Genomic DNA, 117177 nt, shown 5'->3' with positions numbered 1-117177 from the left:
ACCCAGTTTTTTCATCCCACTGGAAAGGGATAAAAGAATAAAGTGTTATTTTAAAAATGCCACACCAAAAAAAAAAATACTTCAAATCGTGCTCAAACGATATTTTGGTAAGTGGTTGGGTATAGGTGCAAATTTAAACGAATGGCATGTGGAAAGCTTCTTTCGCAAATGCTGCTGACCTGTTATCAGATGGTGAAAATCATGTTGTTTTGTGATTCTTTTTTTTTAATAGCAGAATACTACAGCAAAATATTAATTCTTATTATGGGATTTAAATCGTCGAGTAGCTTTAATAAACTTTAAACATTTATTTCACTTTAATTATTCTTTTTGCAGTATAAAGAATTAGCAAATTGAAATAGAACCAAACTGGAGAACTTTTCATTTGCTGAATGGGGAATAAAAATTAGAAAATGGTTAGTATAAAAAGTTGCAAAGAAAAAACACACATAGTAGCATTGTATTCGTGCAGGATACGAGCATATATTAGAATCCTTTGCTTAGAGCGTGCCAGGCGCTCAGGAACTTGCAGAGACTTCCAAAACGTTTGCCGGATGCTGACCAAGAGTAAAAGAGAGCCTGAAACCTATTTTCCATCTTCAACTTCATCTTCCACTGGTGAATGTGTGGTGTGGATGTCCTTTCACGTACGTGCTTCCAACATGCAGTGCGGTACATGCATGTGCCCAACTTCCCAACGCAAGAGGCGCAAGTAAGTGACAACCGAGACCGGAGTATGTTCTGCAAGCGTTCTCATTCGTTAGCTCGGCTAGAGTCACTTTTTCTCGCTCCGAACAACAGCCGGAAAGACTGTGAATGGAAAAGAAGCCACATGAAGCAACAACCATGGAAAACGTTCAAACGATTTCATGGTGTTGAGAAGTGGGAGCAAAATTGCATGCATGAGCTTTTTGGGTGATGCAATTCTCGAGGGTTTCTCTCCGTTTGGCTTACTGTGCAAGCGCAATCGTCGGAAAGACAGTCAATATACGTAATCATACGAATTGTTTTTTTTATAATTCCAACGACGATGTTTCCTAAAGGATTCCCTTTGCCATTTTTGATGGAAAGCGTTTTATGATGGCATGAATTATTTTCCTCTAAATAGACAAATAGACATTTACTTTTATTTAAAAATCAACAGTGCTTGGTGTACTACGAATATTACTTCTTCCTTTTTGTATTATGAAGCAGTTATTGATATACAAAAAAAGGCAAACATACATATTCAGTCCACTAAAAGCTTCCCCAAAAATATGTAGCTTTTTCTTTGCTTTATCAAAAACAAGTCGCACCGTACTAGGTTATCATAACAAGCCGGACAGGTTGGCCTCGTAAATGGGTCCCTTCTGTAGTTGTCTGTTTGCTAGACAACTTTACCGCCCGATTGTCTCGCTCTCGATCAAATGCTCTGTATCGGTACTGCACCGTCCGTACCATCCCTCCACGTGCTTCTACCTCGTGTCAAAAGTATCCACGAACTTCGTACGTTTATCTTCGAAAAGCGGAAAGCGTGTCTGTCGCCGAAGCCATCCGTTGACGTTCGTCTAGCACAGCCATCGTCTAGCACAGTAGAGGCTTTTGTTTCCCCCATAAGCGATATGCGAGTGAATGCGACGGCACAAGTGTATCGTCCCAAGCTCATAACAATGCAATGACCGCTTTGACACACCTGCACCGATAAAGTGAGCTTCAGGTGGTCAACTAGAAAACATTCGCATCGTGTTGCCCGTCGTGATAGGTTCCAGTCCGTGTCCGTGTAAGCATAAGGTTAAATACCAAAAAGTGACCATTTTCGGATAGTGCGTTACTGTAACTGTGCAAGGACGCAAATAATAGTTTTAATTATTGTTGTTTTCTTTTATCAACGTCTGACACAGTTTTTTTGGACCATAGGATCGGCAAAACTCAGTGAAAGCGGTTACAGAACTGAGTGAGATAAGCAAGCTGAAGCAAATAGAGATAAAATAACGGAACTGTTGCAATTTAAACTAAGGTGTGTGTTGTAGAGTAATAAGCAAGTGTGTTGAATGTTATGAAATGATGAGTGGATGATATCATTTATTTTAAACTGTAGAGACAATACTTCCAATACTTTACAATAATACTTCCAGCAGAAGTGATCTTCTTCACAATTATTTTTTTGTGGCTTTAGTTCATCAACCTCTTAAATATTGTTTGTGAACTGGAGAAATGGAGAAATGAAATGTCAAACAAATCCTACGGTGCTATTTATGTTTAGAGCGAACGTTGAGATTCTAGTGATCATTAAATCAAGCGTGTAAAAAACGGAGTACTTATGTTAAATTCTTTTTCCTTAGAATATATGATCACCGATCGTGTGTTTGCGTGTGCGCTTTCCGTAATGTTTGAAGTGTTAGAAATACACGAGCATTTGCGTGTAAATCGACAATTTGCCTGCCAAATTCTTTCTATTTTTTTATCCAATCTGCGAATGATATTCTATTTTCTCGTGCACCGGTCAATAATTTAACCTTTCCCATCGTAAGATTAACCCATTACCTAATTGGCTGTCATCCGTCACGACATTCTGCTTCGGCTATATGCTCGGCTCTGTTTTTTCTTCGCACTTCAACATTCACACACAAATGAAGATCGAGTACGACGATCATGCAAATAGACAAACAAACACAACGTGGAATCTCGCATACGGTGGAACCACCAGTCGCCCCTATAGTGAACACGTGAGCGGTCGCAAAGACTGTTGGCAACGTGTGGAACGTGTGTGAGTTTGATGCTGTGGTTGTACCGTGCACGGAAACCGACTCATCTCCATCGACAAATTGCAGTGCCTTGGTGCAAACATGCAGCATGCAATGTACCGACCGGTTACGCTCCAAACCACCCGCTGCCCACCTTTTGTCTAATGGGAGCTAATTGTTTTCATTTTTGTATTGACTTTACCTTGACACGATCTCTCGATCGTTTGTGTGTTTGGTTTGTTCGATCGTCTAGTGATGCACCCGTGGAGAGGGAAGATCGTATTGCATCTGTGGTTAGTGGATGCATTTCATGGTGCATGAAGAAATGGATCGAGAAGAGATTTAGCCTATGGATTGTTTGGAAATTGTTTTATACGAATTTGGTGATAACTGAGTAATTTGTTCAAGAGGAAACCATAGAAACGCAAAATCAATTAATGTATTGTTTTACTTTGGACTGTTCTCTAATTTGCTCCGTGTAATTTGAAGTTGTATAAACTTACGTATATTATACAATATAATATAAATGTAATTTAAATAATGACTATAATAGCAAACTACATGAATTGATAATTTCCAATTTATTACAATTTCGATTTATTGCAATTCATTACATTTATTATTTTACCTGCCATACTTGCACGTAACTGGACGTTTGAATTCAAGCACTTTGATCGAAAAATTCCATCCAAATGGGAATTTGAAATTTCGATTAATCGATTTCTTGCTGCGCATGCTTCTTCTAGGGGAAATCTTCGCCCTTACGATAAGGGTGTGTGCAGTGGCAAAACACAAAGGGCCCTGCCGTCATATCGTGCTGATGTGAGCATATGCGTGTGTGTGTGCGTGTTTGTCTATTGCAGCAAAATCTAACCTCTGTCAAAAATTTTATCGCTCCGATTAGGCAACGCTTGCTTCGATTCAAAGGGCGAATATTGAAGAATGAAGCATGCGCACACCGAAATCTCCCCGTCTGGTTTTGTCGGTTTGAGTGATTGGCCCAATGTAGGCGCGTTTACACATTGGCTCTAACGTTTCATTCCTTCATGAGTGAATATTTCCGTTGGTTTGAGTTTGTTTTATAAATCGGTTTACACTTCTTCAAACAGTACGGTTAGATTGAGTATGAAAAACACTATATTATAAACCTTTTTAGGAAGTTATTCAAAGTTTTTATGTTGCAATTAAAAGTAAGTGAAAAATAACTCTAACTTCACAAAACCGTTTTCAGAATTTAGTTTTGTTGGAAAATTTTTCGCCCCTTTCGTCGATTAATCTCAAACCCCTTGATAGAAACCACCCCTCCCAAACAGCAACGACTTGTGCACGCACACCAATAAACATGCTTTTCTCCAATCTCACGCGTTACATTCCAGGCACGATGGATCCCAGTATTCTAGCAACCATGGACCGTGACGCACTGAAAAAGCAGATCGAAAACATGAAGTACCAGGCCTCGATGGAGCGGTGGCCATTGTCGAAGAGTATCGCAGCGTAAGTACCATTCAGCACCCCCCAAAAAAAAACCCTCGTCCCAGCCCCAACATTTTGTTTCTACTTTTTTGTTGCGTGTGCTCCAAAGTGTCCCTTTCGTAGTGATTTTAGTGTTTTAGTGCGTTGTTTAAGTTACTTCCGTTGCATAGTTATTATTAACAGAGAGCAACTAAAAATACGAAGAAGATGATCTGTCGCTGAGTGTGATACCAGCAAATCGTGTACTGATCATTCATATGATGGATCCTTTAAATGAGCGTAATTTTGTAGTGCAGATAGAAGTCAAAATAAATTATAATTATTTTCAAAGATCCGTTTAGTTCAGAAATTGTTAACAGCAAATTGGTGCTTAGTCAGGATGGTGCCGAAAGGAAAAAAGGGACGCTTCCGTTCAGTCGATAATTTCGGGGTGTGTATTTGTAATAATGAGTCAGACCAGGGGCGATTGGCGTTGGGCTTCAGACTGCCAAAAGTGACAAGTGACTGCGAGTGACTGTATGCGGTTGATGCAAATCGAGAAGAAAAGGTGTGCAGCCATGTGAGTGCATATGTGCGAGTGTGAAAGAAGCAATAGAATTTGCTGTGCTTCAGGAATGGAATAGCGAAAAATAATGTTGTGCTCTCCGCTTGCAAGCATCACATATGCATTAGTAACAAACAACACAGTTTTTGGAGTAAAGGATAAAAAGATTCCGAAAAAGTTGCCTGGCTGACGCAAAAAAAAAAACCGAACGCGAACGGAAAACGGATGTGGGAAAAAATCGATAAAGAAATCAACCCTCCCATCCTCATCATCCCATCGTGCTTAGTTAGGAGGCACTGACGGCACTCGCCGTATGCGTTTGCTAGTATTGGTGCTTTGAAAGCGAGAATGGAAGCATCGCCAGAAGTAATCGTAGGAAGCGTGTGAAGTTAGAGTTTTCCAGAGTTCCTCTCTCGGCCTGCTCTTCTTCATTACTGATCCCTACCCCCCTCCCCACGCGAGTAAAACACAAGTGAAGTTTACCTCTGGGGGAAACAAATTATTGCGGCCTTTTTGGAACAATGCGCTGGTTGGGGAAAATGGCCCATTCATCTGGGAAGTGTTCCGGTGCGTATGTGTTAGTGTGCCACAGGGTGGCTATGTTGGTTAGCCCACAAGCGAACAGGGTGGTTCGCTGGAAAGGGAATCAGCTTCTACAGCCAGCGAGCGAGTGTTCTTATCTACCAACAATGCATGTTTATCTCTCGCTCTCGCATGTACAAGCATCACCATGACGATGGTGGTAGTGGTGCAAACGCTACCGTGTACTACTAACACGCACTTTGCTACGTGTGTTACCGTGGTGTGCGTGGTAAGGAAAAACAGTGCCAAGGTAGACTGCGACCGTTCCCACCGGTGCCAACCGGTGTGGTGGAGACGCATTATCACCTTTAGGCGCGTTCTTGGCAGACGTATGGGAGCAAATGGGACGGAAGCATGCAGCGATACGGCCATGATAAAGATCGGCTTCCAGTGTAATTTTTCTTACTGTGGTTGTTTTCTTTTTTTTTTGCTTCTCCTCATCGAAATGTTATCGTAGCCACAGCATTCGGTTTACTTCGGAGGGTTTTTTCCGTTGCGAAACGGAACGCTTCGCATACAAGTGGATCGCACTTTGATAGGAGCGTTTAAGTGTTATGCTAAAGCTGATGAATGTATAAATATTTGAGAATATTTTTTTGCCACTGTTTCATGTGCAGTGGACGAATTGTAGGCACGGTTCATCTAAGGAATAAAATTCCATGTGAAATTTTCATGTTTTGTACAGAAATTTCATTTAGATAGCATAACATTTTCATATTATTTACAGTTAAGCGTTAAATTAATATGAATTGTAAATCGAAAACTTTTAACGCTTCGATATTTTCAACTGCATTCGAGCATAAATTGTGGATTGGAAGTTAGTTCAATTCGAATATTCGATTCATGATTCATCATGGGATCAATAAAACATGGTCGTTTCATGGTGTGTTTTTTTAACTTACGGCTCTTTTCCTCGGTTAACTTTTTGGAGGAAAAGAAATATTTCAATCAACATAAAAAAACACTAAAAATCGTTTATGTTTAGCAATCTTTTTTTTCGTTAAAATGATTATTTGTACTTTTACTGTACAAGAAAACATGGTCCTGATAACTTGTTGATCATATTTCATGGAAAACTTTTATAATGAAGCGATAATATAATAGCACAGGTAGATGGATTTCCGGTAATAGCAGACTTAATGAAACTCAATATACATAAAAAAGTCACACACAAAGTCAAATATTGACCTTCGATCGTTCGCTAAAACTCTTGGCTTCCGTTCTTATTATCGCAAGCATCAATATAGTCACATAATGAGATGGATACTGTCACTATCACATAAACATATCACCTTGGGAACAGCTCAAAGTAATATGGCGGAAAAAAAACTTATTACTATTTTGTTTCTCTTTATATACCCACCAACACATTGCCTTACGATAAAATATTGAACTTGGTGAAATAACACGAAAAGCCATAAAAAGAAAACATTTTTCTCTGCTGAAATGTCATATACTTACATACATGTTGCTGGAAATGCGCATACCAACGCAACCCACACTAGTCTGGTGGCGGGGCTCATTAGTAAGGTGCTGTGAACAGTACCACTTACCATGTTCTAACGATGTTCGTATGCTCAATTTCTCACAACTGCCACTCTGGTCGTTTTTTTCTTCTTCTTGTTTTCCGTTCCAAGTTGTCTACCATTATTGCTCACAGACCGCTAGGACTAGGATGACAAGTAAAACTGGGTTGCATGGAAATCCATGTTTCTTTATCCCCCTAACGACAAGAAATAAATGACTGCCAAGTTTATAGATGTACATACATACCAAAGAGAGACACCTCAAGAATCTGCTTCTTCTTCTAAACTGTAATCTACTTCTACCTCAAGAATCTAACAATGGCTGTTTTTCGCTTTTGCTCTTTTTAGAAGTGTAGAAGGGATGATAAATGGAAGACTAGTTCAATAAAACCCTTAACAAGCTTAATCCTATTTAAGGTATTCTATTTAAGCTTATAATCCTACAATCGTCTCAGTAAAGTTCCACGGTATGTCTAGACCAAAGGAACTCAATACTTTTATGCTTAAACTTGATGATAAAATTTTAACGATTTGGTGCTGAGTGTAATGTTATCGTTTCTATATCATATCCCCACATAACAGTAAGCGATATCTACTAATTACATAAGTTTGTAATGACGTTTGATAAGTCCTCTATTTGAAAAAGCAATATAAATGTTTAGTATTAATTTCTGCTGTGAATGTTTACAAAAAGAACTGATTACAGTTTAAATACGAGCAATCAAGACCGATGCTAAATACCCGCATAAGCTTTAATTACTTGGGTTGGATATGTTTGAGTTCCTGAATGTCTAAAAACGTTAGATCTTTTCTGCGGGCTTCAAGTTTCCACGTGCTCTACCAATTACCAATTCGTCAAACAAGTTGAACGTTTTCATAAAAATATTCCAAACGATTTTAGTGATAAGAAGCCTAAGAATTTAAGAAAGTAAAACAGTAACCAAATTAACTACTAACATATTAACAAACTAATTTCTACTAACAATACTAACATCTGCATGCAAATTTTACTAATCCTTATCCCTATAAGGCATGAAACGTACAAACGATTAAATTAACCAAGAAGAATAAAAAACTGACCTTTTCCAAGTTCGGTCTTTGACCGATTACTACTAAACCTATCTAAAAACACTAAGCCCATTTAACACCTTTCACTAACTTTTCTAACGAAACGAAAAAAGGATAAAAGTGTACTGAAGACACAGTCCCACAAAAGTGTCCTGCGGCGTTCCGAGGGAAAATTGGCAATCCCTTGCATAAACAAATCCCCGTACCGGTGGAGAATTCCTCCCCCCCCCCCCGCAACTTCTCCGGGGTTTCGGGTGTAAACGGGTCACGGGGTGCGCGTGATTGAAATTTTAATGAAAAGTAATCACACCCGCGGTACTCGGTGGAATAAACACCTAAGTAAATGAAAGCCACCGATAGCAAAGCAAATCCGCAGCGGGGGCTAGGTGAAGATGGGGAGACGTACAACTCCTATGCCAGGTAGGTTATATAGTGTCCGGACTACCGGCAAAATGAAAAAGAAGTACACTGCAGTGGAGCAGTATCCTTACAGTCTTTGGGGTGATGATTGGAAAATGGATTACATTCTTGTCGGCACGTGATGTACTCTGCTGAGGTTGCGTTCGTAATGCAACCATACTGTCTGCTGGTCGTTGACAAACATAGCCCTGTTGCTTTAAGTGCTGATTGCTAGAAAAACAGGTTGCACATGATGTGTTCACGTCTTGCAAAGAGGTCTGTTTTTTTGTTGTTCCAAAAGACCGCACCGGTGCAGATGGAAAGTAAAACGACCAAAGTGTATGGAAAATAGTTCAGGCGCATAAATATCTGTCAACAACTAGGGAGGAACGATGGTGATGCGGATACCGACCTAGCTACTAATTGGATTTCAATTAAAAAGCTTTCTCGGCTGGAAGATTTCCGTAGAACATAACAGGATTAACGAGAACTATCGATTACGTTCTTTTATTAGCGTTATGGAAACTGTCCTTCGATTCAGCGATTCATCAATGAAGCGATAACACACGTATACGCGTTCTTAATTGATCATGCATGTTGACATATTTTATCTTCCAACCATTTTCATGTTCTTCCTCCACATATTTGTGAGTTGAATTACCCAAATATCAAGAAGATGCTTGAAATTGCATGAAGTTATTGGCATCGTACTTTAAGGACTGCATCATACATTTGTCTCCATTTCTGGAAATGTTTGATAATAATTCACCATTTTTAGCTCATGAGTTCATAAATGAATGGATAATCATATGACAATTTGTATCACTAACATGCAAAAATAAAACGAATATAAAGCGATCAGCGAATCGACACCAATCGACGATTCAAATGTTCAAGACGTTGATCGATCTACGACAACATCTGCGCTGGAACGTTCTACCACAAACGAGCCTGGGATTGATTGGATGATTATATGCAACGAACAAAAAGTAGCTATAACAAGCATCATTACATACCCTTGATTAGTTCACAGAGCTATGGAAATGCTAACGAATGGCAGCCTGAGCGAATGTATTTCGCTCACTGTCAACACCGTCGGGCATGTAGATTTGGTGCTTGTTGCATGGAAAAATGTGTGCCAATGGAATGGAGTAGAAATTTAATTACAATTTTCCTCGAATGTGTCCTGATGTGGGTAGTAGACAAAGCAAATAAGCTCCGGTCGGCGTTGTGCCAGGATGGAAAGCCAGAAGAAACATAATTGGTATGGTGTAAGAGAGAAACATCAATCGAGCAAACCATATAAATCATGTTTGCTGACAGTGTGATAAGATGTTAGATGTGTTCGTGATGATGTTTTCTGTGTCATGATGACACCTTTTGGTTGATATTTGATAGATTATCAAATTTCGACGAGTACGATACTGTCGATGAAATGATGTGTAAATGTGTGAATGAAGGTATTCTAATGTTTTCAAAGCTTCGAAAAATTACGATTTCTAACGATTTATGCAAGAAAAACAAATCTTTTGTCTGTATTTTAGCTTAGGTTTTGCGCGATTCCATTCATTCCTGATTTTATGATACTACACTTGTACGAATTTCACGAATCAAATTAGTTCTCTTTTTTCAGCATTCCAATACAGCCAATTAAAGAAAAATAATATTTTTTGCCGTCACGAACAACCACGGAAAACCGAAAGCGATGTAAAACTTCCACGAACCATTCGTGATGATGAAGAAAAAAAAAAGTTTTACTTTCCAAAGAATTGGTATTGATTCTCGGAACTGTACACCAGCACGGATGTAGCGGGATGGAAAAATATTCTTCTCATTTGTGTCGGTTTATTGAAGATGAAGCAAGATGGCAACGCTTCATAAAGCATGCCGAAGCGCACGTTTTCTCATGCTTGCGTAAGAAGGACTTTTCCAATGAACAGTGTTTCGCACCGTTGGTATGCGTGCCAATTTGATTAAAAAATTGCCACAAATTTCACCCACCTTATAATTCTTTCATTCTATGGAAGTAGAGGTTTCTATGTTGGTGGATAAATACTTTAATTTAAGGGAAACAATTGGTACAGTATACTACGCTTTAATAACTGTGACAATTTAGCAATACTTTATTCAACTCTATTCTCGACAGTATTAACAGTTTTTTACGATTTTTTCAATAAGTAACCTATTTATATCGGTAGTTTGTAAGTGATTTTTTTTATAAAAACACACATATTTTACATTGTATTAGCAGTTAAATTGTTAATCAGAAAACAAACTTGATTACACCATATGAAAAACTTGAAAAGAAGAAAACATTATATTATGGAGTATAAAATGCTGTGCAATATCCATCTTATAGAAGAGCGAATAACCAATGCCGTTTTACAAGTTGACAAAAAACCAAATAAATAAAAGTTAAAAAAAATCATGAAGAAAAGGTATTCATTTGAGACATCATTCCCGTCTGGTATTGACTCTCGATTATTCGAGTGTACAGAAGGAGTGATTTTTCATTTGACGACTCATTTTACTCCAATCGTTACATACTCACTGACGTTCTCACTCCCATACCGCTGTTGCTACTTGGCTGTTCGTAGTGCTGCTTGGCGCAAAAGCAGATACGGAATGGATAGAGCCTTTCCACCTCTGTTCACACCATTCGCCCCTTATTCAATCAACAAGGACGGAAATGAAAGAAAACCGCGACCAGTAGGCCGTTGGAAAGAAAACATGGGATGTGGAAGTACATTTATGTGCCATACGGCCATCGAATCCATCCATCCTTGATCCCTGTGCTCACGCTGGTTTTTGTAGCACGATGCGAAATCGTGGTGAAACGGTTTGGAATAAAATCTTCGTCACAGCGAACGAATGAATCATCATTTCCATCACCCATGGTCGCCAGGGTTGCTTAAGTGTTTCATATGGCCGTATGATGGCGGCATGTGGTTTATTATTTTCCTTACCCAAAAACCCTACTCAAAGCTCTGTCATTCGCTCGAACGATCTCGGATTGAGCCGGTATTTGGAGATTTTTGGTGGCAAAGATGATGAAGTACAGCAGCAAGGCGACATTTTTTCTTCCATTCTTCGATCAGAATCCATTCTTCCATCGATAACAGAATGAAACGGTTGGCTGTAAAATGAGAAAATTAAATGACTGAAACCCAAATGCTGGCATCTAAAGTTGGTTGGTTATTTGAGATAAATTCATTTATTTCGAATTATCGGAATATCTTTATCTATTCATCTTTTTATCGTCTGTGATGGTGTTAGTAGGACGGGCATGGATTGGTAGGCTTGGGGATGCTGGATGATTTTTCTTATCAATTGTAAGAAAAAACAATTTTTATTTTCTTTTTTCGTTTAAGTAACAATTTTTAAAATAATTTCCTTTACAGTAACAATTGAACAGTTCATAATTTGGCGTTTAAAAATGTTTCTTATGGTTATCTTAGAAATAGATTTTGTGAATGCGACTAACTTACTTTTTTTGGGATGTTCACAGTCTTTTTTCCTCTTTCAAGCTTGAATTATTCCGACAGCATGTCGTCTTGCAGGCTGATTGGCATGACAAAGGCAATCGGGTACAGTTATATGTGTTACAATCTAACATGAACAGAGAACATTATGGGAGTAAGATGCCGCTTTACCTTTTTCTATATTAAAAACCCATCAAAATGGTAACAGCACAAACACAAACCATAGCTTACAATGTTCAATATTTAATAAGCCCAAGGCGATGGTCGATGTAAGTATCTGCCAAACGAAGGTTTCACTTTACAAGCATGGAAGTGAAATGGTACTGAGAATGTATTTTTTGTTGTTGAGCTTTTTGAGCATTCAGATATCTGAATGGTTTGGTCTAACTTTTTCATCTACCTCAAACATTTCTCTTATTTCCAAACGTCACAATATGATAAAGTACGGTTGAGAGTTTGTAGAAACTTCATGTTGGAAATAGTTGGCACGTTTCTTTAACCAGCCGGAAGGGGCTACCGTCGCAAAGTAACGACCGTTCAAAGGTTTGCCGCTGGCAACCGACACGCTTGGGTAGGATGTAAGTAACCAATGAAAGCTTTTGGCTGTCATGGAAACACATTTCCTTTTTGGAGACCGCTTGAAAGTCTTCCCTTTTTTTGCCCCCAACGTTTTAACGGTTTGATCAAAGGGAGTTTTATTGTAATGCGCAAATGTTCTCGACCCTTTCGAAGAAAACTTCAAAATGAGAAGTATTATTTGTATACTTACTTTTTTTTGTTCGCAAGCCTGTGAAGGTTGCTTACAAACTGGACGAGGAAACGTATTATTGGTAAAATATGAAAAAGGTGTTGTGCAATAACTGGAAATAAAGGAATTGTGGTAGAATTCAAACACGAAACCTTAGAAACGGTTTTGGATAAACAAAATCATTTAGAAAGAATTTGAATTCATTGGTGTTACTATAGCTAATTGATTTCAATGTATTAATATTGATTTGATTCGTTAAAAAGAGGGAATATTAATGTGGAAGAAAAAACACGTAAATAAATAACCTGAAACGATGGATTGACTGTTTCATTGGATAAATGGCTGTGCCAAATGCAACAAGAATGAGCCATGAATAAATTTACATGCCGTTGCTCAACAAAGCATTTACCAAGCGAAAGTCGCCAAGAAGATTGCTTGGTCATACAGTAACATCGAAGACGGAACTAAATTGATTACGTTCTTAATTTGGTGGGATCATCTCGGCGTGTTGTACACTAAGAGCGCGAGGAGCTTTATGAAACGAGCAGATACAGTATCGGACGAAACATGAGAATTGTTGCAAAAGCATCGAAAATTTTAACATAACAATCGATATTTGTGATTAAACCAAAATCTGAGTATTAGAAAATTATGATGTAATTGGAGGCGGCTCAGTGGTGTATGTCATAAACGGTGCCGATTCCACTCAACAGAACCGGGTGCCAAATCCCATCCGGATCGTTCCTCATAGCAAGGACTGACTATCCGGCTACGCGGTAAAAATTAGTCTAGTAAGCCAGAAATGGTCGGCGTGAGCTTTGAGCTCGTTAAAAGCCAACAAGAGAGAGAGAGAGAGAGAGGTCTTTTATTACATTTAAACTGGTATATTGATCCGGTATGCTACGTTTCTTTCAGTGGTTTTTTATGAAAGGACTCGTTTTCAATTTTATTGTCATATTTAAAATCATTGCTGTATTGAAGTTTATATTTTGGTGACATGTTTCTTTCAATGATATTTTTTTAAATAAATTGTAAAACATTTCCTAAACACTTCCAGTAGACGATTTCATAAAATTATGTTGAACATAAGCGATAATTTTGCGAACAAAATAACGATTGAAATAGCGATGAAAACGATAAAATAAAGCCTTTTTAAATGAATTATGATTATTTTTCACAGATCTCACGAGCTGCACTTGTTTTTTTCCGATTCTGTTTATTTAAAGCAAGTATAATTGCGTATAATATGCGAAAAACGTATGTAATATGAGCAAAGAAACAATACGATAATTGACATTGAATGCATAATGTTGGAAAATGGGAAACCTAACCTACCACACCGTTTTCATAATTCACAAACCCCTAAAGCACAATTTGCCTATCATAAATAATATCTCAAGGTAGCCAGACGTTAATTTGGTATTGTTTCCTAGAAGGAATCTCTATGCTTTAACAGGTGTTAGGAAACGATTTCAGGTCATTAACGATTTTTATACATTAAATTATCGACTAATAACTTAGTAGCTAGCTACTAGACGCATATCATGCAAAATATTACACCAATTGCTTGTATTCTTATGTCTATAAAAAGTATGTGCCTTATTCATTTTAGCTTTGTTGCTCTTTTTTTTTATATGGTTTCTAATGCTACCTACCATAATTTTCCAACATGTTTCTTTTTCCTACTAACCAACATTCATTTATTCCTTTTTTCCAGCATGCGAGAATACGTGGAGGAGAACGAAAAGAACGATCCACTGATTCACGCACCGGACAAGAAGAATAATCCTTGGGCTGAGAAGGGCAAATGTGTCATCATGTAAATAGCGTCCTATCTTCTACCGATACTTCTACTACTACTACTACTACTACTACTACTACCACCACTACCACTACTACTACTACTAGAACTACTTCTACACCCAAAATCCAACTACTATTTTCTACAACTTTCTACCATTACAACAAATGTACCATAAGGGAGACAACAGAGCCTTTGCTTCGAACCGATACTATCAAACCGGTGCCATTTTATTAACACATTTTGGTGCGATCCATTCTAAATCCAACTATACAATCGGCTGCTGCAACTATCATGCCTCAAGCGGAGCACACGGTGATCGGTGCTAAAAAACTTCCGTTTCCTCTACTCTTTCTGTTCGTTCAACAGTTGTACCGGGAGCTTATTTCAATATTAATATTGTTTACACGATTTTTGTGCGGTCTATACAGTGACCAACCTGAAGTAAAACAGGAACCAATTTAACCAATTGCGAAAATCAATCAAAACAAGCAGTTGACCTGCATGATATTAAGCAATCTCACAGTTGTAGTTTGGTCATTTAATTGGTTCTTTTTGTGTTGTTTTTATTTAAATTTCTGTTTTCTATATTATTTATAAGCTACACAGTTATTGTTATTGCAAAATGGTTCTTTTAATAATAGTTAGAAGAGACTGTATCGTAACGAAAAATCCTTAATCAAGATCCTTAGTGAGCTGAAAGAGTAGAAAACAGAAGAAGGAAAATTGAAACCAACTGGCTATCAATGTTCGCAGCAGGGCTAAACGTTCTATCTTGCTTTGTATCTCATTGCGGTCTGTCCATTAGCTTTAAGTTTTAAGCGGATCGGTGTGTTTTAGTTTATTTTTGGTTGTTTTGTCCGTTCAGCGAATTCATTATGTTAGGGGCAGTAGCGGTAAACAAAAGCGAATGTTTGTAATCTCTTCGGTGTAAGAACGCCAAAAACTGCCGAAAACCCGACACGTCAAGCAGCGAAACTGTGAACCAAAATTTGAATGAAGAATTAAAGAGAACAATTAGCTTATATGGGGCTGATTGGAAAAACCAACTTACCACGTCCATGCTGTCTCTGTCATTGTGCATACTTTCGTCTGGATGTTGTTTTGTTTATCTTTTCGTTATCGACACACATGCATAATAAGTGGGAAAATAATTTGCACATACAGACTAAAACAAAAGATACAGCATACGAAATAGCTGGGTGTAAACATTGCATGGGAAAAGAGTTTTGTAAATTTGTCATAAAATAACAAACACATCACCCCACGTCTAGTTCATACAGAGTGGATCGAGCTGTGCGTCCGATTATTTTTTACGTTTACTGGAATAAATCAAACACTGTGCATGTCCAATAGTGTCGCTGTGTGCCGTCCTTTCTATTTTCTGGTGTTGTTTTCTTTTGTTTTGTGTCATTTTCGTGCGTTTTTTTGCCGTTAGTTGTTGTGCTACTAAAATAATTTTATTCGGTTTTTTTGTTGTTGGCCATACATTGTGCTTGTTTTCTATTGTTCTGCTAAAAAAATGTGTGCATCCTTCTGTTTTTCACGGAACAAAATTGACTTCACAACTTAAATCACATACACAGGACGCAGCTTTTACCGTTCTATTATTATATTATACACAAGGAAATTATTTTGATACATATCATTTAAAACACCACAATGAGTTGATGAAAAGTCACTTAACTGTTTAGAATTTTTCGAATCGTGGAATAGTTTTGCATTGTAAATATAAAACAAAAACTTTCTTGTAGCAAAATATCTCCACTTTAAATGTGTGCTGAACTGTTGTAGTAGTTACAGACTAATTGCGGAAAAAACAACATTTCTTGTCATTTTCAATACTACATTCCTTGCCATGCGTCGGTATCATCTTACTAAGTCAAGCCAATGTGTGTTCCTTGTTGGCTATCTCTTTCTCTTTACTTTCCTTTCAACAGATAAAATGAAACGCTCGATGCTCACTTGTCGTTAGCAATGCTGCGCCTCGTCGTGCCAGATCAAAGAATGCAACCGGAGCACCGGGAGCGCACAAGCATGACCATTTGGTTGAAACTCACGGTGCAGCTGGAGTTTTCGGGATTCAGTTTGTAGAATTAACATTTATAGACCAACGTGAAATTTGCGTTGGGTGAGAAACGAGTCAGCTAAATGCAACCATGCAGAACAGGAAACAGGAGTGTCATCCTAGGAAAACATGTCATACCTGCAGAATCAAAATTCCAGAAGCCGAAGCGACAAAGCCCACGATGATTACTACGCACAATCCAGCACACAATGGGAATGGGCAATGATTTTGATACTTTTGGGATGAACAATGTGGGAAGGAATACATTTAACACGAATCTAGTCATAGCTTTCCGTTTTGTTTTGATTTTAATAGAAGACCTGCGCGTGCAGCTTGCGGCTAAGGGAAAAGTTAACAGGCATGATATTTGTTTTTTTTTTTTTTGTGAAGGTTATAGGTATCATAGCTAAGGGCAGATAAAGAAAAATCAGGAACTAGATCCTCTTAAGTCGTACCGATTCTTTACATAATATTCCCTACTGAACTCTCCATTGAGAGCTCGTGTGTTCAACAGTAGTATTGCGCATCGTTCGTAGTAGCTATCTAGTCTTTGGGACCGTGTCTTTGATTTTGTTTTTCTAACTGAATTAGTGAACTGGAGCTGCGAATTAGCGCTCTTCTTTTTTAAACGTACAGTACTGTAAGACGAAATGAACTCAGAAAAACCAGCGTTTGCTCATCGTTGCAAGCTTAGTTTCGATACGTCTGTAATTCGTAATGTAAGCCTGGCCATTAATAGCCCATATTCGAACCAAAAAAGGCAAAACTCTTCATACAACTAATCACGTTCACACCGGTTTTCGTCTGTTTCTGGTACACGATACGAATGAAGATGTTTCAAACCTTATCATGTGCATGTTTAACCATGAAAGCATGCGTGCGATTTGATCGAAAGATAAGTCCGTGTACTTCACTAGTTTGTGTGTGTGTATAGAGAATCCGAAATCAAAGGACCGCGGAGGATCGTGTAGATTTTGCTTTCTTCTCATTTTTTTTACATATTGCCTGTTGCAGTACCATAAAACTAGTGAACATTTAAAATAAAATCATTATCATTATAAATCACAAATATTAAACTATGAATGAGGTAAAATTCACATTTCTTATAAATAAAGTAAACAAAACTTAATAGTCAAACCAGATGTGTAACTTTGATAAGGTACATTATGGAAGGGACAGTTTTACATTTAACCGGCAGAGAAACGAACACGTGAATTTATCGATGAACATTTTCTTCATCATAATTGGTGCGATTTGCAGCACGGTTCGATTCTAAATACGGTGACTCGCCCCATCGACTATACTATTCAACCGAAGGGGACATTTGTAACATTTTTTTTTAAATTCATTTTTGGGAACCGAGATTTTATAGAATTAGCGGAAAACGTCTTTTCGGACGAAATTATCGTATACAACTTGCAGGCAAGTTCAGCTTTGTGCTTTAATTTTTACTCGACTCCAACAGAACTCGATGAAACTTTCGTCGAGTTAAACGTGTGTTATGTTCGTTAGGCTTTTTCAAATTATTCGCTATGTTATGTGAAGATAAAAAACTTTTTTTCAGGCATTTTTATCATTTCTGAAATCTCTTACATAGTGAAAAAAGAACATGAAAAATATATTTTATTCAGCAACATTTCGTTGACTGAATATTCTGCATGAGAATCGTATTGTTTGCAGGAAGAGAGAAATAAATTTTAATGTGTTCATTCACTCCATTGGCATATCTAATAAAATGTAGCCAATATTCTAGATATCCCTTCAAGATATTATTTAGCAAAAAGCAAAAAAAGCACTTAAGCATCTACATTTTTCAGTAAAATGCACAACGGGCGACACAATTCGCGAAAATGGTTGTTGTCCGAACTAAGAAAAGCTTTTAACATATTTTATAAGCTCGGCGCTTCAGAAACACTGAATGCAGATTAAATAATTATTATAAACGTGTTTCACTAAGTAACACATTTAAATTCTGCGATTTATTAATTTCTTATTATTTATTTCTTTATATTGTATATTGTTAAAGGTGGTCACAACAAAACAAAAAATCAAAACGGAATTCTGAAGCTCAATATTTGTTTAATTTGAATTATTTCTATTACAGCGCATGCGCTAATGTGGTGGTCCCTGTTTTCAAATTCATTACAACACCGTTATCTACAAGACGCTAAAAATTATAGTATTCAGGCATTAGACTTCTTCGGAAAACCATCGGAATGACATTTTATGTTTATGTTGTTAAAATGTTACTAAAATTTAAAAAAAAATGTAGTAAAATAAGAGGCAAGACAGCATATTTCAAAATGTCACCTTTTACTTACCATTCTTCACATTTTGTTGCTCAGAGTTGCACACAAAATATGGTAGACGTTTTGTGTCTTAGATATTGTTTGTTTATTTTTTTTATTTGTGAAAGAAACGTTAAGTGAAATTTGGAACCTATATGCGAAGCGAATGGTTGTTTCCCTTCATTATATTTGACGACGGCGTTGGCTGCGGCAGGGTACCGTGCATGATTTTTCTTCACATTTATTTTTTTGTCTCAAATGAAGGGTGCAAAAAACTACCACCGAGAGTTGCTGGGCAGATCCGTGCGCTCATTTACGGGCTGGCTGGTAATGAAACGCAGGAAGGGATCGACATTAAACCGTCTACGGAACGGAGAAGGGATAGAGCGGGTCCCCATTACGTTGGAAATGAAAATGCTGGAGGAACTAGACAAACGATAAAAAATGAGGCCCACGGATAGGGATGGTTGAGGATATTTTTTGCCCTTTGAGTACGCATTTTTTTATGTAGCAGCGTTAGTGTTAGTTTTTTTTCATTTCTGCAGCAACTGAACGTCAGTGTGATGCTTTTGTCTTATTTTTTTATTACTTTACGGTAGGGAAACTACGGTAAGGACATTATTTTTATTCCTGCTGTATGCCGGACTCTTACCAACTAAGTAACGGGGGAGTATTATATCGTCCCCTATTCTTGTCGTTTGGTGTTGTTTTCTGCCAATGAAGAGTTTTAATTTCATTTCTTATCATAATACTGAGAAAAAAAATGTCTGATTCTACAATAAATGTTTTAACATTTTTTTTGTAAACTGAAAAATTAAAACTAAGTCATCTTCCATGTGTCGTCGTTATTAACCAGCAGCTTAGGTTGCTTTAAAATATTGAGATAGGGTAAATGCTCATTATCGTATCGATAGCCATACCACTAATTGGTATGGTTCGATGAACTTGATTAAAAATTAGCCTGCAGAAGGGAACTCCAAACACTGGACTCGATTTATAACCATTACGATAAACCACAGCAAGCAGAGATGCAATTGTAACCAACTATAGGGCCTTATATTCTAATTTGAAACGTAAAAGAAAATAAAAAAAAATTAGCCATGGAACAGAACAAACAAATTTGGATTCTGTATTACTACAGTGCTTTATTTAAAGCCGTTGATGAATTTGGTATTAAGAAAAACAAATGATTCTAAATGTGCCTTACATTTTTCTTTGTCTAGTCAACATAATGGATGAAACAATAAATGTAAGATATTAAAAATAAAATCTTTGATTTAGAAGAAACAGGCACAAACATTTCTGTCAACATTTTCAACACAACTTCCTCTGCTCTTTGCAATTTATGTATAGGTACTTAGTATTGTTATCCTACTCAAATCTTAACAAATCGCTCACACACACACACACACATTCAGTTGCATAATGTCGCGAATAATTTATTTCATTTTTTCACCTCATCTAATGGTGATGTATAAAATGCTAAAAAAATCCCGACCCTAGTTAGAGCAACCGAAACGACGCGCAACGAAATTTCGGAACCGAGAAACCCGTCTGCAAGTGTATGTCAGAGGGACCGTGCAATGTTACCCCTCACAAAAGTCACAACAAGCATTAATGCAAAACCGTGCAAGACAGAAAAAAATGAACAGAACGAAACAAAAAAAAAACATGCTGGAATGGTAAATACTTTTTTAACAAAAATGCCCGGGTGTTATTGCACTTGCGCGCAAGCAAATAGTTCTACAATTTGTAGTGCACAGGATGTGCATCGTCGTCGTTTTCTGTTGTTCTTCTATTTGGTTTATCTGCCCAAGCTTTATTCAGTTTTTGCTGTACTCTTTTACATTTCAAAAGCACTGTAGTGTCACTTGATCGGTACGGCAGGACCTACTTTCGTTCACTATCTTTCGTAAAGAACAAACACAAGAGCCTGAGCTGGCCGAACCAATTTTTCCGAGTAGAGTACAAACGGTTGTGAGAAAATATCTCCAGAGTGTCACTGTCGTGAGCTCAATTTTCTCACACGAGCACGTGGTAAGCCAAACATGCTGCTCACTCTCATTTCGTTTCATTTCGGCTACTATACTCTTGGTTAGTGTTTTACGTTACAGTTTTCTCTTGCAACCGCTGATGGTGGAAATTAATTGTTCATTTTTCCTTAGGTCACACGCAAAAGAAGGGAAAGAAAATTGTTAACCTTTTTTACGCTTTTTTGTACGCAACTAATACTCATAGACGCATGGAGCAAAAACAAAACCCGTCGTATCCAGCTCGCCAGCGAAAGGGAGGAGCATGTCACCGATTGGAGCAGTGAGCAAACGAAATTAATTAAGCTCATTATCATTAGCTCTCCTCACTTTCAACACTTTCCAACGTTGATATTTATGTAATGAGCGCTAAATGTTGCCAGCCTGGAAGGAAACAGTTCCTGTGCGCAAAAGCATCATCACCGAACCTCTCCAGAGGTGGTCCAGAAGTAAGAGATTTTATGTGCCAACGTTCCAAGACAAATGAAGGAGAGCAGTGATGGCGAAAAAAAAAAGGAGAACCCACGTACAACCCATTGGCTTATACATATTTGCAATTTTTCGCACTTGGCAACACCCACAAATCAGCGCCCTGGCGCTAACGCCTGCACTCGACGACGGACGACTTTTCCCGGGGACTTTATCACACAGCTTCCCGGTCGCCCATACCCATATCGAGCGACGGTTCCATCCGCTAATCGGAAAACTGCCCCACGGAGGCTGCGATAGCGAACGAGCGCCGTAGTTTGCCTTGTCGGTGAGAAGAAACGGGACAAGGCAACCCAGTTAGGAATGAGCGAGATGGGTAACGGAAAATTAAATAATTATTCTCATTGTTTCTCGGTTCACCTTGTTCACGTTCGGCTTTCCGTTCGCTTCCGGTTACGCCGAAGGGGCAAATAATTATGAGTCCCTGCTCCGAACTCGTGTGTTTCGTTGTCCACCACGAATACCAAAACGAGAGAGAAAAAAAACGAAAGAGAAAGAGAAATACTGTGTATCCTTGTTTTTTACAAAAGCTGTGGTGAATCAGTGAGAGGAGCACAGCGAAGAAAATGAGTCGCACACTTAGATGAGAATAAAAACAATGAATGTTCCACCATTCCGCATACTAACACAAGTTTGGCGTTTGACAGTACTGCGCAATCGCAGCACCGGAAAAGCATCCTGGGGAAATGATTTCTTGACATTCTGGAGTAATCGAAGGGTGTTAGAAGCATAGCACACAGTAAGCTTACCGCTCCAGTATCATTATGTACATCCACCCATACATACTACATTCGAACACACACACACACGCACACTCACTCACCGATCGATTCTCATTAGCCAATGAACAAACGCGCTTCTAATTTTACACAAATGAGAAAAATCATGTGCAAGAAGGAAAATGAGGAAATTCCAAAGAGCAATGCCGCTTTCGTGATGAAAAAAAGACACTTGCGAGTGAGAGGGAATAATAAAATACACACACGATACACATACACGTTCACACACACACACTTATGCGCGTGGTTGCTGAGTAAGAGTGACTAAGTAGAGTTTTAAGTAGCTACGGCGCGATTTTTTGTAGCACGGGGAGCAAGAAAAAAAGGACTCGTCGGTGTTGGTTCTTTTATTTTATTTTTTTGTTGTGTTGTAAGGTCCCGAACACTGAGTAAAGCATTTTACGCGCATACTCGTCACACGTCAGAATGTGGATGGGAAGCGTATGGGGCAATGCATGGGGTGGCCTGCTGCCGTCTCATTGTGTTCTCATCAGCATAGCAGTGGCGCGAAGTTGTTACCCGTCGCCGTTCATTTCGTAAGATTTGATGGGTATCGGGTGTCGCGACCGTGTTGCCAGCTTTTACGCTAGAGTTTCAAATGTTATACAAGCGCAGATATTGTGCAAAAGTTTAAATAACTAAAAAATAGTCCAATAAACATAACATACTTTTCTATCACCGTGGTATAGTTTTAATTTACGTTAATTAATTCATTCTTTTCTGTATCTTGCACTGTTTGAGCCGATTATTAATTTTAATATAAATGTTTGTATTGTGCTTTCATATAAAAATGTTACTTCTTTTTTAATACAATTATATATAATATTTTAATTAGATTTGTTTAATTAATCAAACATGTGTCAACATTATTACTCTATTTCATTCGTTGGTTGAAAAACATCTTCCTAGAGAGCAAAATATTTAATGTAAAAATTTCATTTTATTAAAATACAAATAAGACCATCCGGTCTATGCTAATTTTCCAGCACTGCCAAATTGAGTCTTGCGGCTCGCAAAAGAATTTGGCAAGGATGTGAAATGGGAAAGAAGAAAACAGTAAATATAACTCAACCCCTATCGCACTTGGTCGTTCTAGGATACGCTACACGGAAAACTCAAACGCCGGGAACGAACGAACGAATGCCACTCGGGGGTTTGTTTACCTTTTACGTAAATTTGCTCGCTTTCCCATTCACTCTCTCCCGTTCACTCTCGCACATTCACACACATACACATGAAACCTCATCCGGCCACATACATTTGCAAGCACAATTAAAATAGCACTCTCTTAAATACAAGCCCCGAATATCATATAAAAAGCAAAATTGAACCACACGACCGAAAGAGACAGAACACAAACAGCTTTGATTTTCCCCTCTTGAAACACACTCACACACATACCACCCACCATCAAAACGTGCTTTTCCAGCCCCGTTGTTACGGAAAATCAACCCTTCGCTCATTGTGCGGTAGAAGTTGAGCGGAGCGTGGAGGAAATGGCACACAGCTACCAACATTATCGTGCATTCGTACGTTTTCTCCGTGAACCAAATGAGAGTTATAAATGAGAGAGGGGAAGGGAGGGAGAGAATGGGAGGGGGAGGAAACGGAGGCAGGTTACAAATAACGCGTGAAAAGGACGAAGTAGAAGGGTATTTAATCGACACGTGTCATCTCGCTTTGACGATTTCACCGCCGAGGGATGGAAAACGCACATTAGCGAGGATGGCGAAAAATCCTTCCCCTACCGGCTGTGATGCGTGTGTGTATACGCGGTACATTTACTACCCCTGCCAGCCGTTTTCGGTGTGCCAGTGTTAGTGTGTGTCCCCTTGTGGTGTGTACGGGCGAGAGCGAGAGAGCAAGTGCCTTAATTTGCATATATTTTCTATATATGAAATAATTTTTCCTTTTAATATTTCCCACTCGGTGATAACTTCATTCTGGTGTGAAATAATTGCTCCGCGGTAACCGTTTTTACATCATTACGCCAGTCCACTTTGTTTATGCATGCATACGCGTAGCAGGCGGCGTCGGCAGCAGACGGTTCCTAGCAGCGCTGGTGCTGCTGTTGCTGCTGCTGCAACGATTTAGCGGCGGCAGTAGCAGCACCGCAGCGCAACGGCAGCAGCGGCCAACTATGATGTTCTTCGCTAGTTGGCCCACACACCACAGGCCACAGGAACAAGTTGTCCGCTGCTGCTGGGGTGTCTTTTTGCCGTTCGGTTTGTTCCTGAATACGTATCGAAGCAACCCCTGCCGAATCGTACGATACAGTTGTTCGCCTCGCAACAGTTGCTAGCCGGTTCCAGCAGTTATGGTCAGTGGCAGTGTCGCGAGTTTGCAAATTCTAACCCGGAAGGAAAAGCGAGCGTACGGCATCGTGCGTGCTAGTGTATGTGCGAGTTCAAGTGGTCAGCCGGTGGTGATTCGCTCAAGGAGTGCAATGATGGGCCACGGTCAGCCTGTACCATGTACGTTACGTTGTCGTCGGTGCGTTCGTTCGATTGGGAAAATGTTTAAAGCAAACACTGCTGCTTCAACGAGGATCACAGCAGGCAGTCGGAAAACGCAAAAGAAAAACAAACCCCACTCACCAGTGATGGTCGTACCGAGAGAGCGTGTGTGTTGTCCTTCTCCGAAACCATGACCGGTGTGAAATGTGTCAGTTTTCGTTTGTTTATTATCCTGCGACTCTGTCAACAATGGTGGACACCACACGTTCATGGATTGTTGCTTTGTTAACAAGCGTGTGTTGAAGTGAATGCAAGCTGCTGCGAAAGTAAAAACCGCAGATACATCCTAGCATGACCTCTCGGTACTGGTCAACAGGAATGCGTGGCTATGTTTAATTACACACCCGTGCAATGGAGCATTAAATCAACATGCAACATCGTCATCGAGCAACAAAACAAAAATGTGGTTAAGTTTATAGTGATTTTTGTTCCTACGTTTATTGAAATGCTTTTTCGTGCAATCGTCAAACTTTGCGCTTTTGGAACTGTGTTGTTTTTCTTCTTCGTTTTGTAACAAAACAATCGTCATTTATAGTTTGCACGCATGCATTCATGTAAACAAACCTGTGAAGCATTAGTTTCTTCGTCATCATCATCACCTGATAAACAAAGTTCATGAAAGGATACGACAGGACAGACGACGAACGGGCGCGTGTTGAGTGTGTACTCTCTCGCTTCACCAATGATAAGCACAAATGTGAATGCGAAGCTCAGCTGTTTGTGTTGTACCGTGTAGTGAAACATCTTTTCAACGCAAGTGATTTCAATACGAAAGCAGCACGAATGAAGAAGTTTTGTTACTGTTAATGTTGATGACCCACGGACATTGAATTATTTTTTTTGGGGGAAAAAATTATGCAACAAAACCCGACTCCCGATGATAGTTGTGTGCTAATTTGTTTAGGTAAGTATTCTAATAAATGTTCCCATGTGTTCACACTAGCTAACAAACTTCTTAACAGGGATCTTCATATTGCACAGTGCTCTAACAGTCCGGGAGTCGAAAGGACTTTTTGGACGATATTATTTACTATGATAATTAGCTATTCCACACTATTGATTAAACAATGCTCAAACATAGACCAAAAACAACCTCTGCGAGGTTGATACAGACAGCGGAAAGTATCGAACGACTTGGTTCATTGAACCTATCGGATGAATATATCCAACCCTACGCCGTTTATGTTACGCTTTAACTCATTTCCGGGGTGCGTACGAGAAATTGAGTTGCGTATAGTGTGTATGTATGTGCTGCACATATGGCTAGTTTGTTCAGTTGCTCGTTTGTGTTGTTTGGAAAAGAGCATCGTTTTGTTATAGACGTGTTGCATAGAACCTGTTGTTTGCTAGTCGTTTCACGTCAAACAACGAACCATTTTGAACAAGAAAAGAAAACTTAAACATTTGCTTCATAGCAAAGCAGGCGTTTACCGATAGCTTCAAAATACCCTTTAAAATAGTTTTTTTTTAATAGTTGCCCTTTATTTTCTTGTTTAATAATTATGATTAGTTATTTCGACTATGTTTACAGTAAATTGCAAAACTTTCTTATTCGCATTTAATATGTTAAGTGGTCCGTAAAAAAGCGATGCCGGACCCGGCTTTTCAGGCGACAGGACCTGTATTAAATCCCATCTAGGAAGTTCTCCCAGACGCACGACTAACAATCCTTGGCTTCTTCTTCTTCTTCTTCTTATTGGTTTTAACGACCTTACAAGTCACGCTGGTCATTTCTGGCTTACTAGACTTATTTTTATCACGTAGCCGGATAGCCAGTCCTTGCTACGGTCTGGATTGAACCCCAGTCCTGCCGTGTGGATCGGCGCCGTTTATCACATACACCACCGGGCCGCCCTAACAATCCTTGGCTATAAAACCTGATGCAAGCTATAAATGGCAATTCATTTTTTTTTGCTCGGTTAGAACGACCTGGCCGTATCAAGACTTATTTTACCACGTAGCAGGATAGTCAGTCCATGCTACGGGGGGACGGTCCGGATGGGATTTGAATCTGGTCCCTGCCGTGTTTACGGGCGCCGTTTTTCACATGCACCACCGGGCCGCCCCAAATGGCAATTCATTATCTTCGTTTTTTAACACCAGAAATAAGTAATATCTTGTACGTCTTTCTTATTCGAAGAACTAAAAAAATAAAAGCTATACAAATTAAAAACTAATTTGATAAGAGCAAATTAGGTGTCAGTTCCACAAAACTGGACTGAGTATCAAATCCCATCCGGACTGTCCCTTCGTAGAAAAGACTGTGACTGTATGGTTACGTGTCAAAAATACAATACGGCCTTGCCATTCTTAAGAAGCAAAAAATAAATAATAAATAAAAGCAACTTTGAAATGATATCGAATAAGTTCACCGTACTTATTTAATTAGAACCAAATATGTTTATGCTTGCAAAGAAAAAGCTTCAAGGTGGTTCTTAAATAGTTCGCTAAATTTAAATTGTAAACAAAAATAACAATTTACAACAAAAAATAACTTTCTCTCTATTTCAGAATAAAACTGCACCGTGGCTATGCGCTTTCCTTAAACGTAAGCGCATTGTCCATATGAAAACTTGAAAAACCAGCGCTTTGATTGGCATATTGAAGGGGTCGGCATTTTTGAGGTATGTATTAGTTACGTTAATTATCCTTAATTAATGAAAATTATCCTTAAAAAATAGTCCACCGCAGAAACTATTCTGTTTAATTGCCACAATTTTATAAAAGCTATTTATAGTTATTTATATTTAATTGTTATGGCATTTAGCCGTTTTGTCAACCTGTATGTAAGTTTCAATTAAATGTAATATTATTTTATATATAGCACTTTTTTCACAATGTTTTGAAGACATAAGTCAAACTGTCGTGTTATGCAATTGTTATTTTTATATTTTATTTCATTCATTTCGACACGTTCACGAATAATTTAGTACTTTCATTTTACCTTAGAGTAAACCATCAAATAACGATCGACTCAATGGAATTTATTCCTACAACACACACTATTAGGAAAGTCCTAATTATTACGAAAGATATGTGGGTGTGCTTCTAACCTTAAATTGGTAGATTGAATTATGTGCCTTAACGCTTTTGAAATATTAGGAAACCAATGATAGTAGGACTATACATTTAGAAACTAAATCTTCTTTAAATCGATGTCGGTTTTGCCTTTTCATTTATTGGGACAGACATGAACTTAAGTTCTGATTGGGACAGACATGAACTTAAGTCGTTTTTTTCTATCCTTTCGAAAGCAGCATTGCGAAACTACGCACTATGGCATGTTTATTCCTTACTGCGAACTCTACCAATTTGTGAGATAATAATGTTTTTGGAATTTTGGAAAATTGCTCGGAAAATGTGGTCAATTATTTAATCATATCCATACTTTAAAACCATTTGACAACCACAAACAGTTTGCACCATGGCGTTCCACTTTGTGTACCAATTTACCGTGTTTAGTATAGTATGGTCAATAGAAAAAAAAGAGTATACAGTCGGATACTGCAATCGTTCCGATCCTCACCGTAACCTCACCAAACAGTTCTGAGTATGCCGATAGCCAAACCACGTGGTATGGTTTAGTGGACAACACCGAAGATGATCGGATGAATGGGGAAATGGGAGTGAAATTTTTGGTCAAAATCATCGTGTCTGCGTGAGCGGCGAAGGTCAAGGTTTTATGCACACATACTAAAAACAGCACACAGACACAAACCCACAGTGAGTGAGCATTCCGAGACGGTGCTTTCGTCATCGAAAGCGGTTTCCATCGTCTTCTTCAGCGTCATCGTCAAAGTCGTGCTCGTTGAAAAGCCTCGTTGAGGATATACAATAACATAAAAATGTGGCACATACCATCCAACCGGTTGGTAAACCTCTGTTTCAATAAAATTGCGTCGGGCAGTTTTGATTCGCTCTTTCGCGTGCGGAATAGTGTTCGAACGAACGCTGGCAATGCTTTTCAATTGAAACTTTTGCTGAAAACAAATATTTGGAAAATGAAACGGAGTTTTTCCTTTTTATTTAAAGCACCATTTTACCCACTTAAATCTACCATTCCTGGGCTTTTATTGCTGATAGAGATGTTTTCAATTTCATGTCTTATTGTCATAGGATGTCGTTAGTGTCAATAATGAAATAAATAAATCTAAACAAAGATTTAGCGCTATTTCATGTACACTTTGATTTTACTGAAGCTACAGATGGTAAAAGTATTTTAATTAAATTTAAGAAACACATCCCACTTTTATTTCCAGTTGTCTCATTAACGTAATTGAAACCGCTTCCATCAAACCACAATGTCATTCCTTGACCGGAAACGCCCACATTTAGCTAGGGCAGCTTCTGTAAGTCTGAATGTGTGTACGTGTGTCAACAACACCTCCACCTCCACCTCCACCAACACCTTCCTGTTTCATCGTAGGTTTAAACACACGATTCGTTCTTCTTCATCTCCCGTACATGCTACCGTACGTGGGAAGAGTACTTGGGATTTTAGCATAATTTCATTCGACTGTACCGCTGCTGTTTTGCCACTCTTGCCAGGAAGAGCCCTGTTTGGGTGGACTACTTATGGGCATCCTTAATCTCTTCGTCCATCGTTTGCCCCAACCAGCATAAAAGACATAAAAAGAAGCATCAAGCGCGTGAAAGAAGAAAGAAAGAACATAAAAACCCTTCGGAAAGCCATCTCCAAATATCCATCCGTTGCCATTGTGCTCGTCCGCAGAATCCATCGGAATCTACTCATTTTCCTTTCCCCCCGGTGGTGTGACAAAATGGTTTTTTTTCTCTTAAAGTCTCTTTCTGTTGTGTATACTTTTCTCTCTCTCTCTTCATCTCTTTGTATCTCCGTCTTATTTGTCCATTCCTGCATATGCCCTTATCTCGCACACCAAGGCTTGCTCATCATTAACATTTTCCAATTCCAATTTTCCAACAGCGTTCCTTGCCACTTGTTCTCCACTAGCTTCATATATGTTTTCGTGTTTTTTTTCGTTCTTTTTTTTCTTGAAACCTCGTCCGCTACCATTCGTGGGAGACAATATACATAAATTCATGTATGCTATTTTCTGTAAGCGCGCGCGCGAAATCGCTCCACGATCGGTTTGTCTCGTACATGACAATGGAAGGGTGAAGGGTGGAAGGCTTAGTCCATAAGCATATTCCGTCGTGCTTCTTCCTACCAAGAGCACCACCCATTAAGATCTTGTAAGCGTGTACGTTCCCCGCCGTCGTCATCGTCGTCGTTGGCGTCTTTGCTGGCACAGGGACAAAACTTTCTCGTGCATACTTCGCGTACGTGTGACATTCCGCTAAGCAATGATGGAGCGAGTGCAAGCAAACGGAATTCCTTTCCTTCCCTTCCCACATGGTTCTGATGAAAATCAACATTTGCTTCCTTTCTGTTTTTTTTTGTTATTTCCTTTTTCCTTCCTTTCGAATACGGGTATTTCTCAATTTCTCCTGTAGTTAGCTCACATATGTACACCGACATCACCTTACCGCAATACATTTGCTAATGCGTTCTCTCTTTCTCTCCTCACCTTATTAATAAATTCGAGTGAGCAAATTTCGCAAAAAGGATGGCGCAGGACGCGGGGGGAAATGTTGAAATAAAAAAAAAGAACGGGAAATCTCGGGATCTTAGTTATGCTTTTTTAACAGGGGTGTAAACGAGAGGGGAAAAAAAGGAAAAGCAAAACTGCCATCCAAATTCATACACCCACAATCACCACCCAGCATCCCGGCACATATGAATGTGTGTTGCTGTTGTTGTTTGGTTCGTCCGTTTCTCCCCCTTCCCACAATTTCCCTGTTTTCCCTGCTAACCATGTTTACCACGCCGTACCATCACATTCTCGGGCCAGCTGCCAACGTCGTTAGAAATATCAAACACCGTTCATAGTGCTTCGTGTTACATACATGCACACCTCTACACTCGTGTACTCGTGCCTATCTTCATCTCGTCTCATCTTCAGCTAATCTCTCGTTCTCACTCTCGCGTCCTTTGGCCCGTTCTTGTCAACTTTAAGCACAGTGGGTGGTGGAATTTAGGACCGGTGGACAAGTGAGCAAGTGAGCGGGTGTTGAGATGATACAAAAAAGTCTTGCTCATATTAAGATCACTTCCCAATGTGCAATTCAACCACGCCTGCTAATAAATACTATTGCCGCTATGTTCTGGCCTACATGCGAAGTGAGATAAAAAACGTGCACATACGCATATACACGGTACGCTGTCGATCCCAATTAGCCCTTACTCCCTCTACCTAACTAACGATCATCCTGCTAAAGCGAGAATGCGTGTTGGGATCGCGCGTCGAGACGCACTAACACATTCAAAGACACCATGTGTGCACACAGCGTACGAGCGCCTGCACGATCCTAGGGGCGTGACCCGGGTCGATGTGTACGGGCGCATGCACGATCCAGTCGGCTATGGAGTCCATGTGGAATCCTTACGTGGAATCCTCACGGCGTCCATGTGGAAAGCAACGCGTCTGCAGTGTACGGGCGCTTGCTCGATCCTTACGGGTGAATGTTTAAGGTCGGTGAATGAGTCCTTGTGGAAAGCAACGCGTCCGCAGCGTACGGGTGAATGATGAATCCAGCGGACGGTGTTTTGGTCGCGATGGTCGTAGCGTAGCGTGCAAAAGCGCGTTCAGTTTTCTTCATTTATTTGTATCAAAATTACTATTTATTTACAAACGACCGATTACAATATGTTGGCCACACTTTGGGCTATTAGTTGCAAGATTTTCCCGTGAGATATTTAAATAAAATAGTATTATATTTCAATTACAATACCGAGGTATTTTTCGCTACAATTCTATGCCTTGCTTTAGCTATTTCCTCGTGGCCGCCCGTAACGTACTGGCTTTGGTTTTTATCGAATAACTAAAAAAGTTGAAGAGCTAGACAAAAATGATGTTCTACAAAGTTGTAAAGAATAACATTTTGCATCTTTCAAAGGTTTTTATAGATTTTTATACAAATGATTAACCATGTTATTTTGATTAAATATATCGGGGATTGCTTCAGCGTCACAAATTTAATTTTTTAATTCATTCAAACATACGATTTGGATAAAAGTGTAAAGGACAGTGTTGACCTACTTATGAACAACTGTTATGAAAAATTTTGGACTTCTGAACAGCTTTTAAATTGATCGTTCACTGCCTGTAGTCCCATCGTTCGACACCTAATCGACGCATCCTGTTACATTCATATTCTTTACCTATGTACCCGAACGCATCACTGGTAAGCGAGTCGGTGTTTAGCCGGTAAGCATTTCTTGGCCAAGCAATGGTTTGTGGTATGACTCAATTCTTGTCAGAGGTATTCGGTTTCCCCTAGTCGCACCTACATAGCATCCTGTGTTCATTACCTGCCTACAAGAACCAGTAACACCTTCCGCATGTATAGCCGCGTAGCGACAACGAACAGTGCTAGTTACCTGTCGTCTGTCTGAACGCTCATGGGAAAAAATTAGCACGTGTAGCAGCTACCTCGTATTTCTGTGCGTTTATAGAAATTTTCCATAAAGCCACACCTTGAGGGTAGTTAAAAAGGTCCAAACAGCGTCTAATATTTTTTATCGGAACGGCCGTATGGTAGGAAACAAACCTGTTATGCAATATTTTTCCCCAAAAATATCTAAAAGCACGAAAGAATTATTTTTTGCATCATACGTGCAGTGAAATCCATTCCCATTCAGCTTCATTTATATACGGTACACAACGTACCCCCTCAACGACTGGTCGGATGGCGCAAATGTAAGCATGACTTTCTTCTACACCAATTTCTAATCCAATGTTCTCTATCATTTCAGCAAAAGCTCCAAGGAAGTTGTATGGGGAAAAAAGATTCTCTCACGCTCTCACGAGAGAGTGAATTTGAGGAACCCCCCAGGCGTTTTTATTTTCTGGAATTCATTAATTTTTTTGCTAAAATCCGGCGTAGGTCCACACGCTACGAACGCTCGCGGGCGACTGAAGCGGGCGTGGCTACGCGGGGCTTTATATACCAACCCGGTTTGAGTGTGTGCGTGAGGTCGGTAAATGTCTTCCTGCGGGACTCCGCGGTGGATTCCAAACGGGCTCGTTACCGACCATGAGAACAAAAGAATACCGACCGCATGAACTCGCTTTTGCATGACTGGGTTCTATCTAGTTGGTTTACTACGATAGGAAAGGCAGGCGGAAAGGCGATGGGTTACGTTTAATATAATGCGAAATGAAATTGCGCATTTCATTGTAAGCCACTGAAATGTAAGAAAAAGTAAAATAATTTAACATTTTTTAAATATATTTTACAAAAACACGGCCATTATCACGAGGCAGCAACAAACAAATAAAATATCTTACAATAATGTTTGAAAACAGCTAGTTGATCCTCCACGCCGATAAGTTGAACTTGGTTGTGTTACATAATTGTTTTTGGTGATCCAAAATAAATGAGACACGAAAGTATGGCATTTGTTGAAAAGATGATGGAGGCGCCTGGTGGTTCAATATTAACGGCGTTATAAAAAAGATAAGAAGTTCTTTAGTGGTACAATTTTCTTCTACTAATATTTATTACATGAAATTGAAGTTAAATGTTGCTTACAAAGAGAAATTGGCATTTAATAAATCATTTTCACGAGTTTATGTTAGTTTATGTTAGTGTTCAAAAAAGGTGACGATAAAAATTATAATAAAATTTATAAAAAATCAGGTGCATCCATAGTGTACAGTTTCAACAGTCGTACCTTAGTTTTTAAAGGAAATTCACGCTTTACTGAGACGGACTTTAGTTACGGCTGTTTTTTTTCCTTTGCTTATGAGACGTCTCATATTTCCTTGAAACTAGCTGTGCATTCAGATGGCATTTTCCCCGCCAGAAGAATTTCCCCAACTTTGGCATCATACATGTTGGATGAGGGAAAAAACCAAACTCCACAAAAAGGGGAAACTTGACATCGTTAAAAAAGGAGCAGAGAAAAAAAACGTTGCGCTACATTTTGTGCAACGAAGATGAGAGGGAGCATATTTTGTGTACGAGCGAGCATAAAAAAAACATATCAAGATGGGAATGTGAGAGAGTGAATCGGGTGAGCACGGAATTAGGGATAAAAAAAATGCCTTTTTACGAACAGGATAAACGTATCGGGTGGTGGAACATATCTTGGAAAACATAAAACCACTACCACTGCTTTACTTCGAGCGTTCGGTTAAATACTATAGCTAGCTTTCCATCCTTCTGGCTGTCCCTCTTCTGCTATTCCACAGTATACGCGATGTAATCATAATTACATAAACAATCTTGAGCTTATCATTGGTGTTTATTACGATCCGCAACGTACGTGTGTAGTAGTAGCGCTGGTGCGACTAACCGAGAGTTAGTCTTAGTATTGGTAGAAACATTAGTATAGTCATCCTGCTGATACGAGCACATGTATGAAGTAAATGAGCCCGAAATGAGCCGAAGAAAGTACGAGAGGGTTGGTTTGCCGGTGGCTGGCGATGAAGCGGGAGTGAAAATTTTGTTCATGTGTTCTGCTCACTCTCGTGCATATGCATGCACACGGGGGTTCGGGACTGCATGTGTGTTGATTTTGCGCGAAATTTGATTTCGCAAAATATGAAAATCAGGCCACATGTACGATGCTGCGCCTTGTAATTGGTTGCCCGTAACGAACCGGTTCGTGTCGCCGAAGAATGAAAAATCGAAAGTCCTGAAAGATGGTTCCCGGAAATGAAAAGGAGTGTCGATAGGTGTATGTGTTTGAAATTGCTTGGCATATAAAGCAGCAAAGAAAAAAAAAGTTGGAAATCAAAATGATGATTTTAAGTAGTTTTCTACACTAATATGAAACATTGGTGATTTGTTTAGGAATTGAGAAAATACATTGAATTGCAATTAGGTGGTAATATTTTTTATGATTAATTTGTTACATAGATTTTGTATTGAACAGTTAATTATAAAAACAAAAGAAAACTATAAAAGTAAAAAAAATATTAAAAATTTGTGCAGCGAGGCGATTTTAAAATTTTTGTTTTTTTGTTTTTTTTTGTTTAATCATTATGTTTAAAAATGCTTGTCGTAAAATTAACATATTATACATCAATTACGTTTCTAAAGCTATTGTTTATAATTTCTTGGCTTAAGTTTATAAAATAAAATACGCAAAAGCATAAAACAGCCAGCAGTTGAAATCATAACTTCTTTGCAAATCGTGTTCCCTTAGCCGTTCAAATTCAATCAATATTTTTTCCATTTCTTCCTTGGTAGTTGTAATTGCTGCCTGCCGAGACAATGTTGCTGGCTGCGTATATTTCATATATATATATTTCAGCATCAGCAACAGCAACAACGAAAACCACTCTAACGTTTCGCGTTCGTGTGTGCTTTCACATTTTTTATTCGCTTCCCACTTCGCCACACCATCCTTTCCACACAAATCATCATCGTATTTTTCATCTTCGATTCCTTTCCAATCGGCTCGTTTCCTCCATACTTTCAGGACCACAAACCGGGTGCTCTACAGCATCCTGTGGAAAACGTAGTGAGATTTTCTTGTATTAGTCACCCTCTCTACGGTGGTTTTCTTTTTTCATTATATCGCGAGAGTGAACGATAAAAAACTGCCAACTGTTTTCCTTCTTTCCTTGCCAAACCCCCGCCGATTCGCACTGTTCAAATGGTCGCCGTAATTTATTGCATATATAATGCGAATGTGCAAGTGTGTGAGTGAACCGGTGCGAGATTTGGAGGAGCCAGGGACGCATGCAAGGCATGGAAGCAACATCTACGAAAAAGACTTCCAGTCGCGAGACGAAGGCAAAAAACTGAACCGAGGGTACAAATGGAGGGAAAAAAATAGGAACCTTAAAAATAAGACAAGGGCAACGAAAGATGTTGGCAAATGGATGAATTTAATGGGGTGAGCTGTTAGCTGCCAGTAGTGGTGGTGGTGGTGGTTCAGAAAATGAATCGTCAGAGCAGGCTTAGAGAGCGAAGCGATATTTTGAAAGCGGCAAGAGCAAGACAGAGCAGTACGACAAACAGTGAAGGAAAAGCTGACAACAGTTAGTAAAACGAGAGTATGTGACCAAAACAAAAAAAAATAGATGCAACCGTTGAAGGGCTCGAAAATGTAAAAAATGTACGGTAAAAATCGATATCACGAGTTGCGATGACGAGGGTTAAAAAAAATCTCACCTCTGCCGAGGAGCTAGAGGCGAATTGGACAGATCGTAGTAAACGCAAGAGAGAAACAACAGAGAAAAATGGAAGGAAATGTGTTTTTTTTTGTTTAGCATCGCATGACAGTGTGCGAGAGTGAGGTTCGGGTAAAAACAAATATGAGAAGCATTTGATGTCCTTGTGGAGAGGAAAACTGTGAGTAAGGAACGTTAGATACATTGAAAAAGAAATTAGCAAAATACCTGGAAAGGGGAAGACGAATGCAAAGAGATAAAAAAAACAAATTCAACGAAACTTTAAGAAAGGCGGTAGACAAATAAAAAACCATATACAGTTTAGAAGATTTAAAAGAAGCAAAAAGAAAGAGTTTAACACGAGCAGATTTCATTTTCCAACCCTCCATAAGACAAGTGCAATCCTCTCGGATGAGTGTGCTGGTAAATATACATACACGTGCATACATTCAACGTTGTAAAAGAAAGTACATATTTCATTCTTTGGGCAGTGCCACTACGAAAGGAAAAACAGGTAAACAGGACACTGTTCTTGTCATCTCCATCCTCTTAAGCATCCGTCGGACTTGCATATAGATAAAATGTTTTTTTTTAATGCATCAGCACGGCAGGTGTTTGTGTGTGTTTTTTTAATAGGTTAAACTGTTTAAGTACATGTCAAAAAGAGAAACACGTAGCTTATAGTAACGAATTTTCAAAAAACGTACTAAACTACATCAGAACTTTAGAATGTGATTGTTCCATCGAATTCAGAAATGAAAAATATAAATCGTTAGCGATAAAGTGGAACAACTAGCGACGTCTACTTTTACAAAAATTATGAAATTTTGTGGTAAAATAAAACATTACAAAAGAGTTGATACAAAGATACGCAGCATAGCATCCACAGACGGTCGTCTTTGAAGTATCGTAAAAATTTACAACACTCGAAACCCATAACAAGGACAACGGCAAGCAGGCAGTTTGGTGTGCGAAACGGGTGAATAGGGATGATAAGAACAGCGGCCCTACCCTGTCCGAACAGCTACCTTTCTTGTCGTACGGCAACGCGGCTTTACGGATGCTTCCTTTCTCACAAAACCGGAAGGTGGAAACCGAAATGGATGAATGAAATTGCGTTGGTCAGGATGCGTTGTTGGTGATTCCACTATTTGGCAAAGCTTGTTTCCAGTTCGAACCGTTTGCCGGTATCGCATCTCAGATGGTTTGTTATTGTGCCCGATAAAGAGAGAGAGAGAGAGAGAGAGAGAAAGAGAGAGAGAGAGATAGAGAGAGAGAATCTGCCACTTTGACCATGCTAAAAGGACATTTAGCAATTGATAACGAGTTTGTCTAGCGGAATGTTGAAAGCACTAGTGTCTAGTTGTTGATAACCAGTACAGCAAAGGCTATCCTGCAATTGCAAGTTGAGAATTGTTTCATGCTGATGTTCTCAAGTGATACAAGTGCTGAAATTGATTAATTTTGTTGACAAAAAACTTCTGTTCTATCTCTCCATTAACCATTTTCTTCAATATTAAAAATAAAAAAAAACAAAAACTAGAAATTTTACACAGGTCGTATTACATGTCACACTTCGTAATCTAGGCTTTTACGAGCATTTAATTGTTCCGTTGAAAGTATCGCATGTAAGTGCTGTTACATCGACCTCGCATGCTTCAGACGAACTGGCCGTCAGGGTGCCGTCGGTGAACAAAACTGCTCGATTGTAGCAATAAAGATAACGAACACGCAAAGTTCATGTTCCAGGCGAATGTGTGTAATGTTGGCATGTTTGGTGTTGCTTTTGCTGCCAGGCTTTTGCTGCTCAGTACCTTCTCCATTTTTTGCCCCCCCTTAAACAATTTTTTACAGGACTTTTTGATCCGAATGTTTCTTCTCTTCCTTTTCTGGTTTAGGTTCATTGTTTTCCCTTTTGACTTTTCCTTCCAAGCGTCACTGACTACCTTTACTATCTCGCTCACACTTTATTCAAACGTTATGGTTTTGACCATTTCGGGGGATCATGTTTTTATTCTCACACTCGTCTCAAACCAGCTGGACGCACCGCGACGAACAAAATGTTCATTTCCTTTCCATTTTCTGCGTACCACTTCACGAGCGGGTGGAAAAATCGGAACCAACCTTGGAAGCGATTTTCCGTGTTGTTGTTTTGGTTTTCGGTCTCGGTCGTGTCAATGCTTACGCTGGACGTCCCTTCTTGGCAAGTATGGTACCGAAAATAAAAACCACGTGACAGGCACGACCGGACAGATAAACATCGAACCGTGCGAGCATCTCATCCGCGGTGGAAGTGCTGTGAGGAGTGTTTTGGTCTGCTGGCGACGATGATGATGGTAGCCGATGGCCACTCGCACGAATTCGAGGGGCCTTTTTCCAAGGGTTTTGTTTGGGTTGGATTGAGAATAGATGTTGTTTTATTGTTGTTGTTTTTTCTTCATACCTTCTGTTCGGTGAATGTCGACCCTGACGTGCTAGTTTGTCTTGAAATCTTCTTCGGGGGTGTTTCTGAAGTTTTTCACAATGTTTTGTTAGCCCGGTTGCGTAAAAAGACAACGAAAATGTTGCGGCTTTCAGTGAGCTTCAGCTTAAGGGCCTATGTCCGGCTGTGACGTGTAACGCTTGTTGATGCGTATCGAGTTTTTGTTTTGTTTTGAATGTTATATGAATACGGAGCTCTAGGGCAGTTACCATTCACTTTTGCCAGCATCACAATCTTTAAAAAGAAATAGTTTACCATTGCATTTTTATTTGTATTTACGTTAAAGAAAATAAATTATAATTAATAAATCCATAACGAAACTAATTAATCAAAACACATGCCTTTAAATGACGACCCATATGAGCATATTTTACATCGTTATCGAGCCCGTTATTTTGGGTAATTGTGTTCCTATCATCACTCCATAGTGTATGTTTCTGGCGTAAAGATTAACACTTCCTGAAATCGTTAAAAGTCGACAGCATTAAACACGCATTGCACAATTGTCGCTCATTGTTCTTTTGTCACACCCTACTCTAGAGTAGCTCGTTGACCAGTGTGGACACGTGCCTTCGTACCCTTACAGCAAACAAAACGTTCCGTTTCGAAACCGTAACGAAGCCGTTACGCATGTATAAATATGATTCTAATTAAAATAATATTTCAACCCTTTTAAACACGAACATACCGACAGACGAACGCTGTTGATCAATCCCTCGGGCAATATGCTCGTTTGTCCAGCCCTCCAGGCTAAAAGGACGAATAATCTCGTAAACATTTCTACTGGTGGAAAATATGGACATGGAAATAAAAAAAAATCGTACAACACTAATCAGGATCCTTTTATTTGTCGGCACTTACATCACCAGGGGCACCGCTGTAGATGGAATAAAGGAAATTACACCCAATTAATATTCTTGCAGAAAATCATCAACCCCTTTTAACCGAGCATGATGAAAAGAATTTTCATGACTTCAGTATCCCAACTGACGATGGTTTCAGTTTCTTTACGTTCATCTCGCAGAAAAAGGGTTACGGCCTGAAGCTACAATACAACCATTTGCGTAGGTTAATAAGGCAAGTGGCGGTATCGGGAAGACAATTAAGCGCAACCAACTGGATAGAAAGGGAATAAGAGGATCATGAATAAATTATAGACCTTCAACACTTTAGTCTATCTTTGAAGGGTTTTTGGAAGAGAACCGAGGTATTCCTTGTTTGATTGTACCCAAAGAGTATGGTTGGATCTGTGATTTAATTTGTAAATCAGTTTAAGCGATCTCCTTTTTTTGTTAGCGACTTATGTTTGCAAATTCCAAAAGTAAGGGTTTAACATTTGATTTTTTTGGATTATCTCAACATTTGCATTCTATGCTTTTTTTGAAAGTTTCGAAAAAAATTATCATCATTTGCTCATTTTTAACAACCAGCAATAAGTAACTCTTTCTAACACTTCTAACAACAGTCTGGGAATTTGATTCGCGTACCACTTTAGACGCAACTTATTTAAAGGATGAAAGGAAATTATTAAATGTTGAGATAGATAGGTCCATGTGGGATGTAATTAATTTAATGTGACTGGCCATCATGCAAAGATATTTATATTTCATTTAATGAATATTAGTCTTGAGAGAAATTCGTTAACATACGTTTCTAATAATTTCAATAATCAACATTGCATCTGTGTTTTTGATGTAACTATATTTGAATTATCAATTAGTATGAATTAATGACAATCAAGCCTTAGAGAATGTCTTACAAATGGTTTGTCAAATAAAGTTTGACATTTCATAAAAATAATATCATTTTTATCCGTACGCTAATTTAAGGGACCAACAACTAAGCTAGCTTTGTAACAATATTGATTGACTTTAGACAATTTTAATCCGTTAGAGAACAAACATTAGTTAGAATTTAACAAGTTTTAAAATACACATACAAAAAGTAATACACAGCCCAATACTATTTCGTGCTACCATGAAATTAAATGCAATTTCAACTGTCATTGTGTGGTGAAAATTCAAACCCCTGGAAAACAACGATAGTTCAATCCATTCCGAAACTACATTCGGTATGTGACGATGGTTTCGGTTTAGAAAATTCAACGGAACGGAAAAGGAAGAAAGAAATACCATTCACGCTCGGTTAAATGTTGGTTAGTGATTTTGTTTTTTTTTTGTTTTTTGTTTACATCCGTTCTCTCCAAACAACATTTTCATCAAAGTCCGATACGAAAATCCAATTTCGTAGCCTTTTTAGCATACTCGCTTCAGTCTCCATTTGCTATTTATTTGTAAAGAATTTCAACTTATCGCCATTGAAAGAGGGTAGGGGTGGACAATTTCGGTTCAAATGGAACAAGTTATTTTTCGTTTCTTTACTGTTTTCCTTGGCACAGTTGCGAAAGTCGTAATAAATAAAGTTAAACTGCACCTTCGTTTACCATATATTTTTGTTTTGATTTGTTTGTTTTTGTGCTGATTTTTTCTGTTTCAAATACAATTTCGTAACAACAGTTGAAACAATGTACCTACTTGCACACTTGTGCGATGCATTTCGCTGCATTTTGACAACCGTTTTGTTTCGTTTTTCTTTCGTTTGATTACTTGTGCGGTTCAATAAATAATGTCCTCGGTACGTCGACCACTGCTGTTAAAAAGGGGTATTTTAATTTTCTTTTTTCGCTTACTGTCGTTTTTCATACAACTCAACGGGTGGTAATGATGTTTGCTTTTCGATGTTATTAATTTCTATGCATGGTTTGCGCAACTTTCCTGTCTAAATGCAGTCCGTCATTGTGCACCACAGCCATAATCACATGAAAGGGTAATTTATTACATTTTATTTATTTTATTTTAACATCTGTTTCAAACACTCGTATTGGTTCGTACCTTCTATCCATCGCATTCGCACAAATAGTTCAATCTATTTACCAAGCCATCGTCAAAGTTGGCTCGTGCGCCTGTTTCCTTTCGCTGTGCAATAATCTATACGGTATTTTTCATCGCTTACCCAAACCCCAGCAGAGGGCAAGAACGTTGGTTTGCACACATTGCATTTTACTTTCCTCCGCGTTTCCATGTTTCGTTACCCCCAGATATCAATCGTTTCATTACTGCAGTTTGCAATTTCTATCCAAAACTCCATCAGTTCCTTTGTCTTGGCACGCGTTTGATGCTTTCCATCATATTGCCACCACACTGGCAGGACTTTGTTCTTCTCCATGGTATAAAACATTGGGCTTGGAAAGTGTTTTGTACCAAATGCCAAACCAACCAACGGTCTGTGGCCCTGTCTGGAAAGGAAATCTAATCCACTCCCTCATGCATTCATACGTGAAAGTACATAATAAGCTTTTCCTTGACACCAATGCTACACCATTGCATTGGTCCGTTTCCTCCGCTTCTTTCACATTCTTTAACCCCCTTGCTGGAGGTCAATGTTTATGCAGGAAATAATGCAGGATTATTATTACCTTTATTATTACACGTATCGCGTGCGTTCGAACTTCGTTTAGGCTATGCAACGGGAAGCGGAACTGTTACTTATGGCCTCGATTGATCCCTGTAAACAGAGGTTCATTTTTCAGACAGATACTGGCCCGATGCACCTGCAAGCGATGCACCGCGACTGTTGCAGCAATGCATCATGCACTTTTTCTTTATGACGAGTAATTTACTTTCTAAACACCAGCGGGAGCCATTGTGCAGTGATCGCCCAGGGGAAAGGTGCATTTGTTTTCGTTGTTGCATCATAATTCCTCGGCTCTGTCCGCCCACCAAACGCGCTTCCACGCTTCATAAATGATAGAAATCGATACGTTTTTTGATAGAAATCTAAATGAACTGCATACATTGGATGCATTTGCTTTGCACCACCAACAACCAATAACATCCTACCGCCGCAGAGGCATGCCGCGTATAGGTGGGCCGGTGCAATGATGTGTGCTAAATTCGTTCGTTTATTATTATGTAGCTTCTTGCCAGAATTTTTGGGCTTCTTTTACCTACAATCCATATTGGCGCTCGTGGGTGTACCGCATGGCAGGAACGAAGGAATCACCTTCCCGCACCGAAGAAGCATTGCATAAATTGACGTTATTTATGTCAGTCATTTTTATTCCACCGCATCAGTACTCGCTGTGGCTGTGCATCGCCAAATATACACTAAGTTGTTTCGTTAGGTGCAGTTTTTATGCATCTTTTTTAACGGCACAGAATGCATACAATTTCTTGGCATTTTCTTCTAATGTATTTTTGCTTTGAAGTTTTTTTCTATACTGTTTTTGTTTACTCCCTTTCCATTATAGCATCATGAGGGGGGTTTTGGTGAGAACGTTGTGTAACGTAATGCGAAGGTTCATAAAGGTTTGAACACCTTCACTGTTAGATGTAATTTAGTTATGTGATGATGAATTTTACCACTTATTGAACAAGCATTTTCTGTAATTTTCCTTGCTTTTCCATCAATTGTTTTCAATCCATAATCCATACTGAATAATTAACCAACGCAATATATTAATGTTTCTCCAGTTGCCCATTTGTGCCTTTGTTTTACTTCAATGCCAAAAATGTTGCTACAATAACAATATCAAAACCTTCATCCCAGCACGGAACTGTGTATTGATTCCAAAACAAAAAAGACACACGTGTGCACGGTGCGTCGCGTAAATCCAATTAAAAATTATTTATGGATTATGAGCTGCCATAAAAATAGGTCATAAAACCGATCGTACTCCTCCGTTTCGGTATTTGTGCAGCTCCAAAAAAAGGAAACAAATATAAAACCCTGCGAGAATAGCGGCAGAAAATGAGACGAGAGAAATTTCGCCCAAAATGGCGCCCTCTGCGGAAGCGATAAAAAACAATCAAGACATGCTGCACATTGTGAGCGCGTACTCCAATTAGGCGCAATTTTTCCGTTGATGCTAGCATATTGCAGCTTCCTGCAAGGGGAACTGTCCGGAGGGATTGTGACCCGAAAGACGGACCGTACCTAAGATCTTTTCCGCTGATAATGCACACTACTGCCACGAACCATAAATGTTTGTCAGAAGTAGATTGCAGGCAAGAAGAAATTTCGGGCAAGGATTCCACTCCCGGTAACGAACATTTATCAATTGATGGTTCCGATACAGCACACATGAAACTGGAGCTTGCCCTTCATAGTTATAGGATTTGGCGTCCTACTTGTTCTTTCGCCGGTACCTTCCCACCATCACTATAAGAATGCCGTAATCATATTGATAAAATGAACTGAAAAAGTCTCATACGTATCATTTTCATTTGGGAAGATGTAATGAGATTTTTATTTTTCTCCCATCGTCCAGGCACTGTTTCTTTTCTCTTGAAGTCAATCTCGAAAAAAAACGTATTGAAATCCTGTTACCATGATAAATACTGTTCGTAGAAGCTGCACGTTGATGATGGTTTGGAGTGCGCTTTTGTATGATTTTGTTTGAGGCTACAAAAAATCATTTTGAATCCCTTCGTTTGGAAGTTTTCTAGATGAACGAAACGTGGAAAGGCAAGCGTACATGGTTGAGTGAATTTGAATGAAGAAATTTGGAATATGATGAGAATCTGATGAACCGTTTTTTTTCGATTTCCCACCAAATATCGGCGTATTTGGAACAGTGCTTGGGACTGGTTTGACAGGGGTGGATTTTTTGTGTGTGTTTTAACTTTAATTCATAAGCATTCGGTACGTATCATTCAAAATCATTCAAATGTCAAGTTTATTGATGTTTTGCTCGTTGCATGCATGCATAATTGATAAGCAGCTAATCCATTAACAGCCATATACCTAAAGAAACAAACTTGCGTAATATTTACACATTGTTTCACTAATTTATATTCCAAACTTTAATACTGTTTCTGAATACCAATAAATGTATTTAAATATAAATTAAAATGCTTTGCAAAAAAAATAATTTTCAAATATTTTTTTTAAATAAGAAATATTGAAAACTATTTTTTAACAGAGTAGAAAAAAAAAATTATATAACAGAGCATATAAAAAATAAGGACTATCTTTGGCGGTGTGTGCGAGCAGGGCGTGTGGAGAAGGAGAATGAACCACGAGCTAGCTGAGCTGTTTGGCGGTGCAGATATCCTGACGGTGGTCAAAGCCGGAAGGATACGATGGCTGGGGCACGTGATGAGGATGCCGGACTCATGCCCCACCAGGAAGGTGCTCGTCAGCGATCCGTTCGGCACGAGGCGGAGAGGAGCACAGCGAGCTCGTTGGCTGGATCAGGTGGAGTCAAACCTGTCGGAGATCGGATGCAGCCGGGGGTGGAGGACTGCAGCACTGGACCGAGTTTCCTGGAAACGGATTGGCGACCAGGCCATGTCTACGCGACGTGCTCGACCATGAGCAGGCCAGAAAAGAAGAAGAAGAAGAAAAAAAATATTGAAAACTCCAATTTTTTAAAACAAATTTCACAATAATTACAAAGGGAACAGTGGACAACTGTTTTGATTAATGTTTCTATTTACACCCCAAGATATTAATCCACCTCTTCTACTTCTAAATGAAATAAGAATACATCGTCAATTTCCAGAACTGGGTGCTTCATCTCGTTGCTTCAGAACTGCTTACATTATCCTAAGATTACACATTACACATGGTGGCTGTGGCCAAACAATTCGGTTCTAATTTTGCGCATTCTAATCAACGAGGTTCATCCCAAATTTGATTACCCTTTATATATTTATGAGCCATGCGACTGAACCATCCCGTATCGCTAGAAGCAACCACGAAGCGACCACGTTTAGTATATTGAGGGAAAAGGGATTTGGCGAATCTGTACTTTCATCGGTTCTTATTCCTATAATTGAACTTGCATTGGACATACGATAAAGGTTTCAAAAAAAAAACTGACTAGAAAACTTACTTTCTCAGATATAGTTTGAACAGGGAGTGAGTCATTGAGAGAATGAGTTATGTTACCACGAATGAATGTGAGATATTGGTGACTTTCAAGTATAAAAATAAAAAGGGTGAATATTTGTAATATATAATAAATATTCCTTATCCCATAGGCTGTTCGATTGAGAATAAAACATAAAAGTTTCACATAGAATCTACATTTTTACACACTAGGAACTAGGACTTAGAATGGAATGACAACACTACGAGCTAGGAGTATATGTTGACAAAAAATGTCAGGAATAGGAACTATAGTATGAATTAGTTAACGAATTGTTAATTAAATCTGTAGATAATTGAACATGCAGTTGCAAATTGTAAGTCCTTGTACACACATGTCTCAAAGCGCGCAAAGTTGTACATCAAAATCTCGCAATACTATTAAGTAGACAGAGTTACACCAACATCTGGGTTTTAATTATTTTTTAATTATTTGCAATATTTTTAGATTGACAGTTAAACTCTGCATATTTAAACGTATTTAAACATTTGGCAATCTTACATACAATACATTAAATTTTTAATTGTAACTAGTTTAACTAGTTGGGAGCGGCCAAGTGTTAAGGACTGTAGCGACACTGATCTCTACATGACAGAACCGTGGATCAAGAAGAAGCTTAAAATTAATTTTTGATTCTTGATGTCTTATTATAATGTTTTGTGCTAATAAATATGTAACCCTATATTTCTTCTTTCTTTATTGCAGGTTAGTTATCAGTGAAATACCATCATTTAATCGGTGAAAAAAATGCTGCCAAAAATATGACTGTAAGTGTTTTTATTTCGCAAAATCAACAATTCAATTACGAAATTTGAACAGTCCGTACACGATACGACTCATAAAGAAGATTCAACGTTACCCAACGCAGGTAACCAATTTCAGGACGATTTGTTCTTTCGACAAGATGTAATAATACTGGCGCCAGAACCTATTTACGTGCTCCACAAGCAATGCTTTCGCATTAAACGACAATTACGAGACTCAATCGAGGGTGAAAATTGTCATTTCAACAAAGGGCGTTCTGGTACCAGCTTTACCGATACCACTACTGCCGGAAGTGCAACCATTTTCCGCTATCTGAACTCACCCAGGTTCCTGATTTTGGCTTTCGAACAAACGTGTTCGCGTAAAATTCGATCCGATGTCTTCCGTCGCAAAATACACAAGTCACTATCGTTGTCCCGACGTTCCTGTTTCTTGCAAGGATGAGCTTCTGTACTACAAATTCCATAAAGTCGATGACTTTGTGGATATCGTAGCGAATAGAAATAGTAAGAAACAATGGTATAGTGCGTTGGTGTGAGACCCGAATTTTCTGGTCGGATTGCGATAAAGAAGATTCTGAAACAGTGCGGTTACGTACATGACATGGAAACTGATTCTCCCTCTCGAGAATCGGTACCCAAGAGCAAGGATTTGTTTACATTTCATCCATCATTGAGCCGCCAAAGATAGATAATGAGATCGTCTAGGAACGCCACTGAGGGGAAAGTAAAAGTCGTTGATGTTTGTGTGTGTGCAGAATATTGTTTTAATTGTTGTTGATACTCAAAAACCTGCAGCGTAATGCTCGTGCTAAGCCCCCTTTTGGCCTGTATTTTCCTTCAATGTCTATCATCTCGTTCACGGCCGATATCTGTCATTGTTTGCGGGACCAACATGCCAAATACTTATGGTGTACTATCCTGAATTGACGGTAAACTTCAGACACCAGACAATGAGACATCTTATCGGTGGATTAAATCCGTGATAGTTGCAATCTCTATCTAGGTTTTCAGATAGAGCAGTGAAAAGAATTGCTATAAGAAGCGTATTTTCTGCAGGAAATAATGGCATATTTTGTTCTGCTTGCTAGAACCAATAATCCATCTGAAGCGTTTACTTGGAAGCCTTGTGAAGCAGTATTAAATACGGGCGTTTCCCGATTGTTTCAGACAATGGGAATACGTAAAAATGATATGAAATCCTTGTTACAACGCAAACGAAATTTCAAATATTATTCATTTGTCCAATAATATTAATGTATTTCATAATAATAAGACTTTTTTACGTTGTAGGATTTTACGAAAATAAGTAAAAAAAAAACAGTTTTATCTCAGCAAGGAACCTTTGCGCGCTTTTTCTTATCCATTAACCGCCCCGACAGCTGCACATGTGAGGGCATATGCAAAGTAGATTTTCCCGGTCCCAGCCTTTCTTTCCGATTATACTAGCACATTTCAGGGAACCGTTGTCCTTTCTTTCTTTCTCGCAGCTGCAGGAGCTCGTTAGTAGAACCGAATTGAGCGAGATGAGAATCCGCACACCAATTGCAGAGAAAAAAGACTGGTAAAACAGAACAAAAAATCTACATTGATGCCGGAAGCGAGAAGGTGGCGGCATGGTATTGCAAAAAAAAACCACGAAAAAATAGCGCAACCACACATAAAATGAGTCAAAGAACGACACATACTGAGTACCGAGAGTGTAACGACACTTTGGGAAGCAAACCGATTTCCAATCGAATGTTAAAAAAGACACTCCCGTGCACACATACATACACACGAACGTCACAAACATAGGCGGAGATGGAAAAGCGCAAAAGGAAAGATCTGGGGTCGTCCTTATTACCTCCTCACGCGGTAGGATCATCCCCTTGGATTTTCCTTCGGCAACGAAAAAACGGAGACTTGCTATCGACTTTCTCTCCCTTGGTCTTTTTTTCCCACTCGGTCCCGATTATCGATAGATCTTTATGTATTTTCATTAAAATACAATATATGCTAACATGGTGTGCACTCGGTTCCGCTCGTATGTTGGGTTCGTTGTTTCAGTTCAACGCGCACGAACCTATCTTATGTTCCATTGTGAGGAAGGACAAAACATCCTGGATGGGAAAATTGAGGTGGACGAAACTGTTGGCCGAAACGGACGGGAAGGAATGTGGCAGCACATTTTCTTTTGTTTCGGAATTACGTACATACAGGAGGTTTTTTTATGGTTTTTATAAATTTTGATTATAAATAAATTAGTGATAAATTAATGCTCACCATTAATAATATCGTGAAAATTATGCAAAAATATATCCTTTTTAATAAGCAACGTGCTCAAAGATGCCTTTTGAAATCGTGTAATATAGAGATAAAACATCATTCACGTTAACAAATCGAACACAATAAAAGTCTGGTGGTTACAAGATAGTGAGAACAAAATTGCACACAATTTTATTCCACAACGATAATTTTGCTGCTGGATGCAAGGAGAACAAAAAACATTCAACTAGAGAGCGAACAAGCGATGTGGAAGGATGCCATCTTGGGTTTTCCATCTCAAAGACTCCACAGGAGTTTTCCAACATGCGGAGAGCGGAGCCTGTTTAGTTTCCTTGGCATTTCATTTTCATTCGCTCACTCCCTACCTTCCTGCCCTTCCTCCTGCGGATGTGTCTGTTGCTGCCGGTTTTTCATTCTTTCTTCATTTGCGTATTTTTTTCGTTGTTGTTGCCTTCTCGATGTGTCCCTTCATTTCCATCAGCCGACCGTTCGGGAAACGTTTCCGATCGAAACCCCAAATTCTTCGCGCACTTCGCTGCGGGTGGGAGGGCTGGTGTATGGTGAAAGAAACCGTAGGAGTGTGCAAACACACATACACCCCACCCCATGCATGTGTGGTTCGTGTGTGGGAGGATATGTAAATGGTGCACACCAACTCACCATGCTGTATGTGTGCCCTTCATAGCATGGGTGTATGTGTGTGTGGGGAAAGTTATTTGCGTTTTAAATTGCGCTTTCTTTCTCTTATCGTGAGCAGCCGAGATGATAGGACATTTCTTTTTTCTCCCTGGCTTCTGGCGGTAGACGATCGTTTGTAGTGTATGTGTATTGGTGGCCCTCTCGTTAGGAGGATACGGGAAGAAATTTCATCCGGCTGTTGCTGCTGTTAGTGCTTCTGTATTTTCTTAATTCCTCACGTTTTGCAATGAGAAGAGTTTTTTTTCTTGTTTGTGTTTTACTGTATTCAAACGAGCACGTTTGTTCTTATCTTCGTTTTGAATTGCTCTCCATGTAAGAGTTTGAAATTGTACTTGTCTTTTTTATGATACGAAGCGTATTTAACCTTTTTGTCGGTTTGATAGTTACAATACGTGTTAAAAAAAATATTTTGTTCTTTTCTTTTTAATTTTTAATTTTCTTTTAATTATTTTTCGATTTCTACGTATTTTTACGAAATTCAAATCATTGAAATCACTTCCATCACTTATTTACTTTGCTTGGTAATAGCGTTCTTATTCAACATCAGTTTGCCGTCCCAATTTATCTCACGACCCAAGCAGTACCCAAGGATTAATGTTGATATAGGAGAAAGTGACGATTGGAAAAGATGCAAATGTTAAAAGAAAGCAAAAAAAGAAGGAGAAGAAAACACCATCGCATGAAGTAAATTTTGCACACGAACCACATGCACATACAAATAAGCGCGTATGTGTGACGCGAAATCTAATATATCGTACCCTCGCAGATGTAAAGAAGGTTTGCGAATAAATTTGCATACGTAGAGAATAAATATCGAGCAAGCGCTCCTTCGGAAGATATGTACTTTTTGGCACAGGCGGTGCGACTTTTACTTCTCACCCCTCACATGAATGTCGTGCCTCGAAGGATAGGTAGATGAGAACGACAGCAGGAAAAGAAGTAGGAACTAAGTGTACCTTCTTGCTCTGGTAGCTGGAACAACAGTCGTACGTTATATTTATCATCTCAGCTCGCGTACAAAACACAAGCGATAAGGACAAGCATAGTATTGGTACACGCAGTCTTATTTTACTTTCTCCGGTTGCACTCCGGTTTTGTTCAAACCTCATTGCAAAATTTCTCCCACTTAAAGGAACCGTATAAGCCAGCAGGGACGAAATGGTCGTTGGAAGGGTAAAATCGAAAAGAATCTACTCAACTGATATTTGTTGTTTTATTTTCGTTCTGACACACCCTTTCTGTAGATATGCGGATCATAGCAAGACGTTAGAATGTCCTTTCATCCATGATTAATGGTTGGATGGAAACGGGTTTGTTTTTCTTTTCAATGGTTTATTTCATTAGGTTTTTAAATATTTTATAACAAAAATATTATTAACAATACATTTTTTGAGATTAAAGACTTTTCCTAACGAATGCAACTGCAAATATCAACAACTTTCAGATCATGGCAATAGTACAAAGTTTCCCTGAATCCATTGAACGTAATATAATTTACGGATTCCATTAGTCTGCACTAATTCCAGAATAAATTGCATTCCCATCCTACACATTGCTGTTGCAAGACAATCCATTCTCGATCCGTCTTACCAAAGATATTAAAAACCGTCTCTTCAGAGCCGTTTCTTGGGAAGCAACGAATGCCTGTGTAACATTTTTACTTCTTACATCCGCTCGACCCATTACGGTGCGGTATGAAATTACAATTAAGATTAACTTCCTGCTCCATCCGCGCTCTCGGAACAGCGTACAGGGCCAAAACTGTCCTTGTTGAACTGCCTGCGGTCTAGATTCGGTGGATAAATGATTTTTCCGTTTCTTTTGTCTCGTACCGAGAGATCCTTTTATGTGGTTTACCGTGTGTGGTGATAGCGGTTCAAACACATACACACCCACACAAAGAGAGAACATAAAGAGCACAAAACAATGACATAAAACCCGTAAAAAAAACAACAACAGCCCACAATGAGACGCGGCACATAAAAATATGTCTCCTCTTCGGAGGACAACCTAATCACAATTTTCCTTCAGCTGCGTTCTGGTGAAGCCATGCTGCCTGCCCTGTCCATTAGTTTCTTATCATCCCCTTAACACGAGCACATAATTCGTTTTGGCAATATCCACTAATAAACGTATCTCATGCCACCCGTGACTTCCTCCATTTCTCGTTGCGTCACCCCCGGCAAGCGTATGTTTTGTGCACAAACACACCATTACCGGAAGGACTTTCGCTGCTCATACGGTGGACGGTGGAAGTTTTGCCGAAGGATATAAATTTTCATATCATATTTCCACAAGGTGACTTGCGTTGATGCCCTTTGTGAATAAAAGATTGCATAGTCTTGTACCGGGCTGTTCCGACAACGTTGTGTTTAAACCACTAACTCATATGAAATTCTGTGAAATTTCTGCCATGGTACATGCGCGTTTGTGTACATTTGCCGGAAGTGTGATTAGCTCACACTTTACTATTCGCACAAATACATTATTTAGTTGATTATTTTATTTTAATCTTATCAACTTCTGCAGCAATATTGTACCAACATTTATCCAGAATGGCAGAAAAACACCTTCAAAACACTCAAAACTATTGACATGAATTACCAGAAAAAGTATCTTATCATATTTTTAAAAACCTACACTCACCCATCATTAAACTGAATTGATTCGCTATTTGAAAAATATCGGTATAACATCCATTATGCTTTCGTTTCGTTTTACATCTCTCTCCATTCATTTTGAAACTGAAGCAAATGGTCACGTTTTGAGAAGGATACAGAGAAATGAAGATGAGTTAAAAAAACGCTGCTTAATTAATGTTATGAGAAAATTTTCGTTCCTATATAATTTAATGTATGAAATCAATAAATCGACTGTCGTTTATTGTAATTTGTAAAATCTTCATCCCGAAACCAATAAGTCCCGTTTGAATATTCGCCTGCTGGCAATTTTTTATTATTAACATCAGTTTTCTGGGATAGCATCCTTCTGCCGAGGCTACAATGTTCGCGAACGGTCTACATTGTGACATAAGAATTTCCATTAGAGCGCACCATGTATGAAAATTTGATTCAAACACCTCACCCCATGTACCAACCATCACGGTCCCATTCCCCATGGCTCGATGGAAGCGATGTTATTTTCTTTTTTCATGAAAAATTCTAACATCCTTTCTCGAAAAGCTACCCATACATATACAATTCTTGGATTCGGCCGCATACAGAGCCACATGCGATACACATATCGCAACAACGCCACCGTGCAATCCGATCCAAGCCATCCATCAAGCGCTGTCCGTCGTTCGGGTCGTTCGAGTCTTCTCCGGTGGCCAAAGTATACACAATTTCTTAATTGTGTTATTTCAAACAAAGAAGGCGAAAGAAAGGATAAACATTCACCCAACCGGTCTGGCCACCCTCGTCTCCGGGCGGTTGCTTTCGCCGCAGTCGTTTCTTCTTTTTTTGCTTCAACGCACACACATACACACGCTCATATATACTTTAAGCTCGTACGGTCCGGGGATAATGTGGAGGGATGCGTGGGGGTCGGGAAAAATGAAAAATACTTTTTTCTTTTTCGAAAGTCTCTTTTCGTCGCTTTCCTCCAACCTGCTCCGCAATGTGCTCCGATGGCAGTGGGGAATGTTGCAGGGCACGCGACGAAGCACGGGAAACATTAGACTCCCCAGCGTCCCATATGTAGAAACACCACGGGCTAGCTTCCAGCTTCAGCATGCTGATCAACATGGTTATGGGCGAAGAAAGAACAGCAGCGGTGGTAAATGAATGTGTTTGCGCTTTCGTAGGAAGCGAAAAAAAACCTTTGAGCGTCTCTGTGTATGATAAGCAGCAACAGCACTACTTAGAAACCAGCAGCATCCTTTTCGTGTGGTATGAGGTAAGGAAGCGTTTTTTCCCTGTCGTTGGTAAAAAATATGACCAAAAAGCGACACACAAAAAAAACTTCTCTTCTTCTCACATATACATACATATATGAAACCAACGGCTGGCCACCCACAACCCAACACAAATCCCCTGCACACAGTTCGAGTGGGAAATGAAGCAAAAAGTATAAAAAAACATATCCCGGCCAATGTGTGCGAAGGGAGTGGAAAACTGGAGGAAAAACGGAACGGTTATTTTTTGCTTCTCCACACACGTCTCTAACGTTCTACTACTGTGCCTACTACTATGCCCCATGCTGAGGGGGCCGCCTTCGACACATGCTCGAATGAAGGAGCGAAATGCGACGTTAAGAGATCGAAGGACCATCATTAGACGTGCTGATGCTGAGTGTGTGACCTGAGACGGTTGTGGTAGAGCGAATAAAAAATTATCATTATCATCCAGCCGAAAGGGAGGCTGGCAGCACGCACACTAAACTAACATTTATCGAGGGCCATTGCACTTGTGACTGAGCAACTTTTTTTTCGTTTTTTATTTTCACCACAGTGAGGATTTTTCTTTTCTCATTCTTTTTCCAGTAGTTTTCTTTTTCTTTTATTCAGTTTAGCCTTCCTGCTGTATATCACAGACAGAAGCTTCCTTTTTTAATTACGATCCACGATCCACGAAATAATGGTGAATGAGAAGCGAAGTAAGAAAAAAAATGAATAAAGGGATGATGAGAATTCCCGACGGATATAACCGGGCGTACTGTGCCAGCGAGGGTTGGCATGGTTGAATGGTAGGAAAATCAAAACTACCCTTCGGACGGTTCAGCATGAATCGAACCTTGCCCCGATCAATGTCCTCTCCGATGACCAAACAATAGAAAGAGAGAGAGAGAGAGAGAGAAAGAGAGAGAGAGAGAGAGAGAAAAGGATGAAAAAACCAGGGTCCGGGATCGTTCTTGAGAAGCGGTGCCTTCGTTCGGTTGGCTGAATTTTCCACCAAGAGGGCGAGGGGCATCGATTGAAGTAATAAATTATAAATAAGCAACAGCAAGACTAGCACAAAGTTTTTTTTTATTCCTTTTTTTTTGCTTTTCTCACCCCGTCCGTCACCATGGTCTTGGTCTTCGGGGTTATTGGTTTTCAGGGATTCGAAAAATGTATCTTAAGAGGGGAAGATAGACCGGATTTTAATTTTCCGTTGTGCTGCGAAAAGAAAACCAAACTTTTATAATTTTGTTTTTCAGTCGCAGCAATTTTGGACATTTGCCAGTAACTGTTTACGATACACACACGGTTAGACTTAATATTGGAATCATTGTTATTTCAAATTTATGTACAAAATACTAACATTTTTAACTTATCATAATTTGACATTTTTATTCAACAAATAAATTAAAATAATCCATAAAAATATGCAACTTTCATAATGTTATCAATTTTTACATACCGAAAAGAAGAAACTGCAAAATCAATAAATATTATATTTGTTCCAAAATCAAAGATTATCGTGGAATGAAAGTAGGAAAAATCAAACGCAAAAAAATTGCCGTTTCACGCATACCAATAAAAACTCCATGCGTTCTGGCAATTTTCCGGGCTCGAACTGGTTTACATTCTATCATCTAATTTCTTGATTACATTGAATATCCTGCGCCCAGAGTACGCTTCCTTACGCGTGGAATACACTGATGAAAATTTCGAACTACTAACACAACCACATACACACAGACATTAGCTCACCTTCCATCGATGACGGTTTTTGCTGTTGTTGTGTCTGTCGATTTCCCGCGGGAGTACAAACCGTAGCCGAATGTCCGAATGGTGAGCGACAAGAAGAAAGCGGAAAGCGGAAAACGTGCACGGCACCGGCAAAAGATGAAGATGAAAATTATGCGATGCCTCATAATACTGTGCCATCCTGCGGAGTTTGAGGTGATGCTGCCGGACGTTGGTTTTTAGCTTTTCCGTCCATCCGTTTCTTCGCCTGTGATGATTTTTACTTATCTTTGAACGATGATTTTGCGTTACTCTTTGCCCAACCATAAAGCAAAGCAGTTTTACTTCCATTTTCGGCTTTCTTTACACTAGCGAAATGTGCGAGGCACTGGAGATAATAACATAATTCTGTTTACGTGCATAATTTGACCGTGGAGTTTATTGGAGGCTGAGCGTGTTCCTTTCCTTTTTTTATGTTTTTTTTTGCTTGCCTTCCATGTTGTCCATCGGTCCGCTAACATTCCATTTTCCGGACGTTGGATACCGCTCGTACTGTTGATGCACACCTGGTTGACCCCCTGCTTAGGTTCTTTCCTTTGCAGTAGCTGATACAGACGAGAAAAAAGGTCCAATCCAGATCCATCTACGGTTGATCCTGGGTGAAGAATAGTAAGGCAGAGTTCAGATACGACCCATGGATTGTGTGCTCGTTTGAGCAGTCTGTTGGCAAAGACGATGACGGTTAGCACGATGAGATGGTTGCACCTTCATAATGCTTCGACTCCTGCTGGGATGGAGACGCTTTCATATTTTCACTTTTCACCTTCCACGGCTCTCGCTCAGTGTTTAGGTTTTGATTCGTTACCCAAAAAAAGGGAAAAATAAATTCAATCGAGCAAGATCTTTTCAGTATTTGGTATCAGAAGGCAAATTTGAAGCGAGGAAAAAAACACACTGCTAATAATTTAATAATAATGCATACAAAAAATCTCGACCGCTGGGTGCGGAAATCGTTGGTGCGCATGAAGGTTTCGGTCTCGGTTTTAGGTATTATTTTGTTTGCTTCATTATAGATGCTAAAAAATTTACTTTTCGAAGCTGACGTCGGTAGTGGGTAGAGGCTAGCCTTGGGGAAGCATATGAAAAATTATGTCTTGATCTATGCAGATTACGCAGGCAATTAGGAATGCTGTACTGACAGAATATTTTAACCCAACTTGCATTTTGTCTATTTTTTGTAAAATATTTGGATGAAATAGGCGTTTGTGGTTGTAAAACCCGAAACACGTTAAATGAAGGAATCTTGTCATCTTTTATTAAAAACACCATACAAGAAGCTTCAAAATAGTGTAACGAAAATGCCACAATAGGAGTAATCCTCATTCGCAACAACAATAAAACCTTATAATTTAAACAATTACAACACGTGATTAAATCCTTTTTTCCCACGAAAAAAGTGCATTTTTCTCACGGTGTTTCCGTCTTCAATGACTTTGCACCCTCCAATCCCCAGTCGCCAAAACTTCATTATTAGCCAGAACAGAAGGTGACAAAAATCCCCCAAACAAACACAAACAATGGAAACCCTCTTGTAAACCAATATGCCAACTTTCGAAAGGGTTAGGTTTAATTAACCTGTTGCGTTTGTGCTGCTGCTGATGCTGGCAATTAATTAAGCGAGCAATTTGCGTCTGTTTAACACCACTTCTTCATCATGCTCATCAACATGTTGTATGGTCTGTGCTATGCTAGCTAGCTTTTCCAGTCACCCCTTTTTCCAGCTTAATCGTTTTACAGATTGAAGTACTTCTGTTTGCAAAAGGGAAGCTGTACCGCAGCGTTTGGAGTGTTTTTGGTGGAGATGTTTGCTTTGCTTTGCTGGTAAAAGGATATTTTCACCCTGTTGATGATATTGTTTGTTCTGTTGTCTTGGGGGAATCCTCATCCTCTTCATATGAATAGTTAATTATGAGGGTGTTATTCAATGGTAATTATGTAGCATGGGTGTCTTCTGGTTTATTTATAAATAAAAATATTTTATTTAAAATAAACTAAACTAATATTTTAAGTATCCTTCCTATTAGGTTCTGATCTTGTTATTTTCTCTCGCCTTAAGTGCATTAATTTTTGGTCCAAATAATATTTTGATTAATCCTTTGTATGATTTTAAGCAACAAGATTGTCGATGTTACTATATTGCAAATGTATTTACAAGATATGTTTCTGATTTTATTTTACAATACAAATGCTTTTACGTACAAGAGGTGAATTTCTTATTTTAAATGTGTATATATTACCATGTTCCAATCGATCCTTCCAGCAGATGCATGATTGATGATAACCACCTATCTCACTTCCAACACACATCGCACAATGCATTTTTCCTTTGCTTTTACGAGGGTTAAAATGCTTCAATTTACTACCGGTTTGTACCTCAACGCTACCAACCAACCAGCACAGGAGTGGAAAACTCTGCAGGGGGAAAATCGATATAAACTACAACGCTACAGTAATTAAGCTTCTCGGCTGTCTCGTTAGCATTACATAGCCACCCAGGGTCACCTCAACGTTCGCAACCGCTTCCATCCAGTTGACCCTTCGGTGGTACAGTTCCGAAAACGGTTGCCCTTTGTTCCAGCGTGAATGTGCCCGGAAACATGACACACTAATCACTCGTAACGCATAAATTATAAATCAAATCATCATTCATCATAATGATTATCTTCGCACGTTTGCCACCCGTTAACGTTCCACGTCCTCGACTCTCTGTGCCTGCCACAAAATGAGAGAAATAATCGTTTTCATAAACCTGTTCGGCTGTTCGACTGTGTCCTGTCCATGATTGTGCCTCGACTGAACCAATCAACTCATGCCGGTGTTAGTAGAGTGAGAAATTCATGAATAATTATGGAAAAGTTATGAAATCATCATCCTCAACGGTCTCTTTCCTAACCGTGAAACAGCTTCGTAATGAACTGCAAATTTAGCACTTCTTGAACCACCCCTCACATTAGAGGTAAGACTGTTTAAATACAAGGTTTTAGCTTAATGATTCCGATACGAAATAATCCATCACGTAGCATTTGCCAAGTCGGCAGGTCCCGTTTCGCATCCACTTCAGAACGAATGATTTCAAATCAAACGACAACCATGTACTGTTCGAACCGGATACGGAAGTGACGAACCCTTTTTCGGATCCCACCTTTCACGCTAACGGCATCACTGACGCATGCTTAACGTATCAGGAGGATGAACACTCGACACATTGTTACGGAACGAGGTACAGCCAACAAACGAATGCATACTAATGAGTCCTCGAGTTCGTGGGCGATAATAATGACCGGGATCCTCGGTGTAAAGGAACGCTCTCGCTGGAGTGGGCTCGCACGCAGGAGACAAAGCTTGGATGTACTATAGTAGGTGATGACGAATGATGGAGTGTGTGTGTGTGTGTGTGTGTTGTTGGCAGGTACCCTACAGGTACGTCTGTCATTGCATAATGTAAATCATAACGAACAAATGAGTGATGTAATGATCAATTATCGTCCTAGCGCAAGGGTATGCAAGGACACATGTTGTCATTTACAAACGGATCAGTCTTTCTGGCTCGTTATAGAAATAGATTGAACGTAATGAGTCAGAAAAGGTTGTGTGTACATACATTGGATCATTAAGTTATCTTTCAGAATACATATTAGACTTATTGAAATATTGTTTGGACCAACAATAGAAAAGAAACGATCTTTTTGATAATATTTTTTAATATCAATTTTTAATATATTTATTTACTCATTATGTTTACAATGGAGCACTCGACAGTTTTATTAATTGCAAAATGTAACTCAAAATTTGTCCATCTCAACTGTTTACAATACTCAACATTTCGTATTGCTTTCTTATCACAGTTATTATGCGTAATATGTGCCATGTATTTCCATTATCAGTGTTTCTTGTGACAAACGCTGCCTTGCTGTGACAGTCTCGATTTTGAAAGATTAACATTAGGTTTTTTCACCAGGGCAGCGTTACCTTTATATGTAAGTGTATTAGAAAATCAAATCAAGTTATTAGAATTCTAAAAGGAATTCTAAAAGGTATTAGAATAAACCACGTACGCCGAATGGTCAAGGCGAAAAACTTTTTTTACACTTTTGCACCGTTTCGAAAGAAACAATATAACACAACATAGGGCTCGATCGCTAACAATTAGTATACCCTGCTGATATATTGCTTATTAATTATCCCAATCATGCAACTATCTCAAATTGTTATTATCGCAGTATGTTCCCATAGGTCAGTTCTCATACAAGCAATTAATTCTACCTTAACACCTGCTCAAATGCTTGGACACCCTCGACACATTCACGAACTTCCCTTCGTATTTTATTCTTTTTCACACGCAATCTAATTGTCCACTAACCGGATGAGTGACCGAATCCCAGCTACAGAGCTGTACACAATTGACTTAGATGGTCAGCTTATAAAAGGCAAAAAAAATAACCAAACAAACTAATTGATCCAATTAATGTGTGGACAAAAACGCATTACAATCCGCAATCAATGTACACGACGTAGCGCCAAGTTTCGATTACACGGACCAACACCTACCCTCCGGATGTGAACAGCAACGCGTTCCTAATAAAAACAGATCCCAATACATCCGGGTTTCCTCGGAATGTGTGTGGTTGTGTGTATGGATCTGTGTTTACATTCCTTTTACACGCTCAGACATGGCATTGACGCATCCGTAACGAAGTATGTCTTCACATTGTGACTTCCGACAGCTAATTGAAGTGCACATACACGTCTCCTCGTCGTAATCCGAAAGGAAAACAGGATGATGGAAAATTTCTTCTCTTTCAATTATCATTACCTTTCACGAGACACGAAGCTGTTTCGAGCCCATCTTAGACGGACAATGCAGATGGAATGAGTGTCGACTCAATTGTTTTTGTGTGACTCCACCAACATACACATTCAGCTGGCATGACACAAGGCAAAGAAATAGAAATAACAACAACAGTTTGTGATCTTAATTTTGCTAACCTTAGCGTGAGTGCTTCTCGGTCCCCTCGCCAAAACGGACATCGGTGCGTAAGTTCGGTAGATTGTTTGCGAAACGGTTGCTATTTTCACTCATTTTTGACTCAACACCGCTGTGTTTTCTTTGGGCAAGCGACCGAAACGATAACTTTTGTGCAGCCGACCAACGTGTGGCCTGTAATTTGAGCAGCGTCTTATCACCATCATCATTGACATCGTCATGGCTCTTTTGGTTGTACTAACGACCGTACATTCGAGAGGCTACTAGTTGACCACAGGACCGAAGGGTGCAAGAACATCTTATGCTTTGCTTTTGCAGAAAAAGCGCCCGGTCGATAAGATCACGGTCCATCTGGAAGTTAGCATCTTCCGGCTGCTGCTTAGTGTTGGGTGGGTAAATAACAGGCCGTCCACCACAACCACTGACGACAAACTTCTCTCACTCGTAAGGGGCAGCTGGACCTTCTGGACTGCTTCCTTCTAATTATCTTGCTTTTTCCACACATCCTTCCTTCGAACAAGTGGGGAATGAACAAAAAAAAAACTATAGAAAGAAGATGAGGTTAATTTATGTCATAGTCCGGTGTTCCGTTTGAACTCTTCGCGTCCGAGAACATGATTACTACATTAGCAGCCTTATAGTGTCCGGTTTCAGCAGCATGGTTGGTGGTAATTTACGAGCAATTTCGATGACATAACACACCCCATGTTCCCAAGTGCACGGTAAACGGGAACAGTGAGGCAAGGAATCTTCACTGATACAATCATTCCAGTAGAAACATGAATTGTGCGACATAATTTATGTTTTCAATCACAAACATATGCTAGCCTGGGAAGTGCATATGTTGGACCGAATCACTGGTACAACGGAAAAAGGAAGCAAAGACATCCTGGCTAGAACGTGTGCACTCGCTGTTGTCACTGTAATGAAATGATTTATCAGATCGGAAGTGATTTAATTAAGCTATCTACGTGGTGCGTGTGGCCAACGGATAATGGGGCGATTTGTAGTCCGTTAAAATGCTTACCTTTATCGCACAAAGCTTAGGGTTTGACACTGAACGGACCGCTAATGAGATGTAGAGGACAGTGATACACGAAGTCTCTGCATGCGGTGTCACCTACTAGTTCCTAGTACGATCATTGTCAACCAAGAACCCATCATAATCGTTTGCTTCTGCTGTTGCTTTACGGCAGTTAATGAATTGTGAGCATATGTTACGCTTATTCTGCACCCTTAATCACTGTTCCTACCAGAATAACAAAAATGAAGGCAAGGGAACCGAGTCTGATGATGATGATGATAATGACGATGGTATTTAAGTGCCTTAAAGATGGTTTAATGTTCCGGGCAATCGTTTAACATGGGAAATTGTTCATTATACGAGCAAGTCACGATATTACAGGAAATCCAACGACCCTGCCGGTACGTGACTGGAGGAAAACTGTTCTTTTATTAATTATTTTCTGTGTAGTGCACTGACAGCAGTCAGTGTAATACACAGAAAAGTGCATTTATTTTATTCAAATTGTGACAGCCTCAGGCAGAGCTTAGCTTTCCGACATTGGAGAAAGTCATCTAAAGAATTGTTTAAACATAAATTTTTCAACACAAAAATATTCTTATATATCAGATGCACATGAAGCATAATTTGAATGAAGAAACTGCAAGCAAAATAAATCGTGGATGAATCAATCGATCGATGGATAAAAACATGATTTAGAGTTTTGTAGTGTCGCTTCGAAAACATATAAAAACTTTTTCGACTTTCTCACAATAAACAGTGACACGTTTCAAGAATGTTGCTCCACATATCTTTTGCTAGAAGGAAAGTACGCAACGCCACCATGCCCGAACTCAATTATGGATGGATTTTGGTGCATTCTTAGTTCTCAGCGTCCCGACGAATACTACCACGTCCACCTCGATTTCTTGGCTTGCAACTGCTTCAAAGCTTAGCCTCGTTTGCATTTCGTCATTTTTTTCCTTCCCAATCCAAGTTGCTGTCAATGTCACTAGCGATCGTTCACTCAGAACTGTGTGAAAATGCAGCCGTAAAAAAAGGAAAGATTGTCCTCCTTCTGCTATGCATGTGCTTATTTATTTGCCTTTTTTTCTAAATTAAAGCTTGTTAGCTGAGTGTAGTCAATATATTGCCATCCACGGTGCTCACTCGTTTGGTTCGTTGGCAAATCCTCTGTCCGGAAATTCTTGTCCGGAAAATCCGCTCGGTAAACTTCAAAGCTTTCAGCTACCGGTGACTTACATCTGCTCGTGAGTTCCTTTATCGGAATATTCACCATGGTAGGGGATAGAGCCATACAGTAGAGTGAAGAAATTTTGGAGAATTTCAATCCAAATTAACTTCCCACACCGTAGCTTCTAAAGCAACTAGCAGAGTGAAGAGAAAAAAAAACACCACCCGGACTTTCAAATTCTCCCTAAAAAGGGAAACCTCCAACTAAGCCGATGATGGTGCTGCCGAGTCGACTTTATTAAAAATTGTTTTCTTTTCATACATGTTCGCTCGTATATTGCAATTTGTCCGTAATCCTTAAACTTATTATTGCGTCGCTGTTCGCCGCAGGTGTATGTGTGTGTCCCGTTCCCAGTTATCCTTAGGGCAAGATGGAAACCCATCCAAAGCACGGTACTGATGAAATTTCACCTTACCATAGTAACTGACGTTACATTCGATCGAAATACGCTGTATATGTACGTGAGCAACTCCTCAAGCTCGATTCCAACTTTCAAAGCTCACCTTCTACAGAATCTCTCAAGAGGCGTTCTAAAGCGAGAACGTGTGAGAATGCCTTTTCGCGGAGGCTACGCTTTGCTACAGTCAACCTTACATTTGCATACATCATTATATCGGTGCAGTGGAATGATGCTTTCACTATTTTCACACTCCCTTCCATGCAAAGGGAAAGTTGCACGAAAGCCTTTTTTCCATACATTTTTCCATCCTTTTATCTCATCATGAATATCGCGCAGCTACTTATGTGTGCCGCTCAATTTTATTGCTTCGCGTTACTCAATCGAGATTCCTCTTCACTGTACGCTATCATATGTGACCGGAAGCTTATAAAAAATGTTCTCTTACACACTTTGGCACTGATTTCGAATTGATCCTATCCTGTTACACAAGAAAAACATGACTGTTATAGTGGAGAATTGTATGGTAGGAGGACTTTTAAAATTGACCCATAATCCATAATCCAATCCATGCAATTGTTACATATTAAACAACTTCTAAAAATTAACTGTATTGTGCACTTTATACTACAAAAAGTGTTGCTTTATTTCCCATATTAATATAATTGTTTTGAACATCTTCTCTCGTTGTAGGTAAGGCTGCGTCATTGGCTGTTTGTGTAAGGACTGCATCCCTAGTTAATTAATTGTAAGTAAATAGCGGTTTAGTATTCTTTTCCGTTGTACAATCACACATATTGCTACACAAAAGGGTCTTTAGTCAAAGGGAGTTACTTTTCCTTTCATTTTGCTTCTAACGACCTGCTTTTTTATGCTTTGGACAGGGTCTTTAACGAACGTTGTCTTCATGCTTAAATGCAAATCGTTTTATATTGTCTGATGTAAAAAAATAAAACAAAACCAAAACAACAACCACTAAATCCTGCCATGGAAGGGCTAAATGAAACCTCTTAAGAGGTGGTAAGAAAAACAGCACCCTTCAGGATGGCTAACGCTAAACCCAAACCGTACAATAAAGTCTCCATCAAACGAAAGCATCACGGAAGGCACGAAAGCATCGGCACTGGCATGCCACAAAACCACAAAAATCAATCAAACTTCCTCACCATTTCTTATGCACGGTTTTCTTCCGAGACACCAAGAAAACGTACGATAAAATACACAATCTCGCGCGGTGGGAAGTTGAAGGGAGTAACGAAATGACGAAAAACGAAACAAATCCTGGTAAAATAAAACAAAAACGAAAGTCTCTCCCTTTCATGCACCCCAGCAGATACTCATTCATTGGGGGTTTCCGTTGTCATTTTACGTAAATAAATTAAAACGACGACCTAGAAACGAAATCAAAGCTCATAAACCAATCGCTGTCATGATGCGATTTGCTTTTGATTTCATCGCCGTACATCAGGCAATTCTTCAGGTACGATTGTACTGCCTAACTAATAGTTTGTGTTTTTTTTTGTGACAGTATGTCCTATAAAAGTAGAAACAGTTCGAACAGTAAAAGTGGCTTGGTGGAAAAGTTCGTGGTGAAGCCGCATTGAAGTATTTGATTTTTGTTCAAAACTATCAATCGGAACATAAAATTAGTTTTTGTTTGATGAAAAAATGTATGGGAAACAGTTTTGATGGACTAACTTCTATGCCAAAAGCATTTTTCATATTAGCAGATTTATTTTAAAGTTCATAAAGTATACATGAAAAACCGTCCTTCGTTATAAGCTATATAATACCTTTAGTCAGAATAAATAAATAAATTTTCTAAATGCATTTAAGTAAATCGAATTCTAGACAGCCCCCTAGTAAATGATTGGTAAAAGACGAAATGGATGGAAGGATAAATAATTCGTGTAAAAAATAAAGTGTAAATAATTACTATCAACAATCTCATAAATTGTGAACTATTTATCCAAACTTTTTTGTTATAACGTTTTTTAACAAGTTTGTTGGGCAGATGTTAGGCAATAATGAACAATTTTTAAACCTTTTTTTATGGATCTGGCTGTGTAAAATTTCTACGTGTTTGTACATTGATTAACGATTGTCCATAGGTCCTATTTACTTAATTTATGTGATAATTGTTAGTTAAAATAATTGAATTACAGTCTCCGATGTAATCAGACCATATTTTCGTAAAAAAAAACACCCAAACACCGAAAAAACAACATCCAACCGTCATTACACTTTAGTAGAAACAACGAGTTTCTTGCTGCTAACATGTTCTTGTTAAGCATATCACTTCCTCTCCTTGTTATGTTCATCCTTCCTTCCCTAACCACAAAAGACCTACAATTGGCAAACACCACCGGGAGGCGAAGACGCGTTTCGTTCGCGCAACTGTCACCGTCAAGTGTCCTGTGGCTTTTTTATGACGCCACGGAGTTTTTACACCACGTGATTTCATGTTTACGAGCGACTTGTTTGTGCCATTCCCGTTCTGTGTCCACTTTCCGCGCGGTTTCCCTTTCTTCACCGTTCACGCCCAAAGACCAAACCACACACCGAGAATACGATGTATAATAACAGCATGTATAATCGATCAATATGCTACCACTACTTCTCGTTTCGCTTTCCACCGGCACAACAAACCGGCGAGCAAAACAGCCACATATTCCTTCATGCTCACAAGCTACCCATCATCGTAGTGAACTAATGCGCGATACAACCAGCTCGATATATATGATAGGATTGGTACTCTTCCTTCATATGCTTGTGCCAAGTAGAAATCGCTCAGGAAGGGAAAAAGGATTCCCCTTTCTATGCCGCTTCCTTCTTCATTTGTATCAGACGATTGCAAGTCCACCTGCGGCCACCTTCTACTTGGTTCTACCTCGTAAGCTCATCCATTCTACGTACCACCAACGCACAGCTCTTCCTAGGTTCTAGACGAGCGGCGACCGTTTTCTAATAACAATACCCCATACAATTTCTTGGCGAGGAAAACGTTCGTTGGTTTTCTTTTTTTCGATGTTGCATGCGATAATCGTGCAATGTCGCAGCACCCTACCACCCTGCGGACAACTGTCCCCGTTTGTGGGTGCTGGTGCGGAAATGAACGACGGAAAAGAGTGTGTCATAATTATTCAACCATTCCTCATACCGACCCGAAAGCCCGAATCCGAAAGGACATCAATTATTCATGTGTTTCGCTAAGCACCTGGGCAGGAGTTAGGTCGATGAGATGTCGATTTGTTGGCTTGCGGTAAAGGTAGAACCGTAAGGTAAGAAATCTATGTGCAAGTTATTTTGTTGCAACCAGCTTGCAAATTTACCATCGTATTGTAAATGTAATTATTTATTTTCAACCGTAAAACTCGTTGTGTTTATTTTATTTCATAGAAACACCCCATAAAATTAAGTATGTTAACAGCATTAATATAAAAGTAATAACTCTAAAGCATAATTAATATTCAATATTAATAGTTATTATAATGTTCGATGATTTGATAACTTTAAAACAATAAAACTAAACTACTTTAAATTAATAAAGATCTATGTGTTAAAAGCATCCAGCATACCAAGTTAATACAGAAAACGTAACGTTTTGGCTGTGTACTATGTGTTTTCCATAAAATGCATCAATTTACGTTTTTCTATGAAAATAGCAATAATATCCATACTGAATTATGTGTGCTACACTTGTTGACCAACTACTGGCATGCCGAACAAAATGGTCACCTTCAAGGCCGGCACAGTAAAGTGATGAAATTGGTGAGAAAAACAATTTTCCATTCTTCAAAACTGCCTTCCAGCTAGTATACTTTGGTTGATTTTTATGTACCATCCGTTTGGTTGTTGGAACCTCTCCAGGTAACTTGAACATTTTTCTACAACATTGCTCTTAAGTGCGTGAAGAGGAAAATAAAGAAAACCCCCATACACAAGTGTGTATGCGGATGTGGGATGGTGATCTCATCGCGACTTTGCCCGCTTCGGCAACATAGGAACGAGGCATTAGTCCCTCCGTTCGGGTTGGGAGGAAGAAAACCAATTTTCATATGGAGAAAACTGACTCTTGAGATTTCAATTATGCGTACATGCTGCCTACCCCCTTGCTACTCCGCTTGCGTACACCCATAAGCGGAAATGGGGCGAGAAGTGAATCTTGCGTCGGGTCCTTTTTTCCGTGCTCGTCTCCATCGCGAACGTGTGTCGTCGAATGAATAATGACAAAACTTTCCACACTTCACGGAAATAGAAGAGAAAAAAAAGTAAACATGAACCGAATACAGCGACCGGGCGAAATGGGAAGCTGACGAAAGTCTATGGTGGCAAGATTCGAACAACATCGGTTTTAGGAGCGATGGTGTTCGTGAAAGTCCATGGTTGAATACTCGCGTACACATATTTGCACGTCTGCTGCTGGCAGCGATGCTTTTACCGAAGCCTTCATAATATGTTCATATTTATGCTTACTCGTTTCGTTTTACTTCTGGCCCGTTTCGTCGCTCACATACATACACACCCGAACAAAAACACGTTTTTCTCACTAAACGGGACCGATTTCCTCTCTGCACGCCCTGTTTTCCGTCAATTTTTACATCACACTGTTCACGCAGAATTTTACTTGCATCGAACTTGTTTCGCCACCTTTTACACTCACACAACCCATCATCAGATTTTAGAATTCAGAGGGTGAGAAGAAGATGGCTTTTTCTTTTTTTTTCTTCTAATTTTTCGTCTCTTACCTTCTCCTCAGTTCACATGTGTCACAGCTGCTACTACCACCAGTGTGGGAAATAAAATCTTTCATAATTTTCCACCCACTTTCTCGTATGGAACCGAGAAACCATGCCCAAACCATACTAATTTTGCGCATTCGCTACTGTGACTGTAAGGATTTTTCTCACCCTTTGGCCTTGAGCGAGAACATGAAATGGTGATGGATATGGAGTTCGAATGCTAACGTTGGGATACGGCCGCCTTACTCCGATGGTCATAACTTACACGAACGATGGCAAAATCTGTCGTCCATATTTTAGTATTGCTCTCTAAGAACGTCAAATTCCTTGGGAATGGACTTTTTTCGAGCCCAGCAGTAGAGCGCTGCGTATAACGGTTTTTATCATGTTATCTTGAATCGAATTCCGATTTTTCCATTAACTTTTTCCGTTCCTGGATGTCGCGGGCCGAAAGTTTCATTTTATTATATCTGCATTTTTTAAATATCTTTTCGATCAACAGCTTCGTATTAATTAAAGTATTTAAATTTCTCGACAATGCTGGAATATTTCTGGTTATAGGGAAAAACAATTATTATTCAATTATAAAATTTCTAATCATTCGAGAAACACAATTTTGTTAGATCTTAAGACCTAGTAGCTTCAAAACGATTAACCATTTACCACTTGGTGAGACACTCACGCAGAAGGTATGTGTCTGGCATGGCGTAATATTCCAGTTTAAACTGAAAACAATGCATCCTATGCGTGATACTGTAGCTGTTGGCAAAAACAGCACACAATGGCATGTAATATTCTGCAAGAAAACAATTTTTTAAACAGTTTCTACGGGATGAAAAATGTTTCTCTGCTGTCTAAACTCAAGATACGAGAACCAACTGCAGAGTGTGTGTGTGAATAATGGAACTTTTGCTAATGTGAAATAGTGCACCCTGGAATCGATGGTTGGACACTGGTTTGGATTGGATTTCATTTAATTTTTTGTTCATTGTACCATGCTGTACAATCATTACCACGTCACATTCACCACAACGAAGATAGTCTCACATGAAGATAGTTCCACAGTGTTGGCTTTAGTTTTTATTTCTTATGTTTATTCTATTCTTTCTACGTATATATGTTCCTTCTACAAGGAAGGACAAATGTGGATAATGCATAAATTATGCACCAGTGGGATACCATTACACGGACTCGACGCCATCAGAACTGACTAAACTATGGACCATTATTCCTCTGTTACTAAGAATCGAGCGAGCTAGAAGTTGGTTACTAGGAGCTACATCTGTTAGCAAAATAAAAAAATGGAAGTTTTCCCGCTCGTCCTGACATCCTTTATTTTTTTGTTTCGATAAAGTGCTACCGTATCGTACCACACCTTGGATGTGAGACTTAAACCGTGGAACGCAAACTTTGAACGGATGCAGTTTTTATCGTTTATCATTGTTATTAATGATACCGGGTGAAGATCATAAACTTTCCACAAAAACTGGCCATACAGGACGATAAACTTGTGTTTTTAAAGTGTGTTTGTTGCCCAAAAGTTGGACGGACTCATTGTGGAAAAAAATGATAGGAAAACTTGTGTACTATTTTAGATTTTACCCTAAATTTGCTTTGCATAAATAATTGTTTCCACTACAGCGTCTCCCATCATGCACGTGATACAAAGCAGATTGTATAAAATGTATGAAAGTTTTTTTTTATTTAGAGTCATTTGTGCAGTAATAATTACTTTTATGTGAAACGAAAAATAAAAAAAGTAACATTATTTTTCACATCAGAGCGAGAGAGTAAAAATATCGATTTTTAATAGCGATTTCCCGGGTTCGGGTTTTAACACATTGGCTCAGCCGTTGTTGGGGTTTTACTTTGTTCCGTACATTACCTTTAGGTTTTTTACCTTTTATATGAATGATCCCCTCAGCGAACGCATCTCTGCAGCAGGTGACTTCAAACCATCGTGCAACATTCCCTACGAATAACACACAAAGAAAGGACAAACAGTGGCATTCAGGCAGGGGACTCATTGTGAAAGTCCGCACGAAAAGCGGGTATTTAATTTTAATGACGGAGTCTGAAAGTCAATTAATGTAATTTCGCCCCGTTGCGTGCTTCCGCCTCCCTTTATGTGGTGTCGTTTCGTTCGTGTTGTAGGCTAGCGTTCGGCGGCCACTCTAGTGGCCAACGTTTCCGGAAGACTAAACCTGCAGCCCAGCCTTCGCAATGCTCGATTGAATGGAAAACTAATTATATTTATTGAATTGATTTTGTACCTTCCAACTGGTAGGATGGATGGTTTCAACACAAGACCGCCCAACAACAACGGGAAATGGTCAGTGGTAGGAAAAGGATAATAACGTTGGAAAAGTTCATAAAGCACAAATCATATTCTTGACTGAAATGATTAGATTCGTTGCAATTTTTATTTAACTCCAAGTGTGCCTATTTTCTATTCACTTTAACACTATGAAAGTTATCATTTTTTAAATCAAAACACTATAAAACTTTGGAGCCATGTAATAAATTAATTAAAATCTTCCACACCTTACATCGTTCACACGCAAAGGTTTTCTTTCATTGGTGCGTATATGAATATGAAATAACGATTTGAGTTATTCAGAATTACAGTTAAAAATACAGAAACTTTTCCTACAATGAAAGATTATATAATATCCATGGCTTTTACAAACGTTCCTTCCATACTGGCTCAAACAATACACTAATAAGTAGCTATCTGATCATTGTAAATCTTGCAAAAGGGAAAACCTTGAAAACAAAAACTTCGTGAAAATAAAAAAAAAATGGTGGAAAGGAAAAGCTTACCAAAACGCAAAAAAGGCTAGTTCAACCGGATCCCAGCTGCTGCCGAGAGCACTCGCAAGCCCAACGATTAGTAGCGATGAAATCGAAATCGATATCAAGATAAGAGAAGCGCCCCAGCACGACTTTTGTAAAATGCTGCAATGGCAAAAGTGGTCTAGCTAAACCATTCTGCCCTTACCATCGTTTGTCACTTCCGGTTCCGCTTTGGCACGGCCCCTTTCCGATCGGCCCATTCCCATTCGCCTGAAGTGATTAATCGTTTTTTTATCTGAAGCACATCTCTTGGCTCTTGCCGTTTGGAAAAGGATCACACTGGAAAAGGATGAACTCCGGTTCGATTTCAATCGCGCTTCGTATTACTTGACTGTGAAGATTTATTTAACCCCACCCAACGATGTTGAACGATGTTTCTGAGTATTGTGGAAGGCTAAAACTATAGACAACGATAGAAACGACGAACCGGTACGTGGCCCTATCCCACACGAGTTAACCACTTTCCATTTCGTGAAATTTAATTTCCAACACTATTTCCCCACACGCGCTTATGCGGCATTCGCATTTTGTGTATTGTTCAAAGAAGAATTTATTCGTTTTCTGGTACCAAAGGATGGTCCGTTCGGGTACTGGGTTCGGTCAACCGAAGCAATGGAAATGAATTCCGTTGATTTCGGTCGAATTCAATTAATTTTGCTTCACATTACACACATCTTGTCCAAAGGTTCCATATACCTTTACGCATTTGTATAAGAAGGTTTTTACGAATGTTCTTTAGCTTTTGAAATAGAAAAAAGAACGAAAGCGATTTTCTCAAGCGTTGTACTGGGAAAGGCATGTGTACCACTCTTCAAATGTCAGCTTCGTTGGCAAGTTGGTGGCAGTGCTACCGTATGTGTATGAGACCAGCTCATGCGTAGCCTGTGACCATGTTTGGATATGCAGATTACACTGGCAAACCGAGCGTGCATGGCATTGAGTGAAGGGACATGACTTAGCCCTTTAATAGGAACGAAGCAGGTTGAGAAGCAGAGGGGTGGCCCCAAAGACAATCTCGTTATTTTGATTCGCTGTCGATTTGGTTTTTTATGCTTTACATTCGTACTTTAGTTTACTCCTTTCAATCACTTTTTCGCTGTGTTGTATTCAGTGGAATGCTTTCTTCTGGTCGTTTTCTTCTCCTTTTTCCAGATAACGGCCCGAACGGTGGGTTGGTTCCTTCGGATTGTCTTCTTCACCAAACACCCGAAGCTTTTGACGATGTACTGGTGTCTTGAAATTTTGTAAATGGTGCGATATCTTGCACGTACAGCTAGTGCTGGGTACAGACAGTACATTCTAGAAGCGTGCTGCTTTTTTCTGTTCTCCGGTCCATCCAGTTGTCGTGGTAACCGATCCACATTGTGGTGGGTGTTCATTTTGTTGTTTGTTGCTGTTCGCATGGAAAAATAAACCTAATGTGTGCTCACGAGAGATCAAATACATGGAAAAGACAAGCAGCTGGAGGTTGGGGGTTTTTGCTTTCCGAAAGAGAAAAAACGAGCTAAGATATTCGACATTATTCCACATTGTTGTACCGTTGATATGATTGTTATTTTATTCTGGTTTCTGAAAAATTGTACGAATGAAAAGTAACCACTGTGGTACGAAGCTTTGCACTGTTGCTTCCGAAAGCGATCCGAAAAGCACCACAATTGTGTGGGGGGGTATGCAACAGGATCAAAGAGTTGGCCAGATATGCTTTTGCATACGATTGAAAAGGTTGTTTCAATATCATTCCATATCCATTTGCAACTGAATAGTGTTCGTTGTGCAAATCGGACCAACTTTGATGCTTCCATTAGAAGTGTTTTAATTCGAAATGATAAGCTTATTGCTGTGGAAGAAACGTTTTTAATCTATAAATAATCTCACCAACTTCAGAGTGAGTGTATAAAATTAACTAATCGTAAAATAATGTCACCTTGATCGCCTTCCTGTTACCGAATGAGGCTCGAATAAAAATTAATGTCTTTTAGGCGAATAAACTTTTTAAGTAGCGCATAAGAAAACAAAAAACAATATTCAAATTCCACACGATAACATTTCGTTCACCGAATGGCTTAAGCGATTCTGGCGAAAGATTAAACCCACTTGAGAGAAAGTTAAATTTCTTCATCATCAAAGCATCGCCCAGCCGGAGCGAAGAAAGATAATGAACTTTCCGTACGATGTAGATACTTTCAAGTGGGCGAAGCAAAATAAAAGAAAATAAAAACCATTACTTTACTGCCCATCCCTTTCGACGTGAGTCAGCGAGCAGTATCGACATTTTCCTATCACTTCCGACGATGGAATGAATAAAATAATAAGAAATAGCTCTTCCTCTGCCATCTCGGTGCAGTTTCTGGGGTAAGGATCGTATTGCATGCTTTCTTATGATTCTTTTTTCTTTTAAATAAAAAAAAATAACACACTCCCAGCGCACCCCACGAACATGGCCGGAGGTGGTAATGGCAGCAAACTTGGGACGATCTCATTAAAAATCCAATTAAGAAAATGCAGGGAGGGCACAGCAGAAGTGTATGATGATGATGATGGTGATGAAGGAAAAAAACAACACACACACACACACAGTTTGTATCGTGCTATGCGAAAGGACGCTCCAGAATGCGTCCGCTGATAGGAGAAACGTAGACAAGGAAAGCAAAACAAGGCGAAACAAAAAAAAAGTGTGTACATCTAAAATTCAAATTACATCCTTCCATTAAGAGAAACGAAGTGTATAAAAAAACCGGAATGGAAGAAAACAACAACAAAAAAGCGAAGAAAAAATCCATCCTTCGTCAAAAAACAGTCCACCCCGTGTCGTGCAAATTGCACAACTTTCCCCTTCGCTTCGTTTGCAAATAAAATAAAGCGAGTAAAAAAAAAATCTTGCAAACACTAATGTTTCACTCGCTTCGATGGAAAAGTTGAAAATATGAGGCAAAACAACGAAGTGAGAAGAAAATGTGCAAAAATGCAAAAACCCAGCCAACCAAGCTTCGTTCGGACAGGGAGACACAGAGACCAACCGAACGATTTCACTCCATAATCGAGAACACCCCATTCAATTTAATTATACGACGAATCAGAAAAATTCAGATAGATAAAGAGACTGAAGCGACTGCTGCTGCTACTGCATGGATTGGCCTCGGCTTGGTGAGATCGTTGGCGTGAAAATGCGAACGCGCCGTCATCCATTTCCCTTCCCGATGCTCACTCAGCCTTTTCACTCATTTCATCCATTTGTCGTTCTGTCATCGGGCAAGCGTTATAAAGTGATATTAAAAACACAACCAAAAAAAAAACTTGAGAGAAAAAAAGGAAGGCAAAAAACAAGGATTCTACCATTGAAACAGGCACTAGTCGAATGAAATCCCGCACCGAACGGGATGTTCCGGTTTGGAACGTGGAACAAGCAACAACAAAAAAAACCTGCCGAAGGAAATGACACAGGGCTGTATATACGAGAGCCAACGCTATTTCATTGCTGGTGGAAAAGTGGCGGAAATTAATATTGCATGTCGGCCTGAACCGTGTGGAAAGGAAGATAGTAGTGGCTAAAAAAACATGCCCAACTACTCCAGCCTAGAAGGAGAAGTAGTAAGGCTTTTTGCGGGCAGCTCCCACAGACAGCATAAAATCAAAGTGCGGCGGCATTTTGTTTTTAAAACGTACAGTCGCTCGATGGCGACACAATTAAATTCCATTGCCATCATCATTGAGTGGTACGAGCAAAGCTGGAAAGCCAGAGAGAGAGAAAGAGAGAGAGAGACCGAGAGATATATAGAGAGACAGCCATGGTTTGTGGAGTGAAACAACGGAGGGAAGGCAGAGTTTCTTTTACCTCTCGGTTCCGGTGGAAATGATTCCAGGATGGACGGGCTGTGGCTGCACATCAGACCGGGGCTAGAAAGCGCAAACGGCGCAACTGATGACCGGGGAAATTACTTTCATTATGGCTTCCATTTGATTGCTTCTTGGGTTTATTATTACTTGGCCGTAATTCTTTCCGTGCTTTTGCTACCCGACTCAAACTTAATGTTTCGGGATTAATGAAACGCTTTGAAAAAAATAATAATGAAATGTCCTGCCCGATAAGTGAGAAACTCAGTTCCGTGAAAATTAAATCATCCTAAGCGAACGAATGCTCCATGCACGTCGGACGATAATAGAACCGTGCTGATAATGTATTCATCACAGTTTATAAATTAAAAAGAAATGGTATGAAAAGCTAAGTTAGATTGCTGTGAGCCAATGATTCCCATTTTATTTTTTTGTATGTGTTAAAAATAGAAATATTAAAAAAGACAAAAGAATTTACAAACATCCTTTGTTAACTTACAAAAGCTTTGTTAACTTATGTATTTTTTTTATCTTAGTTTTTTTTTTATATTTTATATGTTCCATGAAATTGTTCTCTTATTCAATCATATTCCATGAGTCAAATAAAGATAACCAGCACCATTTTATGAAGATCCCACTATAGATGATATCTAAACCCTACTAGGTCTTTGTTCCGTGTTGCATCAATATTACCTGTTAAGTTGTTAGAAAATTAAAAAATGGTTTTCCTCGCTGGGTTCGCAATAATGTTTTGAATTTGATTTGCTCAGCGACTTTTCTTTGTGGCAAGTTACGCATTAAAAGTTATTATTATCAATATGATATCAAACTACGTTTAGCTGACGTAAGAATTCGAATGTAAAGACTCAGCTAACGACATCTCCAGTGACTTTAAGAAGGTTCACATCCGAACAGAGAACCTTTGGACGCATCTTCTTTAACATCCTATCGATCTAATGCTTTTATCTGCTAGCGTCGACAAGTAAACTAACTTCGGTTTTGAAGGACAGCAAGTCAGAAAAAAGATGCTTTGAGCTTTATACCCATCTTTAACGTTAGGGCAAAATATGCTCGCTTCCGTTGCCTTTCCTTACGTTAACCGAGAAGGTGTCTTAAAGGTGCAAGTAAAAAAAAGAACAGAAAACGGTCAAGCAAAAGCATACATATGTTCGTACACAGCTCGATAACCCACCCCGGTAGCTTCGGACACTGACCAATGTTGTCGTCTGGGTGGCTTTTGCTGCTGCTATAACCTTCAGTTTGTAGCACCACCAAAAACAGTAAAACCTTTCTGCTGCATTCGGTTTTCTCCCAACAACGCCCCACCGAGAACGGCCGTGTTAAAGCCATTTCCTTTTGTTCACCTTCGATTTTTTCGCCGGCTCGAATGTCGGTGACCCTTCGGTCGCCTTTGGAGCAAACTACGCGTACTCTCGGGAAGGCCTGTACAAGTGTCAGAAAATCGTCCGCCGCCAACAAAGGTTTGCAAAGGTTAACCGCTTTAGAATGGTGGAATACTAAGGCTGGTTTTTCTTCAAGTACGGAAGCGTTTGGGACTGGCTGCGTATGCCCGAGTCCGGGATTCAGGACGAGTATCGTTTGCGATGATTCTTCCTTCCTAGAATTGGGCCCTGTACTGGGATGCTGCGCAGCATGACTTTGAACAATCCATCGTCGCCGCAGATGACGTCCCACGATCAATCCCGGGAAAGTACGTTTCTTCTATCGTCCTTGGACGTATGACAGTTCTCTCGATTGAGGTCAGCACCTGTGTGTAAGCGGGCCTCGACAGCCTCGACTGTGTGATATTGATGTAGCAGTTTTCCATCGAAATGAGGGAAGAGAAGAGCAAATGCCAGTTCAAGAAAACGGCATTACGGAAAGGAAGAGCGTTTCTGTCTGTCGTAAAACGTCACTTTATGCTGTGCATCATTTCGGGGAAGGTCAAACGAGAAGTGCTTAAAGTGTTTAAAGTCTTTTGCTGCTGTCTGGTTCGCTGAATGGTAGGATTCGTCTAAAGCGTCCTTTAAACAGTGATTCAAGCATTATCCAGTTTACGATCGTGCTTTTTAGAGGCATTTTAGCTGGCCACAAAATAAAAGGATTGACTTAAAAAGGGTGTTACTTAAACCTTTTACACTTCTCTATTATAGCTTTATAAATCAATTTCATAAACATCAAGTAGATTTGTACACAAATTTGAGTATTTTGTATCATGCGCATTGAATAGCATTGACTGTTAATTATTTCATGAAAATGAAATTTTACAAACAAAGGTTTTAAATTTGTAAATATTTTATAACTAAAAAAAGGACCACGACAACACTTTTCAACCCCAATACATAACCTTGCCAACCTTCATGTATCATAGCTTTTCGTATTTTTGAAATTAAGTTTAAATAATGAAACTGTATCTGGCTAGGGAGCCCCGGTGTAATATGTAATAAACGACGCCGGTTATCCCCCGGACGCTCCGTAGCAAGGACTGATTATCCGGTTAAGTGGTAAAAATACGGGTCTGTTCCTATTTCCTTTCCGTACCGTGAAAGCGAAAAAGAAAACATTATATCTACATTTTAAATTGATACACATTTGCGCTTCAATTTAATCTATTGTTTGTTTGTTTTTTGTCTTTGAATGAAACATATTAAACCATACATTTTGCGTAAAAACAATCGCACAGCATTGTTTGTTATCCATGAAAGTGCTTAGCTGGTAGGTTTATCCTGCTCAACCGTACCAAACAACCGTGCGGTAATAAGATTTCACATCGAATCACTCGTATTTCAATCGAGACTCGTTTTCGATATTGCCTCGTTACCAACCCAGGGGCCCGGAATCCGTTTATTGGTTCGCTTTTCAATTTTGCAAATTTTGCACCAACACTTTCGTAGAAACGGTAAGGAAAGGAGAAGCGTGCAAAAGCAAAGGCGCTTGCCAAACTGCCATTTGCAATCAAAACCTCTTCGCTTCCTGGCGAAGAACGAAAAAAGCAAAAAGAATCAAACAGAAATGAAACCAAACCAAACCAAATCGGGAGCTTTTCTTTTCCAGCACACATACGAATGAGCGGTGTGTGTGTGTGTGTGTGTGTGTGTGTGTGTGTGTGTGTGTGTGTGTGTGTGTGTGTGTGCGCATAAGAGTGTCACATACATCTTTGGTGTCAACTTCAGTCATCATCCACGCGCCCCTATATATTCGTCAATCTGCAACCCCACTCACCCGGTTTGGGTCCCATCCTCCCATCATGGCCGCTCTCAACACGACGTCATTAAAATAATGGAAAGCCGACGGCAATTTTCATCTTCACTCGGCGGTGGTGTGTGACACGAGAAAGCTCTTTATTGCTCCGAGGAACGCGCGTTTCTTTCCTCCAACGAAGCGAAGCAACCGCTCGTCGGTGCGATAAAAGGGCAAAAAAGCGAACAAGGGAAACGGGAGAAACAGAAAGGAAACGGGGAGATTTTCATTCGCGCGTTACCATGGAAAACCCTTGACAGAGGGGTATGAGTGTGTTGTGGGAACACCCTTTTATTCCACCATCGCCATCTCGTGTGACGTTGAATTGAATTCGCGTGTGCAAATTTCCTTTCCTTCTTCGTTGCGATTTTCCTGACTCCCCACCCACCCTCTCCAAGCGTTGCGTTGTTACCAGGTTGGGGTGCTAGGGTATGTGGGCGTGTGTATGTGTGTATATGTAGAGTGCGGCATGCTTTTACTTTATTTTTCGCTTCTACCAATTTTCATTTTTCCACCCCCCATTTCCCCCCACTCTGCTTTCTGCACACAACATAAATACACACACACACGCCCAGTTTCAACTAGCAATCGCAGGAGGCTGTGAAAAACGAAGCTTCTGCCCCTTTTGCTAAGTAACGGGCGAAAATGGTAAGTGAAGGTGTGTGTGTGTGTATGTGTGAGTGTTTTTTTCCTTACCTACTTCTTTACGTATTCACCTTACATTAGCCGTAAGGAAGAGTGAACCCCAGCTTTTGGGGAAGGCCGGAAACCAGGAGTTGGTCGTCTTCGTTCGATGGCCCACGCTAGAAGATGGAAAGTAAATTGATTTTTATTCAACTTTCTCTTCAATTTGAGTTTTATTTATTTACGTGTCTTCTGCTCAAGTTGGATGTGTACATGTGGTAACGAGAGTGTGTGTTCGTGCTTGTTTTGCTCCCATCCCGGTACAGCGTTGTGAGAAAATGAGTTTGACGTCTGTTAGAAAGTTCTGGCACCAGTAGTACGGACAGGTACAAATCAAGCGGGAAATAATGTACCAATATATGTACATTTTGTTCCCGTTTTTACAGCAACGAACTCGTTTATTGTAATCTGCCATTGGTTGTGAGGTGGAAAGAACAAAGCGCTACATTGCTTCTACTTCTACTTCTTGTCAAGTATTTTTACCTTTATGTTTTCTACTAACTCGCGATTAAACAGCAAATATCAACCATCATCATGGGTTGAAATTCTTGGTTCACCACCCGTGTATCAAGACAAGTTCCAAACGTAATGATAGAATGTCACAGAAGAAAAGTGCAAACACATAATTCCCATACGTGCTCGAGAAGCGGTTTTTATTTATCCCTATTTTTTTTGTTGTATATGTTATTCTGCGTTTTTCATATTTTCCCATTCGCATATTCGATTACGTATGCAGCCGATGGGACCTGGCTCATCTACATAAGACATACAACATCGCTTTAGGCGTTGTGGCTATTTGCGGTGCAATGCGTTAACCAAAGCTTCCACCCTCAAAACGGTACCATATCGAAACCTCATATCCGCGAAGTTTTATTTCCAAACAACAAAATGAGAGCTACCTAATCTCGACCAACAACAGCAACATGTATGAATGTTGGATCGTACAGGGTAAAAAAGGAAGGAATCGTAATGTAAAACGAGCCGCGGCAAAGGTACGAGGCAATCGAATGAAGAAATTGAACTACGCCAAAGCAAAACGAATTGCTTGGTTCCCGGACGAACGGCAAGCGAAGGAAGCTAAGGGACGGATGCTAAGGAAGGATGGGAAGTAAAGCTTCGATGAGCATGGACATGGAGAGGGGCGGGAAAACCGGAAATGCACGAAGACACAGGGCTGGTGGAAATGGGTTGGTTCGGAGAATGCCGGCGCATGGCAGAATTTCATTACAACGCTAACGAACGTTGCCAACCGAGTGCCACGGGACGGATTCCCTGACTACGACTGACTGTCGGGAAGGAGCGCCAGGAAGTGTGGCAACGAAAGGGGTAGGTTGAACGGGACAAGAAGTAAGATCTGCCCATATATGTATGTTTTTCTTCGATAACGATGCCACACGAAGGGATTATCGAAGGCAGAGAAAACGGTATTGGGTGGACGGAACGGGGGTATGGGTGAAGAGGGAGCTTTAAGAGGAGAAAGGGTCAAAGGGCAATCAAAAGCGTCGGTGTGAAGAAGGGTGAGTGGGTGCAGAAAAAGGAAGCTGCAAACGCAAATTCACATTTGAATATTGGACTTCAATGGGGCTTCTTGTAAAATGCATAGGTCGGATAGAGCGAGAGGTGTCTGGCGGGAAGAAAAAGTAAAAAAAAACGAAAAAAATACTCTCCTTCAAACCTAAGGTTAAGATGGAAATGGTAAAAATACCAAAAACCAATAGCGAGACCCCAAAGAAACGTGTTCGTTAATGATCTTCGAGGTTGACAATGTGGACGGCTAACGGCTAACACTGTCCGATGGGAATGGTTTTTTTTACTGCATCACCACCACCACCACCACCACCACAAGTAGTTACTAACAACATTATGCTAATAAGGAAAAAGAAGCTGAACGATGTCGTGTGAGTTGACTAAGGGTGTAAGCGATACTTTTTGAGGGAAAATAAAAAAAAGATCTTGATCGAAACAATGTGAAGCAAAAACACAAAGTGAAAGAATCAAATTAATCCGCCGGTAATGGGCATAGTTATATCAAGCAAATGCATAAAAAAAGAAAACTAGCAACACAAAGAAAAAATGGAAAAAACATACAACCACATGGTAAAGTACGCTTCGGGGTTTTCGTAAGTTCCAAGCGTTGGCAGTTGGCAAGCACGCCCGCTGAGAGTAACACTCGAAAGTTTTAATGAGTTCATTTGTACTGTAAGATTTTCTCATTGTCGTCAACTTGTTTTCGTTTCATGCTGAAGTTGTGTTTTTTTGTAAAGTTTTACTTTTTTCGTCGTTCAACCTATGTCGCTCGGACGAATTTTTCGGACAATTCACCACTGACCTTCCCCAATGCTATTGATTTCTTTTTTACTTTATATCTTCTTGACAAATTCGTACTCGTTACAGCCGATGGTTAGAAACGGACGAAGCAACAACTTCTTTTCGTCAAGTTGTTTGAAAGCAACCGATGATTTTTTATGAATATTTGTAGCGAAATTTAATAACGGTTCGTTGAAGTTTTTTTTTATATAAAATAGTTATACAATTGTACAGTATCTTAAATAGGATATTTTGTAGTTATACATAATAACACTGATGTATTAATTTGACTACTTGATTTACTTTCATTTATATTAATAAAAATTAGAAAAAAAATCTTTAAAGTTTTTTAACGTTTATTAGGTTTACAGATTAGGTATTTATCCCCTCAACGAAATAGTTTTATTTAATTTGAAAACATAAAATAAAAAAAAACGAACACTCGCAGCTTTAACACACTCTCAATGTAAATGTAATTTCAGCAATATCCTTTTTGCATTTGCTAAACACGAAACTATCATTCAACGCAACCGGATATCCTGTTGGACAACTTCCGGCAGGGAATGGAACAAAATGTAAATTTAAACATTACACGACAGAACGAATTAACCTAAACCGATACCAGATCGCTGCACATTCGCTTTCCCAGCGGTTCATGGGGAAATTTATTCCGATGCACTAGTGCCACCCACACTATTTTCTCGTGCTATTCTAATTTCGCTAACTAACCGCGAAAAGGGTTAAATGTGCATCGATTTGAGAGTATTATATTTTTTTTAGTATGCTTTTCGCTGGTTCGCTACGTCAACAAATGCCTACGTTCGATCATTCACATTGCTCGGTCAACCACAAATCGACAATGATGACCGAGCTTAGTTTGGCACGATGGTCGATAATTGAATTTATGCAAAACCACTCAGTTTGAAATTAAATTGCCACAAAGCGATGTGTGGTTGCGTACACGGTTGATCACAGTTGAACGCCCGGTTTTGGGTGGAATGAGAAAAAAGCGGACATAATAATTTCCAAAACTAAACTAAATCATCCACGTATGTAGGTGTATCTGTGGGCGGTTAGGAATTATGCTTTGCTATACTTACCCCAAACAGCACAGGTCATCGTTCAATTTATCGCACGGGATCATGGGACTGATTGGTGGGGGTGTATTATAAATTATAAATTACAATAATTTTGCAACATGCATCGCATTGCACTTGTCAGGAGTGTTATTATCGCATATTTCAAGTATAATAATATCCCCGAACCTTTCGAACGGGAAGAACGCTTGCAAGCTTTGTCAGAAATATAACTTTATATACGAAGGCTTCCAAATTTCAAAATTATTTCCCATTTTATCACCAAACTAAATTCACCAGAAAGAGCTATAATTTGATGGAAAAACGAGTCGCTCCTAAACTAAACACCATTCATTTACGCTTGCAACAAAATGGTCGATCTTTGGTACAATTTCGTCTAAACATGGCCAGTAAAAGCAAATGCACATTTATGTAAATACGTTCACATTTTGGCTACACAGTACGAGCACATATATAACTTAAATGATATACCCAGAGAGAATGGGTGAAACTTGCTGAGCACGGAACCATTGCAGTTATTGTTCCTACACCCATCGGAAGAACCGAGACCGATGGGTTAGTTAAAAGCAAAATCCACAAAAGCCATTAGCACCCGTACAATTGTGTTTTTCCCGTTCGAAAAGCCACGTATGGTAACGTTCGGAAACGAACAACCGACCAGGCGTCTCCATACCCGAACAGCCCGAAATCTCTTTCCGGTCCTTCTTGGAACATGGGCACGATTCGTTGGTCTTGGGATCCTTCATGTAGATGCAATTTCGTCGTGCTACTACTACGTACGTGTGGGCTAAGGATAGTTCCACGCTACGGACGGGACGCGCGTTCATTCATATTTAATCTATTGATGAATATGAAAACTTTCAACATTTTCAATTATACTCATTCGTTTCGTACCATTACGGTGCTGTGTACTACCGTTAGACGGTTGCGTTTTTGGGTCCGTAAAACTGGGATTGAACCACCTCCATGAGCTATTCATGAGGTTATGAAATTTTGAATGACTAATGGACTAATAGGGTCGGGAAGCGCGCATAGGAAACAGCACCGAACATCCATGGGACAACGAACCGTAATCTCATCTCTTGGCGTTTTATCATGCAGGAAAATATGGAAGGAGAACACATTCGAACGGTACAAGGCAATCCAGCCACGACATGTCTGACAATCAGTATTTTGGTTCATAACCAGCCAGTCTTTTTACGAACCAGGTACGATGAAAAGTGCGAACGTTCTCGATGTTTGAATGCTGCAGTGAAGCATTTAGCTGAGCAGGAGCTAAGGAAGGCAGGAAGAGAACGATCCTACCCATTGGGCAGATGTACGATGGCGTTGATCTGGCGCAAGATGCATTTATTATGGCGTCTGCAATGAGTATAATCACTCTGTCGCAGCATGTCGTAGCCGTAGTGCCGTATAAGCCTGGCGCAATGGTATTTTGATTGATTTTATCACCTGAATTATTATTCAGGCACTAATAAAAACATCGTTTCATCGTTTCATCTGTGAAGAAAGCACATCACAAGCTCTTAGCTACAGGTAAAGTGATCAAATTATGGAAATAGTAAAGACATTTTTATCAATGTTGCACAATCTAGCACACATTTATCAACATAAATCATAATAAACGATTTTTGTCGTATGTAATAAAAGAAACGATAGGGCAAGCGACATAATTATTGCTATAATATGTCATCGACATTGAGATGTTACTGTTTTAAAAGTTAATCGTGGACAATAATATGTGATGCTATATGAATTTGAAAGCATGAAGTATGTAGAGCATGCAACTATTTTCATTTTAATGTAATTTGACCAGAAGGGCTAAAAGTCACAATTAATAATCTTCACATGTACATATTGCACAACTATTTACTTATCTTGAGTTATATCTCTGATTTGATTAATTTTTCAAAATGTACGAGTTCTTTTTCTTTTTTCTACGACAACTTTCTTACACCATATTTATTGTAGTAAATAAATGTGCTTTTTCTCATCATTATCTCGAAACTTACCCTCAACTACTCGCAAAGCACTGCATTCATTCAATCATCATCAACTCGGCCGCCATTTTATTTCTGCAATATATGTATATAACCTTTTTTGTACAACTTCGTCCAGGACTGGTGTGTTACATCCATACTATCTTGGATGCTGGAAAGCACAACCGACCCATTAGCCAATTACTCTCTCGATGTGTTTTCGTTTCTTTTTTTGTAGAGTTCCTTCTCATATAGACGTTCACTATGCTGCTTAATTCATTGAGCTGAAGCATCGTGAACGCCCTTTTTTCGGTACCGTCACATAAATTAATCGATCCCTAGGCAAAAAGGGTGTTCTCTTACTCGTCCGGGGCGAATCTGTTGTTTGCCTGTTCTATCCACTTGCTACTACTAATTAGTACAAAGTGTGCGCGTTTCCATCCAACACATCCTTCTCTCCATGGTGGTGTGAAAACGTTTGTCATTTGCCCATTTTCTTGCGCAAACTACCCCATTTAAACATCCGCTCACTAATACCTTGCCAGACGCTTCCGCCCTAGTATCATGTGGGGGAAGCGTTCGTATAATCGTTCGTTTCCTCCCTTTGTTTGCGTTTTGCTTTTTTACACTACACCCCACACGGACACGCCGCGTATTCTCCCCCGTACCATATTCATCTCATTATATACCTCACACATTAAGCGCACGTACGGGTTGACGGCCGGATGGAAATAAATGGTTCGCTCTGATCCTTTCTTCCACCCACACACATACGCAGAGCGACACGAAACGCTTTCTGACGTCGCTTTACCAAAGATGCTCATTTTCCGGTGTCTCCAACACATCCTTCTGTAGTGGGACGATGCTGTTTTCCGTTCCATTCTTTCGCATGGCAACTTCTTTTCACTACATCTCTTCCCCATTTTCCACACCGCAACGAACAATTGCCGCGTGTTTTCTTCCTGTTTTCTAAGGGCGTTTTGTTTCGCACCAATACACACATGCACATCCGGTCTCGCAGTAAACATTTCTTCACTCTCGTCCCATTTCACTTAGTAGGCCGCTAAACGAAGCGAGGAAAATGAAAATGGGTGGTGCAACGAGACCTTTTTTTGTCTCTTTTCCTTTTCCTCTTACTATTTTTTCCTTTCTTACTCGTGTTGCTTTGATTCATTTATTCCTTTAGCCTGTGCATTGGTAGCTTTCTTCGTTTTCGTCCGGTTAGAATCGTTGTGCTTCGTTCCATCGTTTTGTTCCCATTAGTCGTTCAACCACTATCATCACCACTACCATTAAGCGAATGAGTATCTCGTCTCACTACACTTCCGTTTCGTCCATTTCACTCCCCGTTCACGTTCTCTCGCCGTGCTTATATCCGTGCAGCATCCGTCGTACGAGAGTGATAGAGCAACGTTTAATTTGCTGCTTTAATTAAGAGTGACGATAGTGCACAATCACTTTGGTCAGAATGAGATGGGAGATGCTTTAGCAGAAACAGTCAGCGCATTGGTTTCTAACCATTATGGAAGCCATTTTCTTAGCGTTGTTTTTATCGAATGAGTTTTTTCTCGCTTATTCTTTTCCTTTAATTTATATAATGTATTATCCTTGCTATGTTTCGTGTCATGTTGATCGCATTTCCTATTTACTAATGAACCGTTTTTATGTTTTTATCTATTTCTTTTCCTTACAGGCAGAGGTATTTTCTCCAATTGAAAATAGAGAGAAGGGCGAATACATCTACAACCAATCAACGAAATACTTTTTTATTTTTTTAAGGTAAGTTACAATAAAGCTGCCTATAAGAAATGCTGCATAATAGTTTGCTGTTGTTTGCAATATAAAGTTATTAATTGTATTTTACGCTTTCAGCATATTTTTGACGCGATCCTGAATTAAAATATACTGTTGGAAGTGTTCCAATTACACATCGGAATAATTTATATGATTTCACCATTTTCTGGAGACTGAGATGAACTGGAGGATATATAAGAGAACTAGCAAAGTATGCACCATCAACTTAACGAGCGTACCAACGACATCAACTAACGGAAAATTGTTGGTGGAAACAAAAAATCAACATCCACTTATAGTCAGAACATGAACAAAATGATCGGACACATTCAAACGGCCACGCATGCAAAACGATCCTTCGTGCCGCTTCATCCAACCGGAGGAAAAATTATAAACAAGCGCTTGCATGCACTGCATCACAGCAAGAACGTGGAAAAAATGAAAAGAAAATTGCATCGAAAACACGATTCATACCGATAACCGACCTGCGTCATACTCGCAAACAAGTAAGCAAACATGAAATGATGAAAGGAGAAGCAAAAAAAGCACAGATAAACAGAAGAAATGCAACAATTAAGTTCCTACTCTAAAATAAAGAAAAAAATGAAACATGAAACATAGATAAAAATATACGTTATAAACGAGAGTGTAATAATTGTACTATTTAGGCGCATGAATTTATCCCGAACCCGGATTGTTCGATGTTTTTGGGAGTGAGGAAAAAAAACAAATGGAAGATAGAAAACGGAAAGACATACCTAAATCCACATAAGACGCATATACAAATGTGAGAGAGAGAGAAAAAAAAGCAGCAAAACACATCGTGGTCGCAAATCGTGATGATGTAAATGTAAAGTTACAAGAGACTGAACGTTTGCCGTAGAGCCGCGGCGTTTGATTGATGCTTGTGTGTTTATCTGTTTATTACAAACAGTCGAAAATTAAAAAGAAAAGAACAACACAACTTTCCTTTTAGCCGATATTTCTTTTCCAGTAAAATAAATCTGAAGAGTAGTTTTACTATTGAACTAGATTGCATACGTTAAGAAGCACCTTTGACCGCAGTGGTTTTTCGTTAACGGAACCTACAAGGTGGTATCCGGACTGTTCGACGTTAAAAATACTGCGCGCTTTTAAAGGTTAAACTTAAAATATGTAGTTTGAAGATTACAAAGTATAAATTATGGAAGGTTTATTACTCTAATCACTTAAGAACAGAAGGCCAAAGAACAACACAAGCACATGCAAGCAAACAGCCACATGCCGTTGCTCGCGGCAGACAGAACAGTTTTGACACCTCGCTTGTTCCCATCTTAAAACAAAATAAGATGAGATCTAGAATTCTACTAACTATAATATGTAGTACTAAGAAAGTTACGCTGCAGAAGTTAAGACAAGTTCGTTTAAAAGAAAATAACAAACAAACAAAATTACACAACACTACATGGTCTACGCGACAGAAACGGAAATGGCGTGATTTTATGCGTAAGAAAGCAGAACGTGGATGAATAATTGTATAAAGTGAAGGAGTAGATGGAAGACATGTAACAAATGTGCAGTAAAGAATGCACAAAACACGAATAATTGTAACGAAATGCTATACTGTGTGTGTGTTTGTAATTAACTTGAAATTGAAACAAAAGAAGCGTAGATACGAGATTGATCTTCATGCGATTAGCGTCAACCGAGGACTGGACTTATGATTGTTGTACCATACCATCGTTAAACATTTCTTGTGCATGACGGGGCTCACGAAGAAACCCCCACAGCTTGATGCACTTGTAGAAAGATCCACCAGGTGTTTGGTTCGCTCCCTGCACGCACGCCTAATTTGATGCGGGCGATTTTCGAAACATTGCACATTAACAGCTGTTTCCATTCATAGCAGCCGATAGGATACCGTTTGGACCGGTAAGCGGAACACACTACATCTAACAGCCGTTCCACTACGGAAGCTCTGTGACCGTCAACAAGATAAGCATTGCGATTGTACTTAATTATTGTAGTCGGCTTATCCATACACTTGAGCATATTTTATAAAACGAACACATAAAAAAAAACAAAAAAAAACACAAAAAACATAAAAAACTCTCAAAAAAATGTATTACCGAGTGCATAAAATAGATGGAAGTTAAATCAAATATTCATACATAATCACTGAAACTATCTATTTCTCGAATGATCTCCCTGGCCGATTCGCAGAATAAAGCCAGCAATCGAGTGCGTTCGATCGCTGCTTGTCTCACGATACACGATCAAGTGCAGAGAGAAAATGCATATAAACGGATGTGCAATTTAACTATTTGTTCGGTGGGATTGTGTGCGATTATTCAAAGATCAACACTTCGATGTGAAAATAGTGAAGAAATGAAATGAAACAGACCAAGGGATGCTGTGCTAAATATATGCGAGGAGGCGCACTGTCCTTTTATCTCTTTCGTTGAAAAAAGAAAAACTCACAGTGGTGAAGCTGCAAACTTCAAACCAATTTCCTGAAGTCGACAGGAGAATGGATTCAAGATTGGCTCAAGGTGAACCAGCTGAAAAAGAAAACAATTGTACCGATTGATTGACATGGAATATTTTTTTAGCTTTATAGAGATGATAATGAAGATGAGGGTAGTATTAGATAGTGGCTAAGCGGTACCACTAACTGATGAAAAGTTCCTATAACGCATCTCCCGTATTCTTCGAGTCGATCGAGAATGGGTATGCGATAATTTACATTAATATTACATACATTATAAAACACAGACACACACACTTCAGCGTGAATAAGAATACTGTATTAGTACTATTATAACAATCGTAATGGTAAAGTATATTGTTTAGTTTAATTTGCGATTTTATTATGCGATGCGATGCATTAGTACATAGAGAAACATTAAAAACGTACGCATGTGCTAGTAAAACAGCAACTCTACTGATGAGCTTAGAGTTAGCTTCAGCTTAAAGAACTTCCCCACACGGTCCAAACAGAGACGTACATAAAGAGATGAAACACGGTGCAATGTGCTAAAGAAGATACAAATATGAACTTTCACCAACATTTACCACCAACTACGTGTATGGAGAGAGCTTACCTGCTGGATCAGAACGCAACTGCAACTAGCTTTTGGATCGTAAAACATTCCATGGCCAACTAATGACAGAATGCGTGACGCACCATAGCATGCATCTGTCTATTTGAAAGAACAATCAATCATAGTGAACGAATTTTCAACTACTTCGTGAACAATTTCGTGTGTAACGGATATTTGTTTTTATTTAACTTTCGCACATAGCGCTGCACAGTCCAGTGATGGTGTTTAGTTTAATGTAAAAATATGAATAAACAGTTCCCCGGCACGTTTACACACACACACAGATACAAATACACACCATGAAGGCATTGTTTTATGAGGTAACACGTACTCCAACTGATACCAAAATTGAATGTTGCGAAAACATGGCAATTGATACTCGCGAAAACAACAATAATAGTTTACTAGGTTGAATAGAAGGAAAAAAATGTATGTTTGTGTGATTCGAACATGACGAGGGATGAACATTTATGGCAAAACCGCACATAACTTTAAATGAAACGTATTTGGTTCCTATTCGAGAGAAGGAGAGAATGAGCAGAACAAAAGAAGAAAAGAGACAACGTTTGAAACAATACGAGAAAAATATAACACAATAAGCAAATGAAAGGAAGATCTGAAAAATACAACAATTCGGTGAAACCACATCAGGAAAACATCAAAACCAGCAAAACACAGAATCAAACTAATACGCCCCGAAAACGCAAACACAAAAAGCCAAAAACATGCGGATGAAGTGAAAAAAAAAACTGAAACACTCGAAAGACTCGACATATCATGAATGATTACTTTTGCCCTCGCATTAAAAAAGTGAAAATAAGCAAATTTTTAAAACCGGTCAGCAGCAAACAAGAAAAAAAAGGTGAATAGATAAGGGAAGGAGACGTATAAAACGTTCTTTCATGTGTCAAATGTCAACCAATGTAACACACTATTATTACTACCACTAGTAATACAACTATTGCTACCAATACTACTACTACTACTAACCGCTACCTACAACACTACTAACAAACTTACTCGAAACAGCAGGGCGCAAAGAACGCGATACATAGCGTACTTCGTTAATCGTTCCGTTGGTCGTTTATTTTGCACGAGCAAAACGTTGTGATCTATTTCTTGCTTTATGTCAATCCAAAACAAAAACAAAAGCAAAAAGCTAATCGAAGGCCAAGACAAAACCATGCAAAACCAACAACCTCTACTACAAAGTTCCTGTTCCCTTGTTTTTTTGGTGTCCGATCGCACAGGGGAATGATCGGCGCCCAAGGGATAATTGTTTATTTATGTTTTGTTTTTTGCTAAAATATTTGTTAGTTTTGTTTTGAGACCAATTCATTTCAAATCTAATGTTTTTCTTTTATTTTTTAAAAATCGATTTAAAAAGATCCTTATTGAAGGGCTTTGCTTCCGATAAATGTGAATTGGCATTGGACAGACAAAAACACACTAATGTTTAGTTAAAGGTAGTCTACGAATTTGGACAATGATTGCGACACACGATCATAATAGGTCGAACAACAGGAAAACTCTAACAGAAACACTTCAAATTTTATCCTAATGGACACTGAAACTACTAAAAGTGAAGTGTAGCTCCTTCTGGGTTGAATTTATTTGAAGTGTTTCGAGTTTTCTTACGCGTGATAGAACATAGAAGGGTGAATAGTATTTACCCGAAGCTACCATGTTGTAAGGATGGCTTGAAACATAGCTTAAACTTAACACTGTCGTTGATCGCTTCGGATAAACACATCCCTCTTCTATCTAAGAATCAATCAATCAACCCACGTGTAATCTGCATGTATGTAACCAGAGAAAATGATAAAAATTAAAACACACAGACACAAACTTAACGAAAATGGTAAAAAGAGTTCCTAATAATTAAGTGCACTAACTACATTTGCACTCGCAGAATGTAATGATCGTTAGAGTTGCGAATGTTTAATTTTTTGTTGTTTTGTTTGTTTGAAATCTGATTTTCATGTATTTAGTTTGTTATACACAGTTTGTAATGTGGTTTTATGTTGTTTAAACTACTCGGTGACATACTACAACGTTACTCTTTTATGATATTTTAGCAATACTGCATTTTATGTACACTTTATTACACCATCAAGCACAGCAGAACTACTAAACCACTGCATTGTGAGCATTGTTTGATAAGTTTAATGTACGCGAAATTGTAAAGAAAAAATGAAAACAAAATATGGTGAAAAGTAACTATTAGCTGTAGGAACCGAATTCAGCGCAGAGAAGCGCAACATGATCATCTGCTGTCGTTTCTGATAAAGACAATTTTCTACTATCGTTTCCGATAAAGCAGAAAACTGATGCAGAACGAAAGGATTTATGTTTTACGTTCATAATGCATCCCAGACACACATACACACACGATCAGCATAAAAATATTTTTTAGTCTGCCGCAACACAACGGACAAGGAAAGGACAGCAAAAATATAAAATAGTTCATGCACAAAAAAAACATATGCAAGCAAAACTAAACAGTCATACAGGAATATCGTGCAGTACCGAACACAAAACGATGTTAACCCGTTTCTACATGTCACTTGGCAGAAGGAAAGGAGATTTAGCACTATAACCAATGATTTGGTCATTTGCTTTCACTCACTCCTGTCTCTGTTTCATCTTCCACCAGAAACTTCGACTTCATCTAAACTAAAACGCTAACTAATACAAGTAGCGTGGCATGGAAAACAATACTTCAAACCTAAACTTACTTATTCTAACAAATTGATGAACGAAACGGAATGTAACGGGATAGAAACCCCGAACAATTTAGCACAAATGGAGATACATTGACGGAAACAAAAACACGAAAATACACTCTCGAACACTTGCAGAAAAAATAAATCTACTTACATTGTATAAGATATATTGTCAGATGTAAAAGAAGAAAAATAAACTTATTTGGTAGTCAAGATTGGAGAATTTCCACCATTTGCTTTGCTTTGCTTTGGATGTACCACTTAATATGGTAAGTTGAAATCTTTATTAGTGAGCTAAATTGATATCCCCTAACATACATCGCAATTATCGTACACAATAAAGACTTTTTTTCAAAACACCTGTTTCCAGACGTTCTAAAAGCAAATTATTGCGGCATAAGGTATTGAAAGCCGTGAATCGATTCGGATTTGGATACACCTTTCGTAGTTATTGCTTAACCATCCGGCTAGTAATTCACGCTAGCCTTAGTAGTTCATTATAGGGACTATTCTCATTGCCAAACGTCTTTTCAATCGTCACTCAAATGTCAATTTGGTATTATAATAATAATAATATAATAATAATATGTTTTTTCGTCAACGGACCCAAAAAGCCCAATCGAAAGCGTTTACAGCACAGGCCGTAAAGGTTGATGACCGAGAGTAGCGTAGAACAGTGGTCCCCAACCTATGGTCCGCGGACCACTTGTGGTCCGTGGCTTAAGTAGAAGTGGTCCGCGGAAGAAATTTTCGGTCGTTGGACCGATCATTTTAATACGTATTGTTTACCATTTCAAGCGTTTTTACGTGACGAAATCGTTCTACACCCCTCGATGTGTCAGATTGCGGACAATTACATTTTATGCTAATGTTTTATTTAAAAAAAACCCGTTCTTAGAGTCTCATGTGGGCCGCGATATACTTATGTCGAACAAAAAGTGGTCCGCGGTACTAAAAAGGTTGGGGAGCACTGGCGTAGAAGACTCACAGTGGCCATTTATTAGACTCGCTACAAACAATCTCCTGGCGTTCAGAAACCTATCTTCGAGGGGCGATAGTCCAAGCAAAAAAAACCGAGATAATCCAGTCGGCGATCCCAGGAACTCAAAGCGAAGCGCGAAAACATGTCACGTTGGTCAGCTCGGAACAAATTTCGGAATATCATTATTCTGGGGAATATTTTATGTTTTTATGGATTGTTATCATTGATAGAGAAAAAAAATGGATTTTTGGTTTTGTTTAGACCAAAATCACCAGAGGGCGCTCAATAAATTGGTGTTTTCGAACGGTTTTCGTAAGGTTTCTTCTGACAATGATAAATTTTTCATTTGTAAGGGGTTCTAGTTGCGGTTTTTTTTGTTTTTAATACTTTATAAAATAGCAATGGGTTACTATTTCATTCATTTCGAGAACGAGGTACCTTCGAAAACAAAAACAAAACCCAGCGGTAGTGGAGGTGCCTGGTCCTTATAGGCAGGTATTGTAACAACATCTAAAGATATGTGGCAGCTGTACCACTTGTAGTGTGCCGCTCTGTAACATACCGCACACAATTGCGCATACTTAACTTATGCGTACACTAACACTTCTAATACTTCTTCTTCTACTATTAATAATTTAATATTTTCTTTACGCACTATTGAACACATGTATCGTTAAGTAATTCTTGTAATAAATTTTAGTCTAGTCTCAGAGCTGAATACGATCGGTTGTCCCTGTCCACACGATAAAAGAAAGAACACGCGCTAAAGATATTTACTGGTATTATAGTTCAATCGCATTGATTGGATGAAGACTAACAATTACCAAAGGTATTGATATCATTTGCAAAACTTATATTTAGTGTATCTAACACAGCCATAACTTCTCCAATCCGTATCAAAACTTAGATCCTGATGTTGCTGATCATGGGACCGTGTTGTCATACTAGTGCTTGCCAAATTTGTTTCAGTATTTGATTAAATAACAAAAAAATTTAACAACAACTGGAAAGTCAGACTTGTTCTTGGTTATCAACCTTTTAAGCAGCGAAATTGATCTGATGATTAGAGATTAGAGAGCGTTCATAATAATGATACTTATCGCGAAGCAATCTTTCCACCAGTGGAAAAACATATCCACCAATAAAATTACATTTATGGCGGAGTGCTATCGCAATGCATCAAATTTTTCAACCCGTAAAACGGTGTGAACAATAGTCATGGCATACAAATCGTAAGGAAAACGTCGAGCAGTAGATAAGAAAATGGAGAATTTGTATCGGGAAAGAAATAATTTTTCCACTTTGATCGAAATAATTATCTACTGCTTCGACCCAGCAGATACACAGTTGAAAGCTCATTTCACGTGGAGATTCGAGAGCTGAATTTGTTCTAAGAGAATTATGTATGTCCCATGCTATTGGAAGCATAGAAAATTGTACATAAGTATAGTTTTTGTTTTTAAATGGATCATCCTATCCATTGAGTTTGCGTATAAAAACGGGAGCGACAGTACAGTTCAGTTATAACAGTTAGCGAAGAAGGTAGAATTAAAAAAGACGTTTAAAGAAGAAGTTTTAGTTTAAAAATTATGGAGGGGATTAAAGAAGGAAAAGAGTAAGTAAAAGCTTATATGTAATTGCTGTACCATGTGAAACTAATGTTTATTGCATTCTAGGAAAATTCGATATTCTAAGTACCAACAAGAGAAACTTGTGGATATAATGGAAAAAAATCCAGATAGATTGAAAAAAAAATTGAAAAAATTGAAAAAAACAAGATAGAGATTAATAAAACAGTAGGGGGCAAGCCGGCGTTAAGCGAATTGAATGCATTAGAAGAACGAATAGCCGCGATTACTAACATGCGAGCGTTCAATGCTAGGATTGAAGGAGGTCAATGCGTCGGTTTTGACCAGCCCCTTAAAGACGATCGCGAGGAACTAACCGCTGGATCATCCAACCACAACCACACCACCTAATCGCACCACGACGAGAACAAGGAAAACCCAGGACCAACGGACCAGGACCACACTACGAATTCGCACCAGGACGAGAACGCAGAAAAACCAGGAGCATCTAACCACAGCCACACCACCGAATCGCACCACGACAAGAAATAGGAAAAACCAGGACAAACGGACAACGACCATAATAACGAACAGCCACGACCATCAGACCAAGGGAAGAAGACTAAGAAAACAGCGCAGGCCAAATTAGAAGACCTTCAGACCATAATTTTAAAACAAAATGACGAAACAAATAGACATTTGACTGACATTTCGACTAATTTGCAAATTTTTACTGAGGGAACTATTGGCATTTATAGCGAAATGCTAAATTAAAAAAAAAAATAAAAAAAAGTAATTATAAATAATTTTTATTTTTTGTATTTGTATTTTTTAAGTGGCGGAACAAACGAGAAGAAATCACGGATTCCTATTTACAGAACTTAAAAATTTGGTTAAAGCAGTTCATTTATCTAGTCAGTTACACCATTCATAATGAGTAGGCTATGTAGCATACAGCATACATTTATAATTCGTATGCATTTGTTTGGTGCATAATGTAGCTGCCGTTCACTATTTATGGATCGAAATCAACCTTCTTGCCAAAAGTTCTTTCGATTATGGCACGAGCATTTGCATGCTGTTCATTAAACAGTGCTTCAGGACTTCCGCCTTGAGCATTTCTGTGCGGCTTTATCAACCACGGTTTCGTAGGATAGTAGGATAGGCTGCGTCACCTAAAATATTATTAAAACAGCCATTAATATGTGACCTAACACATTATATGTAAATATACAAAGCCGAAGAGTTTAGATAGTCGGTCTCCGCTTCTCCATTTTTATTCAAAGAATGCAGAAATTGGGCTGGAATTGTAAATCGTGATCAGAGGCGCTGAACCTGGCGTCTACAAACCAGATCATTTGCCTGTGGTCACATATTCAGATAAATAATGTCAATTTCTGTTGGATATCAAAACAATCCACAAACATGATTACATTTATCGTAAAATCAAGTAGGCATTATTGAGATGGGAAATGGCTATAAAAGCAGGGAATATTTTATGTATGAATAAATTCTCTTTGTTAAACCGAAGAAGCAAGTTTAATAAAGGATTTGTCTGTTACATCCAGACATAACAATTTGGGGACGAGGATTAAAGGAGCGAGAAGCTACCGGAAGAATTTAACAGGATGCCGGAAGATCAAGATATTAGGCAAGCGATCTTCAAGATGACCGAACTCTTGCAGAAGATGGCGCAACCGGCTCCAGCGCCCAGCAATCCGGAGAAGACTATTGAAGTTTTGGCAACGAACATCAGCGAATTTTCGTTTGATCCGGAAAATGGAATTATCTTCGAAAAGTGGTTCAGCCGTTATGAAGAACTCTTCAATTCGGATGCTCGTAACTTGGATGACGCCACTAAAGTTCGTCTACTGCTGACGAAGCTGGATACTCAATCTCACAGCCGGTATATCAACTACATCCTGCCGAAGCCTGCGAAAGATGTCACTTTTAGATCCTAAAGAAAATTTTCGGAAATGAAACATCCACTTTCCATAAACGTTATCAATGTTTCCAGTTGAGTAAACCGGAGACGGAAGATGTTATTACATATGGTAGAAGAGTGAATCGTGTTTGCGAAGATTTCGATTTCAAGAACATGAATCTAGATCAGTTTAAGTGTTTAGTGTGCGGTCTCAAAGGGCAGTGCTATAATGACATTCGCATAAAACTACTTTCCCGGATTGAAGATACATCGAATGAACGAAATATTACTGTTCAATACCTCATTGATGAATATCAACGATTTATGAATTTGAAGAAGGACACGTCTGTTTTCGAGCAACAGCCTACTTCGAAACAATCGGTTCATGCAGTTCAACAAAAGCAGGAAAGTTTTCGCAAGAAGCAATTCTCAAAACCGGAAAAAGCTCTCCTCGTTCACCTTGCTGGCTATGCGGTCAGATGCACTTTGTCCGAGATTGTTCATTCTCGAATCATCAATGCAAAAAGTGCAAACGAATTGGTCACAAGGAAGGATATCGTGGCTGTTCTTCTAACATAAATCCAGTTCAAACCTCGGAACAGAAGAAGCCTAAGCCATTCTTCTTCTTCTTGGCTTAACGACCTTACAGGTCACGCCGGCCATTTCTGGCTTACTAGACTTATTTTACCACGTAGCCGGATAGTCAGTCCTTGCTACGGGGGAACGGTCCGGATGGGATTTGAACCCGGTCCGGCCATGTGGACTGGCGCCGTTTATCATATGCACCACCGGACCGCCCAAGCCATTAATAACGTCAAATGATGTCAAAAAAGCAAAATCTCATGGCATCTACATTGTGAATCTTATCGCTCTTCACTCCAGCAAACGGAAGATTGTGCCTACACTCATCACCGGCATTGCAACTAAACTGCAATTGGACACAGCGAATGATACCACAGTAGTTTCAAAATAAATTTGGAAGATCCTTGGTAAACCCTCAATTTCAATTCCACTGCAGTATTACCATCAATCGAAAAGACGCTCGAGGAAGATGTTTCGTCACAAATGCTGCCAAGCTCAACATACTAGGTCGATTTCTCAGAGTGGGCTGCTCCTATCGTCGCGGTTCACAAACTGAATGGTCGTGTACGCATCTGTGCAGATTATTCAACAGGATTGAATGAGGCAAACATGGCATTCGCCCCGATCCTGAAAAGGTGAACACTATCGCTGCAGATTTCCTCCTCCATCTAGCATTCCCGAACTACGCTCGTATTTGGGTGCGATCAACTTTTATGGAAGATTCGTACGAAATTTACACGAGCTACGTTATCCTATGGACCAGCTGCTCAAGAAGGAAACGAAATGGAAATGGACGACAGAATGCCAAAAGAGTTTCGATCAATTCAAGACATCTCTTCAATCAAATTTGCTGCTTATGCATTATGATCCGAAGTTACCGATAATTGCAGACGCATCGAATACTGGAATCGGTGCAGTTATTTTTCATTAGTTGCCGGATGGTAAAATGAAGGCAGTGCAAAATGCGTCAAGAACACTTGCGCCAGCAGAACGAAATTATGGACAACCGGAAAAAGAGGCTCTTGCATTGGTTTATGCAGTGACGAAGTTTCATAAATATTTGCTTGGACACCATTTCACGCTGCTGACTGATCACAAACCCTTTCTTTCCATTTTCGGTTCCAAGAAGGGTATACCACTTCACACTGCGAATCGTTTACAACGATACGCACTAACAATGATGAACTACGATTTCGAATTCGATTTCGAATTGATCAACAGGTTCTCAGCAGTCTGAGCAACAATACGTTATTGCTGCGCTTAGTCTAGAAGAAGATATGTCCAGCATTCTTTCGAACACAACGGAAAAGGTTCCTGTCGCTTTCGCAGTATTACAAAAGACAACATTGGCAAATGGCACTCTTCAAACTATTTCGAAGTATATTCATTTCCAACAGAAATTCAATCCTACTACCATAGAAGACATTAATTAACCACAGTCGAAGGATGTATTATGTTTGGCGATAGAGTTATTGTCCCAGACATGTTTCGAAGACGAATCTTGCAGCAGTTTCACCGAGGACACCCTGGTATGGTCCGTATGAAAGCACTCGCTCGAAGTTTTGTGTATTGGCCGGGAATCGATGGTGAAATAGAAGATTACGTTAAGCGTTGCACAGCATGTTCAATTGCAGGGAAGGCACCCATCAAGTCAACATTGGAATCTTGGCCTGTTCCATCAAAACCATGGTCTAGGATCCACATCGATTACGCAGGACCAGTGGGTGGATTCTATTTCTTGGTAATAGCTGATCCATATTCTAAATGGCCTGTAGTGCACGTAACTAAATTGACAACAACGAACATTACGATCAAATTGCTGAATCAAACTTTCGCAACGTTTGGTGTTCCAGAAGTAATCGTATCGGATAATGGTACTCAGTTTTTAAGTCATGAATTTCAAACCTTCTGCACTAGCCAAGGAATACGTCATATTCGAATAGCTCCTTACCATCCTCAATCAAATGGTTTAGCAGAAAGATTTGTAGACACTTTAAAAAGAAGTCTTCGAAAAATTCGCGCGGGAGGAGAAACATTAAACATCTTTTTGCAAGTTTTTCGAAACCAGATAGAGTACGTCAAAAACTCCAGTTACCAGCCCGATTCAAGTAATACTATATAATGAAAACTTAAGGGGGAGATGTTGGCAATAAAAGCAATCTACATGATTGGCCGGTGAGGTGGTGTGTTGGTATAAATATATATATACATCCAATATATTAATACTTCCTGGCAACACTGCCAATGTCGACAAATCGATGAACTATAGTTAATAAAGAAATAGTTCTCGCTGTAACTTCAACGTGTTCAGTTCATTTGTTCTCCGAAACATTCTTACCACATATTTTGAGGCTTCCAACAGGTTATGGGCCCAGGCCACGCGGTATAGTTGAACATTGAACGCGGTATAATGAGTGCAAGGACATGTACAATAATTCGCTAATCATATGTGCATGAACAAAAATTCGCCAAGCGTGTGTACAGTAAAAAAGGAAATAAAATACAATAATTCGCTAAGCGTGTGTGTGCGTAAAAAGCGTGTGTATAGACAAACGAAAATGGCTGACCACCGGTTCACCATCGCCAAGCTAAGTAACACCAATTGGGCGCAGTGGAAGGTGCGAATGGAAATGCTACTCGTCCGCGAGGACCTGTGGGATGCTGTCTTCACAGAGCTCCCTGGCGAAGACAAGAGAACGGCGACATGGAAGAAGACGGATGGCAAGGCCAGAGCAACAATTATTCTCCTTATTGAAGATAATCAGCTGCCCATTATTAAGGGGTGCGAGCATGCGCGGGAAGTTTTCCAAGCCTTGGCCAGACACCACGAGCAGGCGACAAGATCGGTGCGCGTTTCATTAATTAAGAAACTCCTGACCAAACAAACCTGACCGAAAACGGCGATGTACAAGGGCATTTGAAGGTTTTCCAAAATTTGTTTGAAAAGCTTGACGCTGTGGGAACAAAACTGGACGAGGAAACTAAAGTCTGTATGCTTCTTAGAAGTTTACCTGTCCAGTTCGATGGCTTAGTAACAGCCTTGTATAATGTCCCTGGCGAGCTAACAATCGAAACTGCAAAACTACGCATAATGGATGAAAGCAATAGGTTGAAAGATAGAAAAGGAGAGAACACCGGTTCAGAGAAAGCCATGTATAGCCATGCTAGAAAATCATATAAGATGAGCGTGTGCAACTATTGCAAGAAACCAGGACATTTCCAAAAGGACTGTTTTAAGTTGAAACGCGATCACAAAGAAAAAGAAGCGAAACAAAAAGGCGTAGAAGCTCGACGGGCAAAAGAACAATGCTTCACAACGTGTGTTAGAGCCATGAGCGGTTCTCGTAATTCATAGTGTGTGGATAGCAGCAGCTCGAGCCACATGACAAACGATCGCCATTTTTTTAGTAAGCTGGATGTGAGTGTGAGTGTTAAAATATGGCTCGCGAATGGTTCGACAATAACGTCAGCGGGCATCGGTGAAGATCTCCTGAAATGCTATGACGGTGACGGGAATATCAATACCATTCCTGTGAAGGATGTGCTGTTCGCCCCAGATTTGGATGGAGGATTGTTATCGGTACGGAAATTAGCTGAAAGCGGATGGAAAGTCGTATTCGACGAAGCGAGGTGCAGCATTATATCGGCAAATGGGAAAATTGCTGCAGTAGCGGAATCGTACGGAGATATATACAAATAAATATGGTTGAAACTGTGAAAGTGTGTGTGGATTCACACCACCTTCCTAACTGTCAGCATATATGGCATCGGCGCATGGGTCATCGTCATCCGGGGGTGCTAGAGCGTGTCAAGCAAGAAGGACTCAGCAAAGGGCTCAACATACAGGAATGCGGAATAAAAGAAGTTTGTGAGTATTGTTTGAGAGGAAAATTAACCAGAATTTCCTTCCCCAAAACAGCATAAAATCGGACTAAACGCATCCTAGACTTGGTTCATACAGACGTATGTGGGCCAATGTTAAATACAACTCCAGGCGGATCCAGATATTTTATGGCAATTGTGGATGATTATAGCCGTTATTCTGAAATCTTTCTGTTAAAAGACAAATCCGACGTAGCCAGTTGTATCAAGCGGTATGTGGCAATGGTATGAACTAAATTTGGCAGAAACCCAACTGTAATCCGGTCAGACGCAGGCGGAGAATACATGAATCGCGAGTTGAAGACATTTTACGAAACAGAAGGGATTCAGGCTCAGTTTACGCGAAGCTGGATAAAAAATATTGGGGCGAGGCAATGAAGGCGAGAGGTAATGAAGTTCAGGAGGAGCCGACGAGCATACTTAAACCCATGCCCATAGTAGCACAGGATACCGACGATGATCAATCCGAATGGATAAGTGCCGAAGATGATTCATAACATGATGATCAGCATGTAACTGAGCATACTGAGCGTACAAAGCGAAGCAACAGAGGGGTTCTTCCACAATATCTCAAGGATTATGAAGTAAATGCAGCAGTTGCTATAAATGATGAACCCGGTAGCTATGAAGAAGCTATACATGGAACAGAGCAAGATTTATGGAAAGCAGCAATGGATGAAGAATACGAGTCATTGCAGAAGAATCCCAGTAAGAAAATATGAAAGATTTTATCTTTAAGCATCGCTTAAATCGAAGTTCCTTAGCGGTATAATTTCAGTAATTATACAGCGCAGCTTAACAGAATTTGGATTCTATTATACGGCGATGTTTAGAGCCAAGTGTCATGTTAAAAGAGCGCTACTTAAGCGCTGTTTAAGCAGAAAGTAGAATTGGAGAAAAAAAAGTTTATTTCTCTTTTTCCCTCTCCTCTCTCTCTAATCTCTCTTCTCTCTTTTTCTTTGACGAATCTGCTCTCTTCATATCAATTATGACTAACTGCGCCTTATTTCTTCATTTCAGTATTATATTTTGAGAGACTAACAGATTCACACTATTGGATGCTATCGAGAATTGAACTCTGCCTATCTAATCCAAATGTTAAACTCTAGATGGTCTAACGGTATGAGCTATTAAACTATGATGGAAGACCCTTGCTAAAGGACCAATAAGTGAAATGGACGGCTTGTTCAATCTGTTGATTGCTATTAGCTAGAACTCCAAGTATAACACAATCTTAAAGGCGCTAACGGGATGCTCTGCAGTAGCGCACTAGCAACTGGATGCTGTTAGGTAGAACTCCAAGTATAACACAAGCTTAAAGGCGCTAACTTGATGCTCTGCAGTAGCGCACTAGCAACTGGATGCTGTTAGGTAGAACTCGAAGTATAACACAAGCTTAAAGGCGCTAACGGGATGCTCTGCAGTAGCGCACTAGCAACTGGATGCTGTTAGGTAGAACTCAAAGTATAACACAAGCTTAAAGGCGCTAACTTGATGCTCTGCAGTAGCGCACTAGCCACTGGATGCCGTTGGGTAGAACTCAAAGTATAACGCAAGCTTAAAGGCGCTAACGGGATGCTCTGCAGTTGCGCACTAGCAACTGGATGTCGTTGGGTAGAACTCAAAGTATAACACAAGCTTTCAGATGCTAGAGTTAGAATCGGAAGAGAAGTTTTAGAGTGGGTAAGCTTGTATTCTGCTCGGAGGAGGTATTTTAGAGACAATAAGCCGCTGTTTCGCCACTAAAGCTGATTTTTTCTTACTGGGATGGGACTTGGTCTCTGGTAGAATTGCCAACAGGACGTAAACCAATTGGATGCAAGTGGGTTTACAAGAAAAAGGAAGACAATGTTGGTAACGTGGCTCGTTTTAAGGTTCGACTTGTGGCACAAGGTTTTTCGCAGCGTTACGGTGTGGATTATGATGCTGTATTTGTTCCAGTCGCTACTCAGACAACGTTAAGAATCTTGTTAACAATTGCCGGGCATAAACAGATGACAGTTCGTCATATCGATGTAAAGTCAGCGTATTTGCATGGTCAACTGCAGGAGGAGATATATATGCAACAGCCCAAAGGCTTCGTAAAACCAGGAACAGAGAAACTAGTGTGCAAACTTCAACGCAGCTTATATGGTCTGAAGGAGGCGGCCAGAGTATGGCATAATACAATTAGCGAATATATGGCGGCACTGAGTTTCAAGAGGTCTAGATCGGATCCCTGTTTGTATGTTAAAATGTTACCTAGAGAAGGTCATGTTTATTTACTGATCTGCATAGACGACATGTTAGTAGCCAGCACCAGTGAGTGCGAAATCATTAAAATAGAGAAAGAGCTACTGAAACATGTTGAATTAACAGCACTTGGTGAAGTTAATCATTTCCTGGGAATCAGAGTGACCAAAGGAAAAGATGGTTTCTTTTCACTGGATCAAGAAAATTTCGTGAAGAAGGTGGCGAGACGATTTGATCTAGAAAAATCAAATGGATCAAGTACTCCGATGGATACAGGATATTATCGAGCACGTGAAGGAAGCAAGAAGCTTCAAGACAATATTCTATACAACAGTATGGTAGGCGCCTTACTTTACATAGCCGTAAATACCCGACCAGATATAGACGTGAGTGTGTCTATTTTGAGTAGACAGGTCAGCAGCCCAACCGAAGCCGACATGGTGGAGTTAAAGCGTGTGGTTCGATATTTGATGAAGACCAGAGATTACAAACTGACACTGACGTCGAATCGCAAAGAACCGTTGAAACTGTGTGGATTTAGCGATGCTGATTGGGGCGGCGACACTTCCGACCGAAAATCTAATACAGGTTTCTTATTTCAGCTCGGAAAAGCTACAATTTGCTGGGCAAGTCGGAAGCAGCCTTGTGTTTCACTTTCAAGCATGGAAGCGGAATACATAGCGCTAGCGGAAACGTGTAAAGAATTGATCTGGTTGAGACGACTATTAGAGGAATTTGACGAGAAGCAGCATGACTCTACGGTGATATACGAGGACAACATTGGGTGTATCAACTTCGTGGCGATAGAAAGGCTTTCGCGACGTTCAAAACACATCGACACTCGTTTATGTTTCACGAAGGATCTGTATGATAAAGGCGAAATTGTTCTTCAGTACTGTGCGTCGGAGGATATGGTCGCCGACATTCTCACTAAACCGTTAGGGAGTATTAAGCAAAGACAGTTTGCAGCAGCAATGGGGTTAATGAACTAATAGTACTAATTATTAATATATTGAGGAGGAGTGTTGATATAAATATATATATATATACATCCAATATATTAATACTTCCTAGCAACACTGCCAATGTCGACAAAGCAACTGTCGACAAATCGATGAACTATAGTTAATAAAGCAATAGGTTAGTTCTCGCTGTAACCTAAACGTGTTCAGTTCATTTGTTCTCCGAAACATTCTTACCACATATTTCGAGGCTTCCAACATGGTGTATGTGATAAACGGCGCCGGTTCCACACGAGAAGACCGCTTTTCAAATCCCATTCGTAGCGCTTCCCCGTAACAAGGACTGACTACCCGGCTACGAGTGCCGAACTAATTACTCCGAGTTACTCCGTTTTAATCCGGAGTAATTACTTCGGAGTCTCTCTCTCTCTCTAATTGGCTTTAAAGACCTTACAGAATACGTCAGGGCCGTTTAAATTTTCTGTTGATGAACAAAACAGATTTTTACTTGCTTTTGTGCCTCGTTGAACCCAGTATCACCAAGCATGAAGCAAATATGCGACCAGCAATAATTGCCCTCAACTAAAATTGGCAATATCTCCGAAACCAGCCATCGTGGCAAGCTCATTTTTTGGTGCAAGATCGAGTTTCCATGAAAATTCTGTTTTTGGCCGATTACGCTGTGAATTCTGACCGGATCTGGGCTCGCAATACGGCGTCTGTTGCGTATTGAAATTACTCATCATTTGGAAAATACCTGTCTTCTGAAATTGACCATCAAACGATATCGAAGCGATAGTTTCGAATATAACGGGGAAATTCCAAATTGTCCCGCCGTTGTCTTAGCCACGGATAATCGGACATTGTAGAAACTTCGTCTGTTTTTATCCGATCTACTCTCGAAGCGCTTGAAAATGATTGAGAATAACTTCCGGACGTTACATCGGATTCCAGCTTGTGACTCCTTGTTCGAATCCCACGAAGGCGCATGGTTGATTGCCAACCACATTGACCGGAATGGCGCCTTGTGATTATTGGGATATGGTGCAACCTGCACAACCAACGAAGCCAATGACGTGAAACGTCATGTTGACACATCTGTCATGTTAATATGAATAAAAGAACTTACTTCCATTCTATCTTGTTACATGAGAAGCAGCACGTGTGTCCGCGTCCGTTTATTGTTCCCCCCGAAAATCGTTCTAACAGGTTATGGGCCTGCGCACAACGCTTGATTAAAGTCGTAAAATCCTTTGGAATTAGTTATTTCTATTGTGAAAATGGAAGGAAATCGGTTCAGTATCGCGAAGCTGAATAACAGTAACTATAATAGTTGGCGATTCAAGTTGGAGCTTCTGCTCGTTCGGGAGGAGCTTTGGCGCTTTGTAGAGCCGGGTGTTAAGCCGGAAGGTGATACGCAAGCAGTTTGGGATGCTGGCGTTGCGAAAACTAGAGCGACAATCGGACTATTGATTGAAGACAACCAACACGGACTGATCCGCACTTCAAAGACGGCACGCGAAGCTTGGTTAGCGCTCCAAAATCACCACCGGAAGACAACCCTAACCTCAAAGGTATCGCTGCTAAAAAGGATATGCGACAAGCGTTACACTGAAGGAGACGATATGGCCGGTTATCGCCCGCAGCAAAACGGTGTTGCGGAACGCAAAAACCGCTACTTGGTCGAAATGGTAAGATGCATGCTTAGTGATGCCAAACTGGAACAGAAGTATTGGGCAGAGGCACTAAACACCGCAGTGTACTTACAAAATATCCTGCCGACGAAATCTACTACAGTTTCTCCTTACGAAATATGGCATGGAACGAAACCAAACGTAAAGCACCTGAAAGTTTTCGGTTGTAGTGCTTGGGTTCATGTTCCCAAGGAAAAACGGAAAAAGATAAATGCCACCGCGAAGAAACTCACGTTTATCGGCTATTCATCTGAGCACAAGGCGTATCGGTTTATAGATAAACAGACGCTTTCAGTAACTGTTAGTAGAGATGCACGATTTGTAGAAGACAATGGGCCATCCGAAGACACAGAATCTGAGACCTCGAACAAAGCTGTCGAAGAGATAGAATATCATTCAATTCTAAAGAAAGATGCGACACGCATGCCAGTAGAATATGAAAGTGATGATGAAGTTTTCGAATCAGCAGATAGCGAGGAGGAGACGGATAACTGCGAAGAAGGGCCAAGAAGATCTACACGTTCGACAAAAGGAATTCCTCCGGTGAGGTATCTCGAAGTTACTGGCGCGATAAAAGACGACGTCAAAGAGCCTAGAAGCTACACAGAGGCGATTAATAGCTCAGAGAAAAGCGCATGGCAGGCAGCCATGGAGGAGGAGATTGCTTCCTTGAACGAAAACGACACGTGGGAGCTCGTACCAGCACCAACAGGAAGAAAAGTCGTTGGGTGTAAATGGACATTCAAACGCAAAGAAAATGAAAAAGGAGAAGTCGTGAGATATAAGGCCAGACTCGTAGCCCGAGGTTTCTCCCAACAATATGGGACCGACTACGACGAAGTGTTTGCGCCCGTAGCAAAACAAGCGACACTTCGGACACTGTTGTCTATAGCAACACGTAGCAACATGATGGTGAAACACTTGGATATCAAGTGTGCATATTTGTACGGAGAGCTGGAAGAAAACATCTACATGAAGCAGCCTCTGGGATTCGAGGACCAAAATAAGAACCTAGTATGCAGGTTAAAACGAAGCATATACGGCTTGAAGCAGTCCGCCAGAGTGTGGAACAAAACGATTGATGGAATTTTCAAAGAAATGGACTTTCACCCAGGCGAGGCAGATTGCTGCTTATATGTTCGAAACAAAGGAGGGAGGCGCTCATTCATCCTAATCTACGTGGATGACATGGTAATATGCTGCAACTCCGAGGACGAATTCGAGAGCATTCGAAAAGCGTTAGAAAAGCGTTTCAAGCTTTCTAACCTGGGAGACCTCAAACAGTTCCTGGGAATCCACGTCGAGAAGATCGATGGCTGCTATACGCTTGATCAGACTTGCTACATCGAAAAAGTCGTCTCGCGGTTCGGACATGAGGAAGCCAAACCTTCAAAGATCCCTATGGATGTCGGCTACGTAAAACAAAAGGAGGAGAAAATTCTCGATTCTAACGATTCTTATAGATCGTTAGTGGGCAGTTTGTTGTACGTGGCAGTAAACACTAGACCGGATATCAGCCACAGTATGTCACTGCTTTGTCGGAAGGTGTCAAACCCGACAAACAGAGACTGGACGGAGGCGAAGCGTGTCTTACGGTATTTGAAGGGAACCAAGGATCTCCGATTGTACCTGGGAGACGGAAAAGGTGCGCTGGAATGCTACGCGGATGCAGATTGGGCCGGAAATGAGGGTGATCGTAAATCAAATTCGGGTTTCCTGATCAAATACGGTGGCGGCTTGGTTAGTTGGGGAACACGTAAGCAATCCTGTGTTTCGTTATCTTCCACAGAAGCGGAGTTTGTAGCACTGTCAGTATGCTGCCAGGAGCTCCTGTGGACTCGGAAGCTGCTAAACGATCTGAAGGAAGAGTTTGAGGAGCCGATCACTGTGTGGGAGGATAATCAGTCCTGCATAAAACTGGTGGAATCCGATCGCATAGACAACCGCTCAAAGCACATCGACACAAAACACGCTTTTACAAAAGATCTACGCCAGAAGGGAGTAATCGATCTGCGATACCTGCCGACTGAACGAATGGAGGCAGATATACTAACTAAGCCGCTGGATCGTGTGAAGCTAGAGAGACACCGGGAGGCCATTGGTGTCAAGAACTGAACATGCCTTCGTTGAGGAGGAGTGTTGGGATATGGTGCAACCTGCACAACCAACGAAGCCAATGACTTGAAACGTCATGTTGACACATCTGTCATGTTAATATGAATAAAAGAACTTACTTCCATTCTATCTTGTTACATGAGAAGCAGCACGTGTGTCCGCGTCCGTTTATTGTTCCCCCCGAAAATCGTTCTAACAGTGATCCGATTTGGCGTCGTCGCCCATCCCGACGCCAAGGTTAGTCGTTCTCAAATAATCTTCAACACTTGGATTATTGCTGCACAATTTACATATCACTACGGGATCATATTGTTGTTACTATTATTTTATCTTATATTTTGGTATTTTGGTTTTCTGATGATTACCATATTTCCTCCCCGTCCCATCGAAGGAGGTGTCCGGATCGGCTAGAGAAACAGCTTCACCATGAATACGAATCTGGTCCGCACATTAGGTTCGCGTATTGTATCAACCGCTGAACGGATGACTGTATTGTCACACCATTCCTGCGTTCCAATGCTAATAAGACCCTTGTTGTGGCGTCATATCAGCGATTGCGTCGTAACGACGATTGCTTCGGTACGGGTGGGCGTTCCAGCACTTCGCTATGTTCCGTCTCGGTACTTTTTTCACTTTTCACACATGTGTATGTACATTACATTAATGGGCTGATTGGTGTATAAATATCACCATGTTCTATCAAACATTCTGGTACAAGCTTTGGTATTAATAAGCAAATGTACCAACAGCTCCTGGCAGGATCGCTATGTTATTTTTGTCGCACTTAATTTTATTTCACTTATAACTTATACATCGCGTACGTACGCACTTCCCCGAACTTCACCAGATTAAAAAGAGAGCGTGAAACCCACCTTGCGCACACTTTTATATCCGGTGGTGAGTACCTCGCCTGGCACTCTCTAACTTATGAGTTCCTAACTACTTAACGAAAACTATTACAGTGCGTGGCTGATATGACGCCACAACACCCTCATTATGATCGTCACAAAAGGTGTCTTCGGATCCTGCTACAAAGCATAAGAGCCAGGAAATGGCGGAGATGCGTCAGCTCTTGGGTGAAGCGAAAAAAACGATTCAGTCGTTTTGCTTCGGCATCAGATAGAATCCAAAGCTGAACAGGCTAAGCAGGAGATTAATCTGGCCCATAAGGAGGCCCGTCGACGTGATATGTTGGCCAGGGAAGATAACGAGCGCTTGCTTGGTTTGCTCAGGGAAGAATGTGCTAATTTCCAGGAGCTACTGAATCATTTGTTCGGCAAGAGCGGCAGCAGAGGCAGCACTGAGAATTACAACATCATGAGCAGTAGCACCAGCAATAGCAGCAACATCAGAAGTAGAAGCCGCATCAACAGTATCGTTCGCAGCAGCAGCAGATCGGTCAAGAGCGACAGAAGGTCGCGGGTTGTTCGATTCAGCGGCAATAGCTGCAGACGCAACAACAGCACCAACAATCGTAGCAGCAGCAGCACCCCCAGCGACGTCGGCCGAGGGCTGACCTGGTCTTGGTGGCGCCTCGCGAGAGACACAACTGGGAGAGCATCTATCGTATGGGAAAGGTGGCTCTGACTTACTTAGTCTTAGTTAGTCTTACTTTACTCTTAGAACGATTGACATCTTTTATTATCGCTCCAGCATTGGTGACCCCGACGTGATCTCCGGATTGTTCTTAGTTCTCTCAATTCGAAAATTTTTGAACGAATATGTCTACCGAAAACGTTTCCGAAGCTAAAGTTTCCGTTGCTACTGCAGCATTTGCAGTTCAACTACCGGAATTCTGGAAGACGGATCCATTATTGAGGTTTTTTTCAAGCTGAAGCCCAGTTTATGCTGTCCAATGTGAATAAGGATGAAACAAAATTTTATCACATTGTCGCTAAACTTGACCAATCTGTGCTTTGCCATATAGCTGATTATGTGAAAGAGCCTCCTGTGACAGGAAAGTACGACGCCATTAAGCAACGCCTCATCTCTCGATTCGAGCTTACGGAACAAGCTAAAATAGATAAGCTACTTGGAACGTATGATTTTGAAGATCTACGTCCTACGCATCTTTTGACCAAGATACATGAACTGATTAAATGTGAATGATTCGTTATTGAAAATGCTATTTTTACAAAAACTTCCAGGTCATATACGTGCAATACTTAGCATCTACGATGGCAGTCTTTCGAAACTGACGGAAATGGGAGATAAAATCATGGAAATGGTTCCGCAAACATCGGCCATTTTTACTTCCGTGAAAAAGGACTCGACGGATAACCTAGCAGAAGAAGTTGCCGCCATGAAAGTAGAACTACGTCAAGTGAAAGCACGACAATCTGAGAGCGGACGATTGCGTTCCTCGTCTCGAAATCGAACCGATGAAAACATCTGCTGGTATCATCGAAAGTACGGAAATCGAGCTGATCGGTGTCCAAGCCCTTGCCGGTACAATCAGTCAAAAAACTAGATTTTCGCTCATTTGAAATTGGCGAGGTGAGCGGATCAAAAATCAGTCGCCGTCTGCAACTATTCGACAAATCTTCTGCTATCCGATTCTTAATCGACACGGGATCGGATGTATCGATAATACCAGCATCTAGGATCGAGAAAACTCGAGAACCATCACCGTTTTTACTCCACGCAGCAAACGGAACGAGAATACGAAAGTATGGGAGCAAATTTGCGACCGCGGATCTTGGATTACGGCCAAAATTTTCTTGGAATTTTTTGAAAGCCGACGTCACTTCTGCTATCATTGGAGCTGATTTCCTCGCGCATTTTGGTCTTCTCGTAGATCTTGGCAATAGAAGTCTTATCGACGGTGGTACGAAATTACACACCGTTTGTGGAATAACGGAATCTGCAGTCTACGGTGTCACAACTATTGCAAATGATCATCCTTTTCGAGACTTGCAAGCAGAATTTCGAGAAATCATTGTAACGCATAATGTAACGCATTATATTCAAACTACTGGACCTCCAGTAGCTTGTAAACCACGTAGAATGCCTCCAGATAAACTCCAAGCGACTAAAAAAGAATTCGAGACTATGATGGAACTTGGGATTTGTCGCCCCTCAAAGTGTAGTTGGACAAGTCCACTTCACTGTGTGCCAAAAAAGAATGGTCAGTGGCATTTCGTCGGAGATTAAAGAAGTTTAAATTGGATTACTAGCTGGTCCAATCGGCAAAGCAGTCGTTAAAACCAGTGGAATCGTTTCCACTGGTTTTGACTACATCGACCAATAAGTTTATCTAATCGAAATGGCATCGCGAACGTGTTGCGTGCCCAACGCGCGCATAAACGGTTCGTTGCAAAAAAAGCTCAAACGTAGCGTTTTTTGGTAACACACGACGTGCGCAAGAACGGCGTAAGCCACCTTTCATGTAGGTTGCTTACAAAACATTCCTAACGCCACAGAAGCGCTGACGCTTTCCAAAACATTCTGCACCGCGGAAGCGCTAGCCGTCGGCGTACGCGAGGCATGGCCGTTCTAGTTACGTCGTCGTAAGTAGGTTAGGGTTCCTACGTTCAGGTGCAGGTTCAGTTACGTTTATAGGAAGTAAGTAACAAATAGGAAGTAAGTAAGCAAAATAATAATAAGTTAAGTTAAGCTTGTAAACCAATTCTTGAGTATATAAGGAGTGCTCGCACTCGAAATAAATCAATTGCAAACCAGAACTAGAGAGTTTCTCTTCAGCTTTCAAGCTTCCAGGTTTCAGTTCACCCGGGACGGCTCGAAGTGTTGGTAACCCAACTCCCCCCTCTTGCGGCATAGGTTCTCGATCGCGAAGAACAACTAGCGGAGAGGTTTGTCATTTCGACTTGGGAGACGGGATCATCAACAGCGTTCGAGTTCGCTCCCCATCGGTTGACGGTTGGGGCTAAGGTTCAGAGTGGCCATTTCCTTCGCTTGGTCGAACCTGTAGTCCGCCGCGCAACATTGGTGGCTCCAGAGAGGAAACTCACCTCATCTCTCACATAGAGAGAAACAAGCTCACAGGAAGCTTACCCCATCTCTCACATAGAGAGAAACAAGCTCTATTTTAGGTGTTGAAGTTAGGATATTTTACACTATTCAGAAAATTTGAGCTTGCATCATGACAACTCCTTTCGTGGATAACAAGAATGGCCATTGCCGTCTCTGCGTTATGCCAGACGACGAGGATGACATGATCGCCTGCGACGAATGTGATCGCTGGTTCCATATTAAATGCACCAAGTTGAAGATTAAGCCAGGCGTCGACACTCCTTGGATTTGCATTAAATGCACAACTGATCGCATAAAATATGCATCAAAATCAGCTGAAAATGTGACCATGTTGGAATTGGTCAAAGCATTACAGCAGACAACCCTTCAAGGGCAAACGCAATTGAAGCGGTCTACGCTGTTAAACTTACCGTACTTCGACGGAAAGTCGAAGGACTGGCCCAAGTTTAAACAAGCGTTCGACGAGACGACCAGGGAAGCTCAATTTAGTTCCTTGGAAAATCTCAATCGGCTGCAGCGCTTCTTGAAGGGCGATGCAGAAAGAGCCGTACGATCTCTTTTCCTCGATCCCGACAATATTCCGAAAATATTGGAGCGATTAGAGGAGCAATTTGGTCGGCCAGACCAAGTGTACCAGGAAATGCTGAAAGATGTGTTAAGGATCAAGATTGATAACCAATTTAAAATTCCTGAACTTTCAGACGCCTTAGAAAATTTAATAACCAACATGAAGGTTTTAAATAAAAGCGAATATTTTCGTGATCAACGTTTGATCAATGAGCTTGTCAGTAAATTCTCTACTGACAAGCAAATTCGCTGGTTGGAACATAAAACTGAAGTGGAAAAGGGCAATAGGGTTGTAACGTTAGAAGATTTGAGCGACTGGTTGGTTCCTTGGGCAAGAAACTTACGACAGTTAGTAAACAAAAGCGACCGTACACGTAACCCGATTAATTTTCATAGAGACTTTAAAAATCAAAGAAAAGGAAATGTTAGAACCGCCGCTCCTATAGTAGAAAACATAGAAGTTGCAAGCAAGACAGTTCGTAACTCACGTGACTACACGGCGGATAACAACAAAACTCTGCAAGGTCAATCGAAATCGGTCATCAATAATCGTCATGAATCAACGAACGACCGTGCATTCTCCAAGCAGAAACCACCACCTACAGCAAAACGCTCTTCAAAACACCCGGCCGTGTCAGCAAAGTTTGAAAAACAACAACAACATGCTTCTGTCTGGCCAAATCCATCTTCAAGCAACTCCACTATAACGAAACAAAAAATGCGCACTGAACAACCATCCACTATGTCAACTCAGCAAGAAAAGTTCCAATCGAAGAATGACAAAGAAAACTGCATCGATAAATTCGAACTCAAGAATGAGGCGGATACCTTTGAATCTACTCAATCGAGCCAGCAAGTGTACTATCAAATAGTTCCTGTTACCTTACGAAACGGAAATATCACCGTGAAAACCTTCGCCTTCCTGGATGGTGGATCATCGCTAACTCTGATTGAAGAGACCATGGCGGAGAAGCTTAACCTACAGGGGCCCAAAAATCCATTCATAATGACTTGGACCCGGGACTTGCATGTGCAAGAAGACGAAAGTCGAATAGTCCGATGCCAAATAAAGGGCAATTCAGAAAAGACTGAATTCCTCCTAGATGGAATCCGAACCATCCATAATCTACAACTTCCACGTCAGACCATCGATGCCAAAAGAATGGCAAAGGCCTATCCCCATCTCGCCTTGCTTCAGAAACGTAAACTTGTTACATCCTTTACAGACGCATATCCAACTGTTCTTATAGGACTGAGGCATAGTCATCTTATGATTCCCTACGAGCGTAAAATGGGAGGTCCGAACGAACCCATGGCAATTCGAACCAAACTTGGATGGGTAATCCTCGGCACAGAAGAAGACCAGGAACTAGGTGACACCGAACACCTCATGATCCATCAAAACGAGGAAATCATGAACCAGATGATTCGACAGTACTTTTCCATTGAAAATTTCGGAGTAAAATGTGTTGAACCGGTAAGGTCCAATGATGAAGAACGCGCCAGAGCCATTATTCAACAGACCATAAGAAAGGAAAACGGTCGATACGAAGTAGGTTTGTTATGGAAACATGACGAACCGAAGCTACCGAATGGACGTAACAATGCAGTAAATCGTTTACGTAGTTTGGAAAAACAGCTGACAAAGAACCCAGACCTCAAAAACTGGGCACAAAAAACCTTCGAAGAATATGTAGAAAAGGGTTATATCCGTAAACTGACCGCTCATGAAGAAGCAGCAAAAACATCGAAAACATTCTACCTGCCCCACTTTATAGTAGTAAATCGCAACAAACCTACGCCCAAGCCGCGTTTAGTATTCGACGCGGCAGCAAAGGTAAACGGTGTCTCTCTTAACTCGCTACTCCTAACCGGTCCAGACGAAATGGCTTCACTATTCGGAGTTCTAGTGCGTTTTCGTGAAGGAAATGTGTGTGTTACTGGCGATATACAAGAAATGTTTCACCAGATCAAGGTTCGTCGCGAAGATCAAGACGCTCAACGCATTCTGTGGCGTAATTGTGAGGAAAGAGAACCCGACACGTATGTGATGCAGGTGATGACGTTCGGAGCGACTTGTTCTCCGGCTTGTGCGCAAATAGTGAAAAATACAAACGCGGAAGAGCATAAGGAGACACATCCCTATGCATTTAACCCCATAATACGGCAACATTACGTGGACGATTACTTGGACAGCTTCCACACCTTGGATGAAGCTATCACCACCGTGCGTGAAGTAATTGAAGTGCATCAGAATGGAGGTTTCCACATTCGGAATTTCACCTCAAACAAGTGCGAACTACTGAACAAGATCCCAATTGAAAGAGTGCAGAAAAGAAATGAAGTGGTGAATTTCGAGGAAAAGAACGCTGAATTCGAGAAAATATTAGGTGTTCAATGGCACACATCTACGGATCGTTTCATGTACAAAGTGAACTTTACTAATATTGACGTACACAAGAATCCTACAAGACGTGAGGCTTTAAGTTGTGTCATGAGAATGTACGATCCCCTCGGCTTAATAAGTCACCTAACTATCCAGGGCAGGATCCTCATGCAAGCTATAACTACTGCGTCGGACTCGTGGGACGAGCCCATTCCGAACAAACTGGAAGCTAAATGGAAAGAGTGGTTGAAACTAGTGTGCAGTGCAGAGCAAGTTAGTATCCCTCGGCAAATTGTGGCTCCCAGTTGTAACGTAGCGGAACTTCATACATTCGTCGATGCATCAGAGGAAGCATTTGCTGCATGTGTGTATGCCAGATCGTGGTCAGGCTCGTCATATGTCGTCAGGCTGGTAGCAGGTAAATCACGTGTTGCTCCAATCAAAACTCTCTCCATTCCACGTCTGGAACTGCAAGCTGCAGTGCTGGGCACGCGTCTAACTGAAGCAGTTAAGAAGGAGCTTCGAATCGGCGTAGAACGAACGGTATATTGGAGCGATTCTAGTACAGTTCTGGCATGGATCAACAGCAATCATCGGAAGTATCACCAATTTGTTGCCCACCGCATCAGTGAAATTTTAGATTCCTCTTCGGTAAATCAGTGGCGATGGGTTCCTTCCAAACAGAACCCAGCCGACCTTGCAACCAAGCTTTCGAACGATGAAGTTATGTGGTTCAACGGACCAAACTTCCTGAAGAACAATGAGGATGATTGGCCGCAAAAGATACCCATATCTACTACTGATGAAGAGAAACGAGTAGTAGCTATCCATCGAGTAATTAATTCGGTAATACCAGAGGAGCATTATTCATCATGGGAAAAGTTATTGTCTCATTCGATCTATATGAAAAAATACATTGATTATCTGCGAGATAAGAAGAACTTCACGAAAAGTATAAATCTCCAAGATGTGATCTCGACCAGAAATGCCCTGTACAGAAAAGCCCAATGGGAAGGGTTTCCCGAGGAAATGACGTCCCTTACGAAGGGGGAGCCCGTCAGCCGTAAAAGTTCGCTGAACAAACTAGCACCATTTTTGGATGAAAATGGATTGATGAGATCGCGAGGTCGTTTAGAAAATCTCACATTCCTTACCAACGATGCAAGAACTCCAATTCTTCTTCCTCAAAAGCCCCGAATCGTCAAGCTAATCGTGCGCCATTACCATGAAATAAACCTTCACCAAGCAGACAACGTGGTAATTACAGCTCTACGACAAAGATTCTGGGTAATTAATCTTCGAGCGGTGTTAAAGAATGTTAAAGCATGCTGTCAAAGATGCATTCTTCGAACAGCTGCTCCTCGATCCCCGATGATGGCACCACTTCCAGCATTCAGAGCAAACCCGTACAAGCCTCCATTTCTTCATACAGGAGTCGACTACTTCGGTCCAATCGAAGTAAGTGTCAGACGTTCTACTGAGAAAAGATGGGGAGCAATCTTTACTTGCATGTCTACTAGGGCAGTGCATATTGAAGTAGCCGAAAAGCTAGACACAGATAGCTTCTTAGTGTGTCTGAAGAACTTCCAACATCGTCGTGGCAAAATAACACACCTGTACAGCGATAACGGTACCAATTTCGTTGGAGCCGAAAAGGAATTGAGCCAGCTGTTGCAAGAAATAGATCGCCGAATGGGGAAAGAAGCGGCATTGAAATATGACATTCAATGGACTTTCAATCCACCCGCAGCACCACACTTCGGAGGATCATGGGAACGATTGATCCAAACAATCAAAAAGGCCCTTAGATTCATGTTCGAACAATGGAACCTCCGAAAACCAACACCCGAAACCTTGCGCGCCACGTTAATCCAGATTGAAGCTATGTTGAATTCGAGACCCTTAACTCACATTCCGGTAACGTGTATGGAAGATGAAGTGTTAACGCCATTCCACTTCCTAATCGGCAGAGCAGTGGACGAAGTACCTCCTTTCGCAGACGTTCCGTCAGGTGTAAATCGGAAGCAGTGGAAGTTGGTACAACACCACGCCAAAATATATTGGGATCGATGGAAGAAGGAATATCTTCCTACCCTTATCCGGCGCAACAAATGGACGGATAAGATCGACCCATTAAAAGTAAATGACGTCGTCGTCCTTACCGACGACAACGCGCCTCCCGGAAAGTGGCTAAAGGGACGAGTACTTAAAACTTTTGAGGCGACAGACGGCCAGGTTCGCTCAGTGGAAATACAAGTTGGAGAGACTGTACTGACAAGACCAGCAGTAAAAGTCGCGGCAGTGGATGTACGCCAGAAAGAACATCTCTTGTCACACTTATTGGCAAGGCATAAACCGCCAATAAAAAGAGGACGAGACGTCAGTGATAAGGATTCTATTCAACACCACCCCCCGCCGAAACGACGCATCGCCCCATGCACATGGGCCACGAAACTGTAATTTACCACATCCGCGTCTTATGTTCATCCCCCGCATACGAGTACAGCCAATCACCCAAGGAGGATTCGTGTTTACACATCTTGGAACCCGTTTGGTACGTCGATCATGCCCTACATGATTCGGTGGCCATGATACACCAACAGACGATAGCTGCTGAACGTGAGATCGGGTACGTAGCACGAGGCTAGCGTAGGGTAGAACGGAGCGGCGGATTATTAGGTATGGTAAAGGGATTGATATTCGGTAGAGACGACGGGGAAGATGAATTGCATCGTATGAAATATCGAAAAATTAGAAATAAAAATCGCGGAACCATTACATAACCCAACGGAACAACCCAAACCCAAGTTCAAACCACCGTTTAAGCAGCGAAATAAGGTAATCCTAGGATCGAATTACGAGGGGGAGAATGTTGCGTGCCCAACGCGCGCATAAACGGTTCGTTGCAAAAAAAGCTCAAACGTAGCGTTTTTTGGTAACACACGACGTGCGCAAGAACGGCGTAAGCCACCTTTCATGTAGGTTGCTTACAAAACATTCCTAACGCCACAGAAGCGCTGACGCTTTCCAAAACATTCTGCACCGCGGAAGCGCTAGCCGTCGGCGTACGCGAGGCATGGCCGTTCTAGTTACGTCGTCGTAAGTAGGTTAGGGTTCCTACGTTCAGGTGCAGGTTCAGTTACGTTTATAGGAAGTAAGTAACAAATAGGAAGTAAGTAAGCAAAATAATAATAAGTTAAGTTAAGCTTGTAAACCAATTCTTGAGTATATAAGGAGTGCTCGCACTCGAAATAAATCAATTGCAAACCAGAACTAGAGAGTTTCTCTTCAGCTTTCAAGCTTCCAGGTTTCAGTTCACCCGGGACGGCTCGAAGTGTTGGTAACCCAACTCCCCCCTCTTGCGGCATAGGTTCTCGATCGCGAAGAACAACTAGCGGAGAGGTTTGTCATTTCGACTTGGGAGACGGGATCATCAACAGCGTTCGAGTTCGCTCCCCATCGGTTGACGGTTGGGGCTAAGGTTCAGAGTGGCCATTTCCTTCGCTTGGTCGAACCTGTAGTCCGCCGCGCAACACGAACGCTTTACACTTTTGGGTCGATAAAATTATATACTATATACGCATCGAGTAGCTTCACCGTCTACCAATTGGCTATTGAATTTAGAGTTTGTTTAAATTTTATGATGCTAGTAGGCGCTAAATTTCTTTGTCATGCAATGTGTTTACCTCTTAGAGAATTTTCCAACGAAAAAGTTTCGCGAGTTCCGTAAATAATTATAATCATGTTAAATCATCTATTTTTCATGAA

At 40.1% G+C, this 117177-nt stretch overlaps 2 protein-coding genes and 1 long non-coding RNA gene across 6 annotated transcripts; all 3 read left to right on the top strand.

Annotated features, from left to right (window-relative positions):
- The first annotated feature begins 1663 nt into the window (after positions 1-1663).
- LOC125766165 (guanine nucleotide-binding protein subunit gamma-e) lies at positions 1664-17551 on the top strand. Of its 4 annotated transcripts, XM_049431863.1 has the most exons (5): positions 1678-1802; positions 1881-1996; positions 4100-4217; positions 14263-14364; positions 16287-17551. In XM_049431863.1, the coding sequence occupies exons 3-5, from the start codon at positions 4105-4107 to the stop codon at positions 16288-16290; spliced, it is 219 nt and encodes a 72-aa protein (XP_049287820.1). In that variant the 5' UTR covers positions 1678-1802; positions 1881-1996; positions 4100-4104; the 3' UTR covers positions 16291-17551. The 4 variants fall into 4 exon arrangements, with proteins under 4 accessions (XP_049287822.1, XP_049287823.1, XP_049287820.1 ...); XM_049431865.1 differs by lacking the exon at positions 16287-17551 and having other exon boundaries at positions 1664-1759; positions 14263-15726; XM_049431866.1 differs by lacking the exon at positions 16287-17551 and having other exon boundaries at positions 1675-1770; positions 14263-15726.
- A 6451-nt stretch (positions 17552-24002) lies between these two features.
- LOC125766166 (uncharacterized) lies at positions 24003-90745 on the top strand. Its single transcript, XR_007418653.1, has 4 exons — positions 24003-25420; positions 27028-27140; positions 84613-84698; positions 84792-90745. It is a non-coding gene; the product is annotated as an uncharacterized LOC125766166 (long non-coding RNA).
- Positions 90746-94700: 3955 nt separating this feature from the next.
- LOC125774929 (uncharacterized) lies at positions 94701-95033 on the top strand. The gene has a single exon (XM_049445300.1). It carries the CDS (start codon positions 94701-94703, stop codon positions 95031-95033), a length of 333 nt encoding a protein of 110 aa, XP_049301257.1.
- Positions 95034-117177: the final 22144 nt, after the last annotated feature.

The sequence above is a fragment of the Anopheles funestus genome, chromosome 2RL, assembly GCF_943734845.2.
Source record: "Anopheles funestus chromosome 2RL, idAnoFuneDA-416_04, whole genome shotgun sequence".
Taxonomy (NCBI): Eukaryota; Metazoa; Arthropoda; class Insecta; order Diptera; family Culicidae; genus Anopheles; species Anopheles funestus.
This window is presented reverse-complemented; position numbering and strand designations above follow the sequence as displayed.

Excerpts from the sequence above, each read along its gene's own strand:
- LOC125766165 (XM_049431863.1), top strand. The coding sequence starts at position 4,105 with ATGGATCCCAGTATTCTAGCAACCATGGACCGTGACGCACTGAAAAAG. Across the intron at positions 4,218-14,262 it reads TTGTCGAAGAGTATCGCAGC|CATGCGAGAATACGTGGAGG; the intron begins GTAAGTACCATT and ends CCTTTTTTCCAG.
- LOC125774929 (XM_049445300.1), top strand. The coding sequence starts at position 94,701 with ATGCCGGAAGATCAAGATATTAGGCAAGCGATCTTCAAGATGACCGAA.